At 41.7% G+C, this 144,179-nt stretch overlaps 4 protein-coding genes across 11 annotated transcripts; 2 read left to right on the forward strand and 2 right to left on the reverse strand.

Moving 5' to 3' along the window:
- Positions 1-55,474: 55,474 nt before the first annotated feature.
- LOC124278651 (PHD finger protein 14-like) lies at positions 55,475-101,062 on the reverse strand. Of its 8 annotated transcripts, XM_046714423.1 has the most exons (24): positions 100,889-101,062; positions 99,571-99,690; positions 95,618-96,000; positions 86,568-86,653; positions 85,884-85,939; positions 85,417-85,517; positions 85,102-85,157; positions 84,050-84,161; positions 83,795-83,889; positions 83,215-83,263; positions 82,342-82,506; positions 82,082-82,157; positions 81,751-81,845; positions 81,546-81,642; positions 80,508-80,614; positions 67,629-67,733; positions 67,242-67,336; positions 61,471-61,602; positions 60,967-61,108; positions 60,049-60,288; positions 59,395-59,522; positions 58,151-58,268; positions 57,615-57,640; positions 55,998-56,222 (listed from the first exon to the last, which is right to left on the reverse strand). In XM_046714423.1, exons 1-24 carry the CDS (start codon positions 100,950-100,952, stop codon positions 56,123-56,125), a joined length of 2,748 nt encoding a protein of 915 aa, XP_046570379.1. In that variant the 5' UTR covers positions 100,953-101,062; the 3' UTR covers positions 55,998-56,122. The 8 variants fall into 8 exon arrangements, with proteins under 8 accessions (XP_046570373.1, XP_046570378.1, XP_046570377.1 ...); XM_046714417.1 differs by lacking the exon at positions 57,615-57,640 and having other exon boundaries at positions 55,475-56,222; positions 83,221-83,263; XM_046714422.1 differs by lacking the exon at positions 57,615-57,640 and having other exon boundaries at positions 55,475-56,222; positions 67,638-67,733; positions 82,366-82,506.
- A 1,707-nt stretch (positions 101,063-102,769) lies between these two features.
- LOC124278655 (cytochrome c oxidase subunit NDUFA4-like) lies at positions 102,770-107,439 on the forward strand. The gene is made up of 4 exons (XM_046714427.1): positions 102,770-102,911; positions 104,788-104,876; positions 106,680-106,737; positions 107,023-107,439. Exons 1-4 carry the CDS (start codon positions 102,870-102,872, stop codon positions 107,086-107,088), a joined length of 255 nt encoding a protein of 84 aa, XP_046570383.1. The 5' UTR covers positions 102,770-102,869; the 3' UTR covers positions 107,089-107,439.
- Positions 107,440-111,623: 4,184 nt separating this feature from the next.
- Positions 111,624-113,496, forward strand: LOC124278654. The gene is made up of 3 exons (XM_046714426.1): positions 111,624-112,554; positions 112,785-112,887; positions 113,101-113,496. Exons 1-3 carry the CDS (start codon positions 111,862-111,864, stop codon positions 113,298-113,300), a joined length of 996 nt encoding a protein of 331 aa, XP_046570382.1. The 5' UTR covers positions 111,624-111,861; the 3' UTR covers positions 113,301-113,496.
- An 8,278-nt stretch (positions 113,497-121,774) lies between these two features.
- On the reverse strand, positions 121,775-126,118 carry LOC124278653 (tax1-binding protein 1 homolog). The gene is made up of 2 exons (XM_046714425.1): positions 125,191-126,118; positions 121,775-123,006 (listed from the first exon to the last, which is right to left on the reverse strand). Exons 1-2 carry the CDS (start codon positions 125,957-125,959, stop codon positions 122,096-122,098), a joined length of 1,680 nt encoding a protein of 559 aa, XP_046570381.1. The 5' UTR covers positions 125,960-126,118; the 3' UTR covers positions 121,775-122,095.
- Between the last annotated feature and the right edge of the window lie 18,061 nt (positions 126,119-144,179).

Consider the following 144,179-nt stretch of genomic DNA (forward strand, 5'->3'; position numbering starts at 1 on the left):
AAACAAGCATTGCTCGAATTTACCCAGACTGCAATTAGATTGTAATTTAACTATATTTAGAACAGGTACAAGTTACGGTTTATAAGGTCAGTATTTTTATATTCTTTTAAGATCTAATTCTAACATCTAAGACTAAGAAAGAGCACATTCCGGTCAGGACGATGATCTTAGGAAAGATCGGGTCCAACTTGCTATTCAGGTAATGACAAGTCCTCTTACATTAATGCACTCTATCTCTCTGAAAATTCCCATTTGGAAATGTTTGACCATTGCAGATTGAATTATGTAACTAGAATACAAAGATGACAGAAGTAGTCTGCTCATTTACCCGGGTAAACAAAGCAACAAGACCAATAAAATCCTGTGTGAAAGACAGCAATAAACGTTAGTATTGTTTGATGCCTACTCGCATCGAGAACTCTCAGGACACACAAAGCCATGGTATGTGAGAAATGTGTATCTATACCCAGCGTACACAGGAGTATTGGCGTGCTGTCGAGGTGGGTTGTATCTTGTACAGGTATGGTGAGTGATAGCTGACTGAAGGTTATATCAGGAAATATACTTAAACAAGCAGACAGGCTGAAAGGAGCGACAGATGCAGTGGGCGTATTTCCCAGTGAGTCAAATTAAATGATTACCACTTATCCTGTGAATTTGAATACAATGAATGTTTGTGGAACAAATGCATTAAACAGGACTTCCTCTATAAATGAAGTAATCCATATAGAAGGACCTCCTTTTCATATAAAGTAAGACATTAAACAGAACTGCCTCTCTTTGTAAGGTCAAACATTGAACAAAACGTCCCCTAGAAATAAGGTCAAACATTGAACAGAACGTCCCCTATAAATAAGGTCAAACATTGAACAGAACGTCCCCTATAAATAAGGTCAAACATTGAACAGAACTTCCCATTTAACTTAGGTAATACAATGAAAAGGACTTCCCCCATTAAATAAGGCAATACATCGAACAGGACCTCAATACAATTAGCAGAACTTCCCCTTTAAATAAGGTCAAACATTGAACAGGACATACCCTTTAAATAGGTAATACATTGAACAGAACGTCCCCTATAAATAAGGTCAAACATTGAACAGAACGTCCCCTTTAACTAAGGTAATACAATGAACAGAACGTCCCCTATAAATAAGGTCAAACATTGAACAGAACTTCCCATTTAACTAAGGTAATACAATGAAAAGGACTTCCCCCATTAAATAAGGCAATACATCGAACAGGACCTCAATACAATTAGAAGAACTTCCCCTTTAAATAAAGTCAAACATTGAACAGGACATACCCTTTAAATAGGTAATACATTGAACAGAAAGTTCTTTCTAAACAATGTAATACATTAAACAGGGTGGATTTTCGTTATAAGGTGTTACTTTGGACTTTGTAAACAAGTTCATACCTTGAACAGGACATCTTCTCTTCATAAGGTAAGACATTGATGTTCACATTCTTTTAACGATATAAGTTAACGCAATAAACATAAAGCCACTAAATCAATCTACCAAATATAGACATCTGTACTCATGTCTATAGCTAGCTTAACAATGTTGTAAGGAGGCAGTAAGTATTTTCTTAAATGTGATATTACCTAGAAGGTTTGCTTAACTTTTCTTTCAATATCCTATCTCCAAGCTTAAACATTTCCACCAGCAAAGATCTTCACTACTGGAATGTTAGCCTAAGGTAAGTGATGGTTATTTCGTGTGTTCGTCTTAGGTCACTAGGTTCGCGGAAAACTAAGTCAAATACATAGTGATGACAACTTCCATGACGACCGGAAGTGTCATGGCGGTTCCCGATAGCCATCGGGTATGCCTGCAGTAACTGTGTAATTATCTTCTCGTCTTTCAGGCTGCGTATGTGTTCAGTAGAGCCAAGTGTGTACCTGGCTATTACACTGACGACATTTTAGCGCCTGGAGTTGGGGTAGATGTCAGTAACTAGGTATTATTGACAGATGGCGCTGGATCCTCAATGTATTTTCAGACCGTTAAGCAGCATTAGGTGAAACTCAACTCTCTACATTCACGTATCTGACCCATGTTGACTTCTGTAAGGAATGTATGTAAATTTGCATCTATAGATCTATGAACTATGCGAAATTCTCAAAAACCAGATGTCATCAGTAATTTTCAATGATCCATTTATCGTGATTTTGCCTTGTACGCCCAGTGCAGATAATCGGGTTGTTGAGACTGGCTGTTCACTGGCACTGACTTTTTACATTAATTTCTTACATTAAACCACTGTAAGCATTAAACAACATACAATATCGGTATTTAAATGTTTTGGCTCACAATTGGTTACGCGCGATTTTAAAGAAACAGACACGAGTTTGTTCTTTTTATATTCTATGGCTAAACGTTTTATTATCTAGCTGATTTCAGGTAATTATCAGGCGCGTAGCAAGCCATTTTTTCGTGTAAGCCCGATAGGTTGCAAAGCTTCGTATTTAGACAGTATTGAGGGCTTGCCCATCCTTTTTAGCAACAATCATGTGTAAGCCCGGGCTTATTTTATGATGGTAGCTACTCCCCTCATTATACCTGATACTCCACGGTGTACTCTGACAGGGGAGAGTGAAAATGGTCCAAATCGAGGCGTATAAAAATGGACAATAAAATTGAAAAGAGCTCTAACAATTTCCATTATTTGTCAGATCAAAACAAATACTAACTGACTGTTACATACATATATAATGAAACGTCGTTAATCTAGAGAGCTGGGTTTACAGTGATACCCGAAAGATTAATACATCATTTGTAACAGGTCATACCCCTTTGTGTACAGGCAAACATCTCCAGTAATAGAAGACAGGCTTTTGACTCCAGCACTCCCGACTTATTGCGTTTCACTGTAATGTGAATCTAGAATCGCATTGTCAATATGTGGTATAACTACGAAAATCAGTCAAAGTACATGCGAAATTGACGCATTTACGGAATTCAGTCATTCAATCCACTTTCCTTCTCCCATATATGTTGATCGCTGCAAGGAAGCAAGAAGAAAAATATGTTAAAAATATAGCCGGCTTAAATATAAATGCATGAAAGGAAGTAAGTAAGTTGGCAAATAAACATCGACAACAGTTCAGTGACATCCGCATTGCGAGATACAAACAACATGTTTCCTCCGAGTTCCTGAAGCTTCTCCTGTAAGTACACTCGAGTCTTGAAAGATGGCCCTTCGGCCGTGATTTATGGACCTCTGTTATGATGTATGTTGATGACCGCTTGAGCGTACAAGAGATCATCCAAGCTTTGTAGTACAAATTACAGTGATAATCAGGACTGCCTGAGGGGACGAGCTTGATGTCGGAGGGAAGATCTAGCGAGTGGCGAAGGACGTCGACTACAGCGCAGGGAGGTCTAAAGGAGCGTCTCATCCCTGTCTTCTGTTCCAGCAGAGAGGAGACCGCTTGTCTCACGCTATTGTGTTGGTCCTGGCCTTTAGACGGGTATATGTTTGTGAACAATGGATGTTTTGTTCGCTAATTATACAGATAACGTAGCATCATCCTTGCTGGGTGCAGATTCCGAACCGGTGGAAGGCGAGTATATATACACAACATCGACACACGAAATATCCTGGGACTACATGAATTCCACATAAATAAGTATAACGATATATTTATCGAATTTGATTGTATTGTTATGTTTAGAAAATGTTGGGTAGTGTCGGCCATTTGTTAGTCCTACTGAGGACATTATAAACAACATTGATCATTCGCATTGTTTAAGGTTTTTGGAATTACGATAATTTCTTTCAGTGTTAGTGTCCATAAACCTGGATTCGAACCGACGATCACGAACGATGGCAGAAAAATAGCATTATTCTTAACATGGAGTTGTCACACCACTGGGCCCGTCCTAGTTTGATAGCAAGATATGTGTAAGGAATGTAGTTTGAATTCAGTGTCACAGAGAGATATCAGTCGAGTTCAATCCAATACTAAATATGCGGTGTGTAAGTAGTATTTCAGTCCCTTTACATAACATGACCCAAGGATGAGAGTTCACATTGGACAGGACACGTGAACCTCATAAATCTACACTGAAACGGATAACGCGGATTTCACCTGAGATCATTGACACGAGATAACGAGTCAGTGATTGTTGTTTTATCCAGTATATAAAAGCAGCCAGTAAATAATCTAGGCCCTTTGCTGACAGTATTACAACCAGTGAGAGATAATACGCTGCCAACACCCTGTCTTCATAGGCTGGCCTTTATAATAAAAACAGTCAAACAGGGATCATCTCTGGTTCGGATCCCAAACACATGAACCAAAGAGTGAGTGAACATGTTTTTTACGTCGCTTTTAGCAATATTCCAGCAATATCACGGCGGGGGACAAGGAATGGGTTTCACACAGTGTACCCATGTGGTGAATCGAACCCGGGTCTTCAGCGTGACAGGTTGACGCTTTAACCACTAGACTACCCCACCGACCCATGAACCAAAGAATGAAAAGAGTTATTTAAGAAATTGTTAAAAATACAGGCAACACGGACCTCAATGTAGTTGGCTCAGGCAAAAGAATACAACTCAAAAGAGGCTAAATACCATCTAATTTTATCATATTGGCATTACTTATCTCCCTTGTCTCCCCTTACAAATCAAATCCTCTCTTGTAAATTTCTATACGTAACATTTTATGTTTCTTGTTTAACGTCAGCTTAAGAATACTCCAGTTATGGCGCTTGGGTCCGTTTCACAAAGCGATCGTAGCGCTACGACTGTCGTAAGTCTATGTTAAAGTATAGGAGTTACGATCATCTTAGCGCTACGATCGCTTTGTGAAATGGGGCCCTAGGTGCCGTTGCATAAAGCGATTTTAGCGCTAAGGTGACCGTAGCTCCAATATCTTAACATAGACTTAAGGTATTCTTAGCGCTAAGGTGATCGTGAATCCCATACCTTAACATAGTGAGTGAGTTAGTTTAGTTTTATGCCGCACTCAGCAATATCCCAGCTATATGGCGACGGTCTGTAAATAATCGAGTCTGGTCCAGACAATCCAGTGATCAACAACATGAGCATCGATCTGCGCACTTGGGAACCGATGACATGTGTCAACCAAGTCAGCGAGCCTGACCACCCGATCCAGTTAGTCGCCCCTTACGACAAGCATGGGTTAGTGAAGATCAATATTCTAACCCGGACCTTCACAGAACGCCTTGACAAAGACTTAAGGTAGTCTTAGCGCTTAAGTGACCATAACACCCATACCTTAACATAGACTTAAGGTAGTCTTAGCGCTAAGGTGACCGTAACACCCATACCTTAACATAGACTTAAGGTAGTCTTAGCGCTAAGGTGACCGTAACACCCATACCTTAACATAGACTTAAGGTAGTCTTAGCACTAAGGTGACCGTAACACCCATACCTTAACATAGACTTAAAGTAGTCCTAGAACACCCATACCTTAACATAGACTTAAGGTAGTCTTAGCTCTAAGGTGACCGTAACTCCCATACCTTAACATAGTCTTAAGGTAGTCTTAGCGCTAAGGTGACCGTAACACCCATACCTTAACATAGACTTAAGGTAGTCCTAGGGTTAAGGTTGTTCTGTACAACGGCACCCAGATCTGTAAATATCAAGATTGAACAAGACAATCCACTGACTGATATTCAAAGCAGCGACTCAAGCCGTCGGTTTCGTTGACATAACATCATCGACACCGAGCCTGGCCATCCAGTCCTCTTACAACTACCATAGTCTCAGGACCAAGTCTGTAAGGGGCACCCCTGCGTTCCTCCAAATTCAGTTGCCTCTTACGACTAGCAGTGAGACATATTCAGCCGTGGCCCCTACAGTTGATTGTTTATAGACCACCGTGATATGGCTGGAATACTGCTGACTGTGGCGTTAACACATATTCACGCACTCACATACTGTATATTTCACGCCATAAAAATGTAGGGAATTGGGTTCCCAGAGCACTGTAGGGGTTGTCACGTGACCATGTACGGATGTAGTTGATTGTACTTAACCTATTTAATCCCCGATAAAACGTTAACCCCGAATTCAAATAAAACATATCACCGGTTGTATTTATCTGTGCATTGTAAACAAATCGTCGCGTCAGCCTTTCCTGTCTCATCATAAATTCCAGCTCATACATTCTTAGGGGTCACCGCAATACCGGTTTTCTCTTGTCGCCTGTATACCCTATGATCGTATGTAGAGACGGAGCCTGGCTTAAGGTCAATACCTGAGGTCAAAGAGTGACAAAAAGGTGAACATAGTTTGACCTGTCTCGCATTCCCCACGAGTTTTATTACGGGTGGACGCGTGTCCGATTCGGCCATGTATTTCCTCGGTGGATCAAGGGGGTTATTACAAGTGGACTCCATTGTTGTGGTCAACCGCAAAGTGACCAGTAAATACAAGGCACACTCACTGACCACGTCGTATCTATTCATTGAGCAAGTCTTAGTTACTCATTGTTATGGCCACGTTTCAGCTGTCAGGTCATGTCCCTGCCTGTGCTCTGTCCATTCATGGTCATATGAACTTTGTGAATGGGACAAATGAGGCCAGCTTGAATGGACACAAGGGTAACCACGTGACACAGAGGTCATTGGTACTGACCAATGTAAACACCGTTGGCCAGTGTCATCGGTACAGGACACTGTATCGGTATAGGACACTGACATAGAAAAAGGACACTGTCATCGGTACAAGACACTGACATCGACAGTGACATCAATTCAGCATACTGACATCGGTTCAGGACACTGTCATCGGTACAAGACGCTGACATCGGTGCAAGACACTGACATTTCGCCTGACTTCTGTTCAGGACACTGTCATCAGTACATGACACTGACTTCTGTTCAGGACACTGACATCGGTACAAGACACTGACATCGGTGCAAGACACTGACATCTCCACTGACTTCTGTTCAGGACACTGTCATCTCCACTGACTTCTGTTCAGGACACTGTCATCTCCACTGACTTCTGTTCAGGACACTGACATCTCCACTGACTTCTGTTCAGGACACTGACATCTCCACTGACTTCTGTTCAGGACACTGTCATCGGTAAGAGAGACCGATAGAACAATAAACATACAGATCACTCCGTATATGTCAAATCTAAGTGACTTTTCAGCTCAACTTTTAAATCCAACGTTCTTTATTCACACGAAAGTTGTTTTATTACCCCTAAGGGGGAGAATTAACTGCCGCCAAGGTAGGATTAAACACTCCAAATAAACATTCAAGTTTTCAAAATTTCCACTAAAAGTATGACGTGTTAAATTTCCAGAGATAATTGATGTGATCTTCACGATGATTGAATGTATGTGGTCCATCATTGCGAGTATAATATTTTTACCTAAAATATGAACTGTGCCTTGATGTCGATCATAAATAAACTGAAACACTCTCCAGATAACGTGATTAGTTCATATGCATGACGATTCCATATGCTCCAAATGAAACAAGGGAATGAAGAATATATACGTTTGTTTGAAGCCTTGGAGGTAGCTAAGAAACTGATGTCAAACAAGCTCTACATCCATATAACTTTCATTTCAAGGTCATATTTATAAAACACATTTCGTCTCCTATTCGCACTTTCAAAAGTGTTATATACACAATAACAAGTCATCAATCATTCGTGATAACGCGTTCTCAATAAAACCCAACAACGCACAATACCCACTGGTAATGACTCACTTCATTCAGGCTATAATTAACCATCCCACCACCGAGGTATTGGTCAGAGGGGGGTCATCTCCTGTTACGAGCCAGGGGGCACACTCTATAACAGTATATCGATTCTCCTTTGAGGGGAGCTTACACACATATTACCATACAGTAGGGAAATCAGCTTCATTGTCCGGATATTTAGGAATTGTGTGAGAGTGTCTGAGTCAAGGTGGCGCTTTACTACCTGTTCCCTTCAATATAATTCACACAGAATCTCTGACTCACAACGTAGACACCTGTACGGGGAATAAAAACTATGGTTCTATTTGTACACGTGTCCTCTGTTTAAAACGCACCGAATAAACTATTGCGAGTGTGTGAATCATGCTAATGCTGTAGCATTCTACTCTTATGCCTCGCTTCCAATATGACATCATTATTCGCAACATGGTAAATGAAACCCTATGTCAAGATTGAAAGCTAACTCTGATTCGTAATGCACAAGACGATAGGGGGTTGGGGGTGATACCCTTTCCGCGAGGACCTGGTATCATCCCTGATTTTCAGTGGGCCATTACCATAACTGGTTATTTTTCGTTGAATTTCTATGATTGTGTCGTGTGAGTCACATTATTGTTGGTGCTGTATGTTAATTGCTTAGTGTCCGGGCTACAAATAGAAGTGAAAAAACACATATCGTCACCTATTTTCGCATGCTCTCACTTTGTTTGAATACATTATGCACATATCTTTAGCCCAGTTACATCTTACGCGCTGACATGCGTGATGTATTATGCAAACGGAAACAACAAACAAAACAACATCATCATTATGTATTCATTTTATCTGAAGTGTCGTAATTGTCTTGTTAACTGATCATGAGACGTGACCTGCGATATCCCCTTGTGAAATGGGAAACAGTTTTTATGTTTATCATCAATCTATCATTCTTATGTTTAGGATTAGGGCTGAAGGATACCAGGGTTTATATATCAGTAGTTTTAAAGTTCAGCAAAAATTGCACGGCGGTTTCTGGGATCTTGTGAAATTCTGTTTGTAAACGTAGATTTTAATGTAAATACACTTAGGATCAAAGACTTGTTTATACAATCAATTATTTCACCTTTGAGGAGAATAAACACAAAATCTGTTTGTTGAAGTAATTTATGAGTACAGTGATTCGTCAGTATCCGAGCTACGAACAATGGATTTAGTGAGCTCACATTAAGATAGAACAAAGAGAGAACAATGCAAGCATTGTAGACGTGTTAGAAAAACTCCAGAACTGTTTGTACATATCGAGTATATCACCGTAACCCTACCCGAATTGGACACAGCTTATGGTGGTGAACATGGATTTAGTCATTCTCGAAAGGATTTTTTCTGAACCTATGTGAAAAATAACTATTGTGGTTTGTTGACTTGAGTGGTTCTCCCCCAAGAAACAACGACTCGTTTGTGTAGACTTAACACCATAGCCATTCGCCATACAAGGCTGGATACTAATGTACAGGGAGTGGAGAAGATTTATGTGACTCCTAAATTACAATTTCGAGAGGTGGGTCCAAAAACATGACTACATTGACACAGAAGTCTAAGAGTGGTGAAATAGTGGCCAGGTGGTGACAGTGTTCATGTAACAAGGTCCGTGTTCGATTTCCAAGTTTGTATTATATATTACTTACTTATGCTGAAACAAAAGAAAGCTTCACATTTTGTACGCGTGTATATGCATGCATACAGACACAAACACACATATACGCATGCACGCACATGCATGCACGCACACGCACACATATACAGAGATTTCACTGCGCCAAAAAGGCTAATGCGATGTATATGATAAGATTCCATCAGTGAAAATCAATGATAAATGATAACAAGAAAAAGGGAACGCTTATCCTGCTCTGTTAGCAGCACCCCACGACTCACACAAATTTGATAAAAGTATTCTTGTCAAAAACGTTTCCTCATTCAATTCAAGCACTCATTCAATTTCTCAGAGCAGGCAAAAGTTACATTTATTGCAGAAAGCAACAGTCTGACATCATTATGCTAAAGAGCTTTTCGGGTAATTACTTTTAGATCTCATAATACATATAAATACTATTTATGAAATGATCCAATCATTGCAACAATAACCTTCCGACGCTGACAATAAAGGTTCATACTATTTGATGTCTATTGATCATATCGTAGTTATAAAAGAACTTGTTACGCTACTTGCAAGTATTGTACAAAGGAATACTCCTTTTATGTTAAATCAAGACCACCCGAGTTTATTACAATAGAGTAATCATTTTGGCGATCTGAAACAGGTGCAAAAAGTACAACACCACGTTATGATAAGGAGTTAATATCAAATAAAAACCGACATGATGATCAGGTAAGAACAATAACAATACACTGAAACACAATAGGTCCCCACCTACAGCAGCGTATGCTATTGTCCTCTTGGTCTTTGGCCAACATTAAAACAAAGACGTTAGTCGGTCACAACTAAAACAGGCGTCGATGATATCTGGGGAGCCCCACATGCTGGTATGACCTATGTGTCGCGGGTTATCTACGTATGCTATTTCCAGAGAGTTTTAACATTAAAACACAATACGTATTTCATCTGATGAAGCCTCATTAAGCAACACCACAAAGACTTCATACGGGTGTTTAAAAAGTGGACCTGTGGTGTCGTGGATTGAATTGCTGGCGACCAGTCATCTGATATTCTGAAATGAGAAGAAAAAACTCGTGTCAGGTCAATAAGTATGTAGTGTTTAAACTTTTTAATGAAGTAAATGAGTTACATAAGTACCATGTTATGAACTATTAATATAGTAATTCAGCTGTTTGAGAAACAAGCATTGAAACTTGCATAGAGTAAATGTACATTGCAAGTGCAAAACAATACCCAATCCTGACCTTTCTCCGAAAGAGATTCCATTGGGTTTAAAATAACATATAGCTGTGAATTGTTTATGAATGTTTATGAATGCAATGCGTTGCCCCTATTACGTCAGCTATACGAGAAACAAGAATTGAACTGTTAAAATATACTCAACAGAATAAAAAAACTTGACACCCACATTATTCTTAATAATTGTGAGGGGGTGATTATTTGTAGTTCTTGTTGTGACACACACAGGTTCAATAGTTGTTTCTCTTACAGGTAGACTGTTTGAACACGTTCTTGTCGACCGACGTGAAACATTTGGTCATATAGCTTGAAACACAACTATCACATGCAACGAGTGACATGATTACCTTAGCGGAATGCAAACTCAGAGATATTGCTGAAAAGGAAAACCCATACCAATTGCACGTGTAATCAAAATGCGAGTGAGCAGCAGCTCAAAATTCAGCAGCTTAAGTGTGCCTTGGGTCGGCGCAATGCTCAAGAATCCGCTGCAGCAGGTGCACGTGACCTGGCCTGTAGTCGTCAGGCAATACAGTGTGAGGACCCGGGCGCAACAGACGGGCACAGTTGTAGGCCTGGACGCCGTTGTATAAAGCCATCTTAGCGCTAAGGTGACCGTAACTCCCATACCTTAACATAGACTTAAGGTAGTCTTAGCGCAAAGGTTGTTTTGTACAACGGCACACTGGGCCTCCTTTCACAAAGCACTAAGGTAATCGTAAGTCACTAAGGTAACCTTAGTGCAATGTTAAAGAATGGGAGTTATGGCTAACCTTAGTAAAGGTTGCCTCGCGAAAGGAGCGCCTGTGAGCCACGGGGTCACGTCAAGGTGACGTAGAAATCAGGGTACGTCATCTCCGCAACAGATTTGCGACTCCAATCTCCGCCAGCAGACAGAGGTTAGGAGGTAGAGTGTCAGCACAGACAATCAGGTATCTACAGCGCTCCACACGTATCATCTGGACGACACATGATCTGTAATGTGCAGCAAATAATTGGGGGAATCTTGCGAAAAAATATTTTTGCCATTATTTTCGGGCACAGATAATTTTTTACTGGGCGTTTTTCAACGAACAATATATTCCAATTGACTTGTGACATCTACAATGCAAGGATTGTGTGGGTAGGACTCGACTGTCTAGAGGCCCCCAAGTTATGGCAGGAAAACTGCTATTAAGCGTCAGGCAACACCACGCACTCATTGACATTGTCTGAGTGGCGGGTGCTACCGATAGAGTAGGACATGCTTACCCTTTCCGCCAACACCTAGCGTCATCATTGATTTACTGTTCACCATTACTTTGACTTTTTCGCGCAATGAACTGTATATATTAGAGACTGATATTTCTTGACGTTGACGCTTAATATTTACATCTGAAATGACACGTACTTTGTTTTAAAATATCGGTTCCCATCTGTTTGCAGTGTTTCTCCTGTGATGAGGGCGCGTAAACGTACACCTAACGCTGTATATAACTAAGACGTTTAGATCCGGGTTAGATTTGGTCATCAGCAACCCATGCTTGTCGTATGAGGCGATTGATGGGAACGGGTGGTCAGGCTCGCTGACTTGGTTGACACATGTCATCGTATCCCAAATACGTAGATCGATGCTCATGCTGTTGACCAGCATGCTGTTGACCTATTGTCTGGTACAGACTCGATTATTTACAGACCGCCGCCATATGGCTGGAATATTGTTCAGTGCGGCGTTAAACAACAAGCAAACTGTTTATAAGTGCAACAGTTAATGACTAGCATAATTACACTGAGATGTTATATCAGATTTTTAACACTTAGACTTACGCTGAAAATATATAATTTTGATAGAAACAAACAATTCCTTTTACATTGAAAAGGAGACTGAGAAAATTTAAACTTGTTCATTTAGGGCTTTACCATTGCAGAAAGTGCTAGTCAGAAGGGGAAATAGGGCTTTACCATTACAGAAAGTGCTAGTCAGAAGGGGAAATAGGGCTTTACCATTACAGAAAGTGCTAGTCAGAAGGGGAAATAGGGCTTTACCATTACAGAAAGTGCTAGTCAGAAGGGGAAATAGGGCTTTACCATTACAGAAAGTGCTAGTCAGAAGGGGAAATAGGGCTTTACCATTGCAGAAAGTGCTAGTCAGAAGGGAAAATAGGGCTTTACCATTGCAGAAAGTGCTAGTCAGAAGGGGAAATAGGGCTTTACCATTACAGAAAGTGCTAGTCAGAAGGGGAAATAGGGCTTTACCATTACAGAAAGTGCTAGTCAGAAGGGGAAATAGGGCTTTACCATTACAGAAAGTGCTAGTCAGAAGGGGAAATAGGGCTTTCCCATTACAGAAAGTGCTAGTCAGAAGGGAAATAGGGCTTTACCATTACAGAAAGTGCTAGTCAGAAGGGGAAATAGGGCTTTACCATTACAGAAAGTGTTAGTCAGAAGGGGAAATAGGGCTTTACCATTACAGAAAGTGCTAGTCAGAAGGGGAAATAGGGCTTTACCATTACAGAAAGTGCTAGTCAGAAGGGGAAATAGGGCTTTACCATTGCAGAAAGTGCTAGGCAGAAGGGAAAATAGTGCTTTACCATTGCAGAAAGTGCTAGTCAGAAGGGGAAATAGGGCTTTACCATTACAGAAAGTGCTAGTCAGAAGGGGAAATAGGGCTTTACCATTGCAGAAAGTGCTAGTCAGAAGGGGAAATAGGGCTTTACCATTACAGAAAGTGCTAGTCAGAAGGGAACATAGGGCTTTACCATTGCAGAAAGTGCTAGTTAGAAGGGAAAATAGTGCTTTATCATTGCAGAAAGTGCTAGTCAGAAGGGGAAATAGGGCTTTACCATTGCAGAAAGTGCTAGTCAGAAGGGGAAATAGGGCTTTACCATTGCAGAAAGTGCTAGTCAAAAGGGAAAATAGGGCTTTACCATTGCAGAAAGTGCTAGTCAGAAGGGGAAATAGTGCGTGTCAGGGACTGGGAGACTATTTAACACTTAGTGATGGGCAACATGCAGGGAACTAAAAGTTTAAAGTGATAAGGCTAATGTGATGACAATTATTTGAATGGATCATTGAAAACCATTGATGGCACCAGTTGTTCAGGTCACTAACGCATTGAACACCTATGCGAGAAACATGTGTGAAACTTCGGGAAGTCAGCTTTGTAAGAAGCATGTTTCACTTTTCATTCAGTTAAGACTGAAGCAGATAGATCAACCCACCTATGTACTCGTGATGTGTAACATGTAATCCAATGTGGACACCGATAGCAATACGGCAAATACATATATATGGCCAGGCAATATGAAATTCGTGTGGAGTAAATAGTGTCTGATATCGCAATGGCACCTTTCTTCCCAAAGTGTCAATCACGATATATAATGGAAGCCCGACATGAACATGGAACCTTTTTCGGGTTGATTTGAGCGAATTGTTTGCGGATTTAACAGACATAATTCTATCTCCTTATCTGGGTAATACAACCTGGATCTCTCCGACTGTGTCGAGCCTGACAATTAGCGGAGGTTGTGACCTTGCCACAATGCCGTCTTGTATTTCAATGACGTCATCAAAAGCTGCGGCTTGTGATAATGAATTGTATGGGTGGGAACATATATATCCTTTGCAGTTTATACATGATACCAGTGTCAGCTCTGAAACGATTCCCTTCAATATCTGTTAATCCGTCTTTATTCGTGTTTCTTTTAAGCCCCCGTGTAATTGCAGTAACGATTTGTGCCAGCGGATAGACAGATGTCCCACTGTCACGCCTATTGGTATCAAATACTATCTATAAAGACACACTATATTTTCCCAGCGGAATAGTATTATTGTTAGACACGTGATATCATGCTGTTTGGCAGATTATGACAGAATCAGTTATGTACATACACGTGACATTACTGCATTGAATATACCATTGTAGAGAGGCCACCAAAACTGTATTAGCTCGTTTAGAGATGATTGCACCTATAGGTCAATCGGTACGTCTATAGCAAGTCATTGAATTATGAGAATGGAACATTTAGAATGGTGTATGTTGATAGATATACATCTCGACTGCATATGTCAATAATATACTGTGCAATCTTATATAACTTTCTTCCACTGACACTGCCAATTCACTTATGCTCCTCAAAAGAAGTTTAGCAACATTCGATTTAATTTCATAATACTTTAGTCATATCAGAGCCCCCTGTTTTTCATTTGATCATGTTTATCATGTCATGTCCTGACAAATTATGTATCGTCATATGGAAAATTGGGTGTTCTTAACGTCATTTGACTAGTACATGTATATATTAGTATTTGTCAATAAACAAACACTTCCATTGACAACGTATATTGTATCAATTTATGATCATCCGCATCCGTTAGAACAACATCTGCAATAGTTTAATCATCTCCCCAAATAAGGAAGATGAGTTGCATGCTGTTTGAACACTTCTTCAATTCCCATACAACGTCCCGCAAACTGATGCCAGAGAACAAACACTGATATCTTACTTCGGGGTTTAGGAATAACTATCTATTGATCCTAGAATATTCGATTTCATGCATACGCATGGCAGACCCATGTGTGCACAATACTGTTTGTGTTGACATTAAAAGGGAAATATCCTAATAACGGAACCAACCAACAATGTTACATAGCGACCCTAAAAGGGGTTTTTAAACGGTTAGTGTTGATTCCCGAAATGCACATAAATGTACTGCTTGAAGACATGACAAGGACTGGCTATACCGCCTTTTGACCTACATGACCGGGCAAAAGAATGTACCCACGAACAGAGTAACCCGTCCAGAGCGAATTTGTAATAAGTTCGTTGTTCTAATACAAACCTGTGACTAGGGTTCGGGAGGGATGGGCTAACGAAATAGTCATACCCTTGATTGAGGGTATTGCAAAGTTAGTAAACATTTAAGATCGCCATTACTTCGGGATTTTCGTCACTGCTGAAATAGAACTCAGCTATCTCCCAAAGTGGCTTCAAAGTCAAACCCACTCATTCAAAGGGATCCTGATTGCGTGTACATAGGCTCTCTCTTTCTCTATCAGTGATCATCGCATATTTAGATGGGTTTTTTAGAAGTTTACTCAAAAAGAGGTTTATATTTTACTCGATTTATGTTCGATGCCAATTAATATATCAACGCTGGTTGTTTAACGTTTATCATGTGTATGTGTGTCTCTCTATGTGGGAATTATGCAACGTAAACAGAGATGCAAATCTATATTGTGCATCAGAAATTCTCAATAGAATTCATCACGGTAATATACAGTTCCAAGTATTCCATGAAAATAAGCTTGGCATTATGAGACTTGAGTTACAAAACTCTTCTAAAATATTCCGGTTGAAAGCGGCAATGTTATTATAAGACTATCCCCTGTCCATCTGAATTCGGCTAGCTTCCAATGACGTGTGTCACGTCGACCACGCCGTGTAATACATCACGTCACGTCACGTCAAGTCACATCACGTCACCTCATCGCACACAGCGTGTAATACGTCACGTCACGTCCATCGCAATGTAATATGTAACGGCAATTCAGTGTACTCAACATGAACTACAGCATGTCACTTCATCATAATTTCCGTGTAATACGTCACATCAGTTAAAAGACATTCCGTATTAATACGTCACGAAGATCCAGCTGTAGTGGAGATATCCGTGCTCATGTCGAGATCGACACGTAAGACGCGTCAATAATGACACTAGCGTAGATCAGTTGTCATGAAATAATGTGGGTGTACGAGACAGTATGACATGCTGTAATCAAGAAGAGTCAGTTTCCACCTGTGTTTTCAAGCCGCAAACCAGCTTAATGCGGAGTCGACTAAGCTGAGCTCCCGTTGTTATCAAGGTACAACATGTTGACTTATTTGCATCCCCGGATTTCATTATGTCACCACTGGTTTTCATAATGTCATCACTAGATTTATCCATGTTATCACTATTGTCCATCAAGTCATCACTAGAGTTCTCCAAGTCATCACTATATTTCACCATGTCATCACTATTGTCCATCAAGTCATCACTAGAGTCCTCCAAGTCATCACTATTGTCCATCAAGTCATCACTATATTTCACCATGTCATCACTATTGTCTTTCAAGTCATCCCATGAAATCACCTTATTTTACAATATTTTCGCTCACTCAAAATGTATTAACTAGTTAATCACTAGGTTTCACCATTTATCCAATATTTTCCAACCGGTAATTACAATTGTTTTGAAATGCCTATTATACACCACAATATCTTCACCATGACTTTACTACAGATGGAATGCATATGCATGTTAACTGTGTATGTCCTATGTCACATTATCTATACTACAGAAACTATTAATATAAAACTGATCTACGTACTTTTTCACAAATATCAAAGAATATGATTATGAAAGGCCTATACTCACGTGACCTAACTGAATTTAACACCTTATTATAACACTAGATGTTCGATTGATGTGGTCATGTAAAGATCTCTTCACACTCCTCCTCAAACAAGATCTCAAGATTAAAATGCCTGTGTTAAATATACCCCCTTCCCCAAAAGTATTCTACTCGCCTCCGAACCCACACAGGTAATTTGATGTTATTCTGGGAGCCAGATAACGCTGGCACGACTTACAACACCATTGTACCCACTACATAGGTGGGATTTGGAACCTTTAGGGGGAAATCAGTCACTCAGCTAGAGTGACTCTTCACCATAATATTATCGTTGAAAGGCGAGAAGAGGCGTAAGATGGCGAGATTTGCCGTAGGCTTTGATATAGGGTGTCACAAATTTGATACAAAACTATCTCACTATAGAGAAGAGCATTTTAATGAATATCAAATCACATTTTCTATAACAAGGAAGGATAGATTCAGAATATGAATGGATAATATCGATTGTAAGTGAAATATTCAAATTGGGAATATCAAAACGAAGATGAGATAGTGATATAAAAAGCGCGCTATATCGGGAATTTAATGTATTTATTCCGATCCATTAAGTTTTAATCGTAGTCAAAGAACATCATCTCGAAAGCGGCACAATGAATGTATTTTGGTTTAATTGAGAGGAAAAACTCTAATTTAAACTGATTATCTCCCGGCTTCCTCGGGGTTGAGTCCCAAGGCTAACGTTCAGTGTCATGGTGCTATCAAAAATCAACAAGGGAGAAGAATGGATATATGGTGGGTGGTCCACAAATTAAACACGGCTAGTAAAGTCGGGAATACATGCGTAGAAGCGTATTACATAGGGGGTGCGCTGAATTGACGTGACATGCTACATGGTTGGTGCGCTGAATTGACGTGACGTATTAATAGGAAGTTCGCTTAATTGGTGTGACTTTTTAATAGGGGAGTCCGCTGAAATGACGTGATGTTTTAATAGGGAGTACGCTGAATTGACGTGATGTATTAATAGGCTGTACGTTGAATTGGTGTGACGTTTAAATGGTGGAGTCCACTGGTTTGACGTGATGTATTAATAGGGAGCTCGCTGAATTGACGTGATGTATTAATAGGGAGTTCGCTAATTGACGTGATGTATTAATAGGCTGTACGTTGAATTGGTGTGACTTTTTAATGGGAGAGTCCGTTGAACTGGAGTGATGTATTAATAGGGAGTTCGTTGAAATGACGTGATGTATTAATAGGCTGTACGTTGAATTGGTGTGACTTTTTAATAGAGGAGCCCGCTGAACTGGCGTGATGTGTCAATAGGGTTTGCACTGAAATGACGTGATTTATTATAACTCAGGGGTGCACTGAATTAACGTGATGTATTAATAGGATCTACGTTGAATTGATATGCCGTATTAATGAGGAGTACATTGATTGACGTGATATTTTAATAGGATGAACATGAAATGATGTGATGTATTAATGGGGAGTCCGATGAATTGACATGATGTATTGATAGACTGTACGTTAAACAGGTGTGATATATTAATGGGGAATCCGCTGCTATAAAGACGCGATGTATTCATAACATGTAATTGATATGACGAATTAATGAGGAGTCCGCTTAATTGACGTGATGTATTAATAGGGGTTGCGCTGAACTGACGTGAAGTATTAATAGGATGTATTTCGAATTGACAAGCGCAGAATTGAATCGAGCTGACGAGGGTGTGCGCAGATGTATAGGATGAACGATAGTGACGTTTTTAATTTGAGTACGTTGAACTGACGTAATGTGTTTCATGGTGAATGTGCTGAAGTGACGTGAAGCATTACCTGGGTAGTTCCATGAGTATGACATGACGTATGGGTTTACAATGGGTTGGTTGAACTTACCCGACGTGTAACGTGGCTGAGGCAGAGGGTGCGCCGAATTCTCTGAATTGTTGTAGCGTGGGCGCCGAATTCTCTGAATTGGTGTGATCTGTTACAAATTTGTTTTATAGCCGGATAGTATATCAAGCTGGTACACCCTCATATATGCGCAGAGTGAAAAAACATTATTCAGCAGTCATATAACTAGTTAGGTGACGATGTTTGCTCTTGGTCACCAGAGCTAATCATAATGATTTGTGGCATCACGGGTTTAACGATGTCAATATCGTCGACCGGGAAGCAAGTATCACTGTCCAGGAGAAGTGACGTTCGAATTAGATTTAACGTTTGATGCGGGCTCACCTTTCCAAGCTGTCAATTCCAACTATCCCCTTTAAGTTTACATGCTGCTCAGTTTTATCCTCTTTGCGAATCAGTGTGTACTGCCACATTCAGGTTGTGCTGATGCTGATCGGTAGCCTCGGGATATTCAGTACATCAACAGCTTATTTTTATACACCATGTAATATGTACATGCACTTAACATCTAAGCAGTTACCTGTTCTCAACCCCCTAGAAGACCCCTTTGTAATTTGTTGAAAGATTAAATACTAATGGAGTATACGTTTCTAACGTTTCCGACAAGATATACTACGCCGGCACATATCACATGACAATAGTAAATCTGTGATAGCCATAACACTGTTATACACAAGAGAAGTTAGACAACCCTAGAATTGTTCGGGTGACTCTTGTTAATCTGTTATGGCCATGAAAATATCGGGTGTTTGTAGATTTCTTATCAGTAGCAGATATTGCTCGTTTGTTCAAAAACATTTTGAATTATACTGAATGATGCCATCCGTACGTCTAAACAGTCCTGTCCCAACTCGAGGGATGCTTGATAACCTTCTGGCGCTGACTAACAGGTGCCAAACAGTACTGCTTCACAAATATTCTTTCATCTCTTCACAACTGATCAAAAGATCCGAAATCCTTTCTCATGTCAAACCTGAGATTCTTCTGTAGATTTGACAAGGCTTTGGCAAAGATTGAGATAGAGGTCCTTTGACCAGATAGCATTCAGCCAAGCTGGGGTGTCGGACTGAAAGGGGGAAACAATCGCTGAGTCATTACACTTCGCAAATCTCAGTTTCTTTTCCTCGCTATCCCAGACACTATAGTAGCTGGTTAATTACGCAACAGCCTTTATGTTCCTCCATCTTTCTGGAACCAGTTATTCGCCAATGTCTGTGTCATCAGCGGGCACATCCGGGCACTTCTGCACAAAATGTAGGGATAGGCTTTGATGTATTCTGCTGCAGTAGAAGAGCTTTTACACTGTTTTGTTCTTATCTCCACTTCCAGTCCTTGAGATAGCTTAATATCGCGAGTGTTTCAGCAGGTTGTCACTGCGTGTCAGGTGAATGTGCACAGGAGGGTGACGCTGCGCCATGGACGTTTACCATTACAGGACAGACTTCTTTTTCAAAATGGTTTACTATGTTGATTGTTTTTATTCCATTGAATAGAAATAAGTAAAATATTGGAAAACCCCTCTTTTACTGTCGCAATCAATATAGATGAGTTATTTAAAAAGAATTTCATAAAATCCCGCTGAAACTTAATCGTAAGATGTCCCGCCCCACTCTTTGAAAAGTACAATTCACTCATGCTTAAATCTTTAGGAAATGAAAAACTGAATATCTATTGACCTACCTGAAATATTAGCATCAAACAATTAATTAAACAAAAGGTCTAACCTTAGTGAAACCCACGTTCAAGACCACTTTCAACAAATTGTACACACCGTGAACATATACATGTATTTTACTGTCACTAAACACAGCCTTTATCGGCTGCGACATGTTTAGCCAAACCTGTATATACGTATATCCATGATTTGTTCCAACAATTCTTTGCTCTCCGTGTGCTTAAATATTCCAGTAAGCTATCTATCATTAGATGAATAAGATAAAACAAAAGCTACAATAAATTGGGAATATAGACGTTCTTTACAGCCCTACTTCATTCACAAAACATGATCTCCGACATAGCCGTGGGTCATGTAAGCCATTCGCTGTATGTTCGGATGTCACAATAACAGATTATACACATTCATCCAGATAGCTGCAGGGCTTGGCTGGTGTGTGGATGCGCCCGACTAGGAAAATGTTTCGTCCTAAAAGTCAGATAAGAAGGGTTTTTTTCGTATAGAGTTATTGCATCACATTTATTAACGATGAAATCATAATGTATGATTCAGTGTTACTCGGCCTTGAGCCTTACATACATCCCAAGGTCGTCCAGAAGTTAAAGAACCACTGTGTTTCTTACGCTCATTCAACGTAGTCAAGAAGTTAAGGAACCACTATAGACCAGTTTAACGTTGTCACCTAGGGTCATTTAGGTGTTAAAAAATCACTATAGACCATGTTGACACCTAGGGTCATCTAGGTGTTAAAGAATCACTATGGACCGTGTTGTCACCCAGGGTCATCTAGGTGTTACAGAACCACTATAGACCATGTTGTCACCTGGGGTCATCTAGGTGTTACAGAACCACTATAGACCACGTTGTCACCCAAGGTCAACTAGGTGTTAAAGAATCACTATAGACCATGTTGTCACCCAGGGTCATCTAGGTGTTAAAGTACCACTATAGACCATGTTGTCACCTGGGGTCATCTAGGTGTTACAGAACCACTATAGACCATGTTGTCACCCAAGGTCATCTAGGTGTTAAAGAATCACTATAGACCATGTTAACACCCAGAGTCATCTAGGTGTTAAAGAATCACTATAGACCATGTTGTCACCCAGGGTCATCTAGATGTTAAAAATCACTATGGACCATGTTGTCACCCAGGGTCATCTAGGTGTTAAAGAATCACTATAGACCATGTTGTCACCCAAGGTCATCTAGGTGTTAAAAATCACTATAGACCATGTTGTCACCCAAGGTCATCTAGGTGTTAAAGAATCCCTATGGACCATGTTGTCACCCAGGGTCATCTAGGTGTTAAAGAATCACTATAGACCATGTTGTCACCCAAGGTCATCTAGGTGTTAAAGAATCACTATAGACCATGTTGTCACCCAGGGTCATCTAGGTGTTAAAGAATCACTATAGACCATGTTGTCACCCAGGGTCATCTAGGTGTTAAAGAATCACTATGGACCATGTTCACCCAGGGTCATCTAGGTGTTAAAGAATCACTATAGACCATGTTGTCACCCAGGGTCATCTAGGTGTTAAAGAATCACTATAGACCATGTTGTCACCCAGGTCATCTAGGGTCACTCTAGGTGTTAGGGAATCTAGGTGTTAAAGAATCACTATAGACAATGTTGTCACCCAGGGTCATCTAGGTGTTAAAGAATCACTATAGACCATGTTGTCACCCAAGGTCATCTAGGTGTTAAAGAATCACTATAGACCATGTTGTCACCCAGGGTCATCTAGGTGTTAAAGAATCACTATAGATATGTTGAGGTCATCTAGGTGTTACAGAATCACTATAGACCATGTTGTCACCTATAGAGGGTCATCTAGGTGTTAAAGAATCACTATAGACCATGTTGTCACCCAGGGTCATCTAGGTGTTAAAGAATCACTATAGACCATGTTGTCACCCAAGGTCATCTAGGTGTTAAAGAATCACTATAGACCATGTTGTCACCCAGGGTCATCTAGGTGTTAAAGAATCACTATAGACCATGTTGTCACCCAGGGTCATCTAGGTGTTAAAGAATCACTATAGACCATGTTGTCACCCAGGGTCATCTAGGTGTTAAAGAATCACTATAGACCATGTTGTCACCCAGGGTCATCTAGGTGTTAAAGAATCACTATAGACCATGTTGTCACCCAGGTCATCTAGGTGTTAAAGAATCACTATAGACCATGTTGTCACCCAGGGTCATCTAGGTGTTAAAGAATCACTATAGACCATGTTGTCACCCAGGGTCATCTAGGTGTTAAAGAATCACTATATAGACCATGTTGTCACCCAGGGTCATCTAGGTGTTAAAGAATCACTATAGACCATGTTGTCACCCAAGGTCATCTAGGTGTTAAAGAATCACTATAGTTAAAGAATCACTATAGACCATGTTGTCACCCAGGGTCATCTAGTGTTAAAGAATCACTATAGACCATGTTGTCACCCAGGGTCATCTAGGTGTTAAAGAACCACTATAGACCATGTTGTCACCCAGGGTCATCTAGGTGTTAAAGTACCACTATAGACCATGTTGTCACCCAGGGTCATCTAGGTGTTAAAGTACCACTATAGACCATGTTGTCACCCAGGGTCATCTAGGTGTTAAGGAACCACTATAGACCATGCTGTCACCCTGTCATCTAGGTGTAAAGGAACCACTGTACCATCTCATTTATATAATCTCTTTGATAGACGTTGTGACGAACCGTATTGTCAATGTTAACGTAAACCTTGTGAGGGATGTTATTTAAAAACTAAATAAATATATAAATAAATAAATATATAAATAAATAAATAAATGATAATGGCTTTTTATATCGCGCCTGTTTCCACGCACATGGGCCTGCTCAAGGTGCTAACACAATATTACCCTGGATAAGCCAAGCTGCCTATGCGGCGCTAGAAAGTTAACAGGCGTATGACTTATCCCATCGGGTACCTATCAGCTGCTAGGCAGGTCATGAACAACTCTCTTGCATAGGGTGAGACCATACGTGTCACGTGTGCTTTGTTCTGGGGCACGACTGATGTCCAAGAAACTCTCGGGAGTCATGCTGCCAAACACGGTCACCCATCCAAGGACCAATCAACTGACTTTTGACCTTGGCTCTAAGCAGATGACCACACAGCACCACTGTATATACGTTGTAGAAGACATCATATGTTGATATACACGTTGTGTGAGACGTTATGTCTATGTTGATATACACGTTGTGTGAGACGTTATGTCTATGTTGATATACACGTTGTGTGAGACGTTATGTCTATGTTGATATACACGTTGTGTGAGACGTTATGTTTATGTTGATATATACTTTTTGAAAGTCGGTATTGTCCTGTAGTGGGGTAGCCAAGTGGTGAAGGCGTTCGCTCGTCACACCGAAGACCCAGGTTCGATTCCCCACATGGGTGCAATGTGTGAAGCCCATTCTGGTGTCCACCGCCGTGATATTGCTAGAATATTGCTTAAAGCGGCGTAAAACTAAACCCACTCACTCACTCATCATTGTATGGTAATGTGTACTGCACCAAGTCATGTAATATAAACTCAGTGTTGTCTATGTGAATATACCCATCAAACACATAGGCGGATCCAGACGAGGGGTGCAGGGTGCGCACCCCACCCCCCTTTTGTCCTGAAAGTTTATTAAATGACCATTGAAACTCTCGTGAAAATGAAGTGTGCACCCCTCCTTTCTCAATAGTGTGCACCCCCCCTTTCTCAATAGTGTGCACCCCCCCTTTCTCAAAAAGCTGTATCCGCCCCTGCAACACATTCTACCCTATAACGACCATCCGGAGATAATTGCATAACATAAGGAAGGTTGGAACATGAGGGGAAGCATTATTGGATTACAGGGTGAGTGCTGGTTTACTTACTACACCACGGTAGCCTGTAATGATCGTATCTGGGTCAGGCAAACTAGTGGTTGATAGCACGAGCAAAGTTTCACTTTATCGGGTAATTCCGAAACAAACTCAGACAACCAAATGTCAGAATAGGCACCCCCGAGGAATCAATAACCTCATTCACTGTGACACCACATTTGGTTAAACCCAATCTGCATGTTAAGAATGCAATGCTATAACATTTAACATAACACAGACACTACGTGTTGTGATGAATTGACTTCCCGACGAGTAAAAACTACAAACAAGTCGCACAGTTTATTGTGAATCTGACGTGGACGCGAACCAGTCAATCCTAGAGCACTTTTTGCCACGTGGTTTGCCCCAGCTTGATGTTGATGCCACTGTGTTATATAACCCGACCTAGTTTGTATTGTGATTCATAGAAAACCACAAGCAAGGGCTACCAGGTTGCTGAGTGTTCACTCCGTTCATTTCCTGTTTTGCAGCTCCATCGAACCAACACAAACCCACTCAGTTATCTTAATATTTACATTCTGATGACCGACGCTCTGTTAATACACCTGCAACAGACCCTTTGTACATAGCTTATTGTCATATAGGTTACATTTATCCATATACACAACGATTTTATCATATTCACGAAAAATAGACGGGCTAAATGAAAACAGTTCTGCTGAAGTTTGTAACACCTATTGCCAAGGCCATGCTTTCATCTATTTATAAGCCGCAGTGTTGTGGCGCGTTTTTGCGCGCGTCATATAATACAAAATATCATTGAGTTGCCTTGCGCGATGTGTGACTCACCCTTTTGCGCGCGGACGGTTGACGGAGAGCTATCGCCTGATACGGAGGGGCCAGGTGGGCGTGGTCACAGGCACGTGGCTTAAACAGGAGGCGTGGTTTTATAGTAAAAAAAAAGTCTGGACGTTTTACAATTATAATCATTGACATGCATTAAATGTCACCTCTGTAACAAAGAAAGGAAAACGAAAAGTATGCCCCTTCCCCTACGAACATCAGATATACAGTCTTGTAGCATTAGAAACAGTGAAAAGGATCATTTCTGGCTGGCTTGTGTTCATTACATCCAGTATGTTCTGCATACAACAATACATCATCTTCTTCTTATACTGGGTCGGTGGCGTAGCCTAGTGGTTAAAGCGTTCGATCTTCACGCCCAAGACCCGAGTTCGATTCCCCATATGGGTACAATGGGTTAAGCCCATTTCTGGTGCCCCCCTACCGCGAATATTGCTGGAATATCGCTAAAAGTGGCGTAAACTAAACTCACTCACTCATCTTCTTTGTAGTTCTTATTGCTATATTCATGTCCATGCCACACTTGTCGTTCGACATCCCTGATAAACCGTATATCAGTGAGCTTGTTCGGACTGGCACAAACACTGATAAACACTGACAGACCTTAACAGACACTGACAAACCTTAACAGACACTGACAAACACTGAGAGACACTGACAAACACTAACAGACACTGGTAAACACAGACAGACACTGACAAACACTGACAGGCACTGACAAACACTGACAGACACTGAGAAACACTAACAGACACTGGCAAACACTGACAAACACTGACGGACACTGACAGACACTGACAAACCCTAACAGACACTGACAAACACTGACAGACACTGACAAACCCTAACAGACACTGACAAAAACTGAGAAACCTAACAGACACTGACAGACACTGAAAAACACTGAGAAACCCTAACACACACTGACAGACACTCATAAACACTGACAAACACTGACAGACACTGAAAAACCCCAACAGACACTGACAGACACTGAGAAACCTAACAGACACTGACAGACACTGACAAACACTGACAAACCCTAACAGACACTGGCAAACACTGACAGACATTGACAGACACTGACAAACACTGACAAACCCTAACACACACTGACAGACACTGATAAACACTGGCAAACACTGTCAGACACTGAGAAACCCTAACAGACACTGACAGACACTGAGAAACACTGACAGACACTGACAGACACTCAGAAAAACTGACAGACACAGACAGACACTGTCAGCAAACACTGACAAACACTGACAGACACTGAAAAAACCCTAACAGACACTGACAAACACTGACAGACACTGAGAAACACTGACAGACACTGACAGACACTGGCAAACACTGACAGACACTGACAAACACTGACAGACACTGATAGAAACTGACAGATACTGTCAGACACTGACAGACACTGACAAACACTGACAAACACTGAGAAACACTTGCAGACACTGACAGAAACTGACAGATACTGACAAACACTGACACACACTGACAGACACAGACAGACACTGACACACACTGACAGACACTGACAAACACTGACAGACACTGACAGACACTGAGAAACACTGACAGACACTGACAAACACTGACAGACACTGAGAATCCCTAACAGACACACGTAAACGTTCACCACAAGTTGCTTTATATAGGTGCAACAACAACACGGAGAACGATGTAAACCCACGTTCATCTGACCTTGTAGTGAAATTATTTTCCTTGTATTTGTTTAGTTTCTGTTTCCTGAGTATCCTGTATACAGCACATGGCAGTGTCAGAATGTTTCATGAGTGCCCGGTATACAGCACATGGCAGCGTCAGAATGTTTCATGAGTTCCCTGTATACAGCACATGGCAGTGTCAGAATGTTTCATGAGTGGCCGGTATACAGCACATGGCAGCGTCAGAATGTTTCATGAGTATCCTGTATACAGCACATGGCAGTGTCAGAATGTTTCATGAGTGCCCTGTATACAACACATGGCAGTGTCAGAATGTTTCATGAGTGCCCTGTATATAGCACATGGCAGTGTCAGAATGTTTCATGAGTGGCCGGTATACAGCACATGGCAGTGTCAGAATGTTTCATGAGTGCCCGGTATACAGCACATGGCAGTGTCAGAATGTTTCATGAGTGCCCTGTATACAGCACATGGCAGTGTCTGAATGTTTTATGAGTGCCCTGTATATAGCACATGGCAGTGTCAGAATGTTTCATGAGTGCCCTGTTTACAGCACATGGCAGTGTCAGAATGTTTCATGAGTGCCCGGTATACAGCACATGGCAGTGTCGGAATGTTTCATGAGTGCCCTGTATATAGCACATGGCAGTGTCAGAATGTTTCATGAGTGCCCTGTTTACAGCACATGGCAGTGTCAGAATGTTTCATGAGTGCCCTGTTTACAGCACATGGCAGTGTCAAAATGTTTCATGAGTGCCCTGTTTACAGCACATGGCAGTGTCAAAATGTTTCATGAGTGCCCTGTTTACAGCACATGGCAGTGTCAAAATGTTTCATGACTGCCCTGTTTACAGCACATGGCAGTGTCAAAATGTTTCATGAGTGCCCTGTATACAGCACATGGCAGTGTCAGAATGTTTCATGAGTGCCCTGTTTACAGCACATGGCAGTGTCAAAATGTTTCATGAGTGCCCTGTTTACAGCACATGGCAGTGTCAGAATGTTTCATGAGTTCCCTGTATATAGCACATGGCAGTGTCGGAATGTTTCATGAGTGCCCGGTACACAGCACATGGCAGTGTCCGAATGTTTCATGAGTTCCCTGTATATAGCACATGGCAGTGTCGGAATGTTTCATGAGTGGCCGGTATACAGCACATGGCAGTGTCAGAATGTTTCATGAGTGCCCTGTTTACAGCACATGGCAGTGTCAGAATGTTTCCTGAGTATCCTGTATACAGCACATGGCAGTGTCAGAATGTTTCATGAGTGCCCTGTATACAACACATGGCAGTGTCAGAATGTTTCATGAGTGCCCTGTATACAACACATGGCAGTGTCAGAATGTTTCATGAGTGCCCTGTATACAGCACATGGCAGTGTCAAAATGTTTCATGAGTGCCCGGTATACAGCACATGGCAGTGTCAGAATGTTTTCATGAGTGCCCGGTATACAGCACATGGCAGTGTCAGAATGTTTCATGAGTGCCCGGTATACAGCACATGGCAGTGTCGGAATGTTTCATGAGTGGCCGGTATACAGCACATGGCAGTGTCAGAATGTGTTCATGAGTGGCCCGGTATACAGCACATGGCAGTGTCGGAATGTTTCATGAGTGCCCGGTATACAGCACATGGCAGTGTCAGAATGTTTCATGAGTGCCCTGTTTACAGCACATGGCAGTGTCGGAATGTTTCATGAGTGGCCGGTATACAGCACATGGCAGTGTTGGAATGTTTCATGAGTGGCCGGTATACAGCACATGGCAGTGTCAGAATGTTTCATGAGTGCCCTGTTTACAGCACATGGCAGTGTCAGAATGTTTCATGAGTTCCCTGTATACAGCACAAGGCAGTGTCAGAATGTTTCATGAGTGCCCTGTTTACAACACATGGCAGTGTCAGAATGTTTCATGAGTTCCCTGTATACAGCACAAGGCAGTGTCAGAATGTTTCATGAGTGCCCTGTTTACAGCACATGGCAGTGTCAGAATGTTTCATGAGTTCCCTGTATACAGCACATGGCAGTGTCAGAGTGTTTCCAGAGTCTCGAGTCCGAGCAGTGTCTAAAACATATGAATGTATTGTGACATTTTAATCTGGACAATTGTACACAGTAAGTAGATCCCTCTTATAGATGATTAAATGATAATGCCACGCCCGTTCTGGAAATCAAGGTCCGCTTGTCATACAAATTGACACCTATTCTCCGTTCAACTGTCCGGAACGACGTACTTCTTCGTCATCAAAATTTCCCTCACTATCGATAAGTGTCTTGTATCTGTCACTGTCAACCAGTCACTGCTTCACAACACGCGGCATCGTACATTGTCCAAGTAGATCCCTGAAACATGTCATTTCAATTAACAGCGGTTTTTTATGCATTGTGTGTTTCTTTGATGTGTGGCGAAGTCAGATAATACTGGGATATAAATAAATGAATATTATTGTTGGGTCGTTATTGATTCTAGTGAAAGTATTCATGATTTGTTCAGTGAGTTGAGGCACAATTAAACAAAACTGCATGTATATAATGAATTATTCCCGTGGCAAATACACATCTGGAACTGAAGGTAACAAGAATTGTCAACGACGGCACTCTTATGTTCCCTAGGACCTAGCAGAAGCAGACCCGGCCCAGCATGTTGCAATGACGTAATAGGACACATAGTTCTCCAAGGTGAAGAATGTCGGGAAGCCGTTATCAAGAGTGAGTGTGTTGGGTTTTACGCCACTTTTAGCAATATTGCAGCAATATCAGGTGCGGGGGCACCAGAAATGGACTTCACACATAGTATCCATGTGGGGAATCAAACCCGTCTTCAGCGTGTCGAGCGGACGCTTTAACCATTAGGCTACCCCACGGGCACCCTGTTATCATTCAAACTAAATTTTGCCTTTGGCACAATTGATTGACATGGAGTCATAAAATCAGCTCACTCGAGTTACATTTAGAAGGGTACAATGTGTGAAGCCCATTGCTGGTGTTCCCCTCCGTGATAATGCTGGAATATCGTAAAAGCGGCGTAAAACCATATTCCCTCACTCCCTCACAGTGGGAAGGGGTGTTCTGGTCAATGTCACTAATGTATGTTGGGTGAAGTAGGTTAATATGAAACATAACACTTGGAAATATAGTTTCACATGGTACATTAGCACATTAATGGGAGGTGATCATGGGAGGCTGTTGGCCTAATGTGTTTGGACGCATATCAAGACTCCGATCGCGGGCGTGGCGAAATACCTCGCACAAGGCGTGTATCAATAATTTGATAAGAAAAATGTAGTTATTGCTATCAAATATGTTTTTCACCGCGTGGCTGATTTGTATTGGCTGTCAAATACTCCTTAATTGACAAAAACGAGAGCAATAAAGGATTCTGTGGTGTCCAGAAATAGAAGTACATCAATCTGTGCACAGAATTGTGCTGTTCCCTTTGATGTGTACAGACGAAATGGTGGGTGTATATACAATCTCCAGCTGGCGTTACACCCCCAGTTGTTAGTGGAATGTCCAGTATTGAACACTAATTGTATCATTACCATTATTAGAGTCAACTGACACACCCGAATCATTAATAAATGTCAAGTTCATGTTTTTCATTGTAATGTTCTCAGAGCCGTGTGTGTATGACAGGTGCCACCGGTGGGGCAGGATACGCTCACCTTTGCGCGAACACCTGGTATCGTCACTATTTTAGAGTGATTCATAAACACATGCTCTGTCATCGTATGGCGTGGTGACAATCACTGGATTGTCTGGTCGAGACTCGATTTGTTCACAAACAACATCGTACAGCCGTAAAACTACTGAAACTAATATATGTTCATGATATAGTCACAATTGTATAATCGAGATTTCTTATGAATGTGGAAATGGTTTTGTCGCGTTTCTTTATTATTAATTATGTATACATCCATATTATAGTTATCCGGGTTCCTTATAATAGGATATATTTAACCAAGCTTCGTAAAAGTTTCAATTTCAACAAAATAAACGTTAATGAATGTTAACCAGAAGAATGATGATGAATGTTTTGAAATAGCTTTCCTTCATAGTTATGTTTCAGACACACAGCTGTGTGTGTAGCTTGCTTTCACTGATGCCTGCACTTTTCCAGGGAGGATCACAATTACCCAGCCAGTCTTCTTCCTTGTCGACTGATTATAACCCCTTCTCACACTAACTCCGATGCCATACAAGTAGGTCAGGTGGCACAGTAGAGTGACCTAGGACCTCTACCTTGAAATCTACCCGTAATATTGTAGATCACTGCATCCCCCTGTCTCTCCAGTACAGCTACAATGAATGGGCTTTGCCATGATGAAAATTGATGCAATGTACGTCTTGCTTACACGGGGCGGAGCTTAAAGTTCGGGTGCACGCGCGGGAAAACGGCGAAGCGCACACGCGGCCAATGTGAAGAAAAGGGTAGGGCGCCAACAGTCTTTTTCTACCACGCGAGCAGAGTTATTGAAGTATATATTTTGAATGCCTGAAATTAGGCATACAGTGAAACGTTATTGATGAAGGAATGCGAATGCAGTTATTGCGATGACAGCCTATAATTTCTTGTACCTATCTATGAGCGTGTTCAGTGTATATTAAAAATGACGAGGGTTCGTCTCTTCTCCACGACGTTTTGCGCTTATCAGTGCGCGAACTAAACAAAGTGGACCAAACCACATTCATCAAAACCATTCCCTATGGTCGAGAGAGCTTTTAAGAGCAAACGGGATGAACCGAAGAATTGTTTTAAACTTGCGCCATATTCTCAGTCTGTATTCAAAGCTACTGGGCCGAAACGCTAGCAAGGCTGTTTAAACCATTGAAACTCAGTGCAGTTAACTTTCTATATAATTTTCTGAAATCTCCTTATTGTCCCCGTTCGAGTGTCGCGTGGCCAGGCTACTGCACATAGGCTTATTATGAACATATGACTTATGTTTCTTTGTGCCCTTCAACCACTTAGGTATTTTCATCTGAGATTTAATGGGGCCCAGAAGCGCGCATCCTTTAATGATATACCTCGCTCGTGCTCTGCAACGTTGTCTGTGTATGTACAGGATTACTTTGTGAGCGCACCTGAGATTTGAAAGAACAATAGCTCGTTGTTTGCCGCAATGATGATATTAGCAGCTGCTTCGGTGACGTGTTCCCGCCGAAGAAATATTTTTAACGTCAAAGTTTCGTTGGACTTTCAAAACTGTAGTTGAACATGAACAGTGTTTCACACATAACGTTCAGCGTTCGTCACGTTCAGGGACTCGACAAAAAGGCAATGGGTCCATATAGTCACTCACTATATATACATTGAAACACTGGTGACGCATATTTCTAAATCATCGAAATCACCAGTTCATCAAAATGAGTACATGGTCTATTTGTATTCACCACACTCTAGATATAAACCATGAACCCTCACGGCATGGGGTGTGTGGGGGTGTGGGGGGGATTTCCAACGTAAATCATTAATCATGACAATGCCATGTGTTAGCATTGGTGAAATATTAATAGATACAAAATGGTATGTATCTATAGTAACATTTGATAAATGTTGGCATCGTAGTTGGATGACACACATGGCGTCAAATGAAGTAGATAAGCGTATAATTTCAGTACTATATGTCATTTGTATTCTTCACACATGTGGTATTAGGACACATACAGTTTGTTTATTATGTCCCTTCATCATACAGTCTAACTGGTATTGGATAATGTTCTCTCAGTACGTCCCAACTGTAATCGTTATATTCTCAGAAATACTAGCACGCGTGAAATTCTACTCCTTGTGTTAACAGAATGACTAAGACGAAGGGTTCTCCCCCGACGTGAGTCTTGATCAGCAGGTGCACGGTACAACAGGAGGCAGTGTATTTGCAGATTCGTGTGGACGTGTGTGATTTGATGAGTCTAGGAATCCATGAAGCAACCAGGGAGCATATCGCCGTAGTTGGTTGTTTGTCTGTATGGAAGCCTTGTCGTAAATCTATCTCATGGTCCGATGTCCAATATACACTTCTCTCCCAGCCGCATCCGATTACGAGAAGGGCTGGCGGGAGACAAATGTTTTAATAATCAGAAGTCGAGGTAGATTTCCCCTTGAATAAAGATCGTCTCTTCCTTACTATCTTTGAATAGGAGCCTCACAACGAACATGTCATCTGCAAAAGCACAGTGTCATCTTTCGGTCGCCATCTTGCAAGAGCCGGTTTCCGAGGCCATGGACTTGTGAGTTGGACAATGGGCACTTTCTTCTATTGCACAAAGCAATACTGTGTGGCAACGTGATTAATTGGTGGGGGGGACACCCACTGTAGATATATTGTGTGGGACAGACATTACGGTTAGATATATCCTGGTGATAAGCTAGCCTTGGTAATCTAGATCGTCAGTTTGTCAAAACACAAGGGAGATAACTCTGGCGATATAGACTGACTGAAAATGGGAAGACATGTATCACTTTTACAACTATGAACAACAAAACGACGAAGTGGTATATGTGTAATATGACGCTCTGTGGTGTGGAAAGCCTAAACCGTCTTTGCTTCAACACTACATAGCCTAACAAAGAAGCTATCGCGGGCTCTAAATGTGGCACATGTCAAGCTGATGTGAACATCAACAAACATCTTGCAGGTGACTGTAGGGTAGCTTGTGGCGCCAAACAACCTGGTTCGATTCCATGCTCATTTTTAGTTTCTATCCTCTTGATATTGATGCGATATTGTTGAGATACAGCTGGGGTATTATCTGAATATCGGTAGGATATATAGCTGTATATGCTGGTATATAGCTGTATACAGCCTGACTTTGTCTGATCCTGGTATATAACTGTATACTTGCTGACTTTGTCTGATGCTGGTGCATAGCTGTAAAGTTCTTGACTTAGGTCTGATGCCATTCTATCGCTGTATAGCAGCTGACTTTGCAAAGTACTGGTCTATAGCTGTATAGCAGCTGACTTTGCAAGGTACTGGTCTATAGCTGTATAGTAGCTGACTTTGCAAGGTACTGGTCTATAGCTGTACAGTAGCTGACTTTGCAAGGTACTGGTCTATAGCTGTACAGTAGCTGACTTTGCAAGGTACTGGTCTATCGCTGTACAGTAGCTGACTTTGCAAGGTACTGGTCTATAGCTGGTAGCTGACTTTGCAAGGTACTGGTCTATCGCTGTATAGTAGCTGACTTTGCAAGGTACTGGTCTATAGCTGTACAGTAGCTCACTTTGCAAGGTACTGGTCTATAGCTGTACAGTTGCTGACTTTGCAAGGTACTGGTCTATAGCTGTACAGTAGCTGACTTTGCAAGGTACTGGTCTATCGCTGTATAGTAGCTGACTTTGCAAGGTACTGGTCTATCGCTGTATAGTAGCTGACTTTGCAAGGTACTGGTCTATCGCTGTACTTTTGCTGACTTTGCAAGGTACTGGTCTATCGCTGTATAGTAGCTGACTTTGCAAGGTACTGGTCTATCGCTGTACAGTTGTTGACTTTGAAAGGTACTGGTCTATAGCTGTACAGTTGCTGATTTTGCAAGGTACTGGTCTATAGCTGTATAGTTGCTGACTTTGCAAGGTACTGGTCTATAGCTGTACAGTAGCTGACTTTGCAAGGTACTGGTCTATAGCTGTACAGTTGCTTACTTTGCAAGGTACTGGTCTATCGCTGTACAGTTGCTGACTTTGCAAGGTACTGATCTATAGGTGTACAGTTGCTGACTTTGCAAGGTACTGGTCTATAGCTGTACAGTTGCTAACTGTGGTTAAATGGTGCGAAGATTTACAAACATAGATTGGTCGCATATTATGAGCGCTTCGTGGTGACGTTTGGTCACTGTGTCCCTTCTCCCCTTTTTCGTATTTGACACAATACAGATAGGGTAGCTGGTAAGCATTTGTCTTTGGAAAGAGACAAACAAGTATCTAATATAACCAGTTATGTCCAGCCCTTTAGGGTCTTACATATATGTCGCATGTCATGCACGTTTTCCACTTTGATGAAATTCACAAGTAAGGGTACCGTCATCACGCCATAAACGTCCCCCCTACCCGACGTCATTGAACTCCATTCTGCCCCGCTCCGCTCTGCCACGCTCCGTTCTACTCCACGCACCCACACAAACCGATTTCTAACCCCCACCCCTTCTCCGCTCCACTCCACTCCTCTCGGCTCCGCTCCACTCTCTCCGATCTGATCCACCCAATACCACTTAACCCCACCCCTCTTCGCTCCAATACTTTCCTCTCTACTCCCCTACACCTCACTTTAATCTATGTGTTTTGACTTTAGAGGTACAAGAAAGGTTACCTGTATATCTACTGTAGTCTCTTCCTTGTAGCCAGTGCTGGGCCTCCTACACGCTGTGCGGTACTGATGAACCTACAAGCAGATTTACATTTTCTTTTGTGCAATATTTGTATAACATTTCTTCGGGTAAATTGTTGAATACTTTTTCACTATTGACATAATTCTCATAATATTTGCATACATACGGTGTTGAAATTCATATCATATAATTTAAGAATAACATTGTACAGCAATTCAAGAAATGTTTTAGATCAACACAATGACTATCGTTCAGTCTTTCATCTTATTTTTGGAGACCTTTAGAGTATTTTGTAAATATGTTATTTACAAAAATATTCAATCTCATGGGCGTTCTTATGCGTTGCAGAAATTCTGCAAAGATACATCTTTGTATGTATTCTGTTGTCGTTAAATGTACTCCAATGTTTGCATACCAAACATAAAGAAATAACAGGTGTATGCTCTCTGTAGATGAACACACGAATACTGTTTAGGGCGTTCTGAAATTTTGCTAGGATGTCAATTAAGGAATCTGCGATTTTTTAAGGGTCAAGACCTTACAAACAATATGTTGTAGACTTGACAGAGGACACTCTACTGGCCCACACGCATGACAAGTATTAAATGGTATTGAAATCCGTCGTGAAGGTCAATACACTACTGATGTAGTCCTGAGTGAGTGAGTGAGTGAGTGAGTGAGTTAGTGAAAAGGGATATCTCACCTCGTGTGAAGGGCAGTGAAAACCAAATGTAGACAGGATATCTCCCTGGTGGAAGGAGCAGTATAAAGCAACCATGATATCTCACCACATGGGAAGAGCGATGAAAAGCACCTGCTGGGAGGATGTCTCGCCTCGTGGGAAGGGAAGTGGGAAGCAACTGCGGGCAGGATATCTCACATCGCAGGAAGGGAAGTGGAAAGCAACTGCGGGCAGGATATCTCACATCGCAGGAAGGGAAGTGGAAAGCAACTGCGGGCAGGATATCTCACATCACAGGAAGGGAAATGGAAAGCAACTGCGGGCAGGATATCTCACATCGCAGGAAGGGAAATGGAAAGCAACTGCGGGCAGGATATCTCACATCACAGGAAGGGAAATGGAAAGCAACTGCGGGCAGGATATCTCACATCGCAGGAAGGGAAATGGAAAGCAACTGCGGGCAGGATATCTCACATCACAGGAAGGGAAATGGAAAGCAACTGCGGGCAGGATATCTCACATCACAGGAAGGGAAATGGAAAGCAACTGCGGGCAGGATATCTCACATCACAGGAAGGGAAATGGAAAGCAACTGCGGGCAGGATATCTCACATCGCAGGAAGGGAAATGGAAAGCAACTGCGGGCAGGATATCTCACATCACAGGAAGGGAAATGGAAAGCAACTGCGGGCAGGATATCTCACATCACAGGAAGGGAATGGAAAGCAACTGCGGGCAGGATATCTCACATCACAGGAAGGGAAATGGAAAGCAACTGCGGGCAGGATATCTCACATCACAGGAAGGGAAATGGAAAGCAACTGCGGGCAGGATATCTCACATCACAGGAAGGGAAATGGAAAGCAACTGCGGGCAGGATATCTCACATCACAGGAAGGGAAATGGAAAGCAACTGCGGGCAGGATATCTCACATCACAGGAAGGGAAATGGAAAGCAACTGCGGGCAGGATATCTCACATCACAGGAAGGGAAATGGAAAGCAACTGCGGGCAGGATATCTCACATCACAGGAAGGGAAATGGAAAGCAACTGCGGGCAGGATATCTCACATCACAGGAAGGGAAATGGAAAGCAACTGCGGGCAGGATATCTCACATCACAGGAAGGGAAATGGAAAGCAACTGCGGGCAGGATATCTCACATCACAGGAAGGGAAATGGAAAGCAACTGCTGGCAGGATATCTCACATCGCAGGAAGGGAAATGGAAAGCAACTGCGGGCAGGATATCTCACATCGCAGGAAGGGAAATGGAAAGCAACTGCGGGCAGGATATCTCACATCGCAGGAAGGGAAATGGAAAGCAACTGCGGGCAGGATATCTCACATCACAGGAAGGGAAATGGAAAGCAACTGCGGGCAGGATATCTCACATCACAAGAAGGGAGGTGGCTCACATCACAGGAAGGGAAATGGAAAGCAACTGCTGGCAGGATATCTCACATCACAGGGAAATGGAAAGCAACTGCGGGCAGGATATCTCACATCACAGGAAGGGAAATGGAAAGCAACTGCGGGCAGGATATCTCACATCACAAGAAGGGAAATGGAAAGCAACTGCGGGCAGGATATCTCACATCACAGGAAGGGAAATGGAAAGCAACTGCGGGCAGGATATCTCACATCGCAGGAAGGGAAATGGAAAGCAACTGCGGGCAGGATATCTCACATCGCAGGAAGGGAAGTGGAAAGCAACTGCGGGCAGGATATCTCACATCGCAGGAAGGGAAATGGAAAGCAACTGCGAAGAGGAAGCGAAAGCCAAATGTAGTCAGGATATCTCACCTCTTGGGAAGAGTAATGTAAAGCAAACGTATGCAGGATATCTCGCCTTATGGAGGAAAGAAGAGTATAAAGCTAATGTTAGCCGAATCTCTCGCTTCAAGACCGTTCCGTGAAAGCAAGGCAGTACAAGGTGCACTCTAGCGATTGAGACGATGTGTTGTGAATGTTAGTAGAATTTTCTAACGATGAAAAGGACCTGTCAAAATGACAAATTGTGTAAACACACATTTTACAATATTTCATTCATGCGGTATTGGGAATGAAATAAAGCTTTCGGGCCGTATTCCATATAAAAGTGTTCTCCTCAATGCCGGTGTTGTGGAAGCAAATAGGGGAAGTTTGGGGAAGGGGCTGGGACGTATGCACCTTGAACATGCAGCATGTGCGGCTGGGGTGGGAGGGGGAGGGAATGAGGAGAGGGTCGGGGATCGGGAGTTGGCGGCTTGGGCAGGGGGACTGAGGTTGGAGGGTATTGGGGTTGTGGGGGTTGATGTGAATACGTGTTCAAGACAACACACGGGACTGTTAAGAATATGATTGCTTCTTCTGTGACATTTCTTATTATTACTTTTAAAGTAAATGCAGTCTATATGCAGGCTATTGTGTTGGTTTGTTTGTGCTCTTTTATACAGTCGGAAATATGCCAGGTGTGGAATAGAATTCAGTTAATTTTTACCACATATTTATCAGATACCTGCTTGATGACAGCAACCAGCATCGACAAACGCTAGACACAGACGCAGACGACAGACGCAAGCGACAGACACTTACAGACATCATTGGACAGTAACAGACACTAGCATACACTAACAGAAACTAGCAGATACAAACGGACCTAAAACGGACAATAAAATATGCGAGCCCTCATATATACTAACATGCACTGTTTGCAGATACAAACAAATACTAGGTAGCACTAACGGACATTAACAGACACTGACGAAAACAAGCACTCAGTAACTTACACTAACAGAGACTGGCGCACATCAAAGGCACACACCAGCATATACTGACACACGGCAACAGACCTTAAAAGACACTTATAGACAATACCACACACAAAAAGACACTAATAGACACACATCGACAGACACTGACACTGACACACACTTCCAGGCACTAACAAACACTGACACACTTCAAGCCACTAACAGAAACTGACACACACTAACAGACACTGACACACTACCGGGCACTAACATACACTGACACACACTACCGGGCACTAACAGATACTGACACACACTACCGGGCACTAACATACACTGACACACACTACCGGGCACTAACAGATACTGACACACTTCCAGCCACTAACAGACACTGACACACACTACCGGGCACTAACAGACACTGACACACACTACCGGGCACTAACAGACACTGACACACTACCGGACACTAACAGACACTGACACTCACTACCGGGCACTAACAGACACTGACACACTACCGGACACTAACTGTCACTCACTACTAGGCACTAACAGACACTGACACTCACTACCGGGCACTAACAGACACTGACACACACTACAGGGCACTAACAGACACTGATGCACACTAACAGACACTGACACACACTACCGGGCACTAACAGACACTGACACTCACTACCGGGCACTAACAGACACTGACACTCACTACCGGGCACTAACAGACACTGACACACACTACCGGGCACTAACAGACACTGACACACACTACAGGGCACTAACAGACACTCACATTCACTACCGGGCACTAACAGACACTGATGCACACTCACAGACACTAACAGACACTGACACTCACTACCGGGCACTAACAGACACTGACACACACTACCGGGCACTAACAGACACTGACACTCACTACCGGGCACTAACAGACACTGACACACACTACCGGGCACTAACAGACACTGACACTCACTAACGGGCACTAACAGACACTGACACTCACTACCGGGCACCCAACAGACACTGACACACACACACCGACAGCTGACACATACACTCACTACCGGGCACCAACAGACACTGACACACTACCGGGCACTACAGACACACACACTACCGGGCACTACAGACACTGACACTCACTACCGGGCACCAACAGACACTGACACTCACTACCGGGCACCAACAGACACTGACACTGACACTACAGGGGCACACACACTGATGCGGGCACTAACAGACACTGACACACACTACCGGGCACTAACAGACACTGACACTCACTACCGGGCACTAACAGACACTGACACACACTACCGGGCACTAACAGACACTGACACACACTAACGGGCACTAACAGACACTGACACACACTACCGGGCACTAACAGACACTGACACACACTACCGGGCACTAACAGACACTGATGCACACTCACAGACCCTAACACACATCCGGTGGTAGCTGTGACCTGACCATGTCTGGGTATTTTAATGAAACATCTCACACTTTGCCTGAAATCCCTATCTGTCAGCAACTGATGAAAACAATGAAAACCATTAAAAATAGTCATTGTCTACTGACAGGATATTTGGTTACTGTACAAACATGTGGAACAGCCTATTGTCCATGATGATGTGTTCATTGGGGCCCGAAAACATAATGTTGAAGCAAAAAGAGAGAAGATTGTCTGAGGCTAATCCTCGTAAATGACAACCACTTGAGTTTCTGCAACAAAATGTGTTTACGTTACGTAAAATGAGTCCTCAGCAATTCTTTTATGTCACACGTAACCTGCGTGTAGATCTAACGCCGCTCACAATGGTGGCACTTTTGCAGAATATATTGAAATTGGCAGATTTTCTTTCGAGCGAGGTGTATATCTATATGAACAAACCTCTACGAGACTTTGTAAACAAAACCACCATTAATATGAAAATGGATATTACGAAACATCTTTCACGTGAATTACAATGGGGGCCAGGTTGGGGCCGAACCATTTTTGTTTGTCAACTAACTCCAACGTTATCTCCTACATCCATCTTGACGTTAGTGGATACACGAACCACACATGGCCATGGCACTAACTGGATCCTCTAGACATAGATTGATAACGGGCTGAATACCACAGTATCGGCTTGTTTTCCGTACCATTTTGCCTTTTATATCCAGAGATGAAATAAATGTTTAAACGTTAAACAACCAGCGTTGATAAATTAATTCCCATCGAACAGACACTCGCGTAATAAATGTCTTCTATTTTTAATTCTCAAATAACTGAATACTGCGATGATCACTGAAAAGAAAAGCTACCAGGATTGAACCTTGCCTAATGCATACAGTATCCAGTGGCAAGATCAGCTCTAATGAAGATTTTATGACATATATATTATGTAGCTGTGACTCGTGACAATGTGCAAACAATCTGTTAAACAATATAACAAAAACTACAAAGACATCCGTGTAAATGTGAAATTAGTCCTAGAATGATTTGTTGTTTTTTTACGCAGGTCTCAGCAATATTCCCGTCACATGACTGAGGCCTGAAACTACTCGAGTCTTGACAAACCAGAGAGTGATATCACAGACAACGACCAACGCCTCCAAGGTACGATGTCATATATTAAAACAAGTAATCGATTTTGACCGTCCCACCCATTAAGTCGCCTCCAGTCCTCATCAGCAGGACGTTCTACCCCGAGAGGGGTGACGTAACTAAGCCGTAGTTCGCCAATACCAGGCCCTGCTCGCCATCCAGAACACTTTGATGGGTAACTGGCTGAAATATTCAGAAATATAGCACCCCATGTATGACTCTAAGAATCTCTTGACATGAAATTGTATTCCTCTGATATGACCTTCGGCGATCTATACTAAAACATAATTTTAATTTTGGGTAAGGGGTTGTGAAGATATAACACCAGTGAGCATTTACAAGTGATTTGTCACATTTAACGAACATTATTGATAAAGCTGAGACTTTAATCTACATAACAAATGATACAATGTGTCAGCGAAGCCATTTAGTTCCACTACAAGTACGGGCCATTGTTCGGAATCAAAACGCAGGCATGGCCTTTTTTTTCCAAAAGTTGCGATTGAAATTAATATGTCTCGCTCCCAGCAGCGTCTCTGTGGCCACGGCGAATGCAAAAGGTTTCCCCTTTGTTCGTAAAGCTACTTTTCATCACACTTCATTGTCTCGTTAATTCTCAACCAGCACGTCGAGGGCTGTGATTATTCCTAATTAATACAAGCTTCTTAAAATCACTGCCCTGTTTCAGTTTCCAAATCAATAATTTCACACTTTTGTGAAAAGGATGTTTTTCACTGAATGATGAAATCCGCACAGATAATTATAGGTTGTTGGGCTCCATACACGGGGATCCTGTGTCACGTACCCTCGACAATGCACTTAGGGGCCATCTCAAAATGTAACCGAGTTTGTTTTATCACCATCAACGCTGTGTAAGGGCGAGACGCCCTGACATGTCACCACGAACCCAAAAACCTAATTCATCATAAAAGACACTTTGATGCCGTTGTTTAAATTCTGCCTCTATGGCTGCAATAATATTTTACACATCACGTTTTTGGTATACTGTGACGATAGGTTACTTTCGAAAACAAAAAAATGTAATTAATATTTTGTGCGTGTAATTAGAAAAAATATAATCACGAATGTCATGCAGGTATTTCCTTTGTTGCAAACCACCCACTTTGAAAAACAAATCGTCGTGCAAGAAGAGTCGTGCAGAGGATGAAGACGACGCCTTTGTTTTGGGTGAATGAATTCGCCATGAGCAGCACCTGCCAATGGCGAAGAAATAGTCACATTAAAAGAAACGTTGGGATTTTTATTTTGTGATTCAGGTAAGTATAACTCAGGTATAAATATCAAACAATGGTACTCTTTTCATCTGCTGGATTACAAGGAACCATGTAAACAAGAAAGCATGCACCTGTGGATGGTGGTGGCACTAAAGAGGACAAACAAGAAATGGTGTTGTATTCCATACGGGTATCATAGCCATCTTGGGGCCTTAAGTTTGAAGTGTTTCCTCAACTGTTTTCAGTCTAATAACAATTTGACAATTGTTATCATTTGTTAAAATCCAATTTTGCAAAAGTATACATTTTTTTTCAATTCATATTTACTGGTTAGCAGTATGAAATACTTTTTCGTCAAAGCATTTTTGTGAATTTTCCTTTCAAAGCTCAAATTTCATCTTTGCATTTCTTCATTTTAAACAGGGAAATGACTCTCTATTTTCCTTTCTCGAAAGTTGTATATTTTAATTATCTTTTTTCTGGTTTTTTTATGACTTTCCTGATATCTTGGGTTCTAAATACCTCCTCACGTTAGGTGCCAACTCATTTACGACTGTTTCCTTGGTAACTTGATGATAACCAGTTAAACATATGTTCCCCAAAACGCTATATGTAAGACAATATGGAAAAAAACTGTTGTTTCATGTATTGATTCTCGTGTACATGAGTGAGTGTATTTACACGATACACCCAGATGCCCGGATGTAACTCCTGAGAACAACTGATCGCTTCACGGGCCTAAAACCCCCGTTCATGAAAAGTTAAAAAACCTAATCACGATTCCACCAAATCTCCGGTTCTGGTTTCACCACGAAGGAACGTGTATTTGCAAGACATTCGTGCACGTTACCTTGACAAAAGGTTCATCCTAAATGTGTGTTTTAATACCTCATGTCACCGTTCACGCATGTCGTAGGTAATATGAGAGGTCCTCATTAACGCCATATTTAACATCATTTCCATTTGATCATCTGAGCCCGCAGCTTGTAACTTTGTAGAAGCCTAGTGCTCAGATATGGTGCTGTAAACCAAGAGTCATAATCGGGGCTAATGTATTGCTCGATTCACTGGATCATGACACGTAAAGGGAAGCAATTCTTTAAAATCAAACACAGAATCATGCGTTATACGTAGCGTCCTATAAAATGTTGAAGGAGACGAGGGAAAGTTAAGGTGGTGTATATTTTTATCTTAAACTTCCTAAGTCAGCTCAAATTGAGTTTGCATCACGAATATAGAAAAAAACCCATTACGTTAGCAGAATAAATCACGCGCAATGCGAAGTAAAGTCACAAGACTGCCATCACATGAGCATAATTGAACATAATCAATTCCTAGCCAATAAAGATAATAACATGTTTACAAAACCATCACACCTACATGAACATTATTTGCATGCGACAATGGGGAAGGCCGATGCTCCTTCGGGATATTTAAACTGCTGACTCAGCACTATAGAACTACCGTGACATACAGGTGTAAGTGGTAATCACTGTGTGGGCGGTTCCAGGGATTCACAACAATCAATATCTCGTGACTAACACAGGATAATCAGGGGAACAATTATGGATCTAGTTTCTGTAAAAGTGTCTAATTATAGACTCCTCAGCCAGATATGTTCAAAACTGTGTTAAATTGAGCGTTCAGTTGCCATTAGAGCCGGGTGTGCCCACTGGGGAGGGCCAACACGGATACAGTCAGTTGTCATATTGTGGATGACACAGAACAAAAACATCTGACCTGATGACATGCCGGAAGTGAAGTGGGTTAGACTTACACTTACATAGGGACGCGCATGCGTGTGTGTGCTTGCGCCATACAACTCGAACAATGTCTTACGGTATCATAGAACCACCGACCTTAAGCATCGGACAGGCTAACAAGTATAATGTTTTAAGGTTTTACGGTATGACGTGACGGGATAGAACCACCGACCTTAAGCATCAGACAGGCTAACAAGTATAATGTTTTTAGGTTTTACGGTATGACGTGACGGGATAGAACCACCGACCTTAAGCATCGGACAGGCTAACAAGTATAATGTTTTAAGGTTTTACGGTATGACGTGACGGGATAGAACCACCGACCTTAAGCATCAGACAGGCTAACAAGTATAAGGTTTTAAGGTTTTACGGTATGACGTGACGGGATAGAACCACCGACCTTAAGCATCAGACAGGCTAACAAGTATAATGTTTTAAGGTTTTACGGTATGACGTGACGGGATAGAACCACCGACCTTAAGCATCAGACAGGCTAACAAGTATAAGGTTTTAAGGTTTTACGGTATGACGTGACGGGATAGAACCACCGACCTTAAGCATCAGACAGGCTAACAAGTATAAGGTTTTAAGGTTTTACGGTATGACATGACGGGATAGAACCACCGACCTTAAGCATCAGACAGGCTAACAAGTATAATGTTTTAAGGTTTTACGGTATGACGTGACGGGATAGAACCACCGACCTTAAGCATCAGACAGGCTAACAAGTATAATGTTTTAAGGTTTTACGGTATGACGTGACGGGATAGAACCACCGACCTTAAGCATCAGACAGGCTAACAAGTATAAGGTTTTAAGGTTTGACGGTATGACGTGACGGGATAGAACCACCGACCTTAAGCATCAGACAAGCTAACAAGTATAAGGTTTTAAGGTTTTACGGTATGACGTGACGGGATAGAACCACCGACCTTAAGCATCAGACAGGCTAACAAGTATAAGGTTTTAAGGTTTTACGGTATGACGTGACGGGATAGAACCACCGACCTTAGGCATCAGACAGGCTAACAAGTATAATGTTTTAAGGTTTTACGGTATGACGTGACGGGATAGAACCACCGACCTAACCATCGGACAGTCTAACAAGTATAATGTTTTAAGGTTTACGGTATGACGTGACGGGATAGAACCACCGACCTTAACCATCGGACAGTCTAACAAGTATAATGTTTTAAGGTTTTACGGTATGACGTGGCGGGATAGAACCACCGACCTTAAGCATCAGACAGGCTAACAAGTATAAGGTTTTAAGGTTTTACGGTATGACATGACGGGATAGAACCACCGACCTTAGGCATCAGACAGGCTAACAAGTATAATGTTTTAAGGTTTTACGGTATGACGTGACGGGATAGAATCACCGACCTTAACCATCGGACAGTCTAACAAGTATAATGTTTTAAGGTTTGCGGTATGACGTGACGGGATAGAACCACCGACCTTAAGCATCAGACAGGCTAACAAGTATAATGTTTTAAGGTTTTACGGTATGACGTGACGGGATAGAACCACCGACCTTAGGCTCTACGGACACACTATCTGTAGACTGGACCACGGAGGTGGTCGATGAGGTCCCGGAAAGATGGCTGACCAACAACAAGGGGCAAGCACGGGTCATCTGGCACTCCTAGCCCAACCACTTTACTCAAACGATAAAAGCCCCTTTGTTTGTCTAAACACTCACGTTAGATGCTGATAAGTCCAGCATTGAATATATCACCGTATTTCCTATATTAGACACTCGGGGATCCATCAATTTCGCGCGAGCGGTTGAACTGCCGTCTATCAGCGACCAGCGTCTATTTAGTCCAATGCCCTAGCAGTGGCAACACTCTGTACTACCGAATCCAAAATTTCATAGTCTTATTTAGGGTACATAAGCACGAAACAGTAAACATTAATCACATGGAGTCCGACAGCGTCCCTGCTACGTCTACCCTTGAATAGGGCGTATCACCCGGCGTCACTTAGAGGCCGAGTATTGGATAATCCCCCGCCGTCTTCTAGAAGAAGAACTTCTTTATTACAATATATGCGAAGCACCGGTGTAGATGTTCACACCCTTATCAAGCAAGTAATGGGGTGAATGAGTGGGTTTAGTTTTACGCCGCACTCAGCAATATTCCAGCTATATGGCGGCGGTCTGTAAATAATCGGGTCTGGACCAGACAATCAGGTGATCAACAGAATGAGCATCGATCTGCGCAATTGGGAACCGATGACATATGTCAACCAAGTCAGCGAGCCTGACCCCCCGATCCCGTTAGTCACCTCTTACGATAACCATGGGTTACTGAAGATCAATTCTAAACCGGACCTCCACGGGTCACATTACTGATGGTAAAGACTTTATATACATGAGTAAAGTTATGTTTATACATACAGCTTTACCTACAATATTGTACACCACTTGCTTGATAACAGTGTTAGAGTCGTAACCGGGTTTTAGGTGTTTGTAAACCCTGTTACCAGTTACCTATTGTCAGGGGTAATGTGAGCCCAAGTTACACACTCGCTTGGTGCATGGGGAATGGTAAGTCTAGGATCGGAGTGAGAGGTCAGACGACTGTAAACTCCTCAATAACCACATTTCATTCATGTGCTGGCACTCTGGCATACCGGAATAGGTGAGTGAGTGAGTTGGGTTTTACGCCTCGCTTTTACCAATATTCCAGCAATATCAAGGCGGGCTTCACACATTGTGTCCATGTGGGGAATCGAACCCGGGCCTTTACCAGGAATAAGTCAACACCAAGTTTTATACTCACACAGGTTTACTCGACCCCCCTCGTCATTGGAAGGTGACTTGGACTGGACGGGATATGGCAAGCTATTTACCAAACATGGAACTGCACGATCGCGATGCGAACGTTCTGCTGACTTTGAAACCCGCACTACTTTCAAGTGCTGACTGTATCTTTTTAAGGTGTTCGAGCCTGCTCCACCCTTGTCACATGACCCGATACAATGGTTCTGTTTCGTTTAAAGTTACATCATTCCATGGTCTCATGTCGTACCTCGTGATCGGGAATCACTCAACTACTCCTCGATAATTCACCGTTAATTGCTACTTTAAAAGTCTTTTCTGTTGTGTTAGTGACAGTTATCATGTTCCCTATCCCTTATAGTTTATTGCCAAGCAGTAATAGCATTGATTCCATGACGAAATAGCCGTAATTCTCAATAATGGATTTGTGATACGTTTCTTGCATAACAAATACCTTATTTAACCCCATAACATTAGCATCTACACCGAAACGTTGCATATAGCTGCAAATAGTAATAAAGAAGTTGCATATCCAAAGAACTATCCCACTTATTCATCACACCAACTTCTGAAGGCCACGCAAGTTACACGGAGACATCTGATTCCCGTGTGAGGTCCTGGATCCCTCAAGTATACATATGTACACAGCAAAAAAAGTTAAGCACCCCCCTGATTTTTCACAGAGGGGTGGACTTCATGGAAGCATGGTATGAAACTGAGAAAAAGAAGAGAAGCAAAACAAATTGTAATTAAAAGAACAATCATTTGGTCATTTGGAACAGAAGTTTTGTAACGGTATGAGCACTAAAAGTGCATGAAAACACAGAGTGAAATTGAAATGGAATTGCAGCCAAAAGACATATGTGTTTAAGTATCGTCAGTTCAAGGTCTTGGGGTGTGCCACCCGGTAAAAGCAGCTTAAATAAAGTGGATCAGTGTCCCAGGAATCACAAAACATCAGTAACGTGTGCTGCCACCACGTGCCTGAAGAACTGCAGCCACTCTTCTTGGCATACCCCTAACCAGGTTCCTTAATTGTTCCATCGGTATCCGGTGCCACTCCTCGTGAAGAACTGCCTCCAGTTCCCCCAGGTTTTGTGGAGGAGGATTCCTTCTTTGTACCCGACGCCCCATGATGTCCCAAACATGTTCCATGGGATTCAAATCAGGAGACATTGATGGCCTGGGAATTCGTGTCACAGCATTATTTGCCAGATGTTGGTTTACAGCATGTGAACGATGAGGTCGTGCATTGTCGTCCATGAACAAGGGTCTTGTGGCAAGTCTGTGGTCATCGAAATGATCAATAATTACAGGATCCAGAACCTCCTGGATGTAGCGAGCGCCTGTGAGTGAACCTTGTATAGTCACCAAATCCAGTCTACAGTCGTAGGAGAAGCCACCCCAAACCATTACGGATACCCCGCTAAATGGTACTCTTGGCAAAATGTTCTTGGGGCAAGACGTGTATTCCTAGTCCTCCATACGCGGGCTCTCCCATCCACAACATGCAGGAGGAAACGACTTTCGTCGGTCAAGTGTATTCTCCTCCATGATCGTAGGTTCCACCTCTGCCTGTGTTGACACCATAACCTACGCTGACGCTTGTGGTGATTTGTGAGCTGTGGACGCCTGATGACCCTTCTGGCTCTTAATCCAGCAGCTTTGAGGCGGTTTCTCATAGTCTGGTTGCTCAAGCGGCGATGAGGTAACTAGGCCTGTTTCAGAAGGGTGCTTGATCCAAAAGGCTGGCGTCTCACATGCCGTAACAGAGCTCTATCCTCCTGGGGCGTGGTAGCTTTTGGTCTTCCAGAACGGGGACGGTCCTTTACATCATGTGTTTGCGCATGCTTCCTCACCAGACGGCTTATTACGGTGTAGTGGAATTGAGTTCGTCTTGCAATTTCCTTGTAAGAAAGTCCTGCCCGATGAAGTCCAATGATCTGCCATCTCAATGCCTCGGAAATTCTCCTTCGTGCCATTGTCAATCAGAAGTGCGAAAACAGTGATAATGAAGTCGATACCGATCCTTAAATACCCAATGCTTGTGGTTGTTTGAAACTTTGGTGTGTGCAACACATGGGTGGCGGGATTCACGTGCATGTGGCTGCGTTCGTGAGAGACATTTTCTAATAAGTAACACCTTATTTTATCACCAATATACCACTCTTTGATTTGCCATCATGAGGACTGAAATTTTGTTCCGACATATACCGATAATTCAGCTTTCATTTGAGGGGTGCTTAACTTTTTTTGCTGTGTATATATCTTCATCAACTACACAGATACAGAGGGGGGAATGTTAGTGGGAAGGTCTTCTGTGAGGGCTGACTTCAAAGCCAGAGAAACGCGGTACGGCGTATCAACTTGGTTGATCACAAGATACACTTTGTGTATGCTTCATGTTCTTATTTTCCAAATTGTCTCTGAATTGTATATTTTCTGCTGATGTCAGCTGAACAAACGTATATACTGAGTGATTATTATGGTATTTCTTCATGTGGAGAGATCTGGGGTGGTGACACAATGGACATTTAATTACATGGCAGGATAATCTATGGACGAACAACAATGTGGTGATCATCACTCGCCATCACTTGCTTGATTACGGTGTTACAACCGACACCGACAGGTCGCTCTCACTGTAATAAAGAACTTCAAGTTATTCATTCACAGATTGTAATCCTTCCTTACAGCTCCTACTTCTAAATGCCTCTCAAAGAGGTTCATGGAGCAAATGGAACTCATATTCTAAATCTTTATCCTTACAATTTCCCATATCGTGCCATCGGGTCTCAGTACCTAGTGCATGTTAAAGTGTTACATGCTTATCAGCTGTCATATCAGTCTCAATAGGTGTGTCAGCATGATTATCATGACAGTGCTTTGATTTTAACAAATACGTTTAGAGATAAATACATGTAAGCTCATATCGGAAACAACAGCAGCGTTCCATAACTTTTATTGTCAGAACTCAAGGGAGAGTTTTATGGATATCAACTTCTTTATTAGGAGGAACATAAAAGTGTCAGAACTTTAAAAAATGAGGTGGCCGGTTCGTACAAGACCATTGAGATGTTACAACCGCATGAACATTGATAGAATTATCTTGGGTGACATGATGATTGGCAGATATTCAGGTCAACAACACGCTAGTGACGTACACACGTATTTGGATGTACGTACATGTATGTTGTAAAACTGTTATATGGTTCATGTTTATCGCAATATTTTAATGATTCTTCATCATTTCATCCGTCAACCTTGACCATCCCCACCCCCACCAGCCCTACACTTCCCGTACCCCCACCCACACCAAAGCAGTCGGATCACTGTCCTTAACAGTTCATGCATGTTAGGAAGTCAGATTTGTATATGAAGCACTTAAGCTTTTACTACTTCTCATCTGTAACCCCCCAGATCACCACCCCCAACCCCTTCAATCTCTTCCTGTTGGTATAGACGTGCATAAACACAGGGAAGGCGGTGCCTTTGATGTCGACATAGACGGACAGTTAACCAAAGGTCATTAAGTGCACACATTCCAGGGAAACTTTGTGAATGAACGTCACAGAATCAGGGCGGGGCGGTTTCCATTCAAGTTGATCGGAATGTGCCCTTCACAGAAATTAACTCTAGATGTGAGTTTTATTAGGTGGTTCTGTGTTTGACAAGCCGCCGATAATATGCTTCGAGGAGGGCATGTCGCTCCTTTGGTCATTGTTAATAAAGAAGAGGTTAGACATGACAAGATCGTTGTTGCTTATATCGTCTCCGGAGCACCTTTGTCTAGCAACTCGAGAATCGCATGGCATTTGTCATACTTATAGACTTGGCGGTCGGTCCATGGATGGCACCATCCGAGAAACATATACAATGTGGGGATTTCGTTTTAATTCCATTTTAATCTGTCCATTTTAACCTTTCCCATTTGTAGTTGACTCCTTGTAGAAATGGGTATTGTTTATTATAGGAAGTAGGTATTCGTTGAGAAGGTTACTCATCAGTTCCTATTGCATGGTTCGGTTGTGGTTTGGTTCAAGCGGAGTAACTTATGTCTGCAATCATGTTTATGCTGCGGTGTGGTTTCTGTATCCAGAAAATAGGAAACTTTTGTTTTCTTTCACTATTATGGTTTAATTAACATATATTTCAAAAGTTATTGTGACTGACCATACAAGTGTACAATGGCTATATAAAGGCCTCTCCCGTATAAAATAACAGTCACTAAAGCACCCCAGACAGCAAGGACACTTTGCATGTGACTAACAATCGTAACAGAAAACTCTATGATATTAAACAAGCATTGCACAATCTATTTGTAAGTTGATTAAAAGTACAGATTCAAATAATGCGAATATTAAGATCATTATAGCTGTTCCTAAACAACGTGGTCTTGATGTTAAGCATTTCTTGTTTATTAATATTACACCAGGAATTACATGTTGAGAAGTGGTATATTGGCCTTTATACCGAAATAAACTATGTTGGCATCTAAGATGGGTTGAACCAGATGATGATGGAGAGGAGAGGAATGGAGAGGTAAACGAATTTATTCAGTTCCACGTCACGCTGTACACCTGTGCCAACTCGACCCCAACAGAGTACGTTTTAAGCCACGCCGCGACAAGACAGACAGCGGACGCTTTAATTCGCGATATCATAATATCATAATGATGATAAAGCTTTACTTAATCTGAAACATCTGTCGTTTTTAAATGACTCATGTAAACCGACTCACATACACGTGTAGCCAATACCTTGTAGTTGATTTCGATAGGAAATCGAACAGCCGAGATCATACTTTATGTCAAGACGAAAGGTCGATGTCTTGGGTGGGTCAAAGATCTTATAAGTCTTCATAAATTGAAATCAAATGATCACAAATGACTTTATGACAACGTCATAATCTAACATTAAAGCCGATTATGTGTATGTTTGACTCGGGGTGGTAGGGGTGCCTGGAATATTTGTAAGAATAGCTTGTTATCTTTCCTCACACGACTTACGAACCGTATTGGATCAGACTGAATCTCGGAGATAATCAAGTTACTTTCCCATGCTACAATACACGAAGATCGATGGCACAAATAAACTGCACTGAAACAGACACCGTTAGTATCGTCTTAACTTTACAATGGTGGTTCAACAAAGTTTGTAAGTTTCTTTGCTTCACCCATCACTCAGCAATGTGCCGGCTATACGATGATGACCTGTTTCTACTGGAACAGACAGTTCAGTGACGGTCATCATGAACATCGATTGGGATAGACGATCGCACGACAATCACGGGTTGCTGAAGACAAAATTCTAACCCGGGAGGTTGGCTTTAAGTGGGAAACGAAGAATGTAACTGCATCGATGATACACTTCCTTCAGTTTGCACAAGACAATTACAATTGTTACAATCGTATTTTACACTGAGTCTAACAAACCCTAGTAGAAGGTCGCGTCAGCTAACCTTTGAGCGACCTATGACCATCCAATCAAACGCGAGACGACCGAACGGGTTTAACAAATCAGACGACTACTACTTATTAGGGTTCGGCGGGATTTACAAAACGGTTTTTGGATTTTCTCTTCCCTGGTCGCCGACACTGATCTATCAACAAACGAAAATTAGCATAAAACACAGATATTTGACCTGCAGTATATACGCTTAGGGGTTTCTAACGACATGGTTACTATTAGTTTATATTGACATAAACGAATATTTATATTATACTGACAAAAACGCTATTTTCAGCGACTGTTTACTCATTGCGTCCTCCATGTGTATCACACGTGCGGAAAATAGCGTCATGAATCGTTCGAGGTTTTGGGGTAAAGGTTCAAAAGATATGTGCGAATGTTAACTTTCGCGATTTTGGTAAGCTGTGTTCTGATTGGTCAGTCCAAAATGTTAGCTGACGCGACCTTCTACTAGGGTTTGTTAGACTCAGTATAGCAGTGTAACGAACAATACTCATACTGAGCCTAAGTTTACTTAGACTGCTACTATTTTTTAAAATCTGAATATAGTTTTTCAGAGTCTTAGTTCAGAAGAACAACAGAAACGGGGAGAGGTTTTCTGAAAGGAATAACCCGTGAAGGTCCGGGTTAGAATGAACCTTCAGTAACCCATGCTTGTCGTAAGAGGCGACTAACGGGATCGGGTGGTCAGGCTCGCTGGCTTGGTTGACACATGTCATCGGTTCCCAATTGCGCAGATCGATGCTCATGCTGTTGATCAACATAAGTCAACATAGCATGGATGTCCTCCTACATTAAGCTAACACGCAACGACTAACAAGAATATTTTACAAAGAGGCGTTAAACCGATCTCTACTAGATCTATACAAATTTAGCATCGCAATGTTTCATTTCGCGTCCATTCCTAATCGACTTAGGAATATCTTTTCATATATTTCTTACTAATTTTCAGATTTGTTAAGATTATTATTTATTCCTCAGTACGGCATGACTAAATACGGTTGGCATGGCTTCGATAACTACTGTTGAATCAGATGGTTTCTGGGAGAAAACTTTTCCATTTGAGAATACAATCGTTGGTGGTAGTCAATCAAGATAGTCCGGTTTTCAGTCGATATTGACTAATTTTACGTCCGCTTCAGTTACTATTCCTTCAAAACGCCATCCACAAGTTCAAAGGTATCGGATTTGACGCCGATTATATATATGCTTTGTAAATCAATAGTCGTTGGTTCTTCTGAATTATAATTCAACATCCGGTGGTAAGCGTAGTATGACCTGCATCAACTTGGTCTTTGGTCACAACTGAAACATTCTTCAAAGCTGCGTTCAACCCAACTCTCTCAATGGCGTTTGTATTTCTATCGCTGATGCAGTGCCTGGGAATTATTTCAGACATTTAATGAAAATTACTCTCAAAATACATTGTAATGACAGTTACATCATGTTCTGAAGCATTCCTATCATTATGAAGGAACACATTAATGATACATGAACCTAATTTTGAAACATTTGTACCTTGTTTATGATCGCACACACATTCCAGCTCTATGATGGTGATCCGTGAGAAAATCATGTCCTCCAGAAAATCCAGCTATTGAAATCATGTGCATTGACCTAAGACAATTGGATACAACGACATGCATAAGTGTGCAAACCTGGCCACCCCATCCGTTAATCGCCTCTTACATGAGCTCTTTAGTGAGTTAAAGCAAATTTAATTTAAAGGATTTTGGGTGAAAAGACGATTAGGGCCCAAACTGATTTCCAAAAGGGTGTTGCCTTGAACAAAATTAAACATTCTGGATGTCTGGCTGCTTGTTAAATTCTATTTTAAAAATATTTTCGACACAAACAAACTACAATAAAATGACAGACACCTGAACGTTAAAAAAAAGAGAACCGATCCGATGATAAAAATAAGTAATAAATAGCCAAAAACAATTACCCTTTCAGCGTGAGGGATATAACCATCCTCAAAACATAAGAAAGTAATATTCCAATGGTTCTGTAAAAGATGCTTGTATGGAAGGGTCTTCTTCACACAAAATTGCTGACTTTTGACCCCAAGAAAATTATAATTTGACTGATCAGTAGTTGTGAATGAAGTTATTTCGTTCTATCATGACACATGGATTTTAACACATAGGATTCAAAATGAATATCATTAATCAAAGTATCATTTCACACACACCAGGGTATGCTGTACATCATCCAGGCAATGGATTTTTCTGAAGAGAAGATTAGATGGAAATAATGAAATAATGGGTAAACATTGATCCCATTTGCACCTGTGTCAAACTCATTCCAGGTCTTTCTGAAATATTGAAAGTACAAGAGTGAGTGAGTTTAGTTTTACTCCGATTTCAGCAACATTCCAGCAATATCACGGCGGGGAACACCAGAAATGGGCTTCACACATTGGGCCCATGTGGAGAATCAAACCCAAGTCTTCCGCATGACAAGCAAACACTTTACCCATAGAAGTTTGACAGTCATTTTGTAATAACTGCAACAAGTCTATATCAGAACTGTTATTCATGCAAGGAGAAAGATCTTCAGTAGCCCATGCTTGTCGTAGGAGGCGATCAGGTGGTCATGCTCGCTGACTTGGTTGACACCTCATTGTATCCCAATTGCATAGATCATGCTGTTGATCACTGGATTATCTGCTCCAGACTGCCGCCATATACCTGGAATTGGGCAGAGTGCAGAGTAAAAATAAACTCACTTACTCACTCATTCACACGTTTACTCTCAATATCCTGTGTAAGTCCACTGTGACTATTTGCTTACTGCAATGAGTTTTAGGCATACATCCATCCTTATAGCTGAGAAAGAAAGAACAATCAAAGCTGTGTGAACACCAACGAGACCAAGAACTGCATATCCATATGTCATAAAAATCATGACACTCTTTAATGTGAAAATATGCCAGCACTGAACAGAAAGTGGGGAACCAATTGAGGACAGCTGTTAAAGGGAGGTAATCCAGTTACCATATGTCCAACAGCTGCACATCTGCTCCTTGCTGCACAGAAACACATACATGCTTTCCAACTTTATACACCATCAATACTGACTGAAACACATCTGACCAGCAAACTGCCCCTTCTCTACCACGAACAGGACAACAAAGACATACATCTGGAAGATCATTTTAAATTTGGCTTGCTCCTATTTGTACAGTATTTACCTAATACCTACAAAGTCAATGATGGGCAGTTGATGTGACCACAACTACTCTACACAGGAAAAGACCTCAGTGTATGAAATTCCTAGCCTAGTTTTCCTGAGAGTGGACAGACACTTTTACCTTGGGAAGATGCTGTTAGCCCAGGGGTCCCTACACTGCCTTTAAACAATGATTTGAGTTTATGAATGTTGCACATTATTTGTACAAATACATGAAATGCATCAGTTTTGATTCTCTGTCTCTGCTGGATTGTCATATCTGTTAGTCACTGTCGTCTATCTGTACAACATCATCCTCTTCTTCAACATCAACATCTGCATCCTCATCACCCAGATTCACAATTTCCACATGTTCCATAACTTCTTCGGGAGACGACGGTCGCGTGTGGACTTCCCCCTCGACGGTACCTTCATCTTCATCATCATCGTCCATTTCCTGCAAGAAACAAAGCAACATAAACCCCTAACATCCCATAATGTTTAAACAGCATAATGTAAACAAATTCTATGAGTTTTTAGGAAACATTTAGCATTACTTAACAAGAGAGATGCTGATGATGTTTCTAGCTTCCCATTACAGCATGATTCTTGAATATTGTACATGATGTACTTTACATTACTATATACTGAGGTTAAAACATGGAATTCTCATAAAGAAATATCATTGTAACATGTGACTTCATTACTTTCACATATTCACAGGGTTAACCAATTAATGATTACAATTGTGGATTTCAATTCATTTATGTAACAAGTCTTCCACATCAAAGAATTTATATAGATACTTAAATTTCACAAGATAAACAAAACTCTTTATTCCACTCAAACATAATGAAAAACTTAAACTATAATGTCCTCACTACGTAATCAAAATATAAAAGACAACTTCACATACCTAACTAAACTTGCCATACACATATGGAGGTTATTCATGGTACTAAACATGTGTTAGTAGTACATATATCGGAAAAAAACTTCCACAGTTTATCATTAAAATTGGACAAATCCAAAGATTTATTCATGTTTCACATTTTATAAAGATTTCCATATGATAGTAACCCTAGCTCACAGCACTTGCTCTCAATGTCCTGTTTTTAAGGAAAGATATGGTTAAGGAGAGTACTAGAATCACAAATACTGATATTCATATATTGCTAGTACCATTGTTATCTATTTATTTACATATAAAGATTTGGATCTGTCCAAGCTAGAGACAAGTACTCATCCAAGCTGCAAGTTGACAATCAAACTCCAGTGAAAAGCAACAGTGTAAATAATTTTGCATAACGTAAGCCAGAGGAACTCTGAAGCAAACGGTAACAAAGCAGTCATCACAATGGTCAGGGAAGAGATTCGCAATATATTTTCACCTCCATTCTTTCAGACTCACAAATATCATGTGTCAGTTACATAATCAAGAAGTTTCAATAACAAGATGCCAAAACATAACAAAGTATTTAGTAAGTTCTGGCTCTGTTTTTTTATCACATTCCAAAATCATGAGATTTCAAGAACATCTTTAGTTTGTTACGATAAAAAACTTGGAACTACCACCACAAGAAAAGCGTGAAGATGTGAAACAGGCTCAACATAGCAACCCTGCCTTGCCGTGCTACAGGTGAGAATCGGTGCACATACATCATCTGACATAAGGATTAATCCAAGCAACCCACTGTCACCTCATTCCAGTATCATACCACACAGTACCAAATACAGCCAACAGCAGCTCAAAACCATAGTTCTCAAGTTTTAAACATTGCCTGACCATTGTGAATAAAAGAATAAAGTCTAATAGCTGATAAGGGTGATAAATAAAATAATACAACACGTGTGTGTCTCTTTCTCTGGAGAGGTCTACATGCAGCAGCACCAAAAAGGAAAAAAACATTGTGAAACTTTTAGCAAAGGAAAATATATCCTTATTATGTTTTACATCTCTAAATGACTGTATCCAAATTTGAACTGTTTTAACTCAACTTTTTGCTTCTTATTGGGGTTTGATGTGTTGATGTAACTCAGAGGCATTTCTCATCATCGTATTCCTAAAGTAGCTTGACAGCCTAGTTTATGTGTTAACTGCTCATCATCATTTCAAACTGTTGCAGATTGTAGCTTGTCACATAGTTACAAATATGTATCTATTATGGTACAAAATCTGAGAATTGATAAGTATTAACAAAGAAAGAAAGATGCTGCTCCAATTCAAATATTTTTATATATGCATACACTGCAGAAAATTCCCTTCAAGCCAGAATACATTATTAGTGCAAGGTCCTACTTAGACCTAAGTCCAAATACATGTTAAGAAGGAATGTCCTACACAGAGGTATACATGACAGGTGGTGTGTGAGTGTGGACACTGACCGACTCATCTGTGGGGTCACAGGCTTCACAGTGCCACGTGTACCCTCGGGGTTTGGGGGACTTTCTGGTGGGGGGATTCAGACACTGGAAGTGGTAACACAGCTGGCACTCATCACAGCTGAAACATGGGATGTCAAAAGCATTAGCTGCATCACAAAGAAAACATGCAGAAAAGTAGCCAACATAATATATGCATTTGTCAAAAAGTTACAGAGCCAGTGACACATCCAGGATTTTGAAAAAAGAGTGTAATATCTAATTCAAAAAGCAACATGGCAGAGTACACAGTTAACATGTAGGGTGTCTATAAAGACAGGGTAGCCCACCCTGCATCCCATGCCACACTCCCTTCTGAATGTGCAAGTAAGAACAAGGGTCAAACAAAAAGTGAACTCATTTAATAAATCTTGCTGAAATGCGTAAACCCCTAATGGAGTCTGTCACCAAATTTGAAGACATTGGGAACAATAGTTCATGAGATATCGTGTTAACAAGAGTTTAAAAAGTGGTCAAAGTAGTGGGGTGATCTTGAAAATAAGGTCAAGGTCACCAAAATCGACTGGTGTCTCCGTAATCCCCCAATGCAGGCTGTCACCAAATTTGAAGACATTGGGTACAACATTACATGAGATATCGCATTAACAAGAGTTTGAAAAGTGGTCAAAGTGTTATGGTGACATTGAAAATAAGGTCAAGGTCACCCAAATGGACTGGTGTCTGCGTAATTCCCCAATGTAGGCTGTCACCAAATTTGAAGACATTGGGTACAACATTACATGAGATATCGCATTAACAAGAGTTTGAAAAGTGGTCAAAGTGTTATGGTGACATTGAAAATAAGGTCAAGGTCACCCAAATGGACTGGTGTCTGCGTAATTCCCCAATGTAGGCTGTCACCAAATTTGAAGACATTGGGTACAACTTTGCATGAGATATCGCGTTAACAAGAGTTGGAAAAGTGGTCAAAGTGTCATGGTGACCTTGAAAATAAGGTCAAGGTCACCCAAATCGACTGATGTCTGTGTAATCCCCCAATGTAGGCTGTCACCAAATTTGAAGACATTGAGTACAACAGTTCATGAGATATCAGTACAAGAATCAGAAACATACGGATGGACGGACGCTGCTGAATACATAGTCCCCCGTTCCACATTGCAGCCGGGGACAATAAAAACACATCTGACAAATAGTCCAGTGAGTTTTCCAATATGGCTGTCACAGTTGCAGACGGACAGGTGGCCTACCTGACCAGGTTGCTGTTGGATCCTGGTTGATTGCACACAACACACACATTCCGCTGCTCATCTTCTTTTGTAGGTTTTGGCTTCTTTGGAGCAGAAGTGGTAGGAGTCATCTTGGGCTTCTTTGGTGGCTGATAATAAACCAAGAACAAAACAGCTGACTTAACAATTGCTTGATACAACCACTTACATAAATGATCACTTTTCTTCTTTTCCAAGATATACAACATAGCAATCCTGAAGTGAAAATAGAAAGAAAGATTCGATTTGGTGGTTTGATATTTCACAAATGTGAGTTCTGGTTTGAATCCCTGCAAAAATTGATTGTAATTCAGGTGCCTTGTTAAAAACTAAAGACAGAAATCTTGCAACATATTGAACACCTATCCTTGTTGAACATGTTCTGAACAAATGGCAGTGGTCATCAGTGATAAACATTTAAGTAGGTCTGAACACAAAACCCATCCCTTAGTCTATACACTAACCCAAGATACCAAGGTGTTGACAATTTCAAAATGATTCACTGTACCTCACCCGGATATTTTACTCAACAGTCATGTACCTTAACAAAGGCAGCCACTTCGCAAATGTCAGAGCTGATTTTTACATATCTCTGCAAAAATAGTGAAAACAATACCTGGGTGAAGTGCAACTTACAGGTTCTAAGACTGGTTCTTGTTCTGACTCTGGCTCCGGCTCCTCCAGATCCAGATCCAGCTCTGGTTCTGGTTCTGGTTCTGGATCTGGGTCTGGTGCAGGTGTTGGTGTAGGAACACTCTCCACCTCTTCTTCCTGTTTCTCTTGTTCCACAGTCTTCTTCCTCCTGCTGCTGCTGCTACTACTACTGCTCCTCTTTGCATTCTTGCTCTTGTTCCTCTTCTCTTTCTGCAAGGAATACTGTTGGTGAGACCAAACTTAATCAATGGCTGGGAAACATGAATCTTCACCAAAATAATGCTTTGTAATGCAAACACAAACATTTCAGTGGTGTTTTATGACAAAGATGACTTACAGTGGACTGAAGATGGTTAGACACAAATGCCTAGTCTTAGTTGTCATGTTTAATCTAGACGTCCACAGTGAAACCTGTGATTTCTGTTTGCTGTTTAAATATATTGCAATGATCTGTAAGTGACTCTGGACAAGACAAACCAGTGGTCAACATCATGGGCATCTATCTGTCCTATTGGGGCAGGCATCAACAAAGTCACTGAACATGACCAACTGATCCTGTTAGTTACCTCTCAAGTCAAGCATAGGTTGCAAGCTACACAAAAAAGTTAGTTGAAGACAGATTAGCTATGGTAATAGGAAAGAAATGGTTGTTCTCTAACTATATTTTCATAAGTATGTGTTGTGACTTATCACTACATTTTGTTTGAACGAGAAACAGACCAACCAAGGCACAACCACAATGCTGCACCACTACTGGATCTTAAGGTAATTTTTCGGCCAGTAACTGACATATCAGTATCGCTGCTGATCATTAAGCCCATATGTATGTTTTCATGTGCATAGTTCATGGACAGAGTAGGCTGTTTCATGCCAGGAAGCCAGTTGTCAGCCAGATATTACCTTCAGCATTTCAAGTCTCTGCATGTTGACAAACTTCTGTGGTTGTTTGATGGTTTCACGTAAGCGGCGAGGGGCATCAACATTGACGTTACTCTTCTCCACAGACTCATCACTGCTTGAGCTCACGCACTCAGAACACTGCCTGATCACATGACATAGAGCATGAATGATGATAGAAAAATGCACACTTTCAGAGAAACAGGTTGGAAACTAACAGAAATGAAGAAGAAAACAGGGCAAGATTAAGCTATATAGCCAAGCAACTTATCCCATAAGACCTTACACCCACTTTTTTTAAAGCATTATCGATATCTGCCCTCTCCTGATTTCCCCAATTGTTACTTATAGCTTTTACTAAAAACGTTCTGATACATTCTGACGTTGATAGATGCAGATGATGAAATTTACCTTTCATGTGTTCCCGGTTATCAGATCACAATACAAACATTCCCAGTCAAAGGAAAGCCTCAAGGCATACAAAGTAAAGGAACTACTGGTACACACCATCCCTGTAGTTTGGTCTTCTTGGGCATCCTAGTGAGAGGTGGGTCCAGACAGCCTAAGTGGTAGTGCTTCTTACAGCTGTCACATTTCGCCAGCAGGTGCTGGTCCGTTGTCAACACACAGATACCACATCTACAAGAACAGGCGGAGTTGAGGTTGTCATCCATAACAGCTGCAGGTTCAATGTTACTTTACAGGAAGTTGCAAAATTGTAGAACCAGCCAAGTAAGGAAGTACAATATCAATATATTTAACTTGTCTCAGTAATTGTCATTTATCGTAAAAACCAACAGTCTTTCCAAAAATGTAATTTTCTGAATAAAATTGATATTTTATACTTATCCTGACTCATGATCTTTTGCTTATCTCCCTTTTCCTTGCGAATGTGGTGGAACACTTGAATCCCTTGAAGTTCCCGAAGCAGACGTAAAAATACACTCACCCACGAGTTACCTCCCTTGAGTTACCTCCCTTCCCGCGTAAACAGTCATGTGACCAGCCTTACTTGTCACTCTCTCCTGATTTTCCTGCCCATGCACTTGGATCTGCTGTGCAATCCGAAGTGTTTCCAGCGGGGAGGTTTGGAGCGCTTGACCTCATAAGTCAGGTTTAAGTATAAAAATATCAATTTTACTTGAAAAATTACTTTTTTTTTTCTTATCCTGACTCATGATCTTTTGCTTATAGAATCTGACGGATTGGTGGTGGGTCAGGCCACTTCCTGGATTCATCAGATGTCCTTAGATACGTCCTGTATCCCCCCATGGGAACTGCGTAGCGGCATTTCCGAGATCTTATTCTTCCAACTTCCGTTATAACTCGGGGGGCCCACTTCTTGTCTTGCTTCAATCTCAGACAAGTTTAATCATCTTGATTCATGTGGCTTCAGATAAACTAGTATCTTCTTATAACTAGATATCTTATAACAACCCATAGATAATGATAAGATCTTTATCATAAATGAGTTGCGACCCCTTCACGTACAGGTAAGATCTTTACCTGTACAGGATCTTTAATCACTCATGCTAGCCTGTCCTAGACTGTGCGCATGGACTTTCAAACTAATACTTTTCCTTAGTAAAAGTTATCAACAAGTAAACGTGATAAAGGGTGAGATTTTCCAACTCAGCGCCTTTGTGAAACCGTTAGTAGCTGTGCTACAACGAGAGGCCCAAATTGGTGAATGCCTGAGACATCTTCAGTGGCTATGTCTCGGAGGCAGCCCTCCATAATTGCTGATAAAGAGCAATTTCCATGTAGAGTTAGTGTTGACGCCAGTGCTCTGACTTCGTGTGGGTTGGAAGCTCTTGGAGGTTCTAGTCCTGCTGCTTTATAGGCTCTCAATATGACGGCTCTCATCCAGAATGATATCGTTGTTCTTGAGACTTCTGCTGATGGCTCTGTGGATAATAGGATGAACAGGCGCTTGGATTTTCGTCTCCTTGTCTTAGTCTTTGAAGATATATCTTCAGGGCTCTGACCGGACACAAGGATAGGTCCTCTATATCCTCTGTTCCGAGGATTGTAGATAGCGCTGGTATATGGAACTGTTTATCTGGCTGACCAGGTAGTTGGTTCTAGGCAATGAAGTCCCAAGGTCAGTTGTAGTGCGTGTGTCTGTTTGATCTTCAACAGTACTTTCGGTAGTAATATCAGTGGTGGAAAAGCATAAGTGTTTAGTCCTTCCCATGATATGTTCAGTGCATCTGTTGCCCAGGCTTGAGGATCTGGAACTGGTGAGACAAACGTCTGTAGTTGTTTGTTGAACCTCGTGGCAAACAGGTCTATGCATGGGGATCCTATTTCCCTTCTGATGAGCCCGAAATGCTGCTGGATTGAGTATCCATTCTGTAGGTGATGGGTGCAGTGGTCGGGAGAGAGCATCTGCAAGCACGTTCTTGGCTCCGGGTATGTGACACGCTTTTATCCAGATGTTTGCCTCCTCCATGATGTCAAACAACTGGAATGTGAGCTGTAGTAAGCTTGGTGATCTTGTAGATCCTTGCTGATTTGTGGAGAATGCCACTGTAGAGTTGCGAGCTCGACCATAGTTGTAAGGCGTTGATCACAGCTTTCATCTCCAGCAGAATGATGTGAAGATGCTGCTCTGTTTGGACCACTTCCTTGATGCAACTTGATTGTTGAGATGTGCACCCCAACCTTGTATCGATGCGTCTACGTAGAGATGTGTGTCGAAGTAGGTACCTCTTAAGATTGTCTGGCAGCAAGATAGGGTCGACGCTTTCCAGATGTTTGTCAGGAACCGTTGCAGCAGCCTTAGTTGTAATCTTCCTGTCAAGTCCTGCGCTGAGGTTAGTAGACCGAGTAGACATTGCGATGTCCGTAGTGTTAACGGAGAGATGACTGCTTGTGGAATCATGGCTTGTATCTTGACCCAATGATCTTCTGGGACCACAATTCGATTCTGTGTTGTGATAATTCTTATTCCCAGCAATTGAAGATCTTGTTTGATTCTAACTCCAACTTCATCAGGTTCACTAGCCATCCTAGTTGCGTGAGCAACTTAATTGTGAAGTTCAGCTGCTGTCTGAGTTGATTGGCACTTTGAAGAACCTGTATGCCGTCGTCCAGATAACCGGCACTGCGTAGATAGGTGCCGATAGGCTTGGTTATTCGTATGAATAATCATAGAGCCGACGATATTCCAAACGGTAGGACGTTCCATTGGAAGTGCTAACCTCTGATTGCAGTGATGATACATCATTCTTCCCCTTATATACGCAGGCGATCTGTGTTGATCAGCATACATCGAAGCGTTGTCTATTTATAGCTGGCTCCAGTGTAGCATCGGAGGGGACAGGTATTCATACTGACTTTTATCAGCGACAACTTCCAAAATAAACATCGTTTATCCTGCTGTCAAGGCTAGACATCTATTAGATTCCCATGATGATAACAGGCCGTAGTTGTATACTGTTTCCAAGGCTGCCGATGAAGTATTCCCCTGTACCTTGGGTTTGTTTACAAATCAGAAAACATGCTGGAGCCTGCTCTGTCAGTGGGAGGCGTTGTCTGACGTGGACCAATCAGCTTCCAAGCATGACGTCACCGGTGTTGTAGCAAGTTGGCCTCCATAAAATCTGATGCAATTAGTTGGTTGAGTAAAAGCACGCGTAATTCTACGCCGCTCATATAAACCTCTTGAATAAGGGTTGCTCCAAGTGTTAAATCTTGTTCAGTGATAAAAATCACGTATTCCCATTGTGGATAATATAAGCCAGCATGACGAAGGAGGCTGTCGAGACGTATGTCTGTATGGATCTTGAAGAAATACCGATGTTGAATCTAGTTGATAGGATATAAAATCCTAATCCCCACGCTGAGTGACGAGTTTTAATAATATCATCTGTACATCCGTTCAAGGATACTTGAAGGCATTGTTAACCTTAAGCCCTCTACAAAGGTTGCCTTGAGATTCTCCAGTACTTGAGATATCAGCTTCATAGGAGATATCATATTGGAGTCGAAGTCATCAGCATATATGCAGTACGTCTCTGTTGGGTTGGAGTGAGTGAGCGAACGACGATATCCGCAGGCCATCTGCTACTCGGTATAAGACCTCAGCATCCGTATAGATGAAGTCATTCCTTTCATCAAGTAGGTTGTCGTCCGAAACTGAACCTATACAGGTATAAGGTTTATGCAGGTTGTAGAGTTGTGCAGGCTGTAAACTGTAGAGATCGCACATCTTGTAGATCTTTTTGTTGAGTTTAAACTCTGACAAAACCATCTGTTTTCATCATTGCTTCGTTTTAATCAGCCGTATGGTAATAGAGTCGACGTCAACAACCTGCCTGTTGATGTAATTTTTTAACCCTAGGGTTCGCGAACCTTGTAGATGTCTGCATTGCTGTTATCTGCCTGTAGATCTGAGAGTTCTCAACCCTTGAACATGTCTGCAGCTTTCTCAAAGCTGTGCGTAGGTTAGAAGGTACCATGGAAAGAGGTTCAATCGGAGGAATAGTCACCGAGTCAAAGTCGTCATTACGCAGCTTATAAGTGTAGACTTCATCTATATCCTTAGAAGGAGACTCCAAGTTCAAATCATTGGCTATCCAAGCTGTAACCTCTGAGTCCGGGAAGACGGAGTCTGGTTATACATCAGTTATCTCCTGATCGGTAGAGCTATGCCTCCAGGAATCATCCTTCTGCGAACCTGTATCCCTTCTCTCGAACCTCCATCATCCTTTCGCGAACTGAAGATTCCTCCCTTGGCGAACATCTATCTTGAGAGTCCTCTCTTCACGAACCTCTATCTGTGGATTCATCTCTTCGCAAACCTCAGTGATGTGAGCCTACTCTTCGCGAACCTCTGTCACTAGATGTATCCCTTCACGAACCTCTGTGATGTGAGCCTTCTCTTCGCGAACCTCTTTCTCGTGATGAGTGACTTTGCGAACGTCTGTGAGAGATATGAGATCTCGATCTAGAACGGCTATGTGTAGGAGATGAATCCTTCGATGTTCTCGAATGTTGAGGGTTCACAGATGTAGAACGGTGAGTAGGCATCTCATGTCTTCTATCCTTAAAGGATAACAAAATCGTCAGAGTGTGGAGACCTTTGAAAAGGTGTACGTTCGCCAACGTAGTCTTGAGACGTAGTTCTATGTGGAGTAGGTTCGCACAGGTCCGTAGGTTTGCGCACGGTGTCAGTGGATGAGAGGCTTCGCCGAGCCTTCGCTTCTTCCTCGAACCTCCGTTCCATCATAGCCATCATCTGGTTGGTGAATTGTCCCATAATTTCACCCCGATCAAGTTCTGTGTTGATTGAAGCTGCTGCGGTGTCGAAGAAGCGTTCGCGAACGCTGATGAGTTGTGTGCCTCAACTTCACTCCGTTGAGAAGTTGGTGGTAGTACGTCAAACAGCTGGCCTGCTGTGACCGTTGCAGGAGACGATCTAGTAGTCGAGGAAGTCGATTGAGTCGCCGATCTCGTAGGTACTTCGGGTAGAAGTAACGGGGGGATCATCAAAAAACGTCTACTTCTAGCGGAGGTAATATCTCTTCGTTGAAGGATTTCTGATGCTTTGACTTACTAGACTTACTTACCCTCCAATCTGGTAACAGATGCTTTCTTCTGCGACGTAGAAGAAGACGACGTCTTTTTCTTAGCTTGAGTCAAGTCAACTGCGTTGTAGCCGATCTCTTCTTGGTCCCCGTACCAGCAGACTGCCCCTGCAACGTACTCAACATAGCACCAGTATTATGAATCTCCGCAGTAGCAATCAACATGCGGTTTGCAGGCTGATCTCCTGTTTTATCAGCCGTGGCTTGAGATGACTTCCTCACCCAATCCATGGCACGTCTATAGATATAGACAAATATTGATTAAATTGTAGATTTGATAAATCAACACAATAAGTACAGCGCAAGCTGGAAGAACATGGTTTTATGCACGAAAGGCATTGGGGGTGAGGATCAGCCAGGGATAACCTGTGCCTGCAAACACTGCAAGATTTCATGAAATGTAAACAAAGTTACATAACGACTTCAGTGCTCGCCCAACCATCCACTTGGGCGAAAAGGGAGAGAGTGACAAGTAAGGCTGGTCACATGACTGTTTACGCGGGAAAAGGGAGGTAACTCGTGGGTGAGTGTATTTTACGTCCACTCCGGGAACTTCAAGGGATTCAAGTATTCCACTACCATTCGCAAGGAAAAGGGAGATAAGCAAAAGATCATGAGTCAGGATAAGAAAAAATCACAATTTTCTTACAGCAGCAGATGCCAACTGCAACATGATTGCCTTACTTGTGAATGACAGCTGGTGGAGATTTGGGTGTTTCCTTCTTGGTTGGTGATCGAGGGGCCTTCTTTGGTCGAAACATTTCTGGAATGTTTACTTTCTGGAAGAACATCAAACCATGTTTACAACCAGTAAAGCATTATGTAACAGTACCACAGCAACATAAGACAGCATCATACAACCTCATGGGAAACATGTCATTATGATTCACCACAAATCATAAGAGCATTTCCATATTAAGGTGTCATGATATTCTTCCCATTTATAAGAAAAACAAATTGAGACCCTACTGCTATTCAACATTATTGCATGATGTAAATCACATATTCAAATCATGTACACTCAGCACCATTAGCTATGTGTGTATAAGCATGTGTTTACACATGAGTTACCATTGTTACCTTTCCACCAGATTCTGACAGGTTATCCCACATTTTCTCCCCCTCCTTTCTCAGGCGCGTTGTGGACTCTTTGTGTTTCTCTAGAGCAGCAAACAGCTGCAACACACAGACAACAGTTTCATCACAGCTGCTTCCTGATAATAGAACTTCTTCATCATGTTAATACCAATGGTAACTTATGACTGGTAACTGTCAACTAATGGCTGCTAAAGCTACTGCCACTTGCAGTCATAGAAAGATTAACACAATCTATGAAAAGTTTATCTATCCAAATCTGTAGGCAGTTGATATTTGCTATACAAAAATCATTAAGGACCACCAGACTCTTTTACATAACTAGACTTCATGATTCCATGATAGATTAATCATTGTGTTATATAAGGATCAAATAGTCCTTAGCATTTCTGGGATTTGTACATGTAAACAAAAAATGGAATGTTCATAAATTTAGCTAAACCTGTAGAGGTTTCCAATTCTTTGAAGAGAGTCAGGCCTTGGGGTACATAAATGCATTTTCTGCGGCTGAAAATGTCATGTGACAGTTGTATCAATGTTTTAATAAAAATATTGTACAATAAATAAAAATCTTTTTTATCTATTACACGGCCCCCACCACATGGAGTTACCTCCAACCAGGTAAGCACCTAGGCCCGTCTCATCATTCCTTCTGCTGAATAAATCAGTGAACAGAATTGCGGGGAGGTGGGTGGCCCTACCCCAAGGAAGATTCTCTTCAAAGAATTGGAAACCTCTACAGGTTAAGCTAATTCTTTTTCATAGAGATCGTCCTTGGGGTACATATATTAACTCAGACTCCCGAAGACCGGAGGCTAGGGAGGAGGGAATTCTGTCAAAGTACACATAAATAGCGATCGTGAGGAAGAATGTAACAGACGACACAACACTCACCTGTCACGTGTCCCGCAGCTTCCGCGAGAGGCATGATGGGAGGGTAACCGACAGGGAGGAAAGTACTAAGATCCGACCTCATAGGTTAAGCAAAGCAATTCGCACACAGTGCGAAAGTAAAAAAACCCACCCACATCGTGAATCTATTATAAGAGTACCGTAAGGGGGAAACCTAACTCACAACCGACCATAATCTCCTGAGAGAATCGAAAGGAGTTAAATATGATAACAGCGGATATATCAATGATACACAATTGAAAGCAACGTCAACTGTCCAGACAACAAAGTCTCACTCGGTCAGGGTGGCAGGACACTGTCCACCGGAGAGAACAGACTGCCAAAACGCGCACGATCACGTGAATGTGTATCGAGCTGATAGTGCCTGATAAAAGTGCTAGGCCTGCTCCAAATAGCGGCAGAGCATATCTCTTCAATGGGCAGTGCCGATGCAAAAGCCCTTGACATGGCCACTGCCCTGACCGAGTGAGCCTTCAACCCCTCAGGGGGAGGCTTGCCCTTAGCCTGATAAGCAGCACAAATGACCACTACAAGCCAGCGTGATAGGGTCTGTTTGCTCGCCGGCATCCCAGCCTTCATGCCAGCCTTCCCGCCACCGTAACAGAACAGATGAGTACCCGTACGGATCCCTTGTGTTCGTTTGATATAGACCTTGACAGTCTTACGGACATCCAATGGGTGAGTGCTCGTTGCAGAGGTCCCTGATGTGGAAGGCTGGGTAAGAGTAGGAAGTTCGATAGGAGCTGTCACATGGAAAGCGTGATCGATCTGACATGATCTGGATGGAACACAGTCAGCGCCGGGTCTGCCGACATAGCATGTAAGCCGCCGACCCTTTGCCCAGATGTGGACCGGACAGCCAATCTAGCACGATTGACAAATCCCAAGGTGGGCTGGTGCGCCTGACAACAGGTCGAACCCGATCCACCACGCCAGCTAAAAAGCGCTGTAGAATAGGGTGCTGCCCCAGAAGAGCACCATCGACAGGGGTGTGGGAAGTGGAAAAAGCGGTGGAGTAGCCACGAATGGTCGAAGCCGCCAAGCCTTCTTCCAAACGAGCTTGCAAAAACTCCAATACTCGGACTAAATCCGCAGAAAAGGGATCTGCAATCCCCCTATCTGAACACCAGCGCACATAGCAGGACCACCTATCCTCATACTGAACGTTTGTCGAATCCCGCCTCGAAGCCAGAATTTTGTCTGCAACTGCTGCAGGAATTCCGCTTGCTTCGAGGCTAGACCTGACAGAGGCCAAGTCACCCACTGAATCCTTGGATTGGGGTATGGCGTGCCGTTCTGAGTGAGAATGTCTGGTCGCAAAGGTAATAGAACAGGAGGCTGAGCCAGAAACCTGAAAATTACTGGAAACCATGTCTGTGACGGCCATAGCGGTGCCAGTAGCACAAGTAGCCGAGCTGGCTGGGTGGACAGCTGGGAGAGGACCCGGGGAATGAGTGGTAGAGGCAGGAACGCCCGCACCTTGCCCGTCCAATCCAGCAGGAAGGCCTCGGAAGCCAACACCCTCTGGTCCGGTATTCGAGAGCAGAACACGGGTATCTGATTCGTCCCCCCGGACGCAAACAGATCCACCTGGAACGATCCGTACAACTGGGAGATAACTCTGAATATCTGCCGGTCGAGCATCCACTCATGCGGGGCCAGGATCCAGCAAGAGAGAGCGTCTGCTTGCACGTTCTCCAGCCCCGGGAGATAAACAGGAAGCACCTGACAGTCGCACTGGTCGCACCAGAGTAGAAATTCCCACGTCTCCCAAAGGAGCGCTAGGGACACCGTGCTGCCTTGCTTCAGGATGTATGTCATGGCCGTACGGTTGTCCAACTGAAGACGAACCACCTGGCCCCGAACATGCTCCCGGAAGCGCTCGAAAAACAACCGCACAGCTCTCAGTTCTAAGACGTTGATGTGAAGGAGGGCTTGGGCTTCGGACCAGAGTGTGGACACCAACAGACTGCCCAGAACACACACCCAGCCCATGAGGGACGCATCGGTTTGAACTGTAAGAGCTGGCGTCAGGATTTCCAAAGGGATCCCCTTGGAGAGATTCCCGACATTGGTCCACCACTGAAGGTGAGGAGACAACCACCCGGGAACTGTGAGATCCTCCGAGTGAGCCCACAGACTCGCCAAAGCTTATAGGGCGCATCCTCAACCGCGCCCGCCACATGACAGAGATAGTTGCCGCCATATGACCCAGTAGACGGAGCCAAGTCCGCGCTGGTGCCTGGGGCTGGGAGAGGAATGAAAACACCATCTCCCGTACTCTGGTGACCCAGTTGGGCGACAAAGAGACAAGACCCTTGTGAGTTGTGAACCTCGCCCCGAGAAAAAACAAGTCCTGGGTGGGTACCAGGTCAGATTTCTTGAGGTTGATGATCCACCCTAGTCGAACTAGAATGTCTATCACCGTGTGGGTAGAATCTAGACTCGCTGGCTGAGTTAGTGCGCTGAGCAACCAGTCCTCTAGGTAAGGATAACAACGCCTTCCTTGCGACCTTGCGAGGGTAGCCGGCACTAACATGAGCTTGGGAACACCCTGGGGGCAGTGAATATGCCAAAGGGGAGCACCGTGAATTGGTAATTCATCAGTAAGAGGTACTGCTTGAATGATGGATGAATTGGCACATGTAGATACGCATCCTGTAGGTCGATCGACGTAAGCCAATCGCAGGGCTTAACAGAGAGATCACCGAGCGAAGTTTCTCCATCTTGAAGGATGGAACCTCTAGCATGCGATTCAACCCCTTGAGGTTGAGAATGGGACGGAACCCACCGTCCTTCGGAACGAGGAAGTACGTGGAATAAAACCCCGCCTGTTCCTCGTCCGGTGGTATGCGCTCTATTGCAGACTTGTCCAGCAAAGCCTGAACTTCGTCTCGCAGTATACCCGCCTTGACCAGACATGACGGCACCGGAGTGCGACGTATGCCGGTGAACTCTGGCGGGCCTCGCTTCCACAGTGGTAGATGGCCGACACTGACAGTGGATAGCACCCAAGTGTTGCTGGTAGCCTTCTCCCACTCCGGCAGGAATAGAGAGAGGCGGACCCCCACTGGGACGTGTGGTAAAAGGGCGTGAGTGGTCTCCTGCAACTGACTGGGACGGACCCACGGCGACAGCCTGCTGGTTTATAGGGAGGTCGGGGCAGACCCCCTGCAAACGAGAAAAGACTGCTGGGAGCCAGACGAAGAGGACTGCTCCTTGCCCTTACCTTTGGCAGGATGGCTCCTCCTCCTACCCCTGCCCAGCGGCTGAAGCCAGCCGGCAGACTCGGCGTAGGCTGCGCCCCGGAGGAGGAACCTGCTACGGGAGCGCGGGAGCGAGAAACCCGCGGTTGCTCAAAAAAGGCCTTAAGGGTCCTTGAAGGAGGTAGCTGCTGCAGCAGCCTCCCGAATGACCTGCTGTGCCCTCGGAAACAACGTCGCTCCCAGCCGAAATGGAAGGGCCAGCAAGGTCTGCTGTGTCGCTGTAGATAGCCACAGCTTGCGCATCCCCATGACTGCGCACATCACCGTAGACACGGCAGACCACAAAGAGTCTCGCGTCAGGTGGGCCTGCACTACGGATAATTGGCAAAGTAGAACAACATTCGGGGAAACGTCCCCAGTGCTCCCTTCCGCCTCCAGAGCCCGGCAGGCGGAACTCAGTTAGGGTATATACTCGGCAATACGTTGCCTAACCTTCAGGAGAGCCGACGAGAAACAGAAAGTACCCTCCAACTCCTCGACCTCCCCAACATCCATAGACTCGGCACCCGAGCCCGAGTCAGACTTCGGGGTCTCCTCGTGAAGTGGAGCCGAACCCTGACCCGGTGGGAGGGCGAGCCACAGACGCCGCAGGAAGGGAAGAGCCGAAAGAACTCCCCGGGCAGAACCGGCTCCTCCGCTCTCATGGGGCGGGGTGGCGCAGGGACCGGAATCCAAGGAATCCTCAACGGACCCTGCGCCAGCACCGAGAGGGGGACTGGGAGCGAACCCTCCCCCTCCGGGGTAGCCGAGGCGTCTAGACCCGAAGCCATGGGCAAAGGATGAACAGTCGCCTCCAGGCTAAGGGATCGAGCCGGGCTCAGTGATCCCACCCCCGGACTCTTGTTCCCCTGTTCAGAGTGAGCGAGGAACTCCTGGCGGAGACCTCCAACGGACTCATGAACAAGGGACTTCACGGAGTCCATGTGCTGCTGAAACAATTGAGTGATTATTGACATATCAAAACCACTAGATTGGGACTCAGATTGGGAATGCGACTTATGCGAAGACTTAGGTTTAGCTTGTTTAGCATTTTTGGCTTTGGCTTTATAAAAAAGGAAATCAGCTGTCCATCTCTTCTGGGCCCGGGGGGAAAAGGCCAGACAGAGTTTGCAGATTTCAGGGTTATGCCCCGCTTTCTCTAAACAGCACAAGCATTTGTCATGCCTATCAGCTCTCGGAATATTCTGCCCGCAGACAGTACACCCAGTAAACGCCTGAAAGCAAACACGCAAGCATGTAGCTAACGGCAGAACACAGCAGCATAAATATACATGTACAAAACATTGAAAATTATGTGAATGCGACCATGCGACATGAAATACTTGGTTAATAACACAATATTTCAACCACGTGGCGCGCTAAACTTCCCGCCATGGAATAGCAACACGTGCGTAAACCACGGGAAAGCTAGCGTAAAAATTTAATACAAAGTCACAGAAATGAGAAATAACAGACTGCAAAGTCAATTAAACCGTTCTCTGTCTTTTTCAAGAACGAATAAAGACCATACATACAGTTGTTGAAGTCTCAGACATTCTTTCACAAGAGAAGTAAATCAGCTTCGTAACTCTGAACAGGTGTGAACGCTTGAGTGACAGCAGAAGGAATGATGATACGGGCCTAGGTGCTTACCTCGTTGGCTACGCATGCGTAGCAGGGAGGAAACTCCACGTGGTGGGGACCGTATAATAGATAAAAAAGATTTATACAAACCTGTAGAGGTTATGAATTCTTTGAAGAAAGTCCTCCTTGGGGTACATATAAGCATTAAAATGTCCATTTTAAATCCTACGACAGTTGTAACTATATTTTTAATAAAATATTTACAAAACAAAAAACTCGTTTTGTCTTGTGAGACCACCCCTACAGGGCCCCACCGGACCAACACAGCCAAGAGCAGGTAACTCTCGCCGTCTACCTCGTACCTCACTTTTCATGCTGAACGTGTCAGACAGAATGAGGGGAGGCGGGTGGCCTTACCCCAAGGAGGACTTTCTTCAAAGAATTCATAACCTCTACAGGTTTGTATAATTCTTTCAGAAGAAGTCCTCCTTGGGGTACATATAAGCATATGACAGACTCCCAAAGATATTTGAGGCGGGAGTGGCATTCTGTCTGGCAACAACTAAACCCGTGGTGGAGTGAAATCTACAACCCGATCACGGAAATAGAAAACACCGAGCCACCTGACCGCTGATGTCAATCAGACGGTGAGGAACTAGAGAGCCCAAGCTTATATGTCAATTGGCTCAATATCATGACATAAAACCCGCCCCAACCATTACAATGGAAGGAATGTATGGGGACATGCGAAACAACTCCCAACCCTAATATAGCCCCAGCCAGACAATGCGTGGCGAGAGGTATAAGGGTAGGGAAGCGTAAAAATTTAAACGCTACAAAGCCAATAACCCAGGAGTCGAGGCTAATAAGTACTGCAAACTAATGCTCGAATGCAGCCCCTGTTTGGAAGAGGGCTTGCGGGACCTCGATAAAACCCAGAGAAATTATTAGCCTCGCTAAAACTTTCTGAGGAAATCGAGCAGTACAAGCGCCATGCATTGTATGCAGTGAAAACACCCCACCAAACACTCGGTGCGTGAGGAGGGTAAGTGTAGGCCACCATCCCACAAAGCTGATCAACACAGACTCCCAAATACCGAAGGCTCGGAAGAGGAAAAACTGTAAGCGTGCAAAAATCCCTGAATATAAAAGCGTAGCGAACATATGTTGGCTCACCATTACACTAACCTGGTCACGTGACATGCGGCTCGAAGAGGCATACCAAACAGTGCCCGTGGGGTTCGCACCCAATTCCGTCGCAAGGCGGGTTAATAGCATATGACTGGTTAAAGCGTTCAAAGCGGACCCGCCCTCTTGAAGGGGCGTAAAGGGGCGTATGTACACCCAAACCCGACCCAACCCGAAAGGATGGTAAGGCTAATACGATGTAGTGATATGAAATATATCGACATTGAACACAGAACCGATACCAATGACCAGTTACTAACTTGGTCAGGGTGGCAGGTCACTCTCCACTGGAGAGAACCGAAAAGACCGAACCGAGCACGCGATCCTTAGAATGCGTGTCAAGTTGGTAATGGCGAATGAAGGCGTTCTGCTGGCTCCAAAGAGCGACAGAACCGATCTCTTCATTGAGCAGTGCCGCTGTGTATTGTCAACAAAGCGGCATCTGCCCTACCCAGTCTGCCTTCAACCCCTCGTGGGGAGGTAAACCGTATCATTGTAACCATACAATTACGGAAACAAGCCAACGAGATAAAGCGCGCTTGCAAGCAGACTCCCCAGTCTTCCCGCCACCAAACAGCACACATGGGTACCCGTCACGGATCCCTTTTGTTCGTTCGTTTCATGACAGGCACGGGTGAGCAATCGAAAGATTGGTCCCGGTCGCGAGAAAGGCTGGGTAAGGGGTGGAAGTGCGATATGAGCAGTCACGTGGAAAGCAATATCGCACTGAGAGTGGTAGGTATCCGGGAGTCGAATACGGACATGATCAGTATAAAATACTGTCAGTGTCGGGTCAGTGGGAATCGCATGGATGTACCCGACCCTTCTACCAGAGTTCACCACAACAAGTAAAAGTCGTCTTCCACGTCAACAAGTGAAGTGAGAGAGGCGATATACTTGAAAAATTAGGGCCAGACAGCCAATTGTGAATAAGTGGCAATTTTAAGGTGGGCTGGGTGCCGACGGGCGGTCGAACCCTGTTCATGCCAGCTACGACGCGATGTGCGAGAGGATGCTGCCTAGGCAGAGCACCATCGAGCGAGGTGTGAAGCGTGGAAATAGCCATGGAGTACCCGGCAATGGTGGAGGTCATAAGGCTCTCAACCAAAAGCGAGGTTATAGTAACTCCAATATCCGAACTAAGTCCGCAGAATAGGGATTATGAAATCCCCTATCTGCACACCAGCGCCAGCCCACCTATCAACACACTGAGCGGGTGTCGAATCCCAGGCAGAATTGTGTCTGCAGCGGTTGCAGGAATTCCGTGTGTTATACCCGACAGAGGCCAAGCCACCCAGTGAATCCGAGGATTCAGGTGTGGCGCCCGTGCAGAGTGAGAATGTCTGGCGAAGAGGTAATTCGAATCCCGGCGTGCGGGATCGAACACCAACCTGACTGCTGTCAATTCCAGCACATTGATGTGCAGGTTGTGACTTCGTCTCAAGAGGCTGCAGGTCACCCAGAACATCGCCCTAACCCGGTAGGGATGTATCTGGCTGGACTGAGAGGCGGCGGTGTCTCCAGGGGTGGGGACCCTCGAGAGAGCGCCTGGCGTCTGTCCATCTGACTGCGTGAGGTTGACAATTCCGCCCAGTTTAAGTAACTGATCGTGAGGTCCCCAGACTCAACAGTTATCTGAAACCACGATGAGTCAGTAAGCCTATGTGCGGGTGACAACACCGGCACTCGCGATCTGGCTATCTGAGCTGTAATAAACCTCAATTTGGTGAACACCCTTGGCACCGTAATGTAGCCTAAGGAGAGCAGCACGAAACTGGTAGCACGCGTCCGTCAAACAAGAAACCGAAGGTAAATCTTGAAATCAGGGTGCAATGGAACAAGGAAGTACGCGACCGAGGTCGATTGGCGTGCGCCAATCCCTGTCTCGGCAGATGAGATCACCGAGCGGCGGTGTCTCCATCTTGAAGGACAGTACCTCTATAAACTTGTTCACTCTCAGATGAGAATGGGTCTGAACATTCCGTTCGTAATGGCAACTATGAAATAAGTGGAGTCAAACCCCACATATTCCTGACCATTGGAAACCACCACACTGGTTGCCTAGCCCAGCAAAGACTGGATCTGGGCACGGAGTATTGTCGCCGTCTCCCGGGAAGCCGACACAGGAGTGTGTCGCTCCGCCGGTGTTTGCGGCAGAATATAGTAACCCCAGCAGTCGGCAACTTAACGTTTGCCGATGCCTGGGCACCTGAGGAAGTAGCATGAAGCTCAACAGACTTCCGTATTCCTCGAAACTGTCCCGGCGTATATGCCCACATAACCGCCCTCATCATTTGACTGGCACAGCTACAATGCAGTCCCTAGCCAGATGAGAGTTGCCCCCGTCAGATGCCGCCCAGAGTCGCCGACGAAAAATTCCACCGGCGCTCTCTCCCCTTTCCACCAGCTCCCTCAGCAGCGCTGAGAGATGCGCCGAGTGGAGCATACAGCGTTGAGCTGTGAAGGGGAAAGAACGGCAGACTTAAGGGAGAGTGTGAGGCCTTGTCCCGGATGCCGTGCTGGAAGCAGGCTTCCCTCCGGGAGGCGAACTCCAACGGTTCGGGTAGTCGACATGGACAACACCTGAGGCAACACAACCGGCGATTCTATCTCGCACTTGCCCTCAGGGACGAACCTACTTAGTGGTAAGTTCAAAGTAGCGAAATGAGCGAAGCTCAAATCGACTTGTCCACTGTAACGCGAGCCTGAACCCGATTCCGAGGCACATGTGAGAAGCCTGACAATCAAGGTTTCACAAGCACTCAGACAGACCTCGGGCTGGCGAGGTGACAGTCACACCCGGCACACTCGATGGCATCTAGGTCAATATCGTCGATAGACATCAGGCGAGACCTGAACTACGGAGTCGGGAATCTAAGCCCTACCAGTGCGAAGCCTGGGTCGGCTACCCGCGGGTTCAGAGAATCCGCAGAGCGAAGCTCAGCTGTTCTAGACCGAACCCGATCCCGACGTAGGAGTAGCCTGATAAATCAGGTTTCCCAAGTACTCTCAAAAGCGCACTGCGTATAGTCAAACATAGCCTATAGCTATATAAATACCCATACATACACATGTATGTGCGTCAGTGCTTTCGGGTCGGCGGTTCGAGTTCGAACCCGATCCCCACACATGGAGTGGCCTGACAATGCAGGGCTCCCCTGGTGTAAGTGCACGGTAGACCTCGGCGTCGAGGTGATCGGCAGCTTCGTCACACTCAGCGGCCGCTTGGCCAGGGCATCGATAGACATCAGGCCGACCTGAGCTAACAGCCTGGATCTGCTCCGCATCGGGCCGGGAAGCCAGGTCGGTGCTAGTCCGATCTGCAGTCCCGAGACACAAGGGAGTAGCTATTCTTCCCACAGAGGTTACTCCCGTCATATCTTCCCAGACGTAACCTCTGTTCTAATGCCCTTCATGGTGTGAGCCGCTCAAGACTCGCGGATTGAGGTAATCAGATTTAGTTGTGCAATCAGCGGCTTGTTCCAAAAGTGATCATCAAAAGGCCCTCGTAATTTCAGGTACTTATAGAGAAAACTATAGCCTATAAGCTATATAAATACCCATACAGAATACACATGTTATGGTGCGTCAGTGGCGCTCGGGTCGGTGTTCGAGTTCGAACCCCGATCCGTTAAACACATGGGAGTGGCCTGACAATGCAGGGCGCCCCTGGTGTAAGTATTGCGGTAGACCTCGGCGGCGTCGATTGGTGATCGGCAAGCTCGTCACACTCAACGCCGCTTGGCCAGGGCATCGATAGACATCAGGCGAGACCTGAGCTAACAGGGGGGATCTGCTCCGCATCGGGGCGAAGCCCAGGTCGGTGCTAGTCCGATCTGCAGTCCCGAGACACAAGGGAGTAGCCTGGCAATGCAGGTTGCCCCTGGTGGACACAGGTAGACCCTAGGAGCGCCGAGGTGATCGGCAGCTCAGTGGAACCCAGACCGAGCGCCGAGAGGAACCTGCCGATATACAGGTTTCCGGCAACCCCGACTGACCACGCGTGGCGCCGAGGTGTCCCCGAGCTGGTCGGCGCCAGGGCGACCGCCAGTCAGGGCACCAGGGCAAAACCTGCAGGGGTGAAACCTGCATCGCCGCGCCAGGCGCCGTGGCGAACCTGAGCCGAAGCTATGTCGCCACAAGGTGCCGAAGGCCGAGGTGTCCCCGAGCTGGTCTGCGCCAGGCGACCGCCAGTCAGGGCACCAGGCGAAGACAGGGCAAAACCTGCATCGCCGGCGCCGAAGCCCGCGGCGAACCTGAGCCCGAAGCTGGGTCGCCACAAGGTGCGAAGGCACACCATCACCTGAGCGAAGCCAGGATCAAGCTGCCTGGGGGAGGGCGTTCTCGAGCCAGAGCACCGGGCGCAGTAACCCCAGATGCGTCGATCCACCCCGACGACAGGCGTGCTGAGCTCCTTTGCGGAACCCAGACAGCACCGTGTCAATCGGGCGGGAATTTCACCACAGGCGACACCTGGTGAACTTACAGCCGAGATCAACACTTTGCGAGCGAGCTCCTTACGGAGCCCGGACATCACGCTATCAATCATCGAATTGACATTATGTTGAAGAATATGTTGCTGCAATAGTGAAGCAAATTGAGTCATATTTAAGTCAGCAACATTGTTTTGGGGAAGCGATAAAGGGATTTCCTTAGAAACCTTTTATCAAATATTATCCCCGCCTGAAAGCAGATTAGTGAAAAACATAAAATCTGCGTGTCGGAAAGAATCTTGGCGTGGAGGCAGAAACCCAGACAAAAAAACACAACCTCGGCCTATGCCTATGAGCCACGTTGTGTAAAGCGTATGAAATATGTATCATAATACAAAATAATGTAACAGGAATATTGGCCGCAAAGGCGTTTATTATGAGCATCCTTGATCGTCGTGAGCGTCCTCGGCTAAACACCGGAGGCACACTTTATAACCATCCTGTGGCGGTAGTGTGCATGGCACAACGCACAGGGCTTAAACTGCAACAAACAGAACCACGCCAGTGTTACTAGCAGGAACTGTGAAGCAGCAAACACATAAACACAAGTAATAGCAAGAATAATCCGCCGCGGGCGATATATAAATGCTACAAGCTACAGCCATTTAAATACTAAACATACAATGCAAAGCAGAAAAAGGCTAGCCACCCCTGCGTGTACTAGTGATAGAGTAAAGTTTAGTGATCTGAAGCGAACACTATCAAAATTACTCAACAACGACTTACCACAAATTCGGCTGAAAGAAAGAGAATTTAGGCAAGCCTACCATATAATATGCAAACATAATATATGAACTCCTACTACAAGCTACCAAGAACATATAGCAAGGAAACCACGATCGGCGGTCCATGCCATTTTGCCTGCCACATGGCTGGAAAACAGAGAACCCACGGCAAAGTTACAACAAAAGATGAATGAAAATATCCACATATGGCGTCCATCTAGCGCCGTGCGTGAGAAAGGAACCATACATACAGATTGAGACTCTTTTACACTCATCGTATCGGTAGGAGAGCAAACTCGAAACGAACACCACGCACGTCTATTCAACAGAACGACAGCATGAAAAGTGAGGTACGAGGTAGACGGCGAGAGTTACCTGCTCTTGGCTGTGTTGGTCCGGTGGGGCCCTGTAGGGGTGGTCTCACAAGACAAAACGAGTTTTTTGTTTTGTAAATATTTTATTAAAAATATAGTTACAACTGTCGTAGGATTTAAAATGGACATTTTAATGCTTATATGTACCCCAAGGAGGACTTCTTCTGAAAAAGAATTTATTTATTATACAATATTTTTATTAAAACATTGATACAACTGTCAGATGACATTTTCTGCCGCAGAAAATGCATATATGTACCCCAAGGACGATCTCTATGAAAAAGAACAAGGATAATTCGATGTGTCGATATGTTGTACCACAAAATGAACTTACTTGATCATATTGGCTGCGGAGTATTTTCTCCTGATCTTTGAGTTTATCATTCTGTGTGATGAGATCCTTCATGTTCTGCTTGAGGTTTTCAATACGAGCATTCCTCTCTATACAAACAGACAGCAGAACATGCTGTATACAAGTGTTCCTCTCTATACAGACAGCAGAACATGCTGTATACAAGTGTTCCTCTCTATACAGACTGCAGTACATGCTGTATACAAGTGTTCCTCTTTATACAAACAGACAGCAGAACATGCTGTATACAAGTGTTCCTCTCTATACAGACTGCAGTACATGCTGTATACAAGTGTTCCTCTCTATACAGACTGCAGTACATGCTGTATACAAGTGTTCCTCTCTATACAAACAGACTGCAGAACCAAACTGTGTAAAAGTGTTCCTCTCTACACAGACTGCAGGACCAAACTGCATACAAGTGTTCCTCTCTATACAAACAGACAGCAGAACATGCTGTATACAAGTGTTCCTCTCTATACAAACAGACAGCAGAACCAAACTGTACACAAATGTTCCTCTCTATAGAAACTGACAACAGAACATGCTGTATACAAGTGTTCCTCTCTACACAGACATACAGCAGAACTTTCTCTTTACAAGTGTTCATCTCTACACAGACAGAAGAACTCAGGTTCCATGATGGCATCCAATCACAATGACTCTTACATTACCGAACAATTTTATCTTCAACGTACACTGGAATAAAATCATAGCTACAAGAATATATTCACAAGCCCAGTGCCTGTCCAGAAACATCTGTATTGTTTCATTTTAGTTTCTTATTTAAGCAATATTCCAGCTACTAGTAGCCTGTAAATATCAAGTCAGGACCAGACAATCCAGGGCTGATATTGTGAGCAATGATAGGCCCCCTAAGGGTACAAAGATATGACATGACATTGAACTAGCCACTAAGTCTGACAATTCAATTCATCAGGTAGTCTCTTACAATCTCAGACCTATTCTCAGTCAGCCAGAATTCCCACAGGGGAAACAACTCTAACTTCATCCACATACCAAGATAGTAGCCAATGAAGTCGGAAGTTAGAGCAGGAGCAATGTGCAATTTCTTCCGAGTTTCTTGTTTCTCATGACCATGGGACGAGTTATGAACCTGGAACAAACATGTACAGGAACTGTAACTGGAATCAAGGTTAAATGTACATAAAAATCAAATAAAATTGTTTTCTGTTGACAATACGCTTTATTGCAAAATGCTCACCTGTGTTATGACGCCCATGAGTTCAGCTTTTTTCAACATTCTTCTTACTGCTGAAGGGCTTGATGTCAGGAATCTCACTAACTTTTGTGTTGGAACTGGTAAAAAACAATACCATTTGATGAGATAACAAAAACAAATGTTTGTAGATGTTTCTGGACATGATGTATGTACACCACACAATTGTAACAATTGTTTTGGAATCAGAAAATACTATACATATAATACTGTCAGGAAGTTTACAGTCTTAAGTTCTGATGACTGAAATAGCTGAATATGTACTATATATACTTGTACATTTGTCAAAACATTATCAGTCAATCTTGACACATACCCCAGGAAGGTGGCCTCCTTGATTTTGCAATGGCATATTTCTGTCGATGTCGGTTAAGTTTTCTATGAAATCTTGCCTGAAAAGACACAGAAATGATTACATGATGTCTCTACACATACATAACTTGCAACATTCAACAAGCAGCTTGCCAGACACCAACTGACGATGATGATAGAGGACCTTTACCTTACAGAAACTACTGAAGTGAGATTAAGTTGAGACATGACATCACCAGACAACAACAGACACTGAGACCCTACTTTATACTCAACGGAATGTTCCACCTTTTCTTTTTCATCTTCCAGGACTCTGTCCGAATGTCGCCGGACATGAGACTGGATGGCAAGCCAGTTGCGTCTCTTGGCACGAGCAGAATTCTTGTCTGCATGGAGTTTGCAGTAAGCAAAGAAAGGGTCAGCAATGTCCTGGAACGAAACAGAGGAAGGTAACACATTTACATAGATGAACCAGAAGGAAAGTCTGCTAAATCAGCCTCCACCATGTAGAGTGAGTGAGTTTAGTTTTTACGCTGCTTTGGCAATATTACAACAATATCATGGCAGGGGACACCAGAAAGGACGAGCATACGCTTTAACCACTAGGCTACCCCACTGCCCCCCACCATTGAGAGCCGGAGGTAAGCATAGACAGGATCATCTCAAATATTCCAATACAATTTTGCATACAGCCTTATATCATTAGATGACATAAAATAGGCATGTGTCCCCCAGTCTTGTGAAAAAACACAAGGCCTGTGGAGTATTGACAATAGAAAAGATATTGCTAAAGTTGTTTTTCTTATTGCCTCTAAAACTTTCACAGTTTCTCAAAAGAGTATGAGTATGCAGCAGAAAGACACGAAGGAAGAGTTGCTATTAACAGTGCACAACATAAACATGATAAAAGAGATATTTTAGAAACACAATTCAGGGTGAGATTTATTGCCCTTTTTGCACCAGTTCTAATTCTCATATTGACTAAAGTGTAAGCCAATCTATTCCTGTCCAAAGGCCCAGTTGAAGATTCTGGATATCTTGCTGAAAGCATGTTGTTGAACTATCCCAATAGATTCTGGTGAGAAGTAGCTTGGTGCAACATGGAAGAGCCAAATCCCACCCTGACAATTGTACTACCATTACTTCTTCAGGGGAAGCCTCTGACAGCAGACCTTCTCTCTGAGCACTGAAACATACACAACCATCATCAGAATCAGAATCGGAATAATCCAATAATCATCAAAACTGCATGAAAGTTAAATACATTGGCACTTTTATAAAGGAGAAAGAAGTAGCAATGAAACATAATTACAAACAAGACGTTGCTATCTTTAAGAAAATAATGTCATTTACGCATGTTCTTCCAAATGCTAAATGTTCATGAAAGACTGATAATTGATTAGCAACTTGCAACAGTAGTTAACTGTATAAACTTTATAAATGTTATAACCCTTATAACAAATTACAAAGGTAGTACATTAACAGTACTTTGGAAAGTTCAAAGCCCTAAACAAATGTGTCTGTGAACAGAAGATTCATTCCCCTCTGCTAAATTCTTTTGTTGGAAAATATTCTGAGGTTAATGTTTCCTTCTGGAAAATGTAATCTAAATAATCTATTATTCCACAAATGGCAGGTGAATCATACACCAAGTAAATATCTTTCCAACCCAGATACATTTATAGGGGAGTTAATTATCCTTAACATATGTACCTACCAGGTGACATGGAAGTATGTTCGACACATGCCAGCATCACAGCTAATACACACACCGGTCCGGCAAAACCGAGCATCTTCACACAGTGCACACTCCTGTAATGACAATAGGTTGGTTAAATACTCCATCACAATTTATCAGAATTGCGGGGTTTTCACCTCTGACCACCCATAACACAAGATCTTACTACATTTCATATTTCTCTTAGGTAGTGAAGTTAATTCTATTCAATATTTTCATAAAATATCCTCTCACCCTTGCTCCCCATCGCACATAGGGCATCTCAAACAGCGTGACAGGACTGAGCTTGTCAACATCTCCAAACGCCACACCAGGGGTATACAAAGCACACACAAGGTGCACCCATCTACAACAGAAAATGGTAAGACAATAAGTAAGAAATTGTAAGTTTTAGCTATAAACTGTATATTCATAACACGTATCCTCTCTCACATTGGGCACATCCTTCTTGGCCTTTGTTTGCAGAGTGGAAACGACTTTGAACAAAAGTTTCCAATTCCTAGTACCACCTCATCCAAGCATTGTTCTACACAGTCATAAGTATCCATGCAAAGCGTGCATTGCTTGGCTGACCATGCGACTCCTTACTGTGCTCCCCTAGTCATGGAGCCGAACCTATGTTGTAATCTGTGTAGCAGGGTCGGTCAAGTGGATCTCCATCGCGTGAGATAGGATAAGTATTATAAATATACAATTTACAGATAAGCTTTCTAAACTTATCCAATCTCATGTTGTGCATTCTGGATCAGAAGTCTATATGAAGGATGGATTGTAAATTGCTGGAGGGATGACAATTCAAGAGGGATTGCCACAGTTGAAGGCAGGGTCTCAGAAAGTATGGATAAGGTAATCAAGGTATGCTCTATCTTAATTCCAATAGATGGAACTGAAGTATACTCAGACGAGGTGGCACTTAAGGCTGGAAACTCTTGTTCCAGGTTGTGTCCACTCTACGGTCAAGGGCAAAGGGGAACATGACATAGGATAAGCTTAGAAATTTAGATTGTTGCAGCAGTATTAGTAGAAATATAAATGATGTCGAAACATCAGCAGTGGTAAACATTAGGATAAATCTGAAAATTACCAAAGATCCTGACACAGATAAGGGAAACAACTCTGCCCAACTAACACTAAGGGAAACAACTCTGCAGAGTGAGTGAACACTTGAGGTTGCAATGGCACAATTTCAGCCACATAGATTCTTTTACCACCAGGCGAAGTGTGATCTCCTTTTGGAATAAATGTGTATCTCAACTTTCGTATTGTTCAAGAGAGGTTGTTCTTACTTGCCAGCATCTGTTTCCTTGTATATTCCACCAAAGTTTGGACACAGCTCACAGTGCTGTTGAAAGAAAACACGGCCTTGAAACCTATGCCCACAGCAATTCAGTCTCATCATTCAAACTGGGTGTTCAATTACTTTAGACATTATCAACATAACCAGTACTTTGGAATCTTTGTACATCAGTATAGCATTCACTTTACTGTTAGTCAAGGGGTCTATGTCATAACCCTAATAGTAAACGTTTAGATATTACGGAGGCCTTGGTATAAAATACTGTAAATACTACAATGCATCCGCAGTATATATGTTGACATACAGGTTTCACTCCAGCCTTGCAAGCATCACAGAACCATGGCTCCGTGCTTGCAGATGACTCGGTGCTGGCAGCAGACTGACTCTCACTGATACCATAGCAACCTGGAATAAACCACAATATACTACAACCAGTTCAGTCAGTGATCCAGTGACTGTTGGTAAGTTCTAGCTAGAATAAGCACAGGTTGATTACAATGTTTACATGTTAGGTTGAGTGCTTGAGAAAGTCATGACTGACGACAAACCACCTGATGACCTGAGGTTGAGGAATACATGATGTTGTTTCTTAGTCTTATTCAAAAACATTTTAGTCCACTCATGAAGCAATCTTTTCTCATTAGGTTACACAAAGTATCAAATTAGGCTACAAAAAATCTAATCAGTACTACAAATAACAATACAATATGTTACTTAGAAATCCCTGGTGGGCAGATTTCATGGGTCTAGGTAAATGGCTGAGAATGTTACCTTCATGTACAGACACCCCACAATTGTCACATTCTACTATTTCATCATCGTCAGCACTGAAACATTAGTAGGAAAATAAACATTAATGCAATGCTATTTATATATCACATCTGTAGATATAAGAAAGCAGATATTTACCACTCTTGATACAAGGCCTAAACATGGCTTTTAAGGCAATGATGTATCTTGAAAAGACAATCTTTGTGTATAGATAATTTCAAAGATTCACACAAAAACCTGTAAGTAGGTAAGTTGACTTAATTTTTGTATCAGGTGACAATGCAAGTCTGGAAAAATGTGGTAACGATTGTGTCTCATTTGAGAAACTTGGTTAAATGCTACACTGTGAATCAAGTGCAGTAAAATATTTAAAAAATCTTTCCGTCATTACTGTATTGAAATTATTAATAATCTTCTACTTTGGTGAACTAAAAGAATCTGTGTATGTATCTAAACCCAGGAACTAGCAGTTGATCAGTTGATGTCTGTAATAACTCAACTCTATGTATGAAGCTATCCAAACAAAACCAACGACTGTAACACACTCAGAAGAAACTGACAATAAATGTATTTCCCATTCACTTACCCACAAGCCCATATTTCACAAAACAATTACAAATAGATTATATGTAATAATGTATCACTTGTACAGACAATTCCTGACATAATGTCTCAGATACATACTTTGTGTCCGACAGACAAACACAACAAATGAGGACTTTAATGTGGCCATGGTTGACTTTCAGCTGAGTTTCAGAGACTGGTGGAAGCTGAAATGAATCGTGTATTGTTTGTAGTTATCAACATGATCAAAATATCCTATATGGACAACATACAGTAGACAACAACTAAAAATATTACACAACAGGAAACAACAGCAGGTCAATTTTATGATAAAATTATCACTTTATACTTATCGTGACTATGCCATAATTGCTTTTATTATCCATATGGCGAAACATAGCCAGTGTCATATATATCATATCAGCTCAAGTGCACTTATCACTTTTGCCTAGCAACCATTGTTTCTGTATTTCGTCGTCTGTGACGTCATTAAACAACTGAAACATAACGTCAATGAACTGGGCAGTCACACTTGCTTACCGTGTTTTACTGCACAAATGTACATGAATAAAATGGATAATAAAGATATTATTACACTCGCAAGTGTGCCACACGACTTATACGAAACTTGTGCAAAATTGTATATTACAATACAAAAATACAAAATTTCACACTTGTTTCATATAAGTCATATGACACATTTATTCGTGTAATAATCTCTATATCTCCATTTCCCTTTCAACGGTTACGTGGTAACTTGAATTCCTTTGTCCCCAAGAACAGTCAGAATTCACTCACCCGAGTAGAGCCCCACTTTCCCGCTAAAAGCCACCCTACGTGACCTGAGGCATGCTCTCTTATCACTCTCTCCTGAATAAGCCTGCACTTGGGCCTACAGTGCTGAGAGGGGATGGTTGGGAGGGCCCTTCAGATTATGAGTCAGGATAAGTATAAAATATCAATTTTACCATAAAAATTGCATATTTTTCCTTTTCCTGACTCATGCTATAATTGCTTACCGAATCCGACGGAAAAAGATGGTGGGTCAGCAACCTACCAGGATTCACTGTGACTGTTAGATCAAGATTGCGTCTGATGATATAACTCCTGGGAACTCTTCTTACTGCTTCTACTGTGGCCAAAAACATCCTAATGATAACCGGGGGACCACCTTCTCTGAAATCAATAAAGAAGTAAATCATATAGATTTCGTGGATTTTAGATAAACTAGTACTCCTTGATGTCTAGTTATCTAGAATGATCCATATGTTAAGGTAAGGACTATTACCCAAACTGAATCGCGACCCATATGTTAAGGTAAGGATTATTACCCAAACTGAATATAGATCACTCATGCGCTGAATTATCTTGTAAGACAGGGGAACATGGACTCTCTGCCGGTGGCAATGGAACAGTTGCCTCGTGTCAACAAGTCAACGTGATAAAGGTGAGTTTCTCATTGTCTGGCTGGAACTGTGAGTTGTTGCGCTACTACAAGGGGCCTGAACTGATGGATACTGGATACCTCTTCTGTAGCGATATCCAAAAGATATGGATTGGCGAACACTGTGTCCAACTTCCAAAAGCGAGTCGTGGCGAGTAAAGGAGGCGTCGTGGCGGGTGATAGCAGGATGAAATGCTTGAACTTCCTCCTAGTAGCAGGTAGACCTTCAAGGCTCTGACTGGGCACAGGGACAAGTCTTGTGTATTGAGTGGTCCGAGGACCGTAGATAATGCTGGGACGTTTAATTGTCTATCCAGTTGACCAAGAAGCTGATTCTTCACTATGAAGTCCCATCTAAGTCCCAGGTTGACTGCAATATGCTCTCCGGAGTTGAATCTGGTTTGTCCGTAGTCGAGGACCTGTATCTCTGACATCCGAGCAGCTGTAGCGAGGAGGAATAACGTCTTCTGAGTTAACAGCTCAAAGGTAGTGTGTCTCAGTGGCTCGTAGTCGTCGCTGGTAAGATGTTGTAGCACTACGTTGAGGTCCCAGGCTGGAGCTCTAAACTTCTGCTGTGGGTCTTCAAGCTTTAATGACCTCATTAGGGCGACGAGTTCAGTCACTTTGGTGAGCTTGACTCCCGTATCCATGGTGAGTACGGAGCTGATCGCCGCAAAGTATGTTGAGAGTGTAGATCCCTTCAGGTGTCTAGTAGCTCTCAAGTGACATGGATACTCTGCTACTGCGGATGAGTAGCTTTCACGGCCAAAAATCCTTTGTGCGCAGCAAACTGGTCGAAACTCTTCCGCTTATCATCATTGAGGTTCCGAGTTGGTCGTCTTAGGGCCAGTGTAACTGCCTTGGCTGCTCTGGTGAAGTACCCTCTTCTTTTCAGGCAGTGTGTAATATGTTCCATGGCGTGTAGCTGGAGCCCTCCTGGATTGCCGTGAAGTTGCTTTGAGTGAGGGTGGATCAGTAGATTCTGCCAATCTGGTAGACGCAGCGTTGGTTGTCCCAGGAGCTGTATTAGGTATGGAAACCAAGTTCTCGCTGGCCAGTAAGGCGCAACCAAAATCAGTCGTAGGACTTTGGTCTGGGCAATCTTGAGTAGAACTTGTAACAGGGTCGGCGGCGGGAACATGTATGCGTGATATGGCTCTCCCATGATATGGCTAGAGCATCGAGAACCCAGGCTTGAGGATCTGGTACTGTGAGACGAACGTCACAATCTGGTAATTGAACTGTGTCGCAAACAGATCTATGAGGGGACGGCCTTCATGTGGAAGACACACCTGGACACTTGACCACCAGTCTTCTGGGACAGTGATGCAATTCTTCGTGGTGAGGGACCTGATGCCGAGGAACTGCAGATCCTGTGATGGCTCTAATTCCGACTTCATGTGGTTGACTAGCCAACCCAGCTGCGTCAGTAGATGGATCGTAAACTGCAGCTGACATCTGAGTTGATCTGCTAGTTGATGCACCTGGATGCCGTCATCTAGGTAGAAGGCACTAACAAGTCATCGCCGATGTAGATATGCAACAATGGGCTTGGTTACATGTGTAAATAGCCACGGGGCCGAGGAAATTTCAATGGGGGTGGTGCTGCCCTTGATAAAGGAATCAGAGATACTTCCTTGAGGCCGAATGTATGGGGATGTACAGGTAGGAGTCTTGCAAATCGATGCTGGCTAGGTAGTCGTTGGGCCTGACGAGATGTTGCAGTTAGGGTAAGAGCATTGGTGCCGCCCAGGGCTTGCGTAGCAGATGCTTCGTGTAGAGATCCAGCCAAGTACAGGATGCGAGGAGCCCCTGACGACGTAGTAAGGTGAGGCCGCCAATTTAAAATGGTCAGAAATAAACTCCGTATCCTTCCTCTGAGTGGCAAGCACTAAGACATCCGCTCCTTGTCGGTATTTGGATTCTGTAAGGCGTTGATCATCGCTTCGTTGAAGGCACAGGACCTTGCCAGACCGAAGAATGCCCTTCTAGTAGTCATGTCCAGTTGTGCCAACTTCTTGTCTTCAACTCTATAGCTGCGTGACTTGGAGTGGCAGAGTAGTGAGTAGTCTTCGTCTATCACCAGTGCCTTGGGAAATTGTTCCACATTATGTAGAGGGAACCTCCTGGCACTGAACGAAGGAGTGTGCTGCCCTTGAGACCTCGTTGCCTTCACGAAACCCGCCCTCAGTTGTCCGGGACCTCATCAGGGGAACCGTCAGAGTATCGATGTCATCGTCCCTGATACAGAAGGTTTCCGCCAGGTTGGAGTCAAGTGGTCGGCAATTATATCGGCAGGCCGTCAGCGATCCAAGCTAGTATTTCAGCCTCAGTATAGATGGACGAGTCCGGATCCTCCTGAGTATTGTCGACCTATGGCTGGCTGTTGGCGTAGGGATTCGCGAACCCTTCTGGAACAGTTGAGGCGCTGTGTAGTTTAGACTGCATGGCTGACGATGTAGCTGCCGCATGATGACACTGCGTAGAAGGGTTCGCGAACCCTGTAGATCTGGTTGTAGTCGTTTGCTGGGTAGACCTCACAATGATCTGTGGTTCGAGAACCAGTGGCTGTGAGTAGGATGAATCGTCTACTTCGTCAGCGGGCGTCAGGTCGTTCGCAAACAAGTGAACTTCGGCGCAAGGCTTCGATGACTTCGAAGGTCTCGTAGAACATGAAGACCAGGACGATGATGACGACGATGGTTTCGACATAGACAACTTCGAAGATGATGCCGACTTCTTATTCTTCTTCGACAGCTTCGGGAGATCAGACCCCTCCCTAAGAGGCGACTTCCTCTTAAGGAAAGACTGTGTTGCTGTCTCCGCAAGAGTGGCAGGGACGGGAGACTCCAAAGAATTAGCAGACAAAGGAATAGTAAGAATCATGGAGGATAATAGAGGAGACAATTCACGTTCAGATGACTTGGGAAATGCCCTTGTCAGCAGTGACCCTGCTGTCATGCCTAAGTTTGTCCATAACCTTAATAAATAATATTATTCAATGCAAATTCTGATAAATGTGCACAATAATCACAACGTGAGGCAAAAGAACACAATGTGTTCAATCAAGAGGAGCACATAGGGATGCGTAGCCTGCATTGTTTACATGCCACCATGTGAAACCAGTCACCTGAAATGGGGTGAGAAAATCTCAGAAATTAGCCATAATTTACGTAAATAAATACATTGTTATGATAACAAAAGGCTCTAGAATACAATTCACGGCCTTAATTTTGGCCTAAGGATATAAGCCGTAAAAGGGACCCAGGAAACTGCTTGGGCGATGAAAGAGAGAGTGATAAGAGCATGTCCTAAGTCATGTGGGGTGGTGGGAAAGTGGGGCCCTACACGGGTGAGTGAATTTGACTTCTTGGGAACAAAGGGATTCAAGTTTCCATGTAACCGTTGAAAGGGAACGGGAGATAAGCAGTGAGTCAGGATAAGGAAAAATTATCCACTCTGATTAGGCTTTTTCATATACAATATTAGTAAAATCTAAATATTTTTTATATTTGTATACTTATCCTGCACTACTTACTTCATGCACGTATTGCTTACAACTCGAAACGTGGCTGTGCCAGATGAATTGATGTTGAAACGTAGACTGTGATCATTTCCTGGTCTCGGATAAACATCCGTCTGCCCACACATCACTGGAAGGTGACATCAGCCACCTCAGATTATTGCCGTAAATCCCACAGATGAAGATGAAGAGGGGAGGGTGGGCACTTTGGCAAAAAAAAGATAATATGTGTGTTTCCGGTTTCCCGACTGACCCCATCACAAACCTCCCGACCCTAAACTTTTTTTTTCGTTTTTAAAAAGACGGCAAAACATTTTGCTATTCCAACCGTATGTACTCCCCAATGTTGGGGGCGACCATATGTGACCTGTGCTCACTTACTCTTGTGTTTCATAAATGTTGAATTTAGAAAGTGTTGATGCTTCAGTTATTAAAATCATAACTGGTTTCCCCTCTTTTCTTTCAAAACTGGTCCCTGATATTACATAAATATGTGATTTTATGAAAAATATGCGAGTGCATTTAAAAAAAATGTAAGAAAAAAAAAGATAAACCCTACCTACCGACCCTGTTATATAAATTTCATGTTACCCTAAACACATTTTTTTTTTTTTGCCTTATCTTAAGTAGTGCAGGATAAGTATCCAAATATAAAAAATATTTAGATTTTTCTAAATTTTTAACTAATCCTGCACTACTTACTTCCTGCACCTTTATCGGACAGGCAGGATGGATGTTGTGTCATCTGTGGGGATCGCCTCGCAAGGTAAACAATGAAAGCTCAGTCAATGTCATCAAGTGCGCCGCGGTGGCGGAAAACCGTCGTTGCACCTAGAGCGGATAGCGAGTGATGATCAGGCAGGGGTAATACACATATAAGACATGTAGTCTTAAATGGAATATACCACACAATTTTTAAAGCGTTATTAGCTTTAGGAAATGCAGTAATAAGCAGTTACTCTGGTTAACCCAAGTGTTATTCCTTAACTGACATACCCAGCTGTTCTCCCAGAACAACTCCTTTCCCACACAGCGTTGGAGTGCGTCATGGGAAGAAAAAACATTGTGGAAGGTATCTTCGTTGCACCTGGAAGAATAGTCAACAGACAGTGACTATCTCTCAGTGGTAATTCTGATATAAGACATGTAGGCTTAAATGGAAAAGACCACACAATTTTTAACGCGAGATTAGCTTTAGGGAAATGCAGTCAAAAGCAGTGACTTGAGTTCATCAAAGTGTGACTCCTTAACTGACATACCCTGTTGTTTTCTCAAAACAACTCATTCCCCACACGACATCGGCATGCTTCGTGGCGAGCAACAATGTAGGAGTGATACCCTCCGGGGAGTGGGGAGTTGGTAGCCTGGCACCAATCGTCCGAAGCGTTGGCCACATCATGTGGTGTGGATAAGGAATGGCACTAGAAACACTCTTGCATTATCAATGGCACTGTACAGTTACAGTGAAGTGCCATAGTGAAGGCAAGTGTACGAAGTACACGAGGATGACGAAGATGTTGGAGAAAAACCAGACCAGCCGCATCATACACATGAATAACTGTAGTATGTATCCACAAAACACTGGTGGTTTTGCTTACATGCCTCTGACGGCTTGGGTTCGCTATCTACAAACTGAGTACACAAGCTGAACACAAGAGGAACACATGAACGTCTTCAATGCCGACAACAGACAATAAGGGCGAATAGAGAACTGTCGATCATTTCGCCCTGGTAACTGGTTTGTAGTGATGAAATCCCAATAAAATACCTAGAGGCACAGAACCATGACTGCTTCATTCAAACTTGACGCAATTAACATCAAGCGCATGACCCTTGTTGCAAGCCTGCAAGGAAAGTGTTCGTGAGTGGCTGGAAAGACACACTGCGTAGGTGGTCCAGGAACGTGTTGAGATTCCTGGCAGGTGGTCAAAACTGCAGCTTGGGTACTCAAATTATAAATAAGCGAAGCATGGACGGTAGCTCCTGTCAATGGGGACTGCTAAAAATGAAGGGAATTGCCACCAACATAAGTGGCAACCATGCCCCTCTTGAAACAACCTCCCTCTAAAGTAAATCAGGTAAACTGCTATAACTGGGGGGGGACACATTCAGCGGATCCTGCTTGTGGCAACACAACTGCTCGAACGACTGCCCCTTGTTATACATGTGCCTAATGGGAGTCCAATGTGCAGTAGCAATGCACTAACAATGCTCTGGCTGAAAATCAGTTGGCGCATAATGCCGCCTGCAGATGCAGTGTGTTAATTGAACCGTTCTGGCCTGGGATGAGGACGCACTATAGTCTGTTTGCAGTGAAAACGTACCGATGAATTTCACTTTAAACAAAAAAGAAAATCAAATTAAGTGAACTTAAGATTGAGAATCCTCATAATTTTACCTTGCCAAATGAACATTTACATCTCCGAATTTTATTCAACTTTGGATAAATGTTGTTTAACAAACGATCATAGATTCAAATCGCCATTATTGGCCTGCAGTGATGAACAGTGGAGGCGCTGTTGTACCAGACTGCCCTGCTAACTAGGTCAAGTGTGTAATGGGTATCAAAATATCCAGTGATTGCTGGAAACGACAACCTGGAGAATGGAGACGGAGCGCCAGGCGCTCTAGAGCTAGTGGACATCAGTGGTGTGGAAAGTATGTGGATGCTTGTCACAGGCGATGTCGGGTGTTGGACCTGGCGCTTCATAGACGGAAAAGAAGGTGTGAAGATGATTAAGTAAGCGCAACTAGCACATTCATACATAGACTGGGGGTAACACAGAAAAGTGCAATGCAAACAGTGTGAATGAGGGCTCACTTATGAGATTCCCCTGCTTTACAAACTATACAGTGTGTGCTGTATAGGAACTGCAATATAGCAGAAACCCCCAGCAAACACACGGTGAAAACATATTACAATAGTAATGGGGAACACACGGTGAAACATTATAATAGTAATGGGGTATAACAGCATTATTGAGAACAACCGCCTCACAAAACACTCACAAAATACTGGAGGCCAGAAATAAGGCTTAATAATAATATACGACTATAGTATAACATATAAGCATAAGCCAAGAACAAGCCACTACAAATACCTAGAAGCCACATGTTCTGAGGTGAGGTGAGGTGAAATTGGGTTTTACGTCGTGCTTGAGAATATTTCGCTCATATGACGACGTGCATGCGTGTGTATGTGTATGTTCAGTTGCTTGTGCTAGCCCAGACTGAAGCTGGTTTTATAGTGCTAGCCCATTGAGATACCACGCCGGAGTGAAGCATGAATACCCCACTCAGACACATTATACTGACTCCGAGCCGACCAGACCTTGTTGTACCCATTAATGCCGAGCGCCAGGCAGGGACCAACAAGTACCATATTTTAACGTCTTTTGGTATGACGTGGTCGGGGATCGAACCCGCGACCTTCCGCTCTCTGGGCGGACACTCTAACCACTACATCATGGAGGCGGTCCACGTGTTCTGAATGGCGAAGTGACTGATAATAGTGATGAAAAACTATCGTGTTTATAACAAACAACATCACTAAAACAGTACTACAAAAAACAAAAGAGAAGGGTAATACCTACACTCTCTGAAGAACAAATGAAAATACACGAAAGTCAGTTTATTATCAATAAACAGAAACTCATAGGATACAAAACAGTCGAGCTGGCAAACCACACGTCTTGCGAGGCGTGTGAAAAGCAATAATCTGAAGTGGCTGATGTCACCTTCCAGTGATGCGTGCGCAGACTGATGTTTATCCGAAACCAGGAAGTGATCACAGTCTACGTTTTCAACATCAATCGTCTGGCACAGCCACGTTTCGAGTCATAAGCAATAAGTGCAGGAAGTAAGTAGTGCAGGATTAGTTGAAAATTAATATTGTTTAGTGTTTAAATGACATTTTGAATCTCAACCATAAAAAGAACACAAGCTTTGTTTTCAATTTGCCTCTACCAAAACAAAAACTTGAATGAAGCCAGTAATTGGGTAGCCAGTTTTATGTACAGCTTGTTTGCTTTCAGAACTGAATAAAGCCTGAAGTTAAAGTGTGACATAACACTCAGAAAATATTTCAAAGATGATTTATTAACACCTAAATCTGTTAACATTCTGTCCCTTCAACTATTATCGTAAGTAAAACTAGCATGTTTTTTTTTTCAATTCTATTTAGTACTATATATATAAACTTACCTTGGCCTCTGGCAACTTCAATTTAACAACTGTATCTACTGCAGCCTTCTTTTGCTTATCTTTCTTCTTGGGAACATAATCTTCATCCTCATCTTCATCATAATCACCGAAAAAGTTAAAAGCTGGCTCCTCACGTGAACTGTCTGCATCTTCATCATTGTCACTAGAGCTCTCATCATTGCTCTCATCATTGCTGTCATCATCATCACCATTATCATCATCATCATTATCTCCTTCTGATGATTCTGCCTCTCCCTCAGCTGCTGCTTCTTCTTCGTCCCCTTCTTCAGCATTTTCTGCTTCTGAAGCTACTTCTTTGGATTCACTGGACTCCTTGGATCCCTTGTCACTTTCTTCCTCTCCACTGTCACTGTTGTGACCCTCTGCAAATAACATACTCACATCACAACACCAGTGCTACAGTATCTTGAAATCACTACCATTTAAACCACTTTGTTATGTTGCAATTCACATTAATGGTAAGAAATCTATATGATAAATCAGACAATCATTGATAATTCTGACAGCACATGAAAAATGAATAATTACATTTGCATATACTTTCCTTAATGATATTCTAACTGACAAGAACTCTCTGTAGCGGAACTGAATCGTTTGTTAATATTTGATGACAGGTCATGAAAGATTGTTATGGCAGAGTTAAAAACAATTTTGGAATGTATCTTAATACACAACAAAATCTTATGAAACATATGGATACTGCATACACAACAAATTACACATACCACATGCATATAGTGTGCAAGTCAAACAGTTTTTAAATTCAAACAAATTTTTACATTCAATTCAACGAAATAACATCTGACATGTATGCTTCATTTGGTAATATTTAGGGCTCCTTGCCTCCAGGCAGGAGACCTACTGAAATCGTTTGGATTATTATTATTTATTATTCCGCCGTATTTTGTACCAAACCTAGCTCCTAAACCAGAGCTCAGAATCGCTTCCAAAACATCACCAGGGTGCCCACAACGCTGAAGTTGATTGCACCAAAAACTCAGGACTCTAGGCCCAATAGCAAAGGGCAGATAATTCAAAATTAATTAAAACAATTCAATTTCCAAAACAATAATCTCCGAAACTACATGTCCAATCACTACCAAATTTCTGGGGCAGCTCTGGAATCCGATTACCTTCAATTTGAACTGCATGAACCATTAGGCTAAGAGGCACCATTTGGCCGCCATATTGGATTGAAGGAAATTTGACGTTTTTGACGGGTAGGCGTTTGTCTGCATCAGATAGCTGAGATCATGCCGATTCCAGAACACTAGTCGTTTGGATTATAGACACAAGGACAGCGGAGCTACAGGCTGTTAAAGAGGGAACTTTTTCTTCTCCTGAACTATTTGAAAGGTACATAACCCTGTGACCCAGGCTAACGATCCGTTCGTGTCAAAAACGTGTTCTGGGTGTGTTTTTGACGATTTCTAGCTCTCAAATACACTTTAAACACCTGTAAATCTGAAACCAGTCATCTGATTTTTACCAAAATTGGCCTGTATGTGTAGGCTATGAGCCCCAATTATACATACCAACTGCAGTAATACAGCCTCAAAGACAACTGGGGAATAAACCAAATTCTATTTTGTTCACGAAAGTTGCTATCTTCATTGGTTCTATACAGAACACAATGAAAGTTTGCAATACGTTTGCTGATTACATTTTGTTCATGGTGCATGTTAAAAGTATCACCGTTTGGTGGCTAGATACATATCTTTTGCTAGCGGCAATTGAGCTAGGTGAAGGAAGCGCCATGAGAATCTACCAACACCCCCCACTCGCTGGCTTTCCAATGCCCAAAGAGCAATGCGCTTTTTTGTAACAATTTGGTCTTCTGCTGTTTATATATGGATTTTCTAAACTTCATATGTACCTGTATCCAGATGTAAGGTGTACCTCCAGTATATGTACTTGCTCTCGATTCACAAGTTCAGTTGTGACAGCCCGAGAGTAACAGTGTAATGGATACTGATACAGACTACAGAAGTACCTTACTTACTTCACAAGTTCAGTTGCGACAGCGTGAGAGAAAGAGTATTATGGATATAAATACACGCTATAGAAATACTGAGCATGTGCACTTCGTGTCAACATTTCAGTTTGCTGCTGTTGATATTCAAATGGAAATTGTGTCTACCAGCAGTGCATTAAAAATGTGCATCAGGACTCGTCAGGTACCTCTATTGGTTGGAATGCATCATCTAGATAAAGAGTATAACAATGTCATTCTTTCTGTCAAATGGCACAAGAGCTGTGTTAACCGACAGTTATAGTCTGTATGCAGTGAAAACGTACAGATGAATTTCACTTTAAACAAGAAAGTAAATCGAATAAAATGAAACTAAGATTGTGAATCCTCATAATTTTACCTTGGCAACTGAACATTTAAATATCAGAATTTTATTAGACTTAGGATAAAAGTTGTTTAGCAAACGATCATAGTTTCAAATCGTTATTATTGGTTTGTATTACAAGGGGGTATGCACATTAAATGAAACACTGAGAACAAGTAGGGTTGGTCCAAGTTAACGCTCATCACGTACCGCACGTGCATTTGTTCCAACTACTGCGCTTACTCCCATGTTTTTTCAAAATAGGAGTACTGGAAAACCTTTAGAGTACATTTAGTGTACTGAATGGAATTTAACGTATCAGTAATCTTGTGTTTCGTTTCACATATCCATCACAACATTGCTATTCTTGTGTAAACAGGTAAAAAAAACAATAAAACAATTACGTCTGTAAATGATTCTAAGACCGTACACCATTGCTGTTGTGCGTATCTGCTACGTTTTCTAAGTTATTTCCTACCGTATTGTGAATATTTTGTATCCGTACATACGCCGATACGGCCCTTATCTGGAGCCTTGCATGTCAAATGAACAAACTTTGGTAGATGAATATCTTCCAGAAAAAAGGGTTTTTTTAATATATCATCTACAATGATGGCAAAACACATTATCAGAGATTTATCTGTCATGCGAAACAAAGTGCCCATGGAAGACAAGTTTGGAAACAAGAAGAGTTTTTTTTCAAGATTTTACATTAAGACTGTATTTTCCTAAATGAAGAGGCATGTTCACATGGCACATGCAATAATGTATGACCAAAATCATATTCCTCCTTATCGGTTCTGCTATCAGTAACATCCTAGTCATCATAACATTTGTTACATCTGCACAAGTACGAACTTGGAAATTTGTAATTTCAACTGAGGAATTTTGACTGACATATGCTGCCGACATACCTTCTATCTCTGTTTCTACTACAGTTCTGGGTCAAGAATTCAGCTATGCCACTGGCTACTCATCATCTTAGCAAAACCCACATAAGGGACCGTTCATAATTTATGGCTAGAGATGATGATGATGATTTTAAGGGGGGTCATCAATTTTGTACACGTTTCGGGGGGTGTTCAGCAATTTTATACATAAAAATATTTAAAAATTATGCATAAAACATATTGGAAGGTTGATGTGGGGTCATTGATTTTGTACATGACATGCAGGGGTGGTCACTTACTTTGTACATAATTTTTTTTATTTATTCTTTTTTGGGGGGAGGTCATTCACATTGTACATGCTTCTCCAAAAAAATCATCACCCCCCGGCCATAAATTATGAACGGTCCCTAAGTCGTATGGCTTGTTCAAATATCTTGATGTCATAATGTTTGATGTTTGATGACATCACATTCTTGTCACATAGCAGCTAACCTGCTCTCACTACTAATTACTATGCTGAAATGAGAATGATGCTCACACAATATCCCATGGAGAAAAGTCTTTGTAACTTGAAAACCAGTTATAATAAATTTGTCGCATGTACTTAGTATGATGTATGGAATTTTACAAGCTGAATGTTTGTGTACACTAACGGATGGCACTAGCATTTCTGCATTCTATTCCCACTAGTCATGAAAATCCTCACCTTTGTGAGAGTTTAATTCAAAATCACTGTCTTCTTCACTGTCATCAAGTCCACCAAAATCTACTTGTATCAGATGTTTTTGAACAGGTTTTACTCGTCTCTTCTTTGGATCTCGGGAAACTGAAAAACAAGAGAACCCAAAAATGAACTTGTGAAGATAACTATGAAGGATGATAGTTCACCTTTAACAGTTTGCTTGGATTAAGCCAAATACTTTACTTGTTTCTACATACATGCTGCCTGTGTACATAGACATATGAGACACCTGTGGACAGTAAAGTTACTTGGTAATCTCTGCTGATGAAAATAGACAAAACTGGATTCTACAAAGTATCTCAAATAAAAGGGCTAACTACAACAGTATCTTATGCACACATGCTGTCAACTGCCAAATCATGGGCAGTGGAGTTCAAGATGGGAAGAAAGATTAGGCCAAAGCCTATCAGACTATTCAAGATCAGGGAGACCTTCAACTGCTAGCACTGTGGAAATTTTCACAAAATACATGATATGATTATGGATAATCGACAATTTAACCACATGTAACTTCAAATATCCTTCATAGATAGGAGAGTTAAATACTTTTAGAGGAATGAACACAGCAGTAATCATGGTAATACATTTTTGTTTTCTTTCTTTGTAGTGAGTGAGTTTAGTTTATGCTGCACTCTACAATATGAAACTGCCTGTTAACATTTGCAAATCAGAAATCAGTTATGCTAATTCCAAGGATGTCAGCTGTACTAGTAAGAGAAGCCTCCATGAAGATTGAAAGGTTTGTCAGTTGTGACCTCCACTGAAAGACTTGTAATCTTACTGGAGGCTCGAGTTTGGAGTAGAATCTGAGAAAAAGACTTGGTAACAGTTCCGCCCGTAACCTACGCTTGAAATATATTCTATTTATTATGATTATTTCAAGGGTTTAGGGTAGGCTTTCTATAAAAAAAAAACCACCTATTCTTAAGCATAGAATGATACAAAATAAAAACGGGTGTTACGGGCGGAAATCTTTCCAAAGACCGTTACTGCAAAAACCGGGCATCCAACATTGCCAGTCATCCCCACTATTCCAGCAAGACATATAATCAAGACTGGATCAGTCAGACTGGTGTTTATCTTATCATATGGTCTCTGATAGCACCATGTCGACTCTGTTTGATGCCATACAAATACCTTGGTCGCAAATGGTAACCAACAAATCGGCATGCACATTTTGTTTGTTTTTAACAAGTTTGTATACAAGTATGATATAAGGGCCGATACAAACATCGTGTGCCTGTTGACAGAGCGTGCCCAAATTCAATGCAATAACACATACACATAGTCTTGTATAAAAAGCTGACACTCGGATCAACACCGTCAATGCCCAGATCATCATCCATTTTTCGATAATAATGGCAGAAATAGTTCAGATGCAGAAATTCAATCGATGTAATAAATGCTAGAAAATGAAAACAACGCGCTGAAAATCGGAAGTGGCTTTCTGAGTCAGCGACACCTGACGGAATTTTTGCGATATACAAACTTTATATTATACAGAACGCAGTCGGTTGCTCTAACTGGTTCTGCTGTATGAATACGCATCTTTTAATATTATTTTGCAAAGATAAAAATATGCTAGTGGATAAATAATACTTTCAACACATATATCCATATGATCATACATGTTATGGTAAAAAAAAAAGGAAAAAGGTTTATTTATCTAATTTGTATGTGAGAATAATTAACTGGAGTCTATGTCATTTAAAAGCTCTAAGGTTGTGTGCGCGCTTGAGTTACGTGTTTAGATAGGCACCCAGTCAATGCTAACACTATGAGAAGCGAATAGCGCAGCAGACCCCGGGAACCAGGCTGTATGAGAACATATTTTCCTAACAACTTATGTACATGGCATTTCCTGATCGACACAGAATGGTGACCCCTTCGAATTATATCTCCCAAAGGTACCATTTCACGGGCGGATCCTGGAATTTTGAAAGGAGGGGCTTCAGAGGGTTCGAACCCCCATTGGTTCCGCCAACGCAGATAAATTCAGTAATGTCCAAGGAAATGATTTATTAATAAACAAAGAAAAGATAAATTTAAAAAGTCAGATGAAAACAACATGAACTTATTTTCTTTCATTATATAATACTGTCGACATACCTCGACTTTTTTCATTTCCCCAACAAAAGAACAAAAATGACTTGGTATTTCAATCAGTAGATGTCACGACTATGACTAGTGTAGTATAACGCTTGGTACTAATACATATGTTTCACTGAAAGATACAATTTTATTAAAATTGAAAAAAACCCGTCTTATTGAAATAGGAGATTCAGAAATGTGTGGAAAATTTAGACATGTTTGATTTATGGCTACAGAATTACAGTAGGGTCTGGACGGAAAGAAAATATGGATCAGGGACTATAAGACAGTTAGTTTAACGCCTGTGTTCCAAGTTTAGCCACTGTACAGCTGTTAAAACCCGACATCGGTATGATGTTGAAAGGTACCATATGTTTGATACTGGCACTAAGCCATCGTCTTGAAATTATTTTATTTGGAAGGTTAATAGCACCATGTACAACAGTTATATTTTATCAAATGCTCTTTTGTGTTTCAGGTGACAAATACAGAAAACGCTGCTATTATATTTCTTAAAAACACCGTTATTGTAGGAATTGTTTTTGTCATTGTTTTCCTTGCACTGTCTCCGTGAAGATCCGGGTTAGAAATGCAAACATCTTTAGTACCCCATGCTTGTCGTAATAGGTGACTAACGGGATGTCATCGTATCTCAGTTGCGTAGATCGATGCTCATGCAGTTGACCACTGGATTGTCTGCTCCAGACTCGATTATTTACAGACCGCCGCCATATTGCTGGAAGATTGCCGAGTGCGGCGTAAACTAAACTCACTCACTCACTGTCTCTTCCAGCTGATAAATAAGATACTTCCATAACGTCTGTGTCTAGAAGACTTGTACACATGCAGACGTGCACGTGCTATATGCAAGAGGAAATACATTTGCGGAGAATAAAACAGATATGTAATTATTCTCTTGGAAACTTTCCCACTATGGAGGCTGGTGGATTCTGTGCTCCTGCATTGCAGCTTGAGGTTCAGGACCCTAGAGAAAAATACACTTCACCTAAATGTAATTTTAATCAACAGTTGCACAGTGACTCGTTGATACGATATCGAACATAATCAACAGACGGACATGTATATGGCATGAGTTGTGATCATAGTAGCATACAGTAACATCCGCCATCTTTCAGTCTGCTTGCACGGTCAAAACTAAAGCGGCATTAACCATGAAGGGGTTGACAATGTCAAGTTTGAAATCGCATCCTTCGGTGAGAAACGTTTCAGGGAATTCTTCGGTCGGTCTTAGAATAACTTAATCGAAAATTCTGCTCTTGAAGTATTCCCGCGAACGTTTATTTCTTTGTTTTGATGTGCCCTTGAAATCGTGTCCTGACACCTCATGATAAGCCTTATGTTCGGAAATCCATAATTCGGTAAAATTTAACTATAATATTCAACATTCCAGTCTGAAGGGAGTGAAAGTCTATGACTGTTTGTAGGTATACCACGTTATTTGGTATTACACTTTCGTAAAGTACGGGACGGTGGGGTAGCCTAGTGGCTAAAGCGTTGGCTCGTCACGCCGAAGACCCGGGTTCGAATCCCCACATGGGTACAATGTGTGAAGCCCATTTCTGGTGTCCTCCGCCGTGATGTTGCTGGAATATTGCTAAAAGCGGCGTAAAACCAAACTCAGTCAGTCAGTCAGTCAGTCGTAAAGTACAGATTCTAATTTCTAGTATCTTTTATTGGGTTGAGTCACATCCGGGATTCGAACCCCCATTCTCAGAGTCAGGCACCTAAATAATCGAATCTCGATCAGTTGATTTGACGGGCTAGAATGCACTTTACCGGGCGCAGCCCTCACTGCTCGCTACGGGGCAATTACTGCGCTGTCTCGCTATATCGCGGTAATTGCTCCGTCTCCCTTCACTTGCATCTTTAGAGTCAAACGACCCTTTACGATCCTTAGGGTTAGGGTAAGGCACCCTTTACGATACATAGGGTTTAGGGTAAGGCACCCTTTACGATACATAGGGTTTGGCACCCTTTACAATCCTTAGGGTTAGGGGTTAGGGAACCTTTACGATCCTTAGGGGTTAGGGTTAACACCCTTTCCAATCCTTAGGGTTAGGGTTTGGCACCCTTTCCGATCCTTAGGGATAGGGTTGGGAGAGTGGTAGGGTTAGGGACCCTTTCCGATTCCTATTTAGGGTTTGACTTTACCTTAGGGCAGTATAATCCTATTATATCCAATTGAAACACATTTCGATCCATACATACTCGTCAGTACAGTCCAAGAAATAATGGCGTGAAAAAAAAATGAATGGGAAGGGACCGAGGTCCCGAGGTAGACCGTCCGCCAATTACGTCACAGGCACAGTGAGGCAGAAGCGCGAGAAATGTAAACAAACCATTGCACGTGTGCAGTGGTTTGTTTTCATTTCTCACGCTTCCGCCTCACTTCTGTGCAAATGCCCCGTTAAACGAGCACTCATTAACTGTGATGGTGCTCGTGGTCCCGAGGTAGACCGTCCGCCAATTACGTCACTAATTAACGAAGTCAGTAATCCAGCGAAGCGCGTTCGAGCCCCAGCAGCGCTAATTAATCTGAAAAAGTGCGCCCGGGTAAAGTGCAGTACTCCCATTTGATGTGAATGTCAATCCACACAATATTTACACAATGACTTACATTAACAAAGTCATTGAGGGTCCCCATCCTTTGTCATTCTGTTTGTCATTGGTTACTAGGTTGCTGAAGACCAGTTCCAACAAATATCTTCACCAGGCCTGTAAATGAAGTGGAGAATGTTTCTATGCATTCTAAATAGTCATGTATGCTGGGTCTGCACCACTGTCATATTTATGATTAAACAAAGTATTTGGGAAAATGGTGTTAATGAATGTAATTTGTAAATAGCATTACTTTCATGTTTAGTTAAGTGTTTTGTGCATCAATCTTTAAGTGCTGCCCTATATCCAGTTTAATGTATGAATACAAAAAAAACCCATTAAGCAATGATGTTATAAATAATCTTCTTATGAGCAGATTTTCTCATGTGAAATAAGTTTGAAAACGCTACTAACGCTACTAAGGTATCAGTGTCAACCATGTTCATTAATATTTTCTGTATTACTTTACAGTTGATCCCCCTGTTTGTTGCGACTGGTGTGGGAGCTGCTGCAGCTTTCTTTTACACCATGAGACTCGCCACGAGAAACCCAGATGTATGGTAAGAGGGTTTTTTTCTGCTCTGGTTATAATTTAGTCAGATGGAAAAAACACACAATATTGATAAAATGTTCAGAGACTGCAACAAGCCACTGGAAATGTCATGAAGTATAACACTATACATAAGATATCTGCTTGAAAATTCTCAGTGAACAATTCATAATTGTTACAATAAAACATTGCTCCATCTTGACGTCATGTCTGCAAAGATACCCTCACAACTTGATAATGTCATCAATTGTATGATGCTATTTTTGAAGGGGTAGTGAGTACATTTGAAAATTTGAAAATAGAAAGTTTGCACAAGAATGCAGTTTTCCCAGCACAGCCTTTTTGTAGAGTTGACTGGCCAAGAGCATACTCAAACTCTTGCTTAACAGATCACGCCTGTCTTATCGATCGTTATTGTTAGTTGTGATAGGGTAAATGTAGGTAAAGCCCAACTCAATCCTTAGTCCTTGGATCCCCTTCACAGTCAAGCACACCATTACAATCAATTAGGGTTAGGTGCTCCTTCATGGTCAACAGAGTAAGTGCAACCAGTAAAGTCCACTTCGACCATCATTTGTTATGAGAATGTGGTGTTTCATTGCAATTTTGCCTTAAAATAAAATACCCTGGAAAATGAATCCAAGGTTTATTCAGATGCAGAGTAACTTGCCGTACATACTTATATATCAGAGGCATGCAACAATTCTGTTTGGTTTTCCTTTGACAATATTACTGTGATTATACTCAAACAAGTAATTTATTGTCACCATTATCCCTTATTTGATGGGTTGTTTGTGGTTGATACAATATTCTCATAAATTGCTTAACGTATGTCTACCTATAACTGAATGATACAATAACAATAGCATTCCATCATGCGTAGGGCTTGAACCATATTATCATGTTCAGGGATTTACAAAGGAAAGATAAATGGGGAGATGTGCTTCCAGCAAGGATGAGTTAGTCTCGTTCGTATGATGTCTCAGTATTTCGATATTGAGAATATGATTACAAAAAGACAGCTGAGCTGGAAGTGAATGTAGTATTCCAAATTATGTGGATTCCTTAGTGTTTTTTAGTAATATTACAATATTCCACCGAAAACATGTCTCAGGACCCATTTGTTCTTGTGTCTTTATTGTCTTTGTCTGCTTCTATGCCTTATTTCAAACAGTGATGGTATATCATGGTATATTATTTAAAGGTGTCATTTGGGATAAACATTCATAGAAAATGGACAGTAGCCAATAGGGCTGTGACGATGCATCAAACTATCGATGGATTGCAATTGTTGAGTCTCCGATAACAATTAATCGATGGTGGAAACGAAAACGATGCATCGATAGTATGTGTGACTATCGATAGTTTAGTAGTTGACTTCCATTCATATCTGACTGAAACTACTTCAGCTTGTTTTCATGTCACATCAACTATACATTCATTTGGGAAATGACTTCAAATGAGACAATTCAAGGTGAAAAAAGCTTTTGCAATAGTTGGTTGCAATAGACTATCGCTATCGTAATGGTTGTTTTTACATTACGTTAAAACATTGAATGATACTCTCTAAGTCTAATTGGCTCTGTTGAAAGTAAACCCTTGCATGTCTGATTTCATTGATACTGTAAAATCAACTACCAGTTGAAAATATTGTTGACAGTGTGTTTATTATGTCAGATCAAGTATTGTTTGTCTGGTTGAGCAGTGTAGAGGTTAAGGCCTGGTCGATGTCAGTGAGCTTGCATTTGGGCACATTAATATCAGTAGCTACCCACATCCTCAATCCTGTAGTAACAAAAATTTTTGTGTTTAGCTGGGACAGGAAGAACAATCCCCAACCATGGCAGCAATATGAACGCAGGCAGTACAAGGTGAGCAAAGTCAATGAAGCATCAAACAGTATCACAGTAATGTTCTGTGTCAACATGGTGCACAATATATCTTATTTTTCCTTATCCTGACTCATGCTCAATTAAGCATGAGTCAGGATAAGTATAAAATATCAATTTTAATCTAAAAATTACATTTTGTCAATTAACCTAACTTTGCAGTTTTTGCACTGTAGAAAAGCAAGTTAATTTATAGGCCTGTACAAAGTCCAACATTTTTTTAATTATGTTTCGTATATGATATTTAATCAGTGTTTTTGCTTTCAGTTTTACTCCCCACTCAGAGACTACAGCAAGGAAACGTACCCCAAGGAAAGACCAAGTCTCGACTAAGATAATTGCCTGAATGTGTTTTGTGTGTTTGTGTAAAAGAATAGAATCATTTGATTTGCTCCATAATTCTACAGAAATCTCTTATTCAACAGAAAGTTTCCTCTTAGTTGTAATCTCAGAAGTGATAAATCTCCCATATGTTAATTTTTGAAACTATTGCAATCTCATTGTCTGTATGAAGCAGATGATAGAGTCACTATGGCTCGTCCAACGCACAAATTGGACATCTCCACAAACACTTTATAGGGTTATTCATTGTTTATGGTTTAAAGACGGAGTTTATAGCTTGGAAAATTTGTACATACTGTTCATGTACCACATGAGCTAGAATAAAAATATTGAAAGTTGAAATGTTTGATGTTACTTTATTCTGTGTTCTAGAATGAAATCATCTTACTCACTTTTAGTGTAAATATATTTGTTAATTAACACACCACCCTTTTATTCGAAATATGAGTCCAACAATCGGGTGTTTGATATGACTGAAGTCAAACAAGGTTACACAATCGCCCATATCGTCCAGGTTAGCCAGCATGACAACCCATGGTACACCATGGGTGGACATCCTTATCATAGGGCTCAGACATGGGACCTTGCATCCTCGATAAGCTCCAGGGTATATCGAGGACCTTAGTGGAGATTTATCGGAAGTATACCCTGGAGATTATCGAGGACACCTAGTGGAGATTTGTCGGAACTTACACCCTGGAGATTATTGAGGATGAGGACATTGTGGACAACATAGTCTCAAATCATCCACTGCACTCGCTCAAATTCAAATTTCTTAAATGTTATCTGTGAGGGGCAGTAATGCTAAGAGCATGAATACCTTTGTGTGCTTTCTTTGTTGACAAACAGTTCTGAGCGACGGAAATCTAAACTCAAGTGAACCTTAAAATACTCAAACACTGGGCAGACAGCCTCCATTTTGTAGCTGATTGACCATCTGCCCAGAGAGCAGGACAGCTGTTTATTGCCTCAGCCGCGTCTCGGACTCGGTCGTACATGTGTGGGCACCTCATCTCCGTGACCGAGATCTTACCCCACCTCCAATACCCAAAGCAGTATTTCTGAAGCTACACACTTCTTGATGATTCTTCAATAGACGCTCCAGCAGCCGTTTTGCGAAGTCCACCCCCTTATGTTAATTAGGAGGCAAATGAAAAGGATGGCAACCGAATGTTTGGTAACTTATTCTGACAAGGAATCTCAAGGAAAGTGGTAACCATATACTGAGATTACCATGCATCACGATGAACCTCAAATTTGGAGGCGGTACCTGTAGTAATATCCATTCCATTTAGTGTACTGAAACTTAAAAAGCTGACACATTAGATACATTGTCGACAATGAAACAAAACGGAAAAAGGTGGTCCTGGAACGGTTCCATGTTTCTGCACCTGAAGTTGTATTGGAATATAATGAAATAGGTGCAAGCAGTGTATATGACCTTTATGACCCAACACTGCCGCTGTTACAGGTTATTGGCTCTCTCCCTCTGCAAGCCGTCTGCGTTCTGCTGTTTATTTTGTTGACAGTTACATAGATAGATTCTTTAATACAAATGCATAAACTCGGCGATTTACAATGTGATTAGGTTGTCTGACAAAACATCCACTTGCACAGTTTGAGATCGATTGGGTCATTGGATGAAGAGATATTTACGAAAAAACGGGTCCACATGCATTTCATGCCTAACTATAGATACGCTGAACTTTGGAGTGTTTGTCCCACCTTAAGAAGATAATTCATTTTGATTTTTTATATGCCTTTAATGCATCCCAATTTGCACTCAACCTGTCTTGAACAATGTTGCAAAAATAGTCTTTTTCTCCTCTAAAATCAATCGATTTTGGTTTTCCAATCACACGTAATCACACCCTCACGCATCAGCTGTACTGGATGCTGATCAGCTGAAGATAGTCCACAGTAGCTAGTGCGACAGTATTCTACATGTGCAGGTGGTCACTGTGTCTGGTCCCGTCTCACTTCCGTTGCGAATTTCATAAATATGAAAACAAATCCCAGAAGAAATCAAGAAACATAGGTGAATTGTTGACATTCACACAGCTGTTTTAGAAAGCATATTTATAACTCAGACGCAGTTTGGTCTAAGAGTACACTATTTTGGGTGCCAGCAGCCTACGCTTGTTTGAGAGGCGACTAAATGGATGTGGTATTTTACATAGTCTCAGCGACCTCAATCCTAATTGCGAAGATCGATTCTCATTACGACAATCACTGGATTGTCTGGTCTAGACTCTATTAATTACAGCTTAAATATTCCCAGTGTGGTATTTGAAAAAAGAACAGCGAACCTTTGAAGTTACTGCAAATATTCGTTCACTTTGCTTGAACAGTGAGTTTCAGTGGAAAGAAGAAGCGCACATAAAATATGTAAGCTATGGCCTGGTTCACGTTCAATGAACATCACTTCTTCCAAGTCGGATCAGTTAACGCCGTTTTGGTGATACGGTTTTCTTCCCGAAACTTCGTTCAGTGAGTAAATGATACAACAGTTGACTCGGGGTTTTTTCCTTCCAAGGTTTTGTAAAGTATGCATCTGGTCTCTGTCTAACTTCTAGTAGGCGCGACCGGTTTTATTAGCTTTACGTGGAAAGGACAGCAAATGTCATGGAATCCTATGTACTATATTTATATGTATATACATGTGTGAGAAATATATAATATCATCTAAAAAGTCGGCAAAATTCTCTCACGCTATTAAAACATAAATAAATGTAGAGCACACACGTTTGTGTGGATGTAATAGTATTGTCAGAAGGATGGGGTGAATTATAGTAAATGACCCAAGAACGACTTGATATACAAGTACATCTATCTGAGTCGACAATATGTAGTTAGCTGCCGCTAGGGGTATTCAGTGCATGCATGATATCTGCATTCTGTTTACGATTCAAGTAAGGTGGTGCGGTGGTCTTGTGTCTAAGGTGTTTGCTTGTCGGTCCGACAACCCGGGTTTGTTTCCCAATATGTGTTAATCAAAATTTCTGTTGTTCCCTGTGACGTTATCGTGTTTAGTCGCATGAATATCCTTGATCCATCTGTGACGTGAAAATTTCCATCACAACACCCACATCCCTCCCCGGAATCCTGAATCCATCGAGTGTTTTACTCCGAGACTCTCAAATGGAAATCACTGTGTCGATTACTATTGAACATGGTTAACACAGACAGAATGTTAAATTGATTAAAACAGAGAGAATCTTGATCTAGACGAAACAGATATAACTCTGACACTGGTCAGCAACTTTACGCGACGTCAGAGTTATCTACCTTATCATAACGCCAAGCGATTGGTCAGTGACGTTACCCTTCACTACACAGCTGTTGTTAGTGTTCTACTACCGGGAAGTTCGAAGCGTCAGACTTTTTCTGCGACAAGATAACCGTTACACTGATGACTGTGTGAGTGATGCAGCACAAGAGTGTAAGTAGCCACATGTAAATGTCGCTAAGTAATTAACACAAGCTATACCAAACTGGCGGTGTGTGAAGTAGACTAATTCATCGATCTGTGTGTATCGTGTCAAAACCTCCAACATGATAGACACAAACGCCGAAAACATAGATTCTTTTGTATACGACATCTTTGTACTTTTGTTTTGCTGTGCAGTTACCTCCTCTTGAAGGATGCCAACAGATGAAGGCGTCGTTGTAGAGAAATCTAAGGCCCCATGTTGTACCTCCATGGGGTGCGAAAAGTGGCATTGCTATTTTATTACTCGGCAAATAGTAAACTATCTATAATCTTTTTTGATATTGTTACTTTCTGCCTATACAAAACAACTCACACACTCGGCCTGTCATGTGTAGAGTTTGCTAACAGAACAGACACCTAGAAAGATATAGTATTATGCTTTCAATAAAAATGGTCCCGGTACACTTACAGAATACCGGATACTTACCAACCATATTGTTTAATGTCACGTCACCCTAACCCTAACCCTAACCCGAACCCTAACAAGAAACCCTAAACCTTACCCTAACCCTAACCCTAACCCTAACCCTAAACCTAACCCTAACCCTAACCCTAACCCTAACCCTAACCCTAACCCTAACCCTAACCCTAACCCTAACCCTAACCCTAACCCTAACCCTAACCCTAACCCTAACCCTAACCCTAACCCTAACCCTAACCCTAACCCTAACCCTAACCCTAACCCTAACCCTAACCCTAACCCTAACCCTAACCCTAACCCTAACCCTAACCCTAACCCTAACCCTAACCCTAACCCTAACCCTAACCCTAACCCTAACCCTAACCCTAACCCTAACCCTAACCCTAACCCTAACCCTAACCCTAACCCTAACCCTAACCCTAACCCTAACCCTAACCCTAACCCTAACCCTAACCCTAACCCTAACCCTAACCCTAACCCTAACCCTAACCCTAACCCTAACCCTAACCCTAACCCTAACCCTAACCCTAACCCTAACCCTAACCCTAACCCTAACCCTAACCCTAACCCTAACCCTAACCCTAACCCTAACCCTAACCCTAACCCTACCCCTACACCTGACGACTGTTGTGTGAAGAGGTTTGTTGGCTGGATCGTTGCTCAGGCTGAAGCCGCTATTCTTGCCCAGGAAGAGGAGTTTGTCAGTGATCTAGTAGCTCGTTCATTAGAAAAGATTTGCAAAGAGATCCGAGAGGATCCTGATCGTGGGGAAGACAGACTGAATATTTTTGACACCACAACTGCTTCCCAAGTCATTGAGAAACAGGATAACGGGAAACGAAATGTTGGCATGAACTATTCGACGGATATTTCAACTGAAGATTGCTACAAGAACAGTCAGCAAACTGCAGACGAAATGCCTACTGGGGATAACTTAGACAAATTTACTTCTGAATTTGTTTCCGGTGTCATTGATAACATTGTGAGGGAACAAGTCAGAGATAGTTACTCCGCCAAGCGTCTAAACGATGAGAATATGTTGAATGTGTTCGCTGCTGAAATTGTTTCAGATGCTCTGGACCGAGCCAAACAAGGAAAGGAGATTGCACAAGAAACAATAAATGAATATAATCAGGATACATTGGATGTTTTTGCAGCTGAATTTGTGTTGAATATCCTCAACAAAATTTGCGGAGACGAACAGGTTGTCAAAAATACATCCATCCATAAGGTAGCCACTGCAGGAAATACCGGAGCCGTCAGCCACTCCAACCCCATACAAACGACGGAGAAGCCACTGACTCCGAATTGCAAGAATTCAGCTGTGTCTGAAGCCTTTCAGAGGATAAACCATCCGAGTATTGACAGACCAGTTGATGCCGACTTCAGCTATGTTTACCACCGTCTGACAAATTCATTTGGGGAAGGGGTAGACGACTCTGTCATCAGCTTTGTGATGGAAGCCATACCTCAACATAGCACATGGTCGGAGAATTTTGAGGCTGTAGACAAAAGTATCAGAAGTGTAGAAAATTGCAAAAAGGTAACCAACGGCAGTCTTCATTCAGAATTTCCCCATTTCGCTCTATGAACCACCATTCGTATTCCAGAATTGGTTGTAAATGGTAGACGTTGAAATAGGTGCTGTAACCAGTACGTTAGCGTTATCTTCGATTCATGAACTTTTTGTGATGCAGATATGTTGTACAGGTATAACTCTTTATAAGGTACGACATACCTCTTTGAAATGGTCTATTTTTTCTGCATTCTTAGAAACATCTGACACTTCACCGATGCAAAGCAATAACACCAGAACAGCTGAATCGACCCACTAAGAAACCTTCTCCCGGAAGATGTTTCCTGGATATGTTTCAAAGTAAGTTGGAACCTAAAAATTGGAAGCCTACGGAATTTAACATAAAACGGAACCCAGATAAGCCACAATTATTATTTTGTTACATATTTTTTAAATTATTATTTCAATGGGAGCTTAACGATCTTCCTGGTCTCTCTATACTCAGGATCTAGACACAAATACAACCATATGTTTTGCTAGAAAGACATAGACTAAGTGTATTCTTACTTCCAGTGAAGAAGAGTGGGCGCGTGACCACCACATCGGAGGCCGTCATCCAGCCTTCAACCGGGGTCGTGACACCTAGCAAAAACACCGAAAGTAGTAAAAACTCCACCCCAAGTCGCACAAGACGTTTCCTGACCAGTATGCGCAATTCCTTGTTCCGTTTAGGAATTTCAACCCGTCGGGGTCAAAAACGTATATTCGTATAGTTACATCTGTTTGTGTATGTAAACACGACATCGATATGTTCGGTCATCATTTTAAGAAAATTTAGCTTTATGTATTTCTGAATTTGGAAGATTTTTAGGATTCAAAACCTACTACCAGACATATAACTTTATTTAAAATTGTATATGTTTGGAAACTTATTATATAGGTTGTGGTGGATACTATTGTATGCTATAATATATTTTAGATTTGTGACTTGTTGTTTGTTCTCTGTGTTCTCTGCAAAGAACGTCTTGAACGGCCATGAGTAAATTGAGTAGGCGGGGTATTCGCAGCCGCAAGAATTCGATGTTAGCCTTTATAGCATCATCGCGAACTCGTGTTATTCCGGGAGAAGCCGTTACGGAAAGGTACGAGTAGTGACGAATGATACATGATACGCCTAGAAGGATGTGACTGTTTTTATTAGATTTATTTCACTTGTTACTTCACGTGATGGAAAACGAACTCATTACCAAAATGTCAAACCCATTAGGAGACAGCATTCGGACTGTGTCCACAATGAGGATAGATGGACACAATATGTAACCAGGGCCTACAGTAGTTGGCCATAGGTGAGTCATCATTAGTGAATTTCCATAGACTTATATGTTAATTAACTGTAGCAAGAATAATTTACATAAATTTAGTAGAAGTCATTTTATTTTAATATTCTGCAAACATCTTGGAAATCATCTTCAGCTATACGTGTACATAATTTTCTTTCATCTTTCCACTTAATTTTAATCTATCCCATAGACAGTCATGTTAAACCTAATTGGTATGTCTAATATATGTTGTTTAAATAGTTGGAGTTTTCTTAATAATCATAGGACTGACTGACTGAGTTTGGTTTTACGCCGCTTTTAGCAATATTCCAGCAACATCACGGCGGGGGACACCAGAAATAGGCTTCACAAATAATCATAGGAAAATTGAATGGAAATTATGTGTATGTAGCTGAGATGATTTCCCAGCTGGCAGATAAGCATTGAAAGCAATTCGACCGAAACTAAAGAGTTAACTAACATGCAAGTCTATGGAATTTCACTAATGATGACTCACTTAATATGGCCAACTACTGTAGATAGCGATGGTGTATGGCACATCATACCCAGACAAAGTGAATCATTGCTAAACCCAGGGAGACTATAAACCATAACCCTCTGATTTGCCTGACACACTCACCCCTGAAATTCACAAGTGGTGTGATAAAGCTTAACCATTTCCGACTGCGTAACATTCACTGCCAATTTCTAGGTACGATCAGAATGTCATCTTCATGCTCCCAAAAACGTTATATACTGTGGGAATCCGAGTGGTGAAGGCTGGGAAAGTGTGAGCAATGCAGTTACGGACCAATCAGATGCATTGCTATATTCACACGGTGTCTCGAGAAAGGATATTTACATGGAGATAATTAACTCAAGCCAAACCCAAATGAGAAACTATCCCTGAATGAAACGTGAGTAATGGTAATTCAGAGAACATCAAAGCTCTCAAGAGTAAAGACTTACTTTCACATACTATGACGTCAATGTTGCTTCACACCTGCAGTCACACCACACATTGTTCGCGAGGCATCGGTGACATAGGTGTGTATTGTATTCAGCTCGACCATACAATAAAGGGTTTATTATACGGTGTTATCCTTGCTACAATGAAGGGTTTGTTATATGGTCTCCGTTGTATTGGATATTGTCTATCACTCATTTGGGTTTCAGCCTTTCGCCAGACGCTTTCAGCTGAAGACGAACAACCACATTCAGCAATATTACATCTAAGATAACGGGAACGTACTACTTAATCAATCTTGACCCGTCAGCAATGTCACATTTTTCACCACCTGGTACTCGTTTTGTGAGTCGACAGTTTTGACAAAGACATAATGGAAGCATGTTGTTTCGGATCCTCTTGGGACGATATGTTAGAAAATGATAGTCATTTAAAAACGTTCTTATCTCCCAGACTTGAGATATTTGGAAACGTAGAGAATTATCCATCCAATAACTATGTGTCAGTCGTGCACCTGCTTCTTGAGGTGTCATTTATAACAAGAACAAACAAATCATGTTAATGACTTTATTTATATATCGCCTTGATACATAAATTACAGGAATATCACGTATAACGAGCAAAGGCAATTACAACTAATCACCTGACAGGCGGAAATAGGATTTGGTAAACATTGGACAGAACAGGTTGTATTCCAACCAACGTTGATACTGCTTTCAAAGAAATCTCTCTGAAATCCAACATTTATATCTCTCATAGATCTCCTATAAATTATAAATTAAAATTAAAAGTGTTTTTGCCAACCTTTCCATTCTCCATGAACTGAGGTTATAAAAAATATACAAGTCCAACTCACACTATTACATGGAAAAGGTTGGGTGTTGATGTGTATATTGCAACATCTGGCCTCCGACAGCCTGGGATGAGTCACTAGCATCCACACCTTACCGAAAGGTCTGTAAATAAGAAGGATCGGTTCTGTTAATTTACATAAGACACTTTTTTATGTGTAGTGGAGCTCTAGTACTGTCTAGTCGACACTTATTAACTATCTTAGAAAGTAGTGTTTTGAAAAGGTTGTTCTGAAAGATTGTATCCCCTTCAGGTACAAGATCTTGAAGGTTCCTGGAATACAGCAATTATTTGCAGTGACCCAAATCGTCAGTAAATTGTGCAAAAATACATGGACAATAGCTGCTGAAAAATGTTATTCCCACATTCACTTCTAACATGGCAAACATGCATACATCTAGCGTTGCTAAGCTGTGGCTAGATCAAAGTAAAAGGTTAACAGCTTGTAGGATGTGCATTCTCACCACCGTGTGGAGGCATTGGGAACCAGAATAATTGCAGGTTGTGAGGAGTAAAAAGGAGCAGTTCCCACTTATCCCTTCAGCTAATTTCCAGGATGAAAGATTGAAACACTAATTCAAGAAAGATAACTTTATTTTAAGTTTTTAATACTGGTAAAGAGCTTTGTCATTCCTGTTTCTGTAATGACACTTATCCCCAATGTACCTCTGAGCAGGAAACCCTGGCCAACTGTGTGAAATAACAGTGTCATATTCAGTCTGCCATGACTATTGAATCCAAGACATAATTTTCACCAGATGTTGACATTGCTCTGGGTTTTTTTACAAGCCATTTTCACTTCTGAGGTCAATATTTTTGGGTGAAACAATTTGACAGCTATCTAAGACATTAGTACCCTATTTGTCTGTGAAGAAAATATGTAAACAATTGGGGAAGTAAGACGTTGTTGGTATCCCTGAATCACCACTGATACACATGTAGATCTCAGAACATGGTGAGTGATCAGCTTGATGAACAGTTAAGGTTGTCACAGGGCAAACACTATTAACCTGTTTTTATCTATAAACCAGGTTTCTGAGCAGTACTATACTGGACCAAAATAGTTAGGATATATGTAAATTTTGAAATTATGAATACTGATCTATTTATTCACTTACACACTTATACAATATCAATATTAAAAATACCAATATCCCTAACTTATTTTGTCCAGTATATATTGTAACTGGAAAATACAATCACATTTTATTGTATTTCTAAATTCCCCATACCATGTTTTGTCTCATGTTGCCCTTCAACAGGTCGAACACACCAATACCACCACACTACATAACAGAACACCAACTGCCACACGCCCCTCTCCTGAGTTTGTTGTAAACGTATCGGAGGACAAGATTTCCAATAGTTTAAAAGATGTATTACTTTTCTGTTAAATGAATCAGGTTAAATTGCATCCCTGATATGACATATTACACCTCAACCACTCAAAGAATTTTATTTAACTGATTATTGTAGTCCTTCTGTAAAGGTAAATCTTACTTTCCAACACTTACATTTTGTAGATTGTGTAAAGCAGACAAGCAAATAATCTTGAACTAACTTTTGACAAGTATATACACACACATAATATGTAAATAAAACACAATTAATAACTATTTACATGATGATCTAATTACACAATTTTCAGTGAGTAATTTGGATCTGAGCGAACTATACACATGTACAATAACAGTGAGCAGTAATTACACAGTGTCCCTGTCAAGGTGCTTCATACACTGTACCAGTACTATAGAAGGTATCCTATAGAATAGTTTCAGTGTAGACAGGTATTCAGTTGTCATTAGGTTATTCATCCCTCAGAAAAATCAAATGTACATGGCAGATTAATCATATAATTTATATATTGCTGTTGAAATTCTTCTTAACTGTAGAAAGTCTCCTTATACATTACGGAAAGATATACATCAAATGGTTCATATTTGCTCATAAAGAACACTGCAAATACAGCTGTTACTTTGAGAAAGTGTTTACTTTAGGTAGAAATATTTAATACAAAACATGTTCTACTGGCATCTGTCAGTGAACAAACTCATCACAATTCTTAATTCATTAACTATGTTTTTAAAACACAACTTCAGTAGGTTATGTTCTTGGTATATCGTCTGACATGGATGCCAATCAATAAATGTTGAACATCTACATTTTATAGAAATAAAGGTTGTTTACAGATTAGACAGATTGATAAAAAATGTTACTATATCCTACAAAATCGAGCTGGGTATAAACTTTGTAAACTATTTGAATGCTTTGTTTCAGTAACATGGTAGCAGTAATTCTAAACTCACTGTACTTTAAATGCATGTACTTGTTTCTTGCCACAAAACCTCAAGATTAAAACAACTTCAATCCAATTAAAATAGAAAAATCTGACTGAACAAAACAAATGTGTACCGGGTATAGTTTTTATACTCCATCTAGTTGGCAAGCATTTGTCAAGTAACAACCATAAAAAGTGTGCCTATCAAGGGAAGTCACATAAACGACTAATGTTAATCATTAAGAATGCTTTGAATCTCTCTTAGAAGTGATACACAAAAAGCGGGATGGGTTATGAATGTCAACATCAGTCATACAAGGAACCTGACATTTTGGAATGTCATGTACCTCCTATTGCAGAAGTTGACATCCACAAAATGATCCCCTTTTTATAATTCTTCAAGTCTTATAAGCCATTGCACACAAACTTCTTTAAGCGGCATTGTACACTGATGGAAAACTTGATTCAACACAGAAACTGTGAATATAAACAACTTTGTACGATCATTTGAAAATAGGAAGTGTTACAGTTGGTGGAGATACGGCGTGCATGACTACGATAGGTGCTGACAGCAAGGACCTTACTATGAATGGATACAGCAGGCTGTAGAGTGTTCCATTCATGAAGAAGGTAGTTCCCTCCATGACAATCTATGAAAACATCTAGTCCTTTCTACAAACTCAACTAATTGTTTAATCAGCATTAAGTTGGTGAGTCAATAATGAGGCATATGACTCAATATGGATAACAACTGCTTGCTTATTGCACAGAGCGATGTTTAGCTTGAAAACGGTGTTAGAAGTTACACTTAAATGTCGCTCTATACAATAAACAAGAAGTTGCTATCCATAAAGTCGTATAGCTTGAAAACAGTGTCAGAATTTACACCGAAACATTGCTCTATGTAATAAAGAAGAAGTTGTTATCCATAAAGTCATATGCTTCATTATAAACTAAATGATTTGTGTGGACAATTATCTTCATAGCTATAATGGACTTTCTCATAGTACAATGACGAGGCTGTGACACCCCACTGGGAAAAAAACCACTGTAGCCATCATTGCTATAATGGATGAATGATCGATGTAGGGGATACTGATCGGTGATGGTTGTAAGAGATGATTACTGAGGAGAGGTGGGAGCTAATACAATAGTCACTAACTGAACCAGACTCTGACACATCAGCTGATGATTTCAATGAGAGTTGGAATATCAGATGACTAAAGTCCTATTCTGGATGAGGCTCTTTTGCACACCATCTTATATTGTTGTGATATGTAACATTTCAAAGACAAATAAAAACTAATTCCCATTACAGCCATTGTTTTATGAAAAGGCCAAAACTACCATATTATTGGTTTCAGACCATGGAGCAGGTTATTAAGAAAAGGTTTATTTCAAAATTGCTTCTGTTGTAGTATCCCAAACATGACAAATACTACTGGGGCAAAACCTACAAATAATGATCTTGCCTTTATCATATTCATTATTTTGACAGGGAGTCATTATTTTGATTAATTATTGCTGGTTGAGGGTTATCGACAGATAGCATGCACACAACCCTGTAGGCAATGGAAGGAGGGCTGACTTGAGATGATTCTCTGTGTTCTTCAAGGAAATCTGTCACACTGTAATTGTCATACAAACACAGCACCACACTTTCTACTCTCATCACTGTTTAACTTACAATGAATGGACCACAAACTTGTCACAGAGAGAGAGAGAGAGAGTGGGTGAGTGAGCACGCCGCTTTTAACAACATTCCAGCAATATCACGGCAAGGGACACCAACAATGGGCTTCACACAATGGGCTTCACACATGTGGGGCTTCACACATGTGGGGAGTCGAACCCGGGTCTTCAGCGTGACAAGTGTGACTTGTTAACCATCAGGCTACCCCACTGCCCCATGAGAGACAGAAGTGGGGGAAAATGCCAGTTTGAACACTGAGTGAATACATTTTTACTGCTTTTTTGGCATATTCCAGCAATATGCTAGCATGTGACACCAGAAAACATCTTCACACATTGTACCTGTGTGGGGTCTGAACCCAGGCCAACAGTGTGATGACCAAACACTGACTTACATCATGACAGTTTGATGTGGAATAAAGCAATCAGTTTATAGAAGTTTACAATCTTGTGAAATCCATAAGCATGGCTCAGGTGCTAATACACCATGGTCACAATCTGGACAAAGCTCATTTAATCTTTGTTAAATATTGATGATTTCCATGATTAATAAAAAAGATATACTGTTTCAAGAACAATAATGAACTAGGGAACTGTTTACACAAGTAATCACATGCTTCACTAACTTCTTTCTCCATGCCCTAAAGCAATGTATGTACTAGTTAAGAGTAATGACAAAACAGACCAGTCGGTTACCATGGTTACACTCGATATGATAGACAGGATTAAGAATAATTAGTACCAACATATAATAACATGATCTATAAGGCTGTTGATGTAATACTCAATATTATTATCCAGAGCTATAACACATTCAGTGACTTTGAAATTCAAATAAGCTACAAGAGTATGGAAGGATTACATCCAGTCATAATGTGGAATCTTGAACAAAAACCTACAGCCATGGAAGCCTAATTCGGTGTCCTCCCATTACGCAGACAGGCAGTTCGCAGACGCCTTAAAACAACAACATTTACGGTTCAATGAACAGATTAGCTACTACCTGTTACCTACACATTATAATGGAATAGTCCAAATAAGAACGCAAGAAGAAAGATTGCCAAAAAGACATTTGAATTTTGAATGCTGCTGCTGCAAAAACAACAAAAAAACAACAACTTGATTTTCATAAACATTCTGCTTTAACCTGCTCGTCTAACGGGAGTTGGGATCATCATATTGAAAACATTGTCAAAATGACATCTAAAATGATTGGAGCATTTCAGAAATTAAAGTTCCGACTGAACAGAACACCACCAGTTTTTCTTCAGGATTTACTCCCACCTGTAGGAGGAAACCAGATAAGTTATGAATAATGAAACTCCAATAATTTTAGCCAACCATGTACAAGACTGAGGTACTCAACATCATCTTTTATTCCATCAGCAGTTAAAATATGGAATAATAATCCGATAGCTATTAGGAATTGCAACTCTGTTGCATCATTTGAATCTCATATCCAGGTGAAAGAAAAGTGTGCACCTAAATATTATTCATATGGAATAAAGAAGTTAAATGTTTTGCACTCAAGATTACGATATATATGACAAGTACAGTTAATTATGATTTATTTAGAATAAATATAAAAAGTGACGCATTATGTCAATGTGGCCATGGATGTGAGAATGTTTTTCATTACTTCCTTGAATGTCCATTGTTTACTAACCAAAGTAAACTGTTAAAATCTTTAGAAAGTATTGTTAAAATTAAAACATTGACTGGTCTTAATCTTATCTTTCATGGCAATGCAGGTCTCTCTTTAACTGAAAAGCAGAATGTCCTCAAATATGTCCATATCTCTCTGCCATTTATCTATACAGTATATATGTCTCAAACAAAAAGTGCCTAAGTTAACTTAACATTATCCTATTTTGGGGAGAGGGCTTTTCTTAGTTGGATAAGTTGTGCCCAAACCTTTTCTTGAATGCACAAAATGTTTTAATCAATAAAAGAATCAAACCTCTCATTGACAAACCTGTTTTTATATTCAATAATAATTGATAGTAAATTCATTTTGAGAAGAGAAGAGAGATTATCATTTAATCACAACAAAGTTCTATTTACACACAATCAAACTTCTCAGTAACGAACCTCTTTCAGGCTCACCCTACTCTACTCACTGAACAGTGGACTGTTCCATTATACCCGTAGGTGTTACCCTAATTAACCTTCCAGTTCAGTGTCGTCAACTGGCTGTCTGTCAAATGGGTGTCTGTCAATTGGGAGATAACCCCTAATTCAGGCAGACGTTCAGCAAACTTTGATCAAGGACTGCTTACTATCTCTATCTTGGGACCCTAACTCTGTAATTTATGTTATGACTGACGCATCCTGACTTTCAAGCATATTTTCAAACACTGGAAAGTACACACCTATCTCTAAAACAAGTTTAAGCCTTCGTATATTTATAAACACTAAAACACACTTTTTGTAGTAAATGTGACGTGAATACTGCCATTTTCATGGATCTAATATCTCAAATCTGTCTGTTATTTCCTGCTCAAAATGAGTCTGAACATGTCTTTCAAATTCTTCCTGCGGTACGGTTTCAGGGTAAAGGGCATTGCACATAGGGCATATCCTTTCTATCTGCCCAGGTCGGAGAGTTTCTGGTGCGCTGGAGTCATCAAAACATTCAAACACATGTGTCTGGAAGTCCTCCATTGGCATTGATGCAAAGTCTCTGGAGCAAACAGGACATATCTTCTCTGTTGACTCTGTCTGATTTCCTTGCACCTGACTGGTCTGTGTTCTGTTGTTGTTAGGTGATGCTTCATTACCAGGATAAGCCACGTTCGTCCTCAGTTCCGGAGGGACAGGGAAAGCTGGAGTTTTGTCTTGAACTAGCCTAAAATCTTCCCCTACAACTGTCTGGTAATTTCGTCGCATGTTTGGGTTAATATTTTCATAGCTACTCTCAGGTTGGACATGAGCTCCGTTAATCCGCCACTGAGTTTCTGAGAATGGTGAGGATTCTCTCACATTTCCCAGTGTATCACCTGACCTCACAATTACCTCTGATTTGCTTCGGGGACTACTGAGAGAATTGTCTGGTGTTCTTCTCCTGAGAACCTCTGACCTTGAATGTTCCTGATTTGATACAGACATCTGTGGTGTGGTGCCATGTGAACTACTCGACCTCCTTTGTGGAGAATTCCAAAGGACTCCATCAGACAGCCGAGTTGCTGCTCCTTGCATTCTTCGAGGAGATAAGCGGTCCCCATCTTTCTCGTACAGCCCAGTCTGGGTCACCTGGGGGTTGGTCGGAACATTCTCCCAACTTGGACCAAGACCATTTTCTTCATTTAGTGTTCGTTTCGGAACACCTATATTAGGTTCAGTCCTTGCACTAACCATGCCACTTGTTTTGCCTGAAAGATAAGCATTTTACCATAAATTATTTTGCAGTTCAAAGTACCTTAAAAGTCAGGTAACAATTACTATAATACACAATAAGGCTACCCTCCAACGCTCTCATACAGTTTCAGAACACATAAATATTGAGATATTTTTCATTCAACACATCAGCAGAATGTTAAAATGTATCATGACACTACAACTAGTGCAAGATGTATATGAAGTAGTAGTCCTAGAACTATGATCTCTTTATGAAACTGCCACAAACTGCCCTTTCAATCTTATAATAATATTCAAGTATTGAAAAACAATAAAACTACAACACATTAAAAAAAGATAATATCATAACACTTAAACTGTATTGTCAGGATAAGAAGCCTTGAAACAAAAAATGTGAAAAACTCGCAATCATTGTAATGCTGCTTTGAACAGTTTTCAAGTTTTTCACAACATGTCAGCTTAATATGGGTAGAAAACCTGCAGTGATCCCAGAAAATTATCTGTTTGGTGAAACCCAGGGTATGGTGCTGACAAACATCGAAACACAATAAGGGCAAACATGGACTCACACCCACAATCATAGGTTTCTGGCATGTCCAAGGGAGGCAACTCATCAACAACTGGGCCACCTATGCCCCCTGATACATACATAATATCTGCAGGGATTACATCTGCTTCATTTTTTAAAATATTTTGCAGAGATCACTTCCACTGGGGGATTCTATGAGACTAACTCTTAGTTAATACATAGTCAGACTCAGTGGCTTTGTTGATTGCATGTCATCTGACCCTGTGGCCTGCTGCTCATGACATCAATCACTGGATTATCTGTACAGACATTGTATACTATCTGCTGTCATACCAGTGGAATACCTACCTAGCTTGCTGATGTATCCACAACAATTGTCTGTACCTACCTAGCTTGCTGATGTATCCACAACAACCGTCTGTACCTACCTAGCTTGCTGATGTATCCACAACAATTGTCTGTACCTACCTAGCTTGCTGATGTATCCACAACAACATGTTGTCTGTACCTACCTAGCTTGCTGATGTATCCACAACAACTGTCTGTACCTACCTAGCTTGCTGATGTATCCACAACAATTGTCTGTACCTACCTAGCTTGCTGATGTATCCACAACAATTGTCTGTACCTACCTAGCTTGCTGATGTATCCACAACAATTGTCTGTACCTACCTAGCTTGCTGATGTATCCACAACAATTGTCTGTACCTACCTAGCTTTGATGTATCCACAACAATTGTCTGTATACCTACTTGCTGATGTATCCACAACAATTGTCTGTACCTACCTAGCTTGCTGATGTATCCACAACAATTGTCTGTACCTACCTAGCTTGCTGATGTATCTACACAACAGTTGTCTGTACCTACCTAGCTTGCTGATGTATCCACAACAATTGTCTGTACCTACCTAGCTTGCTGATGTATCTACAACAATTGTCTGTACCTACCTAGCTTGCTGATGTATACAACAATTGTCTGTACCACTGATGTATCCACAACAATTGTCTGTACCTACCTAGCTTGCTGATGTATCCACAACAATTGTCTGTACCTACCTAGCTTGCTGATGTATCCACAACAATTGTCTGTACCTACCTAGCTTGCTGATGTATCCACAACAATTGTCTGTACCTACCTAGCTTGCTGATGTATCCACAACAGTTGTCTGTACCTACCTAGCTTGCTGATGTATCCACAACAATTGTCTGTACCTACCTAGCTTGCTGATGTATCCACAACAGTTGTCTGTACCTACCTAGCTTGCTGATGTATCCACAACAATTGTCTGTACCTACCTAGCTTGCTGATGTATCCACAACAATTGTCTGTACCTACCTAGCTTGCTGATGTATCCACAACAGTTGTCTGTACCTACCTAGCTTGCTGATGTATCCACAACAGTTGTCTGTACCTACCTAGCTTGCTGATGTATCCACAACAATTGTCTGTACCTACCTAGCTTGCTGATGTATCCACAACAATTGTCTGTACCTACCTAGCTTGCTGATGTATCCACAACAGCTTGCTGATGTATTGTCTGTACCTACCTAGCTTGCTGATGTATCCACAACAGTTGTCTGTACCTACCTAGCTTGCTGATGGATCCACAACAGTTGTCTGTACCTACCTAGCTTGCTGATGTATCCACAACAGTTGTCTGTACCTACCTAGCTTGCTGAGGAACTCCCTCTGTTGTATAACAGTTCTCCTGAGATCGGAGATGACTTTCTTGAGGTGCACAAGTTCATCTGTAGTTGTCATGGAAGACCCTGGAGGAAGATCAGACTCTCTGGAAACCAGCAGTTCCTCCTCCAGGGCACGGTTTCTTGTTCTCAGGTCATCAAATTCCTGTTTAGCTTTCCTGACTCTGTTCTGCAGTTCTGCCTTGGCTTCCTGCAGTTCTGCCTTGGCACTCTGTAAATCTGTTTGGGCAAGGTTTTCACTGACCTTCAATCGGTCACCCTCCTTCCTCAAAGTATCACATTCAGCTTCAAGATTTTTATATTTTAACTGCAGATCTTCCATATCCCGGTTCTGCTTTTCTAAGCTAGTCTGAATCACTGCGCTCTGCATGCTATCCTGAATGTCTGATGCATGTCTTCTATAGGAATCATGCTCTTCACGAAGATGCATTTTGTCTTCTTTCAACTTGGTAATAATTTCACGAGCACATTGCAAATCCATGTCCTTTCTTTCCAGCTCGGAAACAGCATCCTTATATTTCCTTTGCATAGCACTGCAACTTTCTTCAAATGAGCCTTTTATTGAAATTAACTGTTGTATTCGAGACTCGTTGTTCACTTTCTCCCGTTCCAGATACTTGACATACCCCAAGCGTGCTCTAACATTGTCGTCCGTAACTACTTGTTCTGCTGTTGCAGCAGCTCCTTGTGCGCTGATCGACATTTCATCAGGCGTATCCCCGTACGTCGACATATTTGGTTCCACAGATCTCACCTTACCTACGTCACGCAATGCTCGGGATAACTGGTCGTTCCTCTGCTTTGTTTCATTGAAGCGTTTCTTGAGCTCAGAATATGCTTGTTGCAATGCCTGGACAGCGGGGTCTGGCCTGCTGCCCCGGAGATCGGGATATCACAAAGTCAAGAGGCTGTTGTAGGAGACGATTGCCAGGATCAGATACACTACCGTCGAGAGTGTCATGGATACTGGACAAAATGTAGATATCATCGTCTGTGTTCTCCATCCTTCACCTTGGTCTGAAGAAAACAAGATGTTTGTGAACAACTTAAAAATAAACATAATTTAAGTTTTCTCAAATAAAAACGTTAAATGTGTCATTTCTTATCTGTGTGTCAAATTTCTGAGTGGCAACAAAGATCACATTAATTCATAAAGGCATTTGTTTCTAATAAGTTAGTATGAAAAAAAACAAATAATAAATCATTAACATGATGAAGAAAAAGTTAGTTTATGTAACTGATTTTATTGTAACAAAAAGCATGAGCATTGTTTTGGTTTTGTCAAAACATAGTACTGCACTAATTCCGGAGCTTTAGCATTGCAGGGCTCACAATAATCTGTACATTTTCATAAAAGATAGAAACTAAATCACCAGTTTAATTTGCTATTTCCTTGGTACGAATATAAAGATGATGTTTAATAAACCAATATGAGAACACTGTTCCTACCCCAAGTAACTTTTTCACCCATCATACACATATCTTCATAAATGTTTCCTCTCTGATGCAGATAAGTAGTACTTATATGTACATACCCTAATATGGCGAATAATGCACAAACAAGCATTATCTCACTCATTGTAACTGAGACAAGTATCACTGTTATGAAGTTATACAATGTAACTCACTTGAGGCAACACACGAACATTTGCTAATAAGAAGGTACATCTCTACCTGAAATGCCATAGAGTAAAATTGCTTTCAACAAAATTTACTCTTTGGTTTCCAAAAGCTCACAGACTGCACGCAACAGAGGAAAAATGTTGAAACACCAAAAGATGACTATCAACACCGATAATGAATGATAACATATGAGTAAATACTCAACAGCTCCAAACATCATCGGGAGCCCTGACACTGTTTACTAAGCATAAGCTAATTATGAATATATGATACTTTATTTACTATATTTTTATCAACATTCACCATACCTTAAAAACATCTCTGTTTCAAATAACTGAAACCAAAAAATATGTTCCAGCTTCAATGTTAGCAAAATGAAACTCTTCATTGCAATTAAGCCAGTATTTGAAAAGGTCATATTTTTCTTTTCATAAGGAAAATGTATAAGCAAGACATTTTTGTCAGTGAACACATTCAGTTATGTATTTGTTTTCGTAAATGAGTGGGCACATCATTGTCACATATTATCAAAACCAAACATATTTCTCATTCTCAACAAACAACAATTCCAAAAATTAGACTTGACAGTGACCAGTACTACATGGAACAAATTATTAAATAATTATCTACAGGTATGAACTACCCACTTACACTGAGTAGCCAGTTAAAACAGGAAATAGCTGTCGACATATATCATTCCACTATTACCAATGTTCCTGTTTTTAATTACATAAAATCATAATGCTACAAATTGTTTTTCACAAGATTTTTTCACGAAACTTACGCTGAAGGGGGCGTTGTTGGCACAGGTACTACAGATATGTACCCCAGGTACGTTTCTGTATACAGACATGTACCCTAAACAAAGACAAACTACAGAAACGTACCCGGTACCCTAAACCGAAACCGTATATGTAGTTGTTCCCGTTCAACTGATTGCGAGTGGTGTACGTTGTGCACCGTGACATATTCGTTACTGTGTGTGTGCTCTTATATAACGATATCAAATGCATCTAATACAACGGTATGACCGTTCCGATGAAGAAAACTCCACAATGCAGAATGGAATCGTCCAAGGGTACGTTTCTGTATTCTGATTTTGGCTAGGGTACATTTCTGTATACAGAAACGTACCTGGGGTACACATCTGTAGTACCCGTGCCGACAACGACCCCTTCAGCGCAACTTACAGTGAATTATGTTTAAAGTTAAGAATGGACACCAGTTTCTCACACATACACAAAAAAATATGGATACCAGCTGATCTTTAGTTGAGCGTTAACAGTTTGATTATGGCCTAAACAGGAAGTATAATGATATGGCTGTGTGTTAAAGTGCTACAAGACGTACTATAGATCTATATCAATACCTTCAATGCCTCAATCACCATTGACTGACTGGTGGGAACTTACACTGACTCTCCGAGGTAGATATTTCATTTTAACCTTATCTGGCAAAGAAAACCTTTCGTAAGAGAGTAAACGACTAAGTATCCACTTGCTGGTGACTAAATTGTGGGTGTTTCTGATACGTTCTGACCTACATAACTTGTGTGATTGTATTCAAGGGTGACTAAGGTTAAAAATAGGCCACCACTTGTAGTATACGTTTTACAACTTATCTCGGAAATATAATACGACAACCTATTGTGAACAACTTTATTTACAGTAAAAAAACGCACAGAAACAATTAAAGCATACACACAAAATTGACATATTTTTTAAGTGTCCACACATAAATACAAGGCAAGTACGCACTAAAATACCAAATACGTTCTTGACAGACACAATGAGTTTTGCGGTAGTAGTCCTGATACCATTGCCGAACGCGAGTTATAGTACACTGAAATTGTATAATTGAAGACGGCTCTGGATTTATACATCCCAACGTATTATCAAACACGTACCCAAATTTCGATACATGTGTTTTCGATATGTTTCTGTTCCATGTATTTACATTTATTTCTACATTTACGTCACCAAATTCGATCTGAAAGCAAAAGCCCGTCACACTGTATGGGTTACCTAAATATTCAAAGACGGAAACAGGTGTTCTACATTATGTTCGATCGTAAAACCAACGATATTGTGCTTAGATATTGACATAAGAACATTAAGACCGTATATATTGCTATTCGTACCTACCCATTTCGCTTATTCACTCTTGATTGTTACATCTTTGTCAGTATTGCTCTCACACTCGACGGGAAACTATGGCGATGCGTGATGACGTAGAGTTAGGGGATTCCCCTTGGATTCGGGCAATATCGGCTACCGTCGGGACAGACCGTATGAGGCCGAATACTCAACGAGTGAATCACTTTTCGAACGCTCCCGATTCTCATGTCTAGCCATTTTTACTATAAATGTCTTTAGTTTAAGCATATATTTTTAAGATGGCAACAGGAAAAGGGCAACTATCAGTTTAGCAAAGAAGAACATGTTTTATGAATAGACAACTTCTTAACTGCGACGTTTCGGTGTAGATTAGTCTGTCGTACAGACCCTCCAAGAAAGCCCACGCAAGTCTAGAAAATGTGGTAAGTCTAGATTTCCTCAGCTTCAGGCTGAAAATGAAGAAAGCCTCAGAGCTCCTTTTAATTATATATATATATTTTTTTACTATGAACTTTTTTTCAGTAAAATATGTTCATTTCAGAGACTAATTGTTAGTCTAGGTGTAGATGCTAACAAACTAATACGCAGCATTAGAGACCGTTCATAATTTAAGGCTAGAATTTATGTACAAAGTAAGTTACACCCCCACACCCATGCATTTCATGTACAAAATCAATTACCCCCCTTCCCCAGAATCTTTTAGCATATTTTTTTCATATTTGTTCGTACAAAATTGCTGACCCCCCTAGGACATGTGTGCAAAATGGGTGACACCCCCCACCCTCACCCCTTAAAATCATCGTCGATGTATAATCTACTTAAATCTAATATAGATGATATTATCAAACCTCTAGTCATTTTCACAAAACATTTGATGTCCATTCTTAAATCACGTGGAAAACATTATCTCATGTCACGTGACCCATAGTTGTCATTAAGCAACTTCTATTGTTGTTTGGGCGATTAGGCCTCAACTATTGAATAAAACCTGTCTGTCTGTCCATAACAAATTCTTCCTCTTCGTCACACCAGCTTCTAAATGGCAGTGAAAGATGTTTTCCTACACAACAGACTGAAAACAATCAGGAGATTCATATTTTGAGATAAAATATTAAACAAGGTGAAACTGAAGGCAGGTATTTTAACTTCATGCCACGCCTTTTCAAAAATGGCCAAAGCTGTTGGCTGTTATCTTGGTAACACTGTTTACAATGATGTTGTGCATTCGGATCCCCGGAACTCCATTGCCTGAAGCACATGTATCATTAATGGTAATTGTTAGAAATATACAAGATGAAGGACATAACTGTGTTTCCGCTTAGCACTTCAACCCTGCAACTCTAACTTTGAGGGTTTTAGTTGTCAAACACAAGTCATTGAAGAATGTTTAGCTACTTACTACTCTTAAGAGAAAGTTACTAACGCTTTTACTTCCTTGATAGTGATCTCACTACAAAAGATAGTAATATATGTGTACCTATTGTACCAAGCATGTGTTCCCGTGCATGTTAGGATGAGCAATGGACTTGGTTTTACGTAAGGAATTGTGACAGGTGCCACCAATGGGGTAGCCTTTTCGCGAACACGTGGTATCATGAGATATATTTTCACACGTTCTTGATGCAGTGAAATGGACTGTGCTTCTAGCATTGAATTCTTGTGGTTTTGGCAATTAGTCTTGTATTTTGTACTGGTGAGGCCACACTCTTCCCCTTGAACAAATGACCTGAGCAGATATGGCCTTCCGAGCGAATTATTTTGGCGAATACTAGTAGTTAATTGTTACAACCAAACCGGGCTGTTTCCACATGGGTTCTCCAGATTGTGTCATAATCCATATTGTGTCATAATCCTTGTTGTAAAGTGACATAACTATGATACCAAGACATGCATTCATTTGTTCCTATTTAAGCGGTCATACTGTATTATGACTAAACCATAGTTTGTTTGTATGCTTTAGACATAAAGGATGAAACACCACAATGCCAAATAATTAACGAGTTGCCAAATTAATCAGTGAAGAATGGAAGCTGTATATATGATGATGCAAACTATCGCCCTATCAGGTTTGAACTTTGAACACGATCATTTAAAAAGGTTTCTCTTCTACCAGGTGTGTAACAATTTATTATTAAACTCGAAATTAGTTATTAATAATGCTAAATCCACAAACCAAGTATTTGTTTTGTGGAGGATGTTGATTTCTTGATGACGAGGTCAGCCAGTCTTTGACAAGGTGGTGTATCGAGTATGGAAAAAAGAACCGGTAACAGTTTGATATATGTGGATTTTTAACGGTGAACATAATTTTATTAATCAATGCTTGAACACACAAGCATCTGTCTGTCCTATGATCACATATATAAGGGCCAAACAGCACAAGCAATCACCTCCTACGATATGATTATATTGAGTTGAACCCCCCGTTTCCTTTTGGAACTTAGCTTGTCTCATTTTGCCATTTATTGCTAACATAGCTCTCTAACATACCTTCACATCTTCATCATCATCATCCATGAGTATCATGTTACATGGTGTCACTACTAACTATAATTAGTGCTGGGTTTAACTACATAAGTACAGCACTAAGCAGAGTTAACAATGTCCTAATTAAATAGATAAGTGGCTTGTTACCTCCACGTGGTCCCAAGAGAGTGGCGTAATACACAATTTCACCCAAACTGCGTATTTGGCGCGACTGCTTTGTAACAGAGTGGTGAAATAATTCGATTTCGAATCTATTGGTCAATACCACCGTAATTTAACACGCACATCGAGGTGTGGCGTACATTCCTCGTCAGACATGCATGGACGTTAATACACAATTTGTTTAACATGTGTGTACTGAGATGAACTATAGGCCAAGTATTTACACTGAGATGAACTAAAGCCCAAATAATTATTCTGAGATGAACTATAATCCAAGTATGTGTACTGAGGTGAACTATCGCCCAAGTATGTGTACTGAGGTGAACTATAGCCCAAGTATGTGTACTGAGGTGAACTATAGCCCAAGTATGTGTACTGAGGCGAACTATAGCCCAAGTATGTGTACTGAGGTGAACTATAGCCCAAGTATGTGTACTGAGGTGAACTATCGCCCAAGTATGTGTACTGAGGTGAACTATAGCCCAAGTATTATACTGAGATGAAATATAGCTGGTATATGCACCGAGACGAACCATAGCTCACGTATTTACACTGAGATGAAACATGACCCAAGTATGTGTACTGAGATGAACTACATTCCAAGTATGTGTACTGAGGTGAACTATAGCCCAAGTATGTGTACTGAGATGAAATATAGCCCAAGTATATGCACCGAGACGAACCATGGCTCACGTATTTACACTGAGATGAAACATGACCCAAGTATGTGTACTGAGATGAACTATATTCCAAGTATTATACTGCGATGAACGATAACTCAAGTATTATACTGAGATGAACTTTAACTCAGGTATGTGTACTGTGAGTAACTGTAGCCCAATGTATGTACTGAGATGAACTATAACTGTATGCTATACTATGTGTAACTGAGATGAACTATAACTCTTGTATGTGTACTGATGAACTTTAACTGAGATGAACTATAACTCTAGTATGTGTACTGAGATGAACTATAACTCTAGTATGTGTACTGAGATGAACTATAACTCTAGTATGTGTACTGAGATGAACTATAACTCTAGTATGTGTACTGAGATGAACTATAACTCTTGAACTATAACTCTAGTATGTGTACTGAGATGAACTATAACTCTAGTATGTGTACTGAGATGAACTATAACTCTAGTATGTGTACTGAGATGAACTATAACTCTAGTATGTGTACTGAGATGAACTATAACTGTAGTATGTGTACTGAGATGAACTATAACTATAACTGAGATGAACTATAACTCTAGTATGTGTACTGAGATGAACTATAACTGAGATGAACTATAACTGAACTATAGTATGTGTACTGAGATGAACTATAACTGTAGTATGTGTACTGAGATGAACTATAACTCTAGTATGTGTACTGAGATGAACTATAACTCTAGTAGTACTGAGATGAACTATAACTCTAGTATGTGTACTGAGATGAACTATAACTCTTAGTATGTGTACTGAGATGAACTATAACTCTAGTATGTGTACTGAGATGAACTATAACTCTAGTATGTGTACTGAGATGAACTATAACTCTAGTATGTGTGATGAACCGAGATGAACTATAACTATAACTCTAGTATGTGTACTGAGATGAACTATAACTGTAGTATGTGTACTGAGATGAACTATAACTGTAGTATGTGTACTGAGATGAACTATAGCCCAAGTATGCGTACAATAACTGATGAACTATAACTCTAGTATGTGTACTGAGATGAACTATAACTCTAGTATGTGTACTGAGATGAACTATAACTCTAGTATGTGTACTGAGATGAACTATAACTCTAGTATGTGTACTGAGATGAACTATAACTCTAGTATGTGTACTGAGATGAACTATAACTCTAGTATGTGTACTGAGATGAACTATAACTCTAGTATGTGTACTGAGATGAACTATAACTAGTATGTAGATGTGTACTCTAGTATGTGTACTGAGATGAACTATAACTCTAGTATGTGTACTGAGATGAACTATAACTCTAGTATGTGTACTGAGATGAACTATAACTCTAGTATGTGTACTGAGATGAACTATAACTCTAGTATGTGTACTGAGATGAACTATAACTCTCTAGTAGTATGTAACTCTAGTGAGATGAACTATAACTCTAGTATGTGTACTGAGATGAACTATAACTCTAGTATGTGTACTGAGATGAACTATAACTCTAGTATGTGTACTGAGATGAACTATAACTCTAGTATGTGTACTGAGATGAACTATAACTCTAGTATGTGTACTGAGATGAGATGAACTATAACTCTAGTATGTGTACTGAGATGAACTATAACTCTAGTATGTGTGTGTACTGAGATGAACTATAACTCTAGTATGTGTACTGAGATGAACTATAACTCTAGTATGTGTACTGAGATGAACTATAACTCTAGTATGTGTACTGAGATGAACTATAACTCTAGTATGTGTACTGAGATGAACTATAACTCTAGTATGTGTACTGAGATGAACTATAACTCTAGTATGTGTACTGAGATGAACTATAACTCTAGTATGTGTACTGAGATGAACTATAACTCTAGTATGTGTACTGAGATGAACTATAACTCTAGTATGTGTACTGAGATGAACTATAACTCTAGTATGTGTACTGAGATGAACTATAACTCTAGTATGTGTACTGAGATGAACTATAACTCTAGTATGTGTACTGAGGATGAACTATAACTCTAGTATGTGTACTGAGATGAACTATAACTCTAGTATGTGTACTGAGATGAACTATAACTCTAGTATGTGTACTGAGATGAACTATAACTCTAGTATGTGTACTGAGATGAACTATAACTCTAGTATGTGTACTGGGATGAGATGAACTATAACTCTAGTATGTGTACTGAGATGAACTATAACTCTAGTATGTGTACTGAGATGAACTATAACTCTAGTATGTGTACTGAGATGAACTATAACTCTAGTATGTGTACTGAGATGAACTATAACTCTAGTATGTGTACTGAGATGAACTATAACTCTACTATAACTATGTGTACTGAGATGAACTATAACTGTAGTATGTGTGTACTGAGATGAACTATAACTCTAGTATGTGTACTGAGATGAACTATAACTCTAGTATGTGTACTGAGATGAACTATAACTCTAGTATGTGTACTGAGATGAACTATAACTCTAGTATGTGTACTCTAGTATGTGAGATGAACTATAACTCTAGTATGTGTACTTAGATGAACTATAACTCTAGTATGTGTACTGAGATGAACTATAACTCTAGTATGTGTACTGAGATGAACTATAACTCTAGTATGTGTACTGAGATGAACTATAACTCTAGTATGTGTACTGAGATGAACTATAACTGTAGTATGTGTACTGAGATGAACTATAACTCTAGTATGTGTACTGAGATGAACTATAACTCTAGTATGTGTACTGAGATGAACTATAACTAACCTAGTATGTGTACTGAGATGAACTATAACTCTAGTATGTGTACTGAGATGAACTATAACTCTAGTATGTGTACTGAGATGAACTATAACTCTAGTATGTGTACTGAGATGAACTATAACTCTAGTATGTGTACTGAGATGAACTATAACTCTAGTATGTGTACTGAGATGAACTATAACTCTAGTATGTGTACTGAGATGAACTATTTTAGTAGTATGTACTGAGATGAACTATAACTCTAGTATGTGTACTGAGATGAACTATAACTGTAGTATGTGTACTGCGATGAACTATGCGGATTTACCCGAAATACGGCGAAGGCTGGTAGCCAGCCTGTGTTTGAAAGAAGATTTGGGTTTATTTTCCTCAATTTCACGACTTCGGTAACAAACATAGTTTTTATTACCTACGAGGGGCGAACATTGGGGTTCATATTCGTGCCCATGCCCTAGGGCATACTATGTTTACGACTTCTCGTTGCGTTTCTAATATAGCCAGCCTGTGTTTGAAAAGAAGATTATATTTTCCTCTCGACTCGGTCGGGAAATATTCGTGCCCAATATTTAGGCACTCGTGCCTAATATCGGTAAACATAGCTCGGGAAATACCATGGGCACTCATATAAATATCCTCTATTTGTATCCTCTATTTGTCATGTAAGTGTTAAAGTGAATCATTATCGGGTCATTATCAGGCGATCGTTGATCAGACAGTACACTTAGATATGGAGGTATTGCCACACGGGGGGATCCAATCACTATGTACAGGTATCTTGTCCGGACGTGGGGTGGGTGACCAGTAGGCCCTAAATATAGATTACAACATGTGACTGTGAACTCAATATGGTGCAATAGTTGGTTGGGCAGGATAAGTACTTGTATATAAGTGAGTCATTTATAGGCCACTTCAACGGCACGAATACTCTTACAAATAATCCGTGTATAATTTATGCATGCATGAAAAACGTTAAAGGTCACATGCAACCAAAAAATCAAACATAATTAAAACGCAATTATCACTTATTCATGACATATAATATACATTGCTGGTTATGAAAAAACACAAAAACAAAATTATAAGCGTACAATCGCAAATCAAAAGTGCAATATTTTGTACTTGGGTTAACTTCCCAAGAAACGAAGCAGCCTGGATACCGAACCCAGTCAGAGCGGGTGGATCATGAATAAATAGACCCGTGAAGATCCTGGTTAGAATTGGTCTTTAGCAACCCATGCTAGTCGTAAGAGGTGACTAACGGGATCGGGTAGTCAGGCTTGCTGACTTGATTGACAGATGCTATAGCGTTCGCTCGTCACGCCGAAGACCCAGGTTCGATTCCCCATATGGCCTCAATGTGTGAAGCCTATTACCGGTGCTAAAAGCGGCGTAAAACCATACTCACTACTAGTGCATCGGGTCTCACGTGTAAACTTTCTAATCCATTTTGACCAACAATTTATATTGTTACGTAATAAAAATAACGGGAAACCAAAAAAACCCGTTAAATTAGATGACTGATAATGTGCATCACACAATTTGGAAACACCGCGTATGACAAGCAGACAGCAGACAGAAAAAAATATGTCCTTGATTTATGAAAGTTGCTAGAGCATCACACTTGACCTCACAAATGATTAAAGCGGTCTGCAGGAACAAACAACACTACGAGAATGTATTGATACAGTGAATGTCGAATGAAGTGGTTGTCAGTTTTCAATCGTCCGTAGAAAGTAAATGAACAGCGACCTTCTGAAACGCTTACAACATGGAAATGACGTCAGTATCAAATATGAGTTTCCTCATGGCGTGGGCAGTGAACAAAACAACTAAACATGTGACGTGAACTGATGTTGATAACTGGGGTGCAGTCTGACCTTAATTACTGATGCTTGACGTAATCTTGAAAAATATGTTTTGCCACAATACTTCTCGTGCTGTTGTCATCAGAGTTCTTACGATATTTACACGACTGATTACATCTATACGTACATGTATGGCGTTATCCGGGTACTTGTCCACATTTGCATGTATCTTTTGAACCACATTTTAAATAATAAACATAGAACATCAATGTGTCATTTTTATTATTCTGACTATTTTTCAAAGATTAGAGAAATATTTTTGTCTCATTATATCATAGTAAATATCATAACGTTTCAGATTTTTAATTGCTATTTCACAAGGGGGTCACATGTGTAGAAGCTTTCGTGAACTTACACTTCTCATGTTTAGCATATTGATTTTTATCTCGTATGAACTATAATTTGAGATTTTGCAACAGCGGCTGTCCTCTGACGGCCATCACACTTTGTACTTGTATTCAGTATGTACATGTAATACAGATGGACCACGACCTGAAAGTTATAAAGCTGAGTTCAAACAAGTCTTCCAGATTATACCGTTATCACTAAATGACGCAGGGTGGTGGGGTAGCCTAGTGGTTAAAGCATTCGCTCGTCACGCGGAAGACCCAGGTTTGATTCCCCATATGGTTACAATGTGTGAAGCCCATTTCTGTTGTCCCCCGCAGTGATATTGCTGGAATATTGCTGGAAAACTAAACTCACTCACTCTAAATGACACTGTGGAGTGAGGCTGGTCATGAGGCTGCTCCTCTTCTGACAGACCCCATACTCATGAGACTGGAGCTAGATAGTTAGTCTGTATGATTTTACGGCGTTTCTAGTACTATGCCATGGCGGAGTGCCAAGAATAGATTTCAGATATGCTACCCGCGGGGAATCGAATGCTAGAACTTGGTTTGCTAGGTCAAACTAAAACATTCTTAATAGGCATATCATTTAAAGTTTCAACCAAATCAGCAAATGCGCTTTAGTGTCAACTGATAAATAGTCCATCCCTCGTTTAGATGCCGCCGTCATTGGGATACAGCAGAGAGAAGTCTACAGACAGTTATCTCATATAAACACTGATCTATCATACCTAATTTAGTAGTACACATAGTTGGACATTGTCAGGGTAGACTTCATAAAATCATATTTATCTTGAAGGAGAGGTACAAAGGTAGTTTCCCATCAGAAGATTAGAGGATTTTCATTGATCTCCTTCCTGAAGGTGAAGGATGTATCGCATGCACGCACGCACGCACACACGAGTGATACCTTTAGAATGCGATTGCTAATTACAATATACCTCCCTGTTGTTCTTTTACGGACTGATTCCCGGTTAATGTTCTAGTATCAACCGGGGAATCAAACACGGAACAATGAACACTAACGTTAAAAGTCTGAAGTTACGAAAACAATGATACCACGCAGAATAATACTGACGGGAAACTGCGGGGGCAGTAACGTTATCAAAGACTTGTAGATAATGTTTGCGTATGTATGTAAGTATGGCATTTGACAGCGGATGAAATGTATGACGTAACATCAAGATATTACGGTGATAATCCTGTAAATACGTATTGTCAAAGTAATCCAACCACAGGAATTGTATGCTGATAATGATTGTCAAAGTGAACCAAACATAGGCGATATATGCTTATAGCCAGTGCAAACCAAGCACAGGTGATATATGCTTATAGCCAGTGTAAACCAAGCACAGGTGATATATGCCTATATAAGCTTCTTGTCAAAGTTAAACCAATTGACATCTCATTTATGTAGCACTGCATTTAAGACAGTATTCAGTGCCATACCCAGTGACAACAATAAGGCCATCCACATTTTTTTTATGTTTCTCATCTCCAAACTGGTGCTGATGAGGGGCGGGCGGGCGAAAACAAGGCAAAAGAAAAAAAAGAAGCAGTTTGCCATTTTCTTTTCAAGCTGGTGAGAGAAAATGACCCCCCTACAGTACCCAGACCATAAAAAGAGGCTTTTCTTATTGTGAGAATCCTTTTTTCTCAATTTTAGACAGTTCATATATCATTAAACATAAGGAAACTTTTATGCTACATACTTTTAATAGAGCCTCTTTAAATGTCACATTGGATCAGAATACAACAAGAAGACAAAGTCATCAGTATCCCCCGCAAAGGCGAAATACTCTTCATGGATATGTCTACGAGTTATGATTATGTCCAATCTTTTGGCATGTACATGTGTGTATATAGGTAAGTGGAAGGAGAGTACTAAAAGTTTTCAAAGTTCTGCTCCAGAAAGGAACATTACCACCAAATTCAGTTGAAGCCAAAATTGTTGCCATGGAAACGAAAAAAAACCCATTTTAGTCAGAAATCCAAAACTAGCAAAATGCACCAGTTCACCACTATACCTACCTATGTATGAAATTTCGTGATGAAACAGTGAACAGTTTTTAAGTTCTGCTCCGGAAAAGAATACTACCACCAATTTCAGTCAAAGTGAAAATTGTTGCCATGGAAACGCCAAAAACACTTTATTCAGAAATCCAAAACTACCAAAAGGCACCAGTTCAGCACCAAATCTATCTATGTGCCTAGTATGGTGAAGAAACATTGAACGGTTTTAGAGTTCTGCTCCGGAAAGGAGTACTACCACCAATTTATAATAATAATACTGGAAATATATATAGCGCTAAATCCAACCACTAAGTGGATGCTCAAATCGCTACGAAATAATAATAATGTTTGAATAGAGTTAATAGTGCAATGAAAAGAGATGCGTTGTAAGATGTGATTTGAACGCAGCAAAAGATGGGGACAGTTTTAAGGCGAGGAGCAGTTCATTCCACAGCGATGGAGCACACACACTGAAAGAACGCTTTCCATAAGAGGCCAGTCTATAAGAGAACACTATCCTCGCCTCAACCGGAAGCCAGTGTAATGACTTCAGTATCGGCGTGAGAGTACTTTGGGGCACGTGTAACGATTCTTGCCGCTACATTTTGGACTTTTTGAAGTCTACTCAGAGATTCTTTACTGATGCCTAGAAGCAAACTGTTCGCATAGTCCAACCTCGAGAGTACCAAACACTGTACTAATGTCTTGGCTGCATCAAGTGATATCAGATGACGAATTTGACTGATACATCTGAGATGATAAAAACAGGTCTTGCACAAGTTGTCAACTTGATAATCCATGGACAACTCGGAGTCAAAATAGACACCAAGGTTTTTTTACCGGGGATGAGAAGTCTACAACAGAGTTGCCAATCACAAGTTTTAAGTTCTTGTCAGTTGACATCTGAAGCTGTTTCTTAGAGCCTACCAACAGAGCCTCAGTTTCTCCATCATTAAGTTTCAGTTTGCTACATGTCATCCAAGATTTTATCTCTGATGCACATACACTTGTTTTCTGAAGGGATTCAGCAACTAAACTTCAAACTATCCAGGATCTGTGATGTAATTTCAGTCTAAGTCAAACTTGTTGCCATGGAAACGCAAAAAATATTTTATTCAGAAATCCCAAACTACCAAAAGGCACCAGTAGACCACCAGATCTATCTATGTGCCAAGTTTGGTGAAGAAACATTGAACGGTTTTAGAGTTATGCTCCGGAAAAGGCAAATGTGCACGGACGCACGCACACGCACGCACGCACACACACACACACACACACACACACACACACACACACACACACACACACACACACACACACACACACACACACACACACACCGCAAAACGCGTTGCAGGGGATAACAAAGTCAGTTCAAAACTGGCACTTTCTATATTTTTTGAGAGATTTATCACTTTTTGTAGGTTTTTTTGCCACCGGTCAAAGGCTGTCGTCCACTGGTAGCTCACTGGTTGCAGGTCCACAGTTTGTTTAATTTCCAAGCGCAATACGAATTGACACGATAGAAGATAACGGGAAAACGCCGTGAAAAGTCGGCATATTGTCACGGCATTGCAAAACGTCAACAAAATGACAAAATATGACCTGAAAACGATCAGCTGATTCCAAAGCCTAGCTTCGAATGGCCATTTTGCGATTCATTAATGCAATAAAAGCAGCCATGGCTATCCCCGGTGTATCATGGAATCACGGAACAGATATTTCAGGATATCACACTTGATATATCATCGGTCAAGGGAAAAGATATACTGTCCATATGCACCAGCGTGAACGTTAACAGTGATGGTGAAGGCTGTACCGGTTAACTGTCTCTAAGTGTTTAGTAACAAGAACAGCTCCCATCGCGCATAAGACATACGCTGTCAGTTTAAGGTTGGGACGTCCGGATCAGCACTCCAAGCGGATTAGTGAAGGGAAGATAAATTCAAAAAGATCGCCCATTTAGATGCTTGAGAGACTTTTTAAAATATTATATATACTGAGTCAAAAAAGAAACTTCACATTCTTTCTTCAGAGCACTATAAAAGAAAAGAGATGATAAGATGGTTAAATTGTTATTATTTCATTGCTGAGATCTGTGTGGTGTACTCGATACACTGACAGTGCCATAATCAGTTCCATTAGGCTACACCGCCGTTCCAAAACATGGGTATACAGAATGTCAAGTCACAAGAATAAAAATGCGAAATTTTTCAGTTCAATATCGTGTATGGCCGCCCCGCGCATTCACCACTGCCAAACACCGTCTACTCATCGACTGCCTGAAGCTTGTGAACACGTGGTTGGGGATTCTGCGCCATTGCTCTTGCAAGGCAGCGCCAAGTTCCTGCAAATTCTGAGGTTGGTTCCTAAGACCACGAAGCCTTCTCCCAAGTGCATCCCAAACGTGCTCTATTGGATTAAGGTCAGGGGACCTCGATGGCCAGTCCATGACGTTGATTCCAGCATTTTGAAGGAAATTTCGTGTCAACATCGCGGTATGCGGCCGAGCATTATCATGCTGGAACTGTAGACCTGGGCCATGAGCCGCCATGAAAGGAACGAGTTCAGGGGTGAGCACCTGGTCGCGGTAAGCAGCAGCTGTGAGGTTTTCACGGATGACCAGAAGTCGGGAACGGTTGTTCCCACAGAAAGCACCCCACACCATGCAACTTCCGCCCCCGAATCTGTCGACTTCCTGTACACAACATTGGGCATACCGTTCACGACGTCGTCTCCAGACTCTATGCCTGCCGTCCGCGAATCTGGGGGTAAACCTGGATTCATCGCTAAAGACGACTCGATTCCAGTCTCTCTGGGTCCATCGGAGGTGACGTTGGGCCCACAGCAGACGTTGACGTTGATGAAACGGCGTCAATATTGGCCCACGATATGGACGTCGAGAATGGAGATTGGCAGCCAGCAACCGATTTCGAATGGTCTGTGAGGACCTCTAAACATCTCAAGCCTGGTTCGTGTAGCCGGCAGAAATCTGTCACGTAGGTGACGTAGGACGATTTGACGGTCTTCTGCTCGTGACGTCGCACGTGGACGACCCGACCTTGGGCGATCAGAAGTGGTTGTAGACGACCTCGCAAGTCATACACAGTACGACGGCTGCATCCCATTGCTCTTGCGACGTCAATAACTGATCACGTTGCACATTTGACAATCGCGGCATTTCAAGTACCGTTAGAACTGTGGTTTAAAAGTGTTTTTTCAATTCTTGAGGCCAATGCAAACACGAGCATATGAAGAAAACTTCGATGCGAAGATCACGTGATCGACTGCACGTGCAAAACCTGATTTGGCACTAACGTCATTTGCACGACGAATGGATGGGTTTGAGTGGGTTTTGCTAACGTTTTTCTAGAGACGAAAGATAGGGATCCCATTTCGGATACATAGATGTATCATCACAGAAAAATTATTCATTATTTTTCAAATTACATTTTGTGAAGTTTCTTTTTTGACTTAGTATTTTTTCAAAGTTGATTTTTAGACACATTTTTTTTTGATCGGGCTGAAATTATTGCTGTCGGCGGCATTTTGTAAAATAAAAATAAATAGTTTTTTGTTCCGTCGGAAGGAAAATTTGGGTCGGTCGGGAGATGTGAAACACAGAAAAAATACGGACGGCCTAAGGCCCATACTGATATACAGAGGATACTGTGTCCTGTTGTGTCAAGTAGCGATGATCCCTCCGATGATATGAGACAGTGTACATTTCAAACGTCAACCTGTTCCAGGAGGTCACCGGAAGAGATAGACGTCACCCCGTTCCTGGAGATCACCGGAAGAGATAGACGTCACCCTGTTCCTGGAGGTCACCGGAAGAGATATACGTCAACCTGTTCCTGGAGGTCACCGGAAGAGATAGACGTCAGCCTGTTCCTGGAGGTCACCAGAAGAGATAGACGTCAACCTGTTCCTGGAGGTCATCAGAATGGATAGACGTCTACCTGTTCCTGGAGGTCACCGGAAGAGATAGACGTCAGCCTGTTCCTGGAGGTCACCAGAAGAGATAGACGTCAACCTGTTCCTGGAGGTCATTAGAATGGATAGACGTCTACCTGTTCCTGGAGATCACCGGAAGAGATAGACGTCAACATGCTCAAGGAAGTCACCGGAAGTAATAGACGTCAACCTGTTCCTGGTCGTCACCGGAAGAGATAGACGTCAACCTGATCCTGGAGGTCACCAGAAGAGATAGACCTCAACCTGTTTCTGGAGGTCACCAGAAGAGATAGACCTCAACCTGTTCCAGGAGGTCACCGGAAGAGATAGACGTCAACCTGTTCCTGGAGGTCACCGGAAGAGATATACGTCAACCTGTTCCTGGAGGTCACCGGAAGATATAGACGTCATCCTGTTCCTGGAGGTCACCGGAAGAGATAGACGTCAACCTGTTTCTGGAGGTCACCAGAAGAGATAGACCTCAACCTGTTCCAGGAGGTCACCGGAAGAGATAGACGTCAACCTGTTCCTGGAGGTCACCGGAAGAGATATACGTCAACCTGTTCCTGGAGGTCACCGGAAGATATAGACGTCATCCTGTTCCTGGAGGTCACCGGAAGAGATAGACGTCAACCTGTTCCTAGAGGTCAACAGAATGGATAGACCTCAACCTGTTTCTGGAGGTCGCCAGAAGAGACAGACGTCAACCTGTTCCTGGAGGTCACCGGAAGATATAGACGTCAACCTGTTCCTGGAGGTCACCGGAAGATATAGACGTCAACCTGTTCCAGGAGGTCACAGGAAGAGAAGGACGTCAATCTGTTCCTAAGGGCCATATTACAGGACTCAAACTCACGATCACTGGGTTCGTGATACGAGTCGAAAGCGATTAGAATCACGTGAGATTAACCTGCGTGCACCCGTGATATAG

This window comes from Haliotis rubra, unplaced genomic scaffold (assembly GCF_003918875.1).
Source record: "Haliotis rubra isolate DU_JTF1 unplaced genomic scaffold, ASM391887v1 Scf24, whole genome shotgun sequence".
In the NCBI taxonomy this organism is placed as follows: Eukaryota; Metazoa; Mollusca; class Gastropoda; order Lepetellida; family Haliotidae; genus Haliotis; species Haliotis rubra.

Bases quoted from the DNA above. Each gene is read 5' to 3' on its own strand.
- LOC124278654 (XM_046714426.1), top strand. From the start codon at position 111,862: ATGAACTATTCGACGGATATTTCAACTGAAGATTGCTACAAGAACAGT. The intron at 112,555-112,784 runs GTAACCAACGGC...CTGCATTCTTAG, and splicing joins GTGTAGAAAATTGCAAAAAG to AAACATCTGACACTTCACCG. The intron at 112,888-113,100 runs GTAAGTTGGAAC...TCTTACTTCCAG, and splicing joins TTTCCTGGATATGTTTCAAA to TGAAGAAGAGTGGGCGCGTG.
- LOC124278655 (XM_046714427.1), top strand. From the start codon at position 102,870: ATGAAGGGGTTGACAATGTCAAGTTTGAAATCGCATCCTTCG. The intron at 102,912-104,787 runs GTGAGAAACGTT...ATTACTTTACAG, and splicing joins GTTTGAAATCGCATCCTTCG to TTGATCCCCCTGTTTGTTGC. The intron at 106,738-107,022 runs GTGAGCAAAGTC...TTTTGCTTTCAG, and splicing joins ATGAACGCAGGCAGTACAAG to TTTTACTCCCCACTCAGAGA.
- LOC124278653 (XM_046714425.1), bottom strand. From the start codon at position 125,959: ATGTCGACGTACGGGGATACGCCTGATGAAATGTCGATCAGCGCACAA. The intron at 123,007-125,190 runs GTAGGTACAGAC...CTTATCTTTCAG, and splicing joins GGAGTTCCTCAGCAAGCTAG to GCAAAACAAGTGGCATGGTT.
- LOC124278651 (XM_046714416.1), bottom strand. From the start codon at position 100,952: ATGGATGATGATCTGGGCATTGACGGTGTTGATCCGAGTGTCAGCTTT. The intron at 60,289-60,966 runs GTAATATCTGGC...TCTCACCAACAG, and splicing joins AGAGACTTGAAATGCTGAAG to TATTCCTTGCAGAAAGAGAA. The intron at 59,523-60,048 runs GTAAGTTGCACT...GTTTATTATCAG, and splicing joins AAGAACCAGTCTTAGAACCT to CCACCAAAGAAGCCCAAGAT.